Below are 144,179 nucleotides of genomic sequence, written 5' to 3'. Positions count from 1 at the left end.
TCACAGCGATTCTGAAGAAACTCACCTGGCATTTACTTGAAGATAAATGCAAACTATCCCGAGAGAGCCTAGTTACAAAGGCTTTAAATGATGATTCTAGGATATACTAAAAGCCCATACATATCACTCCTGTGAGGATAATGGGAAGAAGAATAGACTACCTGCAGCATGCACAGAAGCACTTAAACAGTCCTTCTTCCTGTGCTCCATACATCAGTGGAACAAGAAACAATTCTAATAATTCGTACCGTGAGAGGTATCCTCTGCCACTTAACAGTGGTTTGCAGAGTGTGGATGTAGATGTAGATATAGGTCTAGATGAGCGGAAAATGCTCAATCAAATTGCTTATAGTCAGCTATTGAGTCCGATCAGCTGAATTCCAGGGATGTTACAACAACTTTGTGCAGCAGTTTTGAGGCTCCCGAATGTCGGGAGTAGCTCGGCGGCCCTTGTACGGTTAGGTGGAGTCCGCGCAGAATAATGTGTCTGGTAGATGCGCAATCGGCAGGGCACATGAGGGAAGAGCGGTAGTGGTGGGGGTTGCGGACAGGTACTGTAGGGGAAATGCTGTTCTAAACTGAAGCCTATGCTCACATTTTTTGTATATATTAAGTGGGGCCCCTCCACGTCTACACTTGTATGGTGACCATTCAAACAGATCTGTCACCTCTGCTTTGGTTAGTGCATAAAAAGAATTCTGCTGAAAATGCAAAAAAGCAGCGATTTATTTTCGCCTCACTTTTAACTTTCAGAGAAGCGTCATGAGTGGCAAATTTTGATTATAAAGCTACACATTTCTCTTGTTGTCATGTTAAAATTTGCTTCTTTTCCAAACCACAGCAGAGTTTGAACAGTGTCACCTCACTAACATGTCTTGCAGATGTAATTTGCGAGAGAACTCTGGAAATGCGATTTATTAAGAAGAACTGAGGAAAAGTAAGGTCAGTAGCTTATGAGAAAGCATATCCACGGTTCGGAAAAACGTATAATGTTTTCACTTATGTTGTTCCAAAACCCAGAGCATTTCTCGTTTCATCAGCTATCGGTGGCCCTTAAAAGTTACATTAATTCATCAAAAATGTCTGTAGTTGGTAGAATAACACAGTAGATAATGAAGTTTCGCATAATAACCAAACGACAAAATACTCTCCTCTTTGTGTGCTATGATTTCCAAAACATTATTTCGACATTTAAAACCGTTTATGAAATATGAGGATGTTATGCATATTTCACTGTGGCTCTATCGCTATCGCGCGCGATAGCAAATGAGCATGCTACATCAGATAAATTTTCTCGAGTTTGGTTACAGATGGAGACCTCCACCCAAGTCTAAAGAAAAATTCTATATGTTAGCTAAATTTCATACACAGCAACATGTTACGTAATATGCACCAAACACAAAATCAAAGCGACCCCTATTTTTCACTTTTTTTTAATTTCGCGCATTGTCTTAGCTTCATGCAAATATCACAATAACTAGGACCATTAACGAAACGATGGCCACATCGTCATGAAGCTGACATATAGTGTTCTAAGTAAATCAACATTGAACTCTTTTTAACGGATAGTTCCTGTAAAATTGTTTGAGAAAGGCAGCAGAGGGTGCGCCTCGATTCCGCCATCGCCGACAGGCCGAAAGGGAGAAAACGCTGTCTTCCTCCCCTTCCGAACAAACGAACTCGCCCAGCGCTTTGAACGAAAACTGGTCACTGCGCATCAGCCACCGTGTCCTGCGCGAACTATCGAGGCAAACAGTGCCCCCTGGGGTGGAGATGGTGTTTCGGAGTATGTTTCAAAGTCGGTTGTCGGTGATCCGTAGTGTTTAACCCTGCTATTTTTCAAACGCGAAAAGCTGTACAAGACCTCAAAGTGCGTTCCCGTACGAGGCTGTGAAATTTTGATGTAGTCCTTTGGTTCTCTAGGGGTATGGCGCTTTTAGCGAGCGTCATGGCCAGCAGGCAGAGATTGAAAATTAGTGTAGTGAGGTTTAGCGACGCTGAAGCCAGGAAATTATATTTGTTGCTGTACACACTTTGAGTCCCATATTTTTGCGTGTCTTTTGATCAGCTGACCTTGACGTATATTCTTGTTTCGTTGTTGTGAAGGTGACGTAATTGTAGTATGCGCCGAGTAAGTGGATTAAGGGTGTAAAAGCCCCACCGTGGTTTAGTAACAAAATTCGTAAAATGTTGAGAAGACAGAGAGTGTTGCGCTGTAAGTTCATGAAGGAACACGGAAACGTCGGCAGGAAACAGTTAAAATGGTTCAAATGGCTCTGAGCACAATGGGACTTAGCATCTGTGGTTATCAGTCCCCTAGACTTAGGACTACTTAAACTTAACTAACATAAGGACATCACAGGCATCCATGGCCGAAGCAGGATTCGAACCTGCGACAGCTTCGCTGTTCCGGACTGAAGCGACTAGAATCGCTCGGCCACAGCGACAGGCAGGAAAAAGTTAGTAGAAGTTCGTGTGTCTATAAAAATATCGATGCGCGAAGCCTACTATGTCTTCCAAAAAAGTGGCTCTGAGCACTATGGGAGTTAATTTCTGAGGTCATCAGTCCCCTAGAACTTAGAACTACTTAAACCTAACTAACCTAAGGACATCACACACATACATGCCCGAGGCAGGATTCGAACCTGCGACCGTAGCGGCCGCGCGGTTCCAGACTGTAGCGCCTAGAACCGCTCGGCCACTTCAGCCGGCATTATCGTACAAGCACACCGTCCTTTGACTGCCGCACGTACACGAATGTGGAACAAAGAGATATCCCTGGCGCCGAGAAGAAACTGAAAGAACAAGAATGGGATTCGGTTTTCTTCGTTGCCCCCTTACTTAGTTTGTACTTATCGCGAATCACTAACCCAGCGCAGAGCCCTAAGAGACTGAAAAAAAAATGCAGCAGAATTCTTGAACATATTCTGAATTCGAATATAGCGCATTTCCTTGAGACAGGAAAGCTTCTGTACGCAAATCTGCACGAATTTAGAGAGCAACATAGCTCTGGAAAAGCTGAGCTTGCTCTATTCTCTACGAAACAAGGATCAAACGCAAGAGACACATTCCATATTCCTGGATATACGAGAAACGTTTGACACAGCGTCCCACTGCGGACTGTTAACAAGGGTTCCAGCGTACGGAACAAGTTCCCAGACATGTGAGTGGCTCGAAGACTTTTTAACTGATAGAACCTAGTACGTTGTCACCGAAGGCAAGTGTCCAACACGGGCAAGGGTATCGTCAGGAGTGCCCCAGTGAAGGGCAATAGAACCTCTTTTGTTCTCTACATCTGATTTATAGGATGATCAGTAATCTGCGACCATGTGTGATGTCGCTTCATTGTAAGAGACAATCTCGTAGTTAAGGCACTGTAGGAGATTACGTAGACAAAATTCCTACTTGATGTGACGAATAGCAGCGAGCTTTAAATGCAGAGAAATGAAAATTAATGCACGTGAGTAGAGAAGACAATCCTGTGACGTTGTAGCACAGTATCCTTAGTGTGCTGCCCGACAGTCACGTCGATTAAATACCTGCAGATCAGTCTGCAAAGCAATTCGGGCTGGAAAAAGCACGTAGTTCGGTAGTAGGAAAGGCGAAGGGGCGACTTCGGTTTATTTGGAGAATTGTTGGAAAGTTTAGCTAATCTGTAATAGAGACCGCATTCAGAACAGTAGTGCGACCAACTCTTAAGTACTGCTTGCGTGTTTGGGATCACCATCCAGTGAGGAAGACATCGAAGTTATTCAGAGGCGCATTGCTAGATGTGTCAGCGGTAGGTTCGACTAACACGGAACTATTACGGAGATGCTCCGCGAACTCAAATGGGAACTCCTGGAGGGGTATCTGTAGTGTGTCGTGACCATATGTCAATGAATGGAGCTACAGTGAATTTATGAAATCGCTTCAATCATTTGTAATAGCCCTGTACTTCTACAAGAAAAGAACGACTAGCAATTGATAAATTTGCTGCCATCCGCAATCTCCACTCAGCATTTCTGAACAACTGCAGAAATAACTACAGTCCAGGGGAGTTCACAACCATAGACGAAATGCTTGTCCCATATCGCGGACGTTGTGGTTTTGTTCAGTACATGCCCAATAAGCCAGCTAAGTATGGGTTGAAGTTGTAGCATTGTGCGATAGTAAGACATTTTGTAATTTTAATTATGAAGTATACTGCGGCAAACAGAATCCTGGACCATATATTGCATCTAACCAGCCAATGGATATTCCTCACAGGTATGTAACTACGGACAACTACTACAGTAGTTACCCTGTAGCCCAGCATCTTTAAGAAAATGGGCCAATGTTCATTAGAACATTGAAAAAGAACAAGAAGGAAATTCCTCAGGAATTTTTGTCCAACAGATCGCGAGAAATTGGAAATTATCTTTTCGTGCCAAACAAGAAGGAACAAGGCTGTGCTTTTCCTGTCGTCAATGCATGAAACTGCTGAAATCGACACTGCTACAGGCAAGTCTGTTGTAAATTTGGACTACAATGCAACAAAAGATGGAGTCGATACTGTGGATTATATGTGTACATTCTACTCTACACAAAGGACCACAAGAAGATGGCCCTTAGCATTGTTTTTTCGTTATCTGGATATTGCTAGGATAAATTCCCAGTCTTGGTTTTTGCAAACAAGAGGCTTAATCCCGATCTGCGGTAAAAGCGAGTCGTTATTTGAACTGATTTTAATTGTGGAGGAGCGCAGAGAATTTTTCCGGATCCGCCAATAACCGTCAGTAACCATCCCCGAATAAATTTTGGGATCACAATCTCGCGCAATTTGTCTAGAACGCCCAAAACGCTACGAGAGAGCGTGATTTCTGGACACAGCTACAACGGAAGCTCCGAGAACGGACGAAACAAACCCTTCCCAGTACATGTTACGTTGCTTTGAAAGAAATCAAAAAAAATGGTTCAAATGGCTCTGAGCACTATGGGACTTAACATCTGAGGTCATCAGTTCCCTAGAACTTAGAACTACTTAAACCTAACTAACCTAAGGACGTCACACACATCCATGCCCGAGGCAGGATTCGAACCTGCGACCGAAGCGGTCGCGCGGTTCCAGACTGAAGTACCTAGAACCGCTTGGCAACACTGGCCGGCTGAAATAAATCCAAATATGCGAAAATTTAGGTTGGAGAAACAGGGCTTTTAGTAAGAAACAGTCGTTCAGATCAGAACCATATACACACATCCAAAAACGTTTTGCATCACCCTGGTTCCCAGAACTCCTGAAGACAGACGTTGATTGAGGATATTGTATCATAGACAGTCCCTTCGACTGTTCAGAGATATCACTAAACCCTTCCAAAGCTGTAACCAACCATGCATGACCAGCGCCTATTAGACGGAGGGGGCCCGACAGCCGATTAGTTCCAGTCACTCCACCAGGAAGGAGATATACGGCTCGTGTTGGCTGTAGTTCAATCATGCCTACACGGTCAATACCGCGGTTCGATCGTGTCCGCATTGTTACTTTGTGCTAGGAAGTCCAGGCAACTCGGAATGAAGCAAAGTGATGTTGTTCGGACGTGGAGGAGATACAGAGAGACAGGAACTGTCGATGACATGCCTCGCCTCAGACAGCCCAAGGACTACTACTACAGTGGATGATCGCTACCTGCGGATTATGGCTCGGAGTATACCTGAAAGCAACGCCACCTTGTTGAATAATGCTTTCCGTGCACCCACAGGACGTCGTGTTACGACTCAAACTGTGCGCAATACGCTGCGTGATGTGCAACTTCAATCCCGACGTCCATGGCGAGGTCCATCTTTGCAACCACGACACCATGCAGCGTAGTACAGATGGGCCTAACAACATGCCGAATGGACCGCTCAGGATTGGCATCACGTTCTCTTCACCGATGAGTGTCATATATGCCTACAACCAGACAATCGTCGCAGACGTGTTTGGAGGCAACCCGGTCAGGCTGAACGCCTGAGACACACTGTCCAGTGAGTGCAGCAAGGTGGAGGTTCCCTGCTATTTTGGGGTGGCATTATGTGGGGCCGACGTACGCCGCTGGTGGTCATGGAAGGCGCCGCAACGGCTGTACGATGCCATCCTCCGACCGATAGTGCAACCATATCGGCAGCATATTGGCGAGGCATTCGTCTTCATGGACCACAATCCGCGCCCCCATCATGCACATCCTGTGAATGACTTCCTTCAGGATAACGACATCGCTCGACTAGAGTGGCCAGCATGTTCTCCAGACATGAACCCTACCGAACATTCCTGGGACAGATTGAAACGGGCTGTTTAAGGACGACGTGACCCACCAACCACTCTGAGAGATCTACGCCGAATCGCCGTTGAGGAGTGGGACATTCTGGACCAAAAGTGCCTTGATGAACTTGTGGATAGTATGCCACGACGAATACAGGCATGCATCAATGCAAGAGGACGTGCTACTGGATATCAGAGGTACCGGTGTGTACAGCAATCTGGACCACCACCTGTGAAGGTTTCGCTGTATGGTGGTACAACATGCAATGTGTGGTTTTCATAGCAATAAAAAGGGCGGAAATGATGTTTATGTTGATGTCTATTTCAATTTTCTGTATAGATTCCGGAGCTCTCGGAACCGAGATGATGTAAAATTTCTTTTAATGCGTGTAAAATTCTACAATAAACTGCTTAAGCAAAAGACAGAGGGTACTTAAAGATATCTATTTGGAAAGGCAGTAAAAAAATTTCTACACAATAAACGATTATTTGGTTAAAGTGGAATAGGAGTCTGGTCAATAATGTAACATTAGCAGATAAAAAGAATATACTTTTGCTATGTCTCAATACACTCTCACGCCGTAACTTTTTGTGGGAAAACACAAAAGCTCCGCAATAGATAATTCTAACATCTTCTCCTTTTTCTGCGGTCGACATTCCATTTGTTACAGACGGATGCTGACTGAATTTTTCAGGCAAGCAGAACACTGAATGAAAAAAAAGAAGCGTGGTAATGGTCTTATGTTAGCTGTTGGCGAGATAGCACCTGCATAGTGAGTGCTGCAATCGGTGTTCAAAAAACTGCCCTTCTGTTCTGGAGTGTGGAGGCATTAATTCAAATCCAGTCATCCGAATTTAGGTTTTTGTGCTATCCTAAATCACTTCAGGCAAATGGGTATGGTTCCAACTAAATGCTACAGGTAACTATTTGTCCCATCCCTATCAAAATGGACGAGGAAGTGTTTAAATGCCTGCATAGAAGAGGTATTAAAGAGTCGCCGACAACACTTAGTGTGCTGCGTGCCACTGTAAACTAGACATTTTCCAAGAGACAAATGCAAATTTTCGGCGCAGTGGGGCGTCGAAATTCTTGTTATTCCGGCACAAACGACAATCAGTTCGATTGTACTTTAAATCCACACAAGTTCTCAAAAATATTTGTGTTGTGTATTCATTTTGACAATAGATACGAGTAGAACAACCTGCTATTATGTGTCGCAGTGGGATGTGCACTCAGGTGTCAAAAGTCATGTAATACCTCCGAATATCGTGTCCGACGTAGTTCAGCGGTTAGACGTGGCACGGATTCAACAAGTCGTGGAAGTCGTCCGCACAAATTCTGAGCCATGCTGCCGCTGTAGCCGTCCATAATTGCGAAAGTGTTGTCGCTGCAGGATTTTGCGCACGGACTGACCTCTCGATTATGTCCCACAAATGTTCAGCGGGACTCATGTCGAGCGATGTGGGTGGAAAAATCATTCGGTCGAATTGTCCAAAATGTTCTTCAAATCAATCACGAACAGTTGTGGCCCGGTGACACGGCGCATTGTATCCATAAAAATTCCATCGTTATTTAGGAAAATGAAGTGCACGGAAGGCTGTAAATGGTCTCAAAGTAGCCGAACATAACCATTTCCAGTCAACTATCGACTCAGGTGGACCAGAAGACCCAATCGTTTCCATGTAATCACAGTCCACGCCGTTGTGGAGCCACCACCAGCCTCCACAGAGCCTTGTTGACAACGTGCTCCCATGGATTCGTAGGGTCCGCACCACACTAGAAACCTACCGTTAGCTCTTACCAACTGAAATCGGGACTCAACTGGCCAGGCCACGGTTTTCCAGTTGTTCAGGGGCCAACCGATATGGTCACGAGCTGAGGAGAGGCGCTGCAGGCGATGCCGTGCTGTTAGCAAAGCCACTCGCGTCAGTCGTCTGCTGCCAAAGCCCAGTAACGCCAAATTTCGCCGCACTGTCCTAACGGATACGTTCGTCGTACGTCCCACGATGATTTATGCAGTCATTTCACGCAGTGTTGCTTGTCTGTTAGCACTGACAACTCTACGCAAACGCCGCTGCTCATGGTCATTAAGTGGGGGCCATCGGCCATTGTACTGCCCGTGGTGAGAGGTAATGCCTGAAATCTGATATTCTCGGCACACTCTTAACATTGTGGATTTCTGAATATTGAATTCCCCAATGATTTCCGAAATGGAATGTCCCATGTGTCTAGCTCCAACTACCATTCCGTGGTCAAAGTCTGTCAATATCCGTCGTGCTGTCACAATCACGTCGGAAACTTTTCACATGAATCTCCTGAGTACAAAAGACAGTTCCGCCGATGCACTGCCCTTTTATACCTCGTGTATGCGATCCGTCGTGAACAATGTGCGTATCGCTATTCCACGACTTTTTTTACCTCATTGTCTGATCAGTTGACTCGACAGTGCAATTGGGCACCCATGGGTTTATTTCTTTTTTTTTTTTATTCTTGACTGCATGTAGTATCTATTATTAGCATGTACACTGGTGTCAAAAACATTACAACTTCCCAGTGCCTGTTGGCCTTGCAGGCACATGGCACGGTAAGTAAAGTGCGAAACAGAGACCAATGTCGAATCATACACTGACAAAAGCAACTCTGACAAACATCCTGTTGATATGTGTCTCGGGGTCTTCGACCGATGATTTTTCTGACGTTTTGCAAGCAAGAGTGGCAGGCATTCCCGGTGGTCCACCCTCCACTGCTGGCGGTGTACTAAAGTGGAGCTCGCAGATTATATGCATCTAGCTCGCCAACGTCAAAGGGCTTTTCCGTGGTCATTTCCGGTGCGGGTTCTCCTCTTATTACCTGCAACGGTCGTTCGCTGCAGTATGGGAATCCAGGGTTCGCTCACTTTGAGGCTCTCTTCTTTCACGTCGAAGCTGTTCTCGCGTTTGTGTATTTTCTATAGCTTCTCTGAACAAGCGGGTGTGATAGCTCTTCTGTACGCCAAGAACGTTTCCGTGTCGGCGAATTTTACTGTCTGGTCGGCCTCACACAGCGCGTACTCTGCCACGGCCGATTTTTCCACCTGCCTCAAACTGCAGTGCCGGTAATGTTCTGTGTTCCTGGTGTTGATTGATCGTCAAGTCATTCCAGCATAAACTTTTCCATGTGTGCATTGTACGCGGTATATTCCCGACATTGCGGATGGGTCCCTTTCCTCCACTGCCTATATGAGCCACTCTTTGATCTTTGCCGGTTTATAAATACCCTTTACGCCGTGTTTGCGCAGTATGCGGACGATTCTGCCCGTCACGCTGGGACTTTGTGGCAGGAAGGCAGTAACCGACATTTCTTTTCCGATTTGTCTCTGCACCGAGTGTTTGACTCTGTCACACTTCTTATATAACTGATGGAGCACTCACTGCTCCTCAGAACGCTTCACACGAGCGTGTTAACCATGCTTCTTTTCTGGCTCGGGTGGTGATTTGACAGTCTGTGCAGGTATTGGTCCATGTATGTCGGTTTTGGACACACTGTGTCCCAGGTTTTCACCATCCCTTGTGACCAGCACATCGAGAAAGGGTAGCTGTCTGTCATTTTCTACTTGCGTGGTAAATTTTATGTTGGCATGGAAGCTGTTCAAGTGTCTTAGGAAGTCACCAAGCTATTCCTCACGATGGCTCCACACAACGAACGTATCCTCAACGTACCTGTACCACATCTTAGGTTTATGAGGTGCCAAGCGTGTGCTCCGAAATGTTCCATGATGAAGTTGACCACCGCTGGACTAAGAGGACTATCCATGGCAACGCCTTCCAGCTGTTCATAGAAGTTGCCATTCCACATGAAATAACTCGTGGTGAACACAAATGAAACAGCTTGGTGATGTTTTGCGGAAAAATGGAACCGATGTGCTCCAGAGAGTCGGTGAATGACACTTTGGTAAACAAAGAAACAACATCAAAGCTGACCAGGATGCCGTTTAGTCCAAGTTTTAGTTTCTTCAGCTTCTCAGTGAAATGTCCTGAGTCCTTTATGTATCTGTCAGTCTTTCCCAGGTGCGGCTGGAGCAGAGAGGCCAAGTGTTTTGCTAGATATACGTCGGTGAGCCAGGAGCGCTAACAATCGGTCCAAATGGAACATTATTCGTATACATCTTTGATAATCCACACACCCAAGGTGGTAGGGCTTCCGTGTTGCGCAGCTTCCTCTGTGTGTCCGCCAGAGAGAATTATTACTATAATCATGCAGTTTTTATAATATGAATTTTTCCTGATAATTACTGTTCGACAGCAGTTTGACAGTTGGGGTTCTTAGATTCCATATGTTTACGAATCTTTTATGTTAGGGAGACGTGTTTGTTGCATAGATATTATAGGTTAGTATTTTTAATTTTATTTTTTGTGTAAGTGTTATCTGTGATTTCGTATGTTTATTCTTTCTCGTGGACGAAAATTTCGATAAAATTTCGTAGCAGGGCTTGTGTTTCAGTTCAGTTTGTTCATTGACTAAGTCGTCTGGGAAATTTTTCGCATGTATGTACATCTCCAGTTTTTCCAAAATACTCACAATGTAATATTTCTGGCTTTGCAGCCATCATATTCAGGTACAAGAAGCTCTTCTTAGAATAGCTGAGAAGGCAGCAGTGGGAAGATGACGTAACGTGGTGTCAGGTACCGATGACAAATGGTTTCTTCTTTACGGGTATCGTGAGAAAGACCACCTAAATTGTGATCCTTCTCCGCGATTGACTGCTGCGTTCGAAAGTTGCGCGCCATAATGATAATTTTCTGTTATTGATATTAGCCAAACTAAACAGCAAATTTACTTGGCTTTCGCATTAAAACATCTCGCAGTAGCGTGCCATCATTCCATTATTTATCAAGTATTAATAACCGGCAGAATAATGAACAACTGCTAAACGAAAAGGCAGACGAAGCACTTCGGTGATCAGATCGCGCCTAACTTGGATGGCAGGCGAAGTGGCTCTGCTGTAAGATTATAGATGTTTCGCTAGTGTCGGAGGATAGACATGTTCTCTGCAGCGGTTGGTGTCAGTTAACGTTTTATTAGCAATGTATGGTTATTTGGACATATAGTTGAGAACAATGTGATACTAACTACGGAAATACGCAGTTTATTATTTTGTTGAAGAATGGAAAGTATTTGTGATTCTAAAGTGGAGTGTAATCGTGCAGTTTCTCGTGTTCTTCTAACAAAAAGCTAGTGGAATCCCGCATAAACAAACTAATTGGAAATTTAATTATTTTTAAAATATTTGTTCCCCGCTAGGAGTTTATTACAGCCTCAAGATAACGGATTCACGACCTACGTGCTGTTTTCTGCACAAGGGACAACAGCTGTAGAAGACCACAGGTTGATGAACATTTATTACCATAGAACTTATGCATTCCACCCAGGGCGGTGGAAGCAAATAGGCACCTCGCGTATACTGAAATCTTAGTACAAATGAGATCAGTGACACGTGGTCTGTAGTAATACAGAGGAGGTATGAAGGAGAGAAACTTCCTGGCAGATTAAAACTGTGTGCCGCTTCGAGACTCGAAGTCGGGACCTTTGTCTTTCGCGGGAGGTGTTCTACCAACAGAGCTACCTAAGCGCAGCTCACGACGCATACACAGCTTACTTCGACCAGTATCTCGTCTCACTGCCCGCGAAAGGCGTAGGTCCCGAGTTCGGGTCTCCACCCGGCACACAGTTTTAATTTGCCAGGAAGTTTCATATCAGCCCACACTCGGCTACAGAGTGAAAATTTCATACTATGAAGACGAGAAATTTTCGGGGGAAGGAGTTTACAAAATGACTTCCTCTCTGCTTTGCGGTTTTCATTTGTAATCTAATACTGATGTTTCCTCCTGTTTGTCCAAAGTAGGATTTCGTACAATTCTCAAAAAACAATTTGTAGACTTCAGGGTTCGAAAACCCTGGTAAATTCGTGTTTTCAGATTATTAGTCGCACAAAATGCTAATTTTAGATTTGTCTTGCGTAAGGGTTCGTCCATTTTATTCGTTATCAGATCGAGATAAATTTTTGGCACATTTGTAATTTTTGTTTTAGTTGCAGGCTCTTTTTTCAGTGTTATATCCTTATGTATAGATTGTGTTTTAGGTTTTGTTTGTTGGTCGTAAGTCCTGAGCACTATATTTGCGCCGAAACTATTTTTCTGTGCCATGTATTGTAGTGTAGTTATTTCTGTTTGTATTGCATAGAAAAATACACTACAATACATAACACAGAAAAATAGTTTCCTCCCAAATGTAGTGCTCAGAATGTACAACCAAGAAATAAAACCTAAAATACAAAGCATAGAAATGGATGTAATAGAAAACAAAAATAACATATATACCAACAAATTATCTGGGCCAGATAACGAATAAAACGAATAGACTTTTACGTAAGATAAACGAAAAATTAGCATTTCACACCATCAATAATCTGAAAATACGATTTCGATCAGAAAAATCAAAATTCCATGAAATTTCGAACCAAGAAGTCTACAGAATTTCTTGTGAAATTTGTACAAAATTCCGCATCTGAGAAACAGGAAGAAACATCACATTGGGTTCAAAGAACATACGAGAACATATGAAAGCAATCAATCAGTGTTCTACCTACATCTTAAAAATAAAAAATACAAAGTAGAATATATTGAAAACACTGTCAAAATTTTTCACAAAATATCTAAAGGACGTACTATGATATTTTGGAAGAATTGGTGATACACACATAACGAAAAATTTCCCAAACGACGTACTCAGTGACCTGAAGCAAAAGCCCTACTTCGAAAATTGTAATGAAATTCCCGACCAGAAAAACGATAAACATATGAAACCACAGACTCCACGTATACAAAAAGTAAAATTAAAAATGTTAATCATGTAATATCTATGCAGCAAACACATTATACCTGATTACCAAAGATAAAAAATCTGTTAACATATAGCATCTAAGGATCCCAACTGTCAAACAGCAGTCAAACAATTATCACGAAAAATTTCACATTAGATAAGCTAAGTGACTGTAATAATAATATTTCATAACAGTAAGTTCACAAGGGCAGATAAGATTAAAAGTAAATGGCGTATTGGTAACAGATTTGTGCAATGTTGCAAAACATATTAACAAGTATTTGGTAACTGTTACTGAAAATATGGGGCTGTCAGGTACAGTAGATGCTGCCAGGGATTACCTGAGACCAGTCATTACAAATAACTTCTCTAATATGAATATGACCCTGGCTGCAGCAGCAGAAGTAATGTTTACAATAAAATCAAGAAAATTCTAGTGGTTATTGTAAAATAGCAACAGAGTTAATTAAAGTGTATTCTTACGAATTTAGTGCCATATTAATTTTTTGTATAGCCAGTTATTGATCACTGGAACATTTTCTGAATGGTAGAAGTATGCTGAAGTTAAATCTCTGTTTAAGAAAGGAGATAAAGAAACACCCTCAAATTTCCATCCAGTTTCATTTTTGCCAGTATCTTGGGAAAATTTTAGAAAAAGTTATATGCAACCATCTGACAACAAATAAAATATTGTCAGTGTCACAGTTCAAATGTCTAAGGGTCAGATATTGAGAAGACTATCTTCACATACAGTGTGAATATACTTAATTCGCTAGACAATAAATTACTGGCTTCTTGTATATTTTGTGATTTGTTAAAGACACTTGACTGTGTAAATCACAATATGCTTTTAAGAAAATTACAATATTATGGTGTAACAGGAAATGTTGCAGATTGGTTCAAATCCTGTATTTCTGACAGGAAACAAAAGGATGTCATTAGAAAAAAGACATGTATTAAGTTATTAGGCATCACTCAACAGGGGACTAATCAATTGCCCCACAACGTTTCATCTTAGGGACCTTACTTTTTCTTATGTATATAGATAACTTTTCATCTCTAACATTAGCAGATGTCAAGTTTGTTTTCTTTTGAGATGATACTAAAATTTCAATAAATTTAAAATCAAGTGTAGTCTTAGAAAGATCGGCGAATGAAATTTTCATGGACAGTAATAAACGGTTCCTAGCAAGTTCCCTGTCACTAAACTTCGAAAGGTCACGTAACATATAGTTCAGAACTTCTAGGTAGTTTCACACCCATATCTGCCTAAAATATGATGACAAACAAATAGAAGGAGTTGGCGGTTTTAAATTCTTGGGATTACAGCTTGATAATAAATTGAATTGGTAGGAGAACCCCACATAATTGCTAAAGCGCCTAAACAAATATTTATTTTGAATGTAAATGCTGTCAGCCACAGGTGACACAAAAATAAAAAACCTAACATACTATATTTATTGACTTTCCATAATGTCTTATAGAATATTTTTTTGGCGTTACTCATCAAGCCAAGCTAAAGTCTTCTGGGTCCAAAAATGAGTAATAAGAATTATTTGTAGTGTGAACATCCTGCAGAGGTCTGTTTAGGCAGTCACAGATATTAACTACTGCTTCCCAATCTATTTTCCTTAGTGAAATTACTCATTAAAAATATATTTCTTTTTCAGCCCAACAGCTCAGTTCATGGAATAAATACTAGAAATAAGAATAATATTCACAAAGATTTAAAGTCACTCAATTTGATCCATTAAAACGTCCATTATTCAGGAACACGCATTTTCAATAGTTTGCCATCAGCCATACAAATTTTAACTATTAATTAAGTTTAGTTTGAGGGCAACCCAAAGGATTTATTAGTGGCCCACTCCTTCTGCTCCACTGATTAATTTCTTTGTAGAACCAACTGCTGTGTATATGTGACTAATAATATCAAATAATGCGAGTATTTGTACAGTCTGACTTATGTACAAATTCAGTGCAGTAATGCTATGATGATAAATAAGTGTTCTAAAAGGATTTTTTGTTTGATGGTGTGCGGCTACAATAACTTAAGGACTATTGCACATTTACTTGTTTTGTGACAAGTTATTTATTACCTTTCAAGATTTTTTACTTTTTCCATGTCCATAATGACTCTGTTACTTGGGATTGTGGAAGGTATATTAGTATTTTTTATTTGTAAATGTTTATTGTGTATTCTTGTTTTTCTGATATGTTCTAAGCAGTGGAGGATGTCCTTACTATCGATCTATTGGAACGAAAAGCAAATCTAATCTAATATTAAAACATGCTGGCGGATTAAAACTGTGTGCCCGACCGAGACGCAAACTACAGACGTTTGCCTTTCGTGAGCAAGTACTCTGCCGATCTTTTCTTTTTCATTTTGTTGGTCAGTGTTCCTTGCATTTGGTCGGGGCAGACATCACATTATACCCGTTCAAGTTAGTCGTTGATCCATTCACTCAGCCTTTTTTTTTTTTTTTTTTTTTTTTTTTTTTTTTTTTGAGGTACCCACGACTCACGTCCCGCCCTAACAGCTTTACTTCCGCCAGTATCTCGTCTGTGAGGAAGGATTGTTAGTCGTGCTTAGGTAGCTCAGTCGGTAGAGCACTTGGCCTCGAAAGGCAAAGGTCCCGAGTCCGAGTTTCTGTCTGGCATGCAGTTCTAATCTGTCAGGAAGTTTCATATCGGCGCACACTCCGCTACAGAACGAAAATTTCATTCTATAATCTAATAATGATTATCACAGTAGGCAGATCAGTTGAAGACGAATGGACGTGTGTTAGTAGGTATATCACAGAAACTGGACAGACACACATGTGTGAAAAAACCTTCGGTAAGAGAAAAGAACACCTCAACTGTTCGACGAAAGAAGGATGTACATAAATGTTCAGTGTAAGTCAGGAATACAGAAATATTAGTAACTTAGGTTTAAATAAATAGAAAATACAGGGAAGCCAAGGCAAAAGAGCTGCAGCAAAAGAGCCGAATAAACCGCAAAAATATGGTCTTTGGAAGGACTTATTCAGCGTACAGTAAAGTCGAATCAAAGTTCGGTAAAATTAAAAGCAAGGGCAGCAACGTTACAAGTTCGAGTGAAATTCCACCTTCAACCTTAGAGGAGAGAGCGCATAGGTGGAAAGAACGCACTGGAGGCCTCTATGAGGGGAAGGAATGTCTGATGACGTGATAGAAGAAGAAATTGAAATCGATATGGAAGACATAGGGAATCAAGTATTAGAGTCAGAATTTGAAAAATAACATCCATACAGTCCATAAGGTAGCAAGGGCAGATAAGTGCGAAAACTATCGCACAGTTTGCTTAACACGTAACGTATCCACATTCCTGATAATAATAGTATACAGCAGAATGAAAAAGAAAATTGAAGATCTGTTAGATGATGATTAGTTTTGCTTTAGGCAAGGTAAAGGCGCTACAGAGGTTGTTATGACGTTGTATATGTTTTTGGAACCAAGACTTTACAAAAATGAAGACATATTCATAGGACTTTTCAATGCTGATAAAGCGTTTGACTATGTAAAATGATGCAAGATGTTCGAAATTCTGAGAAAAATAAGGAATAAGCTTTAGGGAAAGGGGTATCTATTAAAGTGTACCAGAATGAAGAGAGAACAATAAGAATGGAAGACCAAGAACAAAGTGCTCGGACTAAAAAGGTCGTAAGACAGGGATGCAATCTTTCTCCCTTGCTGTTCACCTTTACTGTTCAATCTATTCATCGAAGAAGCAATGATAGAAATAAAAGAAAGGGTCAGCAGTGGGATTAAAATTCAGCGTGAAAGGATATCAGTGGTAATCTTCGCTGATGACATTTCTGTCTTCAGTGGAAATGAAGAAGTAGAGAACCTCTTGTATGGGACGAAATTAACAGTCAACTGAGTAAAGAACATGGATTGCGAGTAAACCGAACAAAGACGAATGTAATGGAGTGTAGAGGAAATGAAATTATTGATAAAGTTAAAACAAAAACTGGTGATGTCAAAGTAGACGAAGTTACGGAATTCTGCTGCCGTGGAAGCAAACTAACACATTACGAAAAAGCAAACTAGCACAGGCGAAGAGGGCATTATTGGCTAAAAGTAGTACATTAGTATCAAAGACAGACATTGATCTGAGAACGAGATTTTTGAGATTCTAAGTTTGAAGCACTGCATCATGTGGTAGTGAATCATGGACTGTGGAAAGCTGGAAAACAAGAGAATCAAAGCGTTTGAGATGTGTTGCTACAGAAGGATGTTGAAAATTAGGTGGACTGATAAGATAAGAAATGAAGACGTCCTCCGCAGAGTCGATGAGGAAAGGAATACATGGGAAACGCTGACAAGACGAAGGTCAGAATGATAGAACATCTGGTAAGACATAAGGGAATAACTTCTATGGTACTAGAGGGAAGCTGTAGAGGGTGAAAACTGTAGAGGAAGACAGAGCTTGGAATACATCCAGAAAATAACTGAGGACTTACGTTGCAAGTGCTACTCGAGATGACGAGGCTGGCAGAGGAGAGGAATTTGTAGCAGGATGCCTCAAACAGCTTTGTGAGGAGAAAAAAAACATTCATGTAAGACAATCTCAGAGGTACCACGATAACCCATCCCCCCCCCCCCCCCCCCCCCCAGTAACACAAGATTACTTGCAGAGCACAGAAGCAAATGCAGATACAATCAGTTATACAGTAAACGGTAGAAATTGATAAGACTGATCGATGAGCAGAGGGTTGAGTATTCTCGATGACACCCACAACCGAAAGATGGTAGAACCAGTAATTTTAGTTTCTTCCTGGCTTGTCACATATCTTAATTCTTGTAATTCTTGTCAGTTAACTATATGCTTGCACTTTACCTCTGCTCTTTGCTTTCTTGTCGGTACCTGACATCAAACATTTGCTTCTCGTCAATCACAGTTCTACAGTGTCTTTGTCTATGTTATCTTTACATTTTACCCCTGGCCTACCTATCTTACCCAAGATCTCCCACATCTCCTGCTGTCGTCCAACGCTCCATGTAACTTTTCTCCATCAGACATCCCCGGTACCTGTCCTGCCTATCTGAGGCTTCTCTTCTTCACTTTATTCACAACATTGAATCTTGAGCACTGGTCCATTACTTCGTTGATGTACTTATCAAAAAACTGTGAGGCACCCAAGACAGGCCACCCCCTATGGATCCAGAATAAGTAAATATATCGAGATACTGTTTTCGCTATAGCTGACATTGTGGCAACTTTTGTGACATACGAAAGTAACTTTCAACATTTATAGTTGCCAAGTCATGACTCTGATTTTTCTTTTGTTTTCTTTCTTTTTTATTGTACTATTTGCTTTTAATTTTACAGTTCATGATGAAATTCAGTGGGTTTGTTTTCAGACAAATGTTAACAAATTAATGAATTAGTTTTTTCTTGCAAAAAGGAAAAGAATTAATTCTCTCGTACAGAAACTTCAGCGCAAAGTCCAGCTTTGCACAACAAGTGAAAGTAGTTGTCCGAATACCATTGGTCTGGAGATGTTTGTAGAATTATTTTCGTTCTGGTCTGGAGTGTTGCTCACATGAGCCGGTCTGCAGTGGGAGTTGTCTCAGGGTGGCGGAACTCATGTATGGACTTCCAGTAACACGACCTTGGTTCACTGCCAGGCCATTTAGAACACTGAAAGTTTATTAATCCTTCATCATCTCGTTTTTTGACTGGATGATTTAACGTCTTCCGTATCTGTTTTAGTTTGATAGTACACAGAAGCTGGGTTCATGGTATTGTGTTCCTGATTGTGATTTCTTGTGTGTATTGCACTTTTTAGATTGCAAAGTAAATATGTTCCTCATATTCTGCTTGATTTTTGTTCGCATCTGTAATGTTGGGTGTAGTAAATGATTCCATTTTTTTTCCCCTATAGAACAGAAGCAGGTTTTGTTGCGTGGTGTTCTGTGGACTCACTTATATTTGTTCCTGTTCATTAATCCATGTGTGAACTGCTCCATTTGACTGTGTTGTAAGTATATTGCTTGTATTCTACTTTATTTTTATTCACATCCCTTTCTTGTACTTTCTCACGCTTAACGGAGAACCGCATGTTACCAGCTTTAAACAGAATCATTATTCAACTTTATTACATGTTGTCATGGATTGAGTACGGTATGTCATTCTGCTTTTAACGGTGTTGCTTTTTCCCACCAAGTATGCTTTGTAGTCTTAGCAGTGCTGGCTCGTGAGTATACATTTTGGGTCCTCACAAATGTTTAAATTCAGATAAATATGAGAGTGTGAAATTAATGGCATCAGCTGTATAATAGTTATACGCTACTGGCCATTAAAATTGCTACACCAAGAAGAAATGCGGATGATAAACGGGTATTCATTGAACAAATATATTATACTAGAACTGACATGTGATTACATGTTCACGCAATTTGGGTGCATAGATCCTGAGAAATCAGTACCCAGAACAACCACCTCTGGCTGTAATAACGACCTTGATACGCCTGGGCATTGAGTCAAACAGAGCTTGAATGGCATGTACAGGTACAGGTGCCCATGCAACTTCAACACGATACCACAGTTCATCAAGAGTAGTGACTGGCGTATTGTGACGAGCCAGTTACTCGACCACCATTGACCAGACGTTTCCAATTGGTGAGAGATCTGGAGAATCTGCTGGCCAGGGCAGCAGTCGAACATTTTCTGTATCCTGAAAGGCCCGTACAGGACTTGCAACATGCGGTCGTGCATTATCCTGCTGAAATGTAGGGTTTCGCAGGGATCGAATGAAGGGTAGAGCCACGGGTCGTAACACATCTGAAATGTAACGTCCACTGTTCAATGTGCCGTCAATGCGAACAAGAGGTGACCGAGACGTGTAACCAATGGCACCCCATACCATCACGCCGGATGATACGTCAGTGTGCGTTCACTGCGATGTCGCCAAACACGGATGCGACCATCAGATGCTGTAAACAGAACCTGGATTCATCCTAAAAAATGAAGTTTTGCCATTCGTGCACCCACGTTCGTCGTTGCGTACACCATCGCAGGCGCTCCTGTCTGTGATGCAGCGTCAAGGGTGACCGTAGTCACGGTCTCCGAGCTGATAGTCCATACTGCTGCAAACGTCGTCGAACTGTTCGTGCAGATGGTTGTCGTCTTGCAAAATTTCCCATATGTTGACTCAGGGATCGAGACGTTGCTGCACGATCCGTTACAGCCATGCGGATAAGATGCCTGCCATCTCGACTGCTAGTGATACGAGGACGTTGGGATCCAGAACGGAGTTCCGTATTACCCTCCTGAACCCACAGATTCCATATTCTGCTAACAGTCATTGGATCTCGACCAACGCGAGCAGCAATGTCGCGATACGGTAAACCGCAATCGCGATAGGTTACAATCCGACCTTTATCAAAGTCGGAAACGTGATGGTACGCATTTCTCCTTCTTACACGAGGCATCACAACAATGTTTCACCAGGCAACGCCGGTCACCTGCTATTTGTGTATGAGAAATCGGTTGGAAACTTTCCTCATGTCAGCACGTTGTAGGTGTCGCCACCGGCGCCAACCTTGTGCGAATGCTCTGAAAAGCTAATCATTTGCATATCACAGTATCTACTTCCTGTTGGTTAAATTTCGCGTCTGTAGCACGTCATCTACGTGGTGTAGCAATTTTAATGGCTAGTAGTGTACATAACTTGTCTGAAAAAAGAAAGAATTATTTTTGTGGAATTTTGTTGTTTTGCATATAATAATAAGCCAGCACTGAAGAAAAAGGATGTCGTGGAGATACCGCGGAAGCGAGAGGACATGGGCGCTCTTCCACCCAAAGGAACATCCGCCTTCTGACACCATGACAGCACAGCTTCGGCCACGCAACTGACAACAGGCAACCAACTCGGAGATCGTACCTGGGCCCCGCCGCAAAGTCGCGACTGCTGATGAGGGCAGCCAACCCGTGCAGCACAGCCCGAACGCCACGCACTGCACCGACACAGCGCCTGCCGCTAACAGCAGTATATGACGAACGATAACGAAGAGTGGTGAGACAATTCGCTCCCTCCTCCTTCCCCTTAATAACTGAGCCATGTCCACGCCCAGTCAAATCGGCCCTGAGATATATAATTTTGTTTTGTTTTGTCTAAACAGCACGAAAATATATACATTCCTTTCATGTTTTGATCATACAAGAAATCTTTTACATTCGTAAATGAACTCCTTAATTTTGTACCCTTTGTGTTTGATTTCATTTAATTTCTCGACTTCACTACATCTGTGGTGCCAAATGTGGGACGTCATCAGCCGGCCGCTGTGGCCGAGTGGTTCTAGGCGCTTCAGTCCGGAACCGCGCTGCTGCTACGATCGCTGGTTCGAATCCTGTCTCGGGCATGGATGTGTGTGATGTCCTTAGGTTAGTTAAGTTTAAGTACTTCTAAGTGTAGGGGACTGATGACCTCAGATGTTAAGTCCCATAGTGCTTAGAGCCATTTGAATTTTGGGGCGACCCCTATGATAATTCTCATGGTATCACATGTCACAAAATAATTTCTCTACTATATTTTCGGCGCCCAGCGTGGGGTACGATTTGACTTCATTCTCACGTTGTTGTTAGTGAGAGAACTTCTAAGTTTCGAGACATGACTCAGAAAGAATCCCCATTCCATTATTAGGGTATGTTAACCTCATTGTGTGAGATGGCAGGCGCACAGATGGTGTGTTTGTGTGTGCTAAGTGCATACAAATTAGATACAGCGGTAGTTAGTGTTGTCAGTTTTGGCTCCCATAGCCGTCTCCTAATTTTTTATGTAGTTTTAGAATGTGTAGGTTGTTGTTGCGAATATTCTGTTCCACGATTTCCATTGTTCTGTTTGCTGTTACCAGTGTTCTCATCAGCGTTGTACTGTCTCTGTTCGTTCTGTGAAGTGCTTTTAGTTTTTAGTTTAGTTTCTCTATGCAACTGAGGTCTGCAACACTGTTAAATATGGAAACAGTCAAGCCAGTTGAGAAAAGTTCGGGGGAGTACGAGGAAACATAAGGCACGTTTGTGGGGGATACGCAGAGTCCACTAGATCGGATTCTCGCGATACTAGAAAAATAAGCCGCGCGGGATTAGCCGAGCGGTCTTAGGCGCTGCAGTCATGGACTGTGCGGCTGGTCCCGGCGGAGGTTCGAGTCCTCCCTCGGGCATGGGTGTGTGTGTTTGTCCTTAGGATAATTTAGGTTAATTAGTGTGTAAGCTTAGGGACTGATAACCTTAGCAGTTAAGTCCCATAAGATTTCACACACATTTGAACAGTTAACCGTTGTTTGAAAGACTCGAAACGGAGCTGAAACTTCCCAATCAAAAGCTTGATCGGCAGATTGCTGACGTTAGGCACGAACTGCAGACCGAAACTGAAAAGACACGGACGGAGGTCATCAACAATCAAAACGAAGTGAGGAAAGGTTGTGAAACGAAGGGTGACAACTTGAAAACGCGGGTAAACGCAAAGATGACTGAGATCTCTGTGCGCCTAGATGCAGAAGGTAAATCATCCAAGGAAACACGACCAAGAAGTGTCTGAAATGCGACAAGGTAATGGCCTTGTACCGCAGGTCACGCCAACGAATTAGCAACCCGCACTACCGATGTCTGGGATGGACATACCACGGCCCAAGTTCGTCCGAACGCGCAGCGCTCACCCAAAGGCATACTTAAAGAATTTAGACGCGTATCTGCGTGCGAAAGGAGTGGCGGATTGTAACGCTTTACTCGTTGCGAGCCAAACGCTCGATCAGGAGGAGGCTGCCTAGTTTGACGTTCAAACAATGTGTGTGGATTCCTAAGGGACCAAACTGCTGTGGTCGTCGGTCCCTAGACTTACACACTACTTAAACTAACTTATGCTAAGAAAGACACATACACCCATGCCCGAGGGAGGACTCGAACGTCCGGCGGGAGGGGCCGCGCAGTCCGTGACATGACGCTTTAAACCGCGCGGCCACTCCGTGCGGCTGACAGTTTGACATTAGAATTTGAGAGAATAGTAGTTACAAGGAATTCTGCACTAAGTTTCTGGCAACGTATTGGAACCTGGCCGCACAGGTGAGTGCAAAGATGAGTATATATCGGGGACAGTATGCGCCACTATCACGCCAATCCATGGCAACCTATGTTGCTCACTCTGTCGTTGTGCCGAGATACTTGGATGACAAAATGTCAGATGAGGAATGGTGCAGCGCGACGCGATCACGTTTTCCTGCAACGTGCGCTCGTCGGGGCACTGTCAAGAGAACAGTTCCTCGATGTTTTAAGATCCTTGGACGAAATCGAAGAGCAGGAGAAGCAAAGTACAGCAAATGGACACGCAATTAGGACAGAAAATGGGGCGCCGCAAGGGTTTGTGCACCACAATGACAGACAGAATTGGCGCAATTACGGACGAACGAGAGAAGAGGGGAATAGGCGAGAACGAGATAGACGTCATGGTCCACACCATGGAGAGAAAGCCAAGAACGAAGTGCCAAACCAAAGACGCCACGTGAAGTGCGTGCAGGCGTCGCATTATTGGAGAGACCGTCAGAAGAACGCAGGCTCCACCACCTCTGACCCCACCTCAGGTAGAGGAGCGTGAGGTCACACAAATGAATGATCAGAGAAAATGAGATATTGCAGGGGATGCCACGGTGGAGAAGGGCCATCACATACGCAATGTGCGGTACTGCCAATCACAAGCGCAAGACGACATTGGCCAGTACTGCGATAAACCAGAATTTCCAGAAAAAGCGGACAATCGGTGTCCTCTCATTGAAACAATTGTGGAAGGAATTAAGACGAGAGTATGGATTATGGGTCGGAACTGACAGCACTTTCAACGTCATTTTACTCAAAGCTGGTAGAAAGTGGTAGTTAATTAGCTGAGATACGCGTAAAAGGAATCTCACTAATTCCCGCTTTTGGGGCGAAAAAAAAGGAGGTAGAGAAACAGGTCTTGGTGTCGTCAAGCGATGGAAGAAGTACCTTCCAGGTGAATGCAATTGTCATCTGTGGGTTGTCGCTCGATTTTATAATCAGGAATAAGTGGACATGGGCGCTCTTCCACCCAGAGGAACATCCGCCTTCTGACACCGTGACAGCACAGCTTCGGCCATGCAACCGACAAAGAGCAACCAACCCGGAGATCGTACCTGGGCCCCACCCCAAAGCTCCGATTGCTGATGAGGGCAGCCAACCAGTGCAGCACAGCTCCAACGCCACGCCACGCACCAACGCCTGCCGCTGACAGCAATATACAGGTATGAAGAACGATAACGAAGAATGGTGAGACGATTCGTCCCCTCCTCCTTCCCCTTAATAACAGAGTCATGTCCACGCCCAGTCAAATCGATCCTGAGATTTATAACTTTGTTTTGTTTTGTCTAAACAGCACGAAAATAAATACATCCCTTTCATGTTTTAATCATATAAGGAATCTTTTACATTCATAAATGAACTTCTTAATTTTGTACCCTTTGTGTTTGATTTCATTTAATTTCTCGAGTTCACTACATTTTTGGTGCCCAATGTGGGGCAACCTCATTGATAAATTTCATGGTATCACATGTCACAAAATAATTTCTCCAGAGTCTACTATAATACAGAACTGTCTGTCTTCGTGGTCTACGTACGAATGTCTGGCAGTTGATAGCTATACGAATGATCCAAACCTAACGATTTTGTATGGCACGGGATACGAATTGTATGTTTAGTACATCGACACGATACACTGTGATATAATGCCAAGTTGGAGATCGGCTTCGAGCTCTAATATTCAGGCTTCCATCCTCAGTGGCAGAGCAGTGTAATTGAGTAAGAGTCTTTCTGTATTTGACGATCTGTAGGCCACTTTGCATGGTTTAACTGTCAGTGAAATATGGTGACCTGTACAAAATAGTTTTGCACAAAAAAGTCTCGTCTTCAGACAGAAAAAGGCGGACAGTGCTTCCACATTGGTAGCATCAGTAATTTGGCGGGTAAATTCAGTAAGAGTCGATCATAATGCTCCATTCATTCAAAAGACATCCTTCGTGACGGGGCATAGGAGCCTCTATATAGCGGTGAGAATGTTTGCATTTTGGGGATGTTTGTTGAAAGCAGAACTTAACGATTTCCAGGAAGGGTAACACATGATGGACAGGGTGCCACGTTAGGACTATCAGGAGGAATGCATCCAGCGTTATACTGGGCTATTTTCATAAACAGGTTCTGTTAGGACAAGAATTCCATGTGTAAAAGATGAGACATCACAAAAGTTCCTACAAAAGCGACCATTAACTATTTATGCAGCTCTTTGCAATTTCCGAGAGGGCGACTTGGCTCTTATTTACATAGCCATGTGACGTCAGAGTAACATTGAGAACCTTTTTGATGGGTCTGTGCGGGTGAGCCGCTATGCAAACATCTCTCTCTTGACACTGGACTGGCAGGTAGATGTCAATCACAGTAAACAGAGGGCCGTCAGTATAATACTCGAAGAACTCTAACTGTATACCCATAAATAGAGGCGACTTTCACCTGCTGGCTGTAGGCAATAGCGGCCTGAGAGCAGTGGCTCACGCCCCTGCATTCGTCTGTCTGGCAGAGACTCACGGCGTCGGCATGTGTGCGCCTTGGAGCCTCTGAAATATTGTGGTTGACGATGGTTTGAAAGCGTTTTTTTCCGTGTACTGAGTGTTTGCGCACTACATTATTTTCGGCTGTTTAACCGTTGTGAGCGTGTTGGCAGAGCGATATATATGCATTATTTTGGTTATTTACGAGTAGTTTACACGTCTGAGGGCTATGTACTGCATTATTTTGACAGTTTAGAATTAAAGAGCGTGTCTGCAGAGCGTTTTGCATGCGTTGTTTTGATAATTTACGACTTGTTTTTGTGTCTGCACATCAGTGTACTGAATTGTTCCGGTGATTTACGAGCTGTTTGCAGGTCTGTATGGTATGTACTGCATTATTTCGGTAATTTAAGAGTTGTTTTCGTGTGTGTACATCAGTGTAATGTATTATTTCAGTGCTTTATGAGTTGTTTACATGTCTGTATGGTATGTACTGCATTATTTCGGTAATTTAAGAGTTGTTTTCGTGTGTGTACATCAGTGTACTGTATTATTTCAGTGACTTTTGAGTTGTTTGCATGTCTGTTTGTCAGTGTACTGTATTATTTCGGTAATTTACGAGTTGTTTGCGTGTCTGTGCATCAGTGTACTGCATTATTTAGATAATTTATGAGTAGTTTGCAGGGTTGTATATTGTGACTCCAAGCATGTCTGAGTGAGTGTTTGTTGCAGTGTAATAAATAAACTACGTAAAATTCATCGGTAAATAAAGTGTTCCAAAATATAGTACACACCTTCCTTCTCTCCCGCAACCCAGAAGAGGCTGAGTCCTTTTCCTGTCATTTCCCCCCACCAGACCGCTATGGGACGACAGCACCCTCTGGTGGCAGTACTGTGTACTATATCAGTTGGACTCTGGACCTCATTGTGAACACACAAGATGGAGCTACTGCTTAAAAATTGTTTAAAGGAACACTGCATGCAAAATAAGGATGTATGTCCACCCTATCCAGCACAGGCTGAGTCCTTTTCCCACCAATTCCTAGGAAGAGGTGGCTGTCAGATGACTTAGGTTAGTGGAGGTAGCCCAAGTGCCCTTTTTCCGCCACTTTCTTAGGTTAGTGGAGGTAGCCGTGGTGTGTTGCATTGTCCTGCTGGAATTTGAACTTCCCACCATTTTCTGGGGGAGGGGATAGGGAGGGAGGAGAGGAGGGGGTTAGGTTAGTGAAGGTAGCCCAGTTGACCTATTTTCCCCCAAAATTTGAACTTCCCCCCATGACGTCATTGTGAACTTGCCATATCTATCGCCGCCATCTTGGATCCGCCATCTTGGATGCGCCATCTTGAATAAATTTGGCACTAATGCAATGTGGGGCCGTGTCTCTTTGTCCCACTACTCTTATCTCCCTAGTGCATCCCAAACATGCCCTATGGGATTGAAATTGGGATGGCGAGCAGCCCACACTATGCATGCAATATCTTGTGTTTCCTAAGACACATCAACCACCTGTGCTCTATGAGCTCGAGGATTATCGTCCATCAACTCTAATTCTGGGCACGAGATTCCATAATCGCCTCACAGTACCTGACAACAGTTAAATCTAGCTGATTCACTCGTAGTTTCATGAAGAGGTGTGAACATAATCCTGGCCCTCACCATTATGTGTCCTCCCCAATAACAGTCTCTTTCCAAAATGTTTGGGTAGAGAAATCGTGTTCCACTTGCCCTCCAGAAGCGAATTCGTCGAGAATCACTGTCCAGACAGAATGGGGACTCATCTGTAAAAAGAACATTGGCCCTCTATTCGACTGTCCAGGTGGCATATTGACAAATCCACTCTAGACATTCCCTTCTGTGAAGACATGCCAGAGATAAGCAGACGGCAGGTCTCCAACAATAAATGTTACTGTGCTGGTGCCTTCTGTACACCACTTGCCTCGCTACAACACGCCCTGAGGGTGCTGCGAGGTCAGATCCCAGTTTCTCTGCAGCACTAAGGCGATGCTGTCGTGCCCTTGTAGCCAAATAACGGTCCACTCTTTCTGATGTCACACGTGGTCGGCCCTGTCCTGGTCTCCAGGATAGAGTTTTGGTCTCTACAAACTGTCGCCTCATCCGAGCAACAACAGAACGATTCACATTAAGCCATAGGGCCACACCAGTTTGTAACACTCCTGCTTCCATTCTTCCTTTGGCCCTCCACACCAGAGTCTGTAGGCGTCTTCTCTGTGCCATACTGCACCGTCTGTGACTGTGTCCACAGCAGTTGTGGATATGGGACTACCCTGCAAACACCACCCTGCTTGATAGGTGCCCTGACGTCATTGCTGCTGTAGATGTCCGTTGATTGGTATGCCATCTTCCGTGCAGAACACGATCATAACGACATCTGTTGACATTTTGTATGATTATATCGTGAATTAGACACAGGACAGGGAAAGAGCAGTTTGTTGCTTTAATTTTGGACCCCAGCGTATAATGTGAAGCGGTATTTCCAACTCCTTCATGAGGACCGCGTGAGCTGGTTGGATACTCAGGAAAGGATCTGAAACAGAACAGAGATAAAGAAGAAATTCGAATAGATATATACCACTTCTTGAAAATATTATTTATAAAGCATTATGTGGGTTTGCCCTCGATTTAACCTATGCCTTCATTGCCTCCTTTCAGCGACGGACATTTTGTTAAAGAGTGTTTTGTAGCTATCTCAGCAATCTTGTATCCAGCGACTCTTCCGGTTTTCGAAACGGTTTCTCTTTCACGGAGAACAGTTTGCAGAGGCGACGAAGAAACGGCAAACGACGTGGAAATGCAACTGAAATATAAGAGTAAATATTTAGCTTTATCTCCTTGGCCGTCGACATATTGCTTAAGAAACATTATTGAAAAATATGACCTTCGTCGGGAAAAACTTTCATTGATTGCGACAGATGGAGCTCCTGTAACGGTTGGACAGAAGTCAGGTGTAGTAGCTTTAATAAGGAACAAGGTGAAATAATATATGAAGACAGTAAATGTTCTCGAAAGAACAGATACCATTGATGACCGTGCAGCTTCTCTAGAGTAAATGATAATTAATTGAAACCCTCAGCTGCCGACAGATATTGTTGAGATACCTGGATGAGGACAGCTGAAAATGTGTGGCCCTGACCGGGACTCGAACCCGGGCTCTCCTGCTGTCCCCATCCAGGTATATCAACAACACCTGTCGGCAGCTGAGGGTTTCAATTAATTATCATTTAAGATGAAATAAGTTGATAGCCAACAAGAAATACCAGCGATATACTGCGCCCTATAACGCGTTAATCTGCTGCCAAAATGTGGCACAATAAGCGGTGTCATTTACTCCGTTGCAAAAACAGTTAACGAACTGAGATCGCACAGTTTGGGACATCCGCAGTTTAAATCCTTCAGCGAGTTGCTGACGTGAGATAACCACGGTGTTCTGTACTTTTTTTAAGTGCGCTGATCATCTGAAAGAGTTGTATTAAAACGTTTTTTCAACTTACGTAACGACGTAGCATCATTCATGGACATTAAAGGAACGCCAAGAAAAGAAAAGACTTTTATGACCTCCAGTGGATATTTATTAGATCTTCGTTTCTAACTGACCTTACGAGGCACTTTAATGTCGTGAGTACAACTTTGTAGGGTAGACATTAACTAATTAAAGATGTTTTTGACATCGGCTTTGCGTTTTAAAAGAGTATTGCTATGTGGATAAAGCAACTTTCAGAAAAGTAATTTATGCACTTTTCAAATTTTGCACAAGTTATAAATTAAACAGATCTTGAATAGAAGACATTCAGTGAACGTTTTGATGAGTTTGTTACGGTGCCACAGACATTGTTACTAAACTTTGGCAGATTTTTGTGACTAAATCGATTGGAACTTTATTTTAGTTTTTGCAACTCCATTTGCAACGGACGTTGAAAGTGCACCTCTCGAAATTCAGTTGGAGGTCATTGACTTTCACTTTAGTAGCAAGCTCACAGACAGGTTTAGCATTTTACGTGAACATCCCCTGAAACCAGTTTCCGCATTTGTTGAAATTAACAAAATTGAATGTTACTATTTATCTGCCAAGTGCAATGCGTTTGATGACCAGTAATTTAACTCGAAACATCGTGATGCTAGTTAAAAATATTTGAAGACAAAAGTAGTGTGACTAAAAGAGACGCTCATTTATTTTTCATGAGTAGCAGGCCACCTCCGAACTTAACACATCTCATTAAGATTAGATCTGATAACTTAACAGATGTTTGACAAAAAAAAATTGTTATTTGCTTATTACTTTATACAGGGTGTTAGAAAAAGGTACGGCCAAACTTTCAGGAAACATTCCTCACACACAAAGGAAGAAAATATGTTATGTGGACATGTGTCCGGAAACGCTTACATTCCATGTTAGAGCTCATTTTATTACTTCTCTTCAAATCACGTTACTCATGGAATGGAAACACACAGCAACAGAACATACCAGCGTGACTTCAAACACTTTGTTACAGGAGATGTTCAAAATGTCCTCCGTTAGCGAGGATACATGCATCCACCCTCCGTCGTATGGAATCCCTGATGCGCTAATGCAGCCCTGGAGAATGGCGTATTGTATCACAGCCGTCCACAATACGAGCACGTGGAGTCTCTACATTTGGTACTGGGGTTGCGTAGACAAGAGCTTTCAAATGCCCCCATAAATGAAAGTCAAGAGGGTTGAGGTCAGGAGAGCATGGAGGCCATGGAATTGATCCGCCTCTACCAATCCATCGGTCACCGAATCTGTTGTTGAGAGCGTACGAACACTTCGACTGAAATGTGCAGGAGCTCCATCGTGAATGAACCACATGTTGTGTCGTACTTTTAAAGGCACATGTTCTAGCAGCACAGGTACAGTATCCCGTATGAAATCATGGCGGTGAATCGAGGAAGTTCAGTGCATACTGACGAAAATAAAATAAGCTTTAACATGGAAATTAAGCGTTTCCGGACACATGTCCACATAACATCTTTTCTTTATTTGTGTGTGAGGAATGTTTCCTGAAAGTTTGGCCGTACCTTTTTGTAACACCCTGTATATGTGTTGTATTTATGACCACAAACCTAAGTCGACGGTAGTGGTATTTAATCTCTTTTTCTTGAGCCCTGAGCCCTGTACTGTCTAACTCCCCTCCCCCCCCCCCCCCCCCCCCCCCCCCGCCGCCAACATTTCCCGTTCTGTATTGAACTGAACGCCAGAATTTGGAACGTTTCTTACTGCCTGACATTGTTGTCAACTTAAGCAACGTATCACTTTGTGGTGCTGCAGTACTCTTTAGGGACGGCAATACGCAATGAAAAGTTTATTATATCTTTCTCTGTCTCTGCACTGTGCTTCTATCGAACTGCAGACTATCAACAGCGTTTCTACAGTCTATAGTGTAATCTGAACGAAGTTGGAAAGATTCATTCGTGCTGGTCGCACAGCGAAACAAATCAAAAATAAAATTTCACTCACTGACAGACTCAAGGTAACATGCCGAGAGCAGCGACAGCGATGGACGACAATCGACAGAGACAGGCGGCAGAGACAGATGTCGCCCATGACAGCGACATGTTGTTGCCGTACCCAGCGACAGACTCTGCAGTGTGTCGTTCGAATTCGAAGACGACAGTTGTCTGCGAAAACATGTCGACTAATGAAATTGTGCGTTTACTTTTTGAAGAGAAGGAAGACGATGATTTGTTTTTGTACCAATATTTAAAGAGGAGACGCCCTGTTAACTCGATGTTCAAGGAACGACGCAAGGAAGGTTTCTACATGTTAGAAAAACGTTTACGAAGTGATGAAGAAAAATTTAGATCTTATTGCAGATTAAATAAAAAACAATTTAATTTTATTTTCAATTTAATTCGTGAAGAATTACAACCAAGAACTGCAAGAGATGTCATTACAGTCGACGAAAAATTATTCTTAACGTTAAGGTATTGTATTTGTATCGTCTTGTATCACATTTTAAATTTCTTCTACGCTGAAATTACGCTGTTCTTGAACAGGTGGTAGTGTCAAATCAGTAGGCTCCTGGGGCGAGTATACATGGCAACGAAATTGGCAGAAAAAGAAGGCTTTCAAATTATGTAATCAGGAGTGCTCGCAGTTTGACTTGGGGAATTTGAGTGACATGAACTAGAGTTAAATGACACTTCGGTACTGAACTGCTGAATAAAAGAATCAGGATTATCAGCTCACATCATTTGATACTTAATCAGGATGTTAAAAATTTCTTGCTTCTCTTTTAGTTTGTAAATTTGTGGTAGTGAGCCCAAAACATCTCCGACGTGATTACAAAATAAATGTATTTCAGTATCATGTTTATGTGTTATTTTATTGAACAATGTCTGCCGACTGTCATCCTTCTTTTTTAAGTAATTGAGAATGGTATCGTCATTTTTGTTTCGGAGTCGTCGTTTAGTATTAGTAGCCACATTACTTGTTGTAGGTTGCCGGTCTGTAAGAGATTCATTTGCAGCTCCTTCCTCATTCCCCTCCCTGTAAGTGACAATACTCTCACCCCCAGATTGCTCAGCAGTATCATCTCTGCCTACCCTGTCTTTCACCATGCTAGTGCCGCCAATTCTACGCTGAGATACAGTCTCAAGAAAACTCAACTGTTTATATATTGTCCATTTAGAGTTCTTAGGTGCAGCAGATTCCGTTCCTGATTTATTGTTGCGCTTGAATCTATTGTAGGAGTCTTTTGGTGTTTCCACCATCTTTTACAATCCTCACCAGTAACGAAAATTATGACATGCATTTTACATGTTAACATTCAAATACTAATCACAGTTTCTTACGTGTGTCATGTACATTTACAAAACACATATTGTCTATATAAATAATGATAAGGAATTCTTTTCCCTTTTTTACAGATTCATGGCCACAGGGGAAACATTTAAGTCCTTGTCATATGCCTATCGCATATCAGATGGCTATATCTCCCGGGTCATTAGGAAAATTTTGAATGTATTGAGAACAAAACTGATGCCAATAGTATTGCCCATGCCAAATGAAAATACTTTTAAACACGTTCAACAAGATTTCTGGCAGAAATGGAATATACCAAACTGTGTGGGTAGTATTGATGGCAAACATATCCACATAAAAACACCAAAAATCAGCGGATCTCGTTTTTTTTCAACTATACAAATTACTTTTCCATTGTTCTGCTTGCAATAGTTTACGCCAATTACAAATTCATTGTTGTAGATGTTGGTTCTTATGGCAAAGAAGGTGACAGCCGTATTTTTCAAAAATCCGAGATGGGGAAAAAGATTGTCACAAACAATTCTAATTTCCCTGCATCTCAATGCCTTCCCGACACTAATATTTTAATGCCGCACTTCATAATCGGCTATGAAGCATTTGCACTTAGTAATTACATGTTGAAGCCATACTCGCGAAGAAATGCACGAATGGATAGGGAAAAAGAAATTTTTAACTACCGTTTGTGTCGTGCTCGTAGAGTAGTAGAAAACGCCTTTGGGTTATTGTCCCAAGTATTTAGAGTGTTTTATACACCAATTGCAATTTTACTTGAATTAGTTGATGACCTGATTATAAGAGCTTGTTGCCTACATAATATTCTGCAAGATGCTTATCTTGAAGATCAACCAATTCCCGTCTATCAATGTGAAACATCGACTCAGTCAACAAGTATGATAGAATTGGCGCATAATGGAGGTTTTACAAACAGTGTTGGATTTGAGGTGAGAGACAAGCTTAAATGGTTATTTTGTAGTACACAGGGTGGAGTACCATACTGAGATAATGCTGTAAATAATGGTAATTGATCTTCATTGAACTTGGCAATTAAATGTGTAGTTAAATAAATAATATTCACTGTTTTTATTGAACTCCTTCCCTACATCTTTCCATACATTGTCCTTCGCAAGTGTATTTTTGTATGCATCTAATTTGACGTAATATAGCTGGGGGTTGACACAGACTAAATTGATCAGTTTCTCGTCTTCCTCTCGGGAAAAATCCATATTTACGCTCGGCGACACATGACAGTACTGGCCTGGGAGCAGCAGTGTCGCCCGTCATGTGTGCGACAGATACAGGCACGACATGCAGCGCGACACTTGTTGCGCCCTGCGAACGAGCTCACATCAGAAATAATAGAGATCAGTTGTGTCGCTGTCACCAGGCGACACTTCTCTCTGTTGCCTGTCTCTGTCGACTGTCGCTGTCGCTGCGCTCGGAATGTTACCTTCAGGAAAACAATGCGGCTGTTTTACAACATAATAATTGATGTGCAAAGTCATAAGTGAAGAGGTTTCTTATAAAAGCGTGCACACGAAGAGACACCTCATAAAAGTATGCACACAAATGTAAATTCGTCTGCTTTTCTTCACCGTAGAATTGTTAGAAGTTAACCATTATTACTTTTTCATTCAATGACACTTTAGAGTAGCACAGGATTGGTCTGTATTGCTACACTTCCGCATTACTAAGCAAATCACATTTTATATTGTGCAATGAATATTCATTGCGTTGTTGTACTATAAACATTACGACAATGCAAAGAAAACTAACATGACCACAAAGCCATCTATCGATCACGTGTTATCGGCAGTTCTCAGTACCATTCACAAGCGAGATGCGCGCCCATCGTTGCCGCACCGCGATACACAATACCACGGTGCTCGCGGGCAGCTAAGGATGCCCAGTCCTGGTCTAGAGCATTTTTCCTTGTAAATGCTTGAAATACACCAGTAGTTACACAAATGTATTTACGTGTTATTAACAGGTACTATGAACAATACATTTAAACATAAAACAATGCACTAGAATCATCCTCCCACTCCAGTGAAAATTTCAAAGTAAATAATACACACTATCATGCTTTGTTTAGTTTATTCTGTGTAACTAGAGTTGACCAAATGCAGTACCATTCGATATGATGGAAGTACATTCAAACTAAATCATACAATACCTTGTACAAATATGCGCATCGATGTAGAATATTTTTTTCTGTGTAATAGCAATATTTTATCATTAAGACCATAAAGCATATTCAGTGGCAAGAAACAGCACCATTCAAAGCAGAATTACATATTCATTGTGTGACAAGATGTAATAAAGTCAAATACCAGTACTGTCAAAAGCTTTTAACGTGGAATTCTTCCATTAAATGAAAGTACAAAAAATGGAAGTGAACAAAAATTAAAACAGAAACGAGCAAAAGTCGAATGGCAGCATGTCGAAAGCTTCGAACATGGATCTCTCCATTAAATGAAAGTACAAAAAATGGAAGTGAACAAAATTAAACTATACTATGAGCAATACACTTATAATGCAATTAAATCATGTAGTTCACATGTGGGTTCACAAGCAGGAACACATATTGAAAGGTGGCTACACTGAGCCACAGCGCCAGAGATCGCGCCAGAGAGTTTTGTTTTGCCGCCTCCACTGGCAGTGATTATTGAGAAGTAGCGGAGTGCAGTGCTTGTCGAGGACTCGTAGGAGGCAGTGCTTGCTGAGATGCGGTAGTGAAAAGTTCTTGTCGAGATGTCGTAGTAGTGAGTGCTTGTTCCATGTTTTATGCAGTTATTTGATGGGCTAGATAGCAGATGTTGTTCTAATGGAGATGTTGTAATGATTAGAGTGCTTTTCGTCAATATATATGAAGGTAACAAAACTCGGTTTTTTTTCTCATTATTTCAATGTCCTGAATAATGCGTCATTACAGGTTCAGTCAACAAAGCATCTGGCTTGTGTTCTTGTATTAGAGTGTAATTCTGGTCTTATTGCGCAATTATAGTATTTCTATTTTTTAATTACTTCAGTATAAATGATATTTAAAATTTCTTGTCTTATTGAAGAAGAACCGTACCAGATGCGTACGTTGAATCACACTTCCACACACAGAACAGTTATACTTGTGCTTTGTTGGGTTCGTAGGTTTTATAGTTGCTGGGGACTTAATTAATTGATTGTATTAACGGAAATTTTCATTTCATTCTTTGTTGTTGTTCTATGCAGTCAGATTGCGTACTAAAACTAGTCAGGGCCAACCGTTTACGAGACTACATAATCGGACATACAGCTACGAAAAAAAAAGTTATTTGCATTTTAAATAATTAAGCCCCCATGCACGTGGCGACCGCTGCTTCGGATCGTCCCTTGGAATTCTTCTGATTGTAAAAATAGTAGACAGTAGTATTGTTGTAGTAATTAGTAGTTTAGTAATTGTAGTCTATTTTGCATGTGTAGATTTGGTAATTGTCATTCTTCTAATGATTTGTTGTCTTGTATACGCGTTTGACAATTTAGTGCAATTATTTCAATTGTTCATTAATCGTGTTTGAGGGAAACATTTCGTGTGAATGGTATTGTTGGAGATAAAGTGTCATTGTGTGTAATTTTCATATAGTGACGAGTTTTGTATGTTTTGTAAATGATTACGCGATCGATGAAAAAGGCAAAAATGATGGATAGTGAGAATGACGAAATTGTTAACATGGCGAACTCGCCAACAGAGGAAAACAGTATCATGAATAATGAAGTGGAAAACAATTTTAATAAGTCGGGAAGATAGTCCGGAACCATTTCAAAATTTTTCTCAATCAGAAAATTCACAGAATACGAGATTAACGATAGAAGATTCTAGAATAGTATCGAACACAGATAGCTTTACAGCTATGACGAAGGAAACTGGTTTTGCGGGAAATGTTAGGAGCGAAAAGAATTTCGAACAAGTTAATATGGAGCAGTTGATGAGTGCAATATTAAATTTACGATCTGAATTAAAAACAGATAGGGGAACAATGGAAACACGGTTAGACTCACTGGTATCACAGTTGGGATCTAAATTTAAAAGAGAGATGGGAACTTTGAGATCTGAATTAAAAACTGATATGGGAACAATGGAAACACGATTAGACTCACTGGGATCACAAATAGGAACAATTAAAACAGAGATGGAAACAATGGAAACACGGTTAGATTCACGAATAGGGACATGTTTCAAAAACATGAAAGATGAATTAAAGAAAGAAATTAGAGAAGAAGTACAACCGATTTTGAATTCTCATAATAATAGATTAGTTGCAGTAGAGATTAGACAAAGGGAACAGGATAGAGAACAGGAGGAAAGAGATCGCGTGATAGTACAGAAATTTTCAGAGTTAAATTTACAACGTGCACACGATAAGGAAGAAATATTTGAGAGAATCGAGGAATCCGTACCAAATGACAGAATAAATAATCTAACACAACAATATGAACAGTTAACTACCAAATGTGTTAATACTGAAACCCGAGTCGCGACACTTACGGAAGACGTAAATAAACAGAAAGAAAAAATAGGTGACTTATCGGAAAGAGTTGAGGAGATTTCAGATAAATTGACAAATCTTAGTTTACATGGGGACAGAGATTCGGATGACACAGCTCCATTACCATTTGCAGAAACCGAAGAGTACCAGAACATAAATAAGCATGTTGAAAATCAGGGAAAATTTAATGAACGCGTTAAAAGGGAGGTTGAGGCATTACAAAAGCAAGTCAAAACAAATTGAAGGCGAAATCGTAGAAAAAGACAGTAGAAGAAACTTAGAATCACAGATAGCAGAGGGGTTTGAAGAAAGTAATTTATTTCATTCACGAGAAGCAACAAGAGAGCGCCAGGCGCGCGAACTTGACAATAATCGACATTCGGACTGGAACAGACGCGGTAGGTCTTTGTCGCCACGAGGCGAAAACTTTGACTATAAACACTTTTTGACTGTTCGCAAATTTAAGATCTTCCGCAATTCTAAGAAGGACATACATCCATGTGCATGGTTAGATCAATTTATGTACGCACTTCCACCAAATTGGCCACTAAGTCACAAACTGGATATTATGTGTGGATATTTAGAAAACGAACTGGCGACGCGGATGCGCGCACTCATTAGAGATTGTAATAATCTGAATGATTTTTATCATGCATTTCTATCGGCATATTGGTCCGAAAACACACAAGACAGAGTCAAACATAGTCTGATTATGCAGCGTACTTTTAAACAGTCTGAGTTCCGCACGCCGGCAGAATACTTTGAAGACATGATTCGAAAGAATCAGTTCCTGTCCAACCCTTATAGCCCGACTGAATTAATTCGCATTTGTTTAACTAAGCTGCCACAATCCATAAGACAAATTGCTTTAGCCGGAAGATGTAAAGACGACATTGAGGCTTTTAAGACTTTGTTACAAGAACTTGAGTATGACAACGACGACGGGACTTCTTGTAACTTTTTCAGTAACAGTAATTACAATAGATTTTCAGAGAAAAGGGACAGTGATCGGAACGGGCGTTATATGGGTAACTTTGAGAATGACAGACGTAACAGACAGGACGATAGATACCAGCCTTATGACAATAACAGACGTTCTAACAGAAATTACACAGACAATTATAATAATGGTAATTCGTACCGGAATGACCAATCATACGGAAACAGTAATTGGTATCATCAAGACAGAAATTATTCATACAACAATAGAAATTCTTACTACAGAAATAACCAGGGCAGTAGATCTAACAGTAATTTCAGAAGTGACAGTCGAAATTACACAAGAAGTAGTTATGCAGACAGACAGGCAAACAGAAATTTTAATAACAGACACAACCAAGAATTTGCATCTAACAGACAGGAAGGACCTAATTGGCATCCTCCACGTGACAGAACTTCAGAGAGACAAGTGCAAATAGTATAAATTGATCCGCGAAATGACGCGAATAATCAAAGACGTGACGCAAGCAATCGACAATGACTTGTAGCTTCGGCTTCTGGCAGCAATATAGACGGTTCAGAAAGTAATGACACTACGACTTTACACTACGTACGCCTGGAAGACATGAGAGACATTTTGCTAGACGAAAAGGAAAATAATGTAGACGCATTTTTACATCCTGTTATTGAAGTATGTGTGGGTAAGAATACGTTCACTGCAGTTTTAGATTCTGGGAGCCCATTGAACGTCATTAGTGAATCAGTTTCTCGTATATGTGAAAGAACTATTGCCTGTCCTGTGTTACCTATTTCTAAAACTACTATTCGAGGAGCGATTTCTGGAAAAAGTGTGGAAGTTAAACAACAGACCAACCTAAATTTCATTTGTCAAGGATACGAATTTTCTGCTAATTTTATTATTGTTCCATTACTCAGTACACAAGTTATATTAGGTATGGAGTTTCTTAACACACATAAGGCAATTTTGAACCTTAAAGAAGGAAGTGTAAATTTGACTGTTGCCGGAATGCCGAAATGTTTGAAATTTTTCGAGTGTTTAACAAGATCTGAATCAGATACAAAATGTTTAAGGTTTCTTACTTCTGATGTTTTCGTTGAGCATTATGACGACAGTGTGTTTATTCATGACAATGACAATAGATACAGAGACGCGATGGATGATATAATTAGTAGCGAAGAATTAATTAATGAAAAGGTTAAGAAAGCTGAAGTGCCAGATGACGTTGCAAGAGAAGAGCTGCACCACATTTTGACTTCACATGCTACAGTGTTTAGTCATCACACAAGAACTATACAAGGCTTACAATATTTATTTAAAGTAAAAGAACACACACCATTTCGCGGGAAAACGTACGCTATTCCTTTGGCTTACAGAGACAAGGTTAAGAGTGAACTTCAATACATGATAGATCAAGGCATTATTGAGCCAGCAGTCAGTCCTTATACCAGCCCATTACACGTTGTTCTTAAAAAGGATGTGTCAATTCGTTTGGTTCTGGATTCCAGACAGATAAATAATATCATCATTCCTGAAACTGACCGTCCACAAAATTTAGATGAACTTCTTCAACATTTCCATGGAATTAAAGTTTTATCCACGATTGATATGCGCGCAAGTTTTTGGCAAATAGAACTCCACCCTGATTGTAGAAAAAATACTGCCTTTTTAGCCTTTGAGTACTACTGTCACTTGTTGGTGTCTGCACCTGTTCAACATTGCTGGGTGCCACTGATGGACTGCTTCTACTGACATAATGTCACTTGTTGGTGTCTGCACCTGTTCAACATTGCTGGGTGCCACTGATGGACTGCTTCTACTGAAATGATGTCACTTGTTGGTATTTGCACCTGTTGACCATTGCTGGGTGCTACTGCTGGAACTATCAACTACTAGTTTTTTTTTTTTTTGAATAATTACAAGTATTTTATGTGAACATTTGTATAAACTGATTTTTTGTGTATTGTGTAAACTATTATGTAAAGTCACATGTATGAAAGAATTTGTATTGCTTACTGTATTTTATATATTAGGTTATTGAAAGGTCAGTGCAAAGCCAAAATTTTATCTAATTGTGTGATATTTACGTATTAATATTATCGCGCCAGAGAGTTTTGTTTCGCCGCCTCCACTGGCAGTGATTATTGAGAAGTAGCGGAGTGCAGTGCTTGTCGAGGACTCGTAGGAGGCAGTGCTTGCTGAGATGTGGTAGTGAAAAGTTCTTGTCGAGATGTCGTAGTAGTGAGTGCTTGTTCCATGTTTTATGCAGTTATTTGATGGGCTAGATAGCAGATGTTGTTCTAATGGAGATGTTGTAATGATTAGAGTGCTTTTCGTCAATATATATGAAGGTAACAAAACTCGGTTTTTTTTCTCATTATTTCAATGTCTTGAATAATGCGTCATTACAGGTTCAGTCAACAAAGCATCTGGCTTGTGTTCTTGTATTAGAGTGTAATTCTGGTTTTATTGCGCAATTATAGTATTTCTATTTTTTAATTACTTCAGTATAAATGATATTTAAAATTTCTTGTCTTATTGAAGAAGAACCGTGCCAGATGCGTACGTTGAATCACACTTCCACACACAGAACAGTTATACTTGTGCTTTGTTGGGTTCGTAGGTTTTATAGTTGCTGGGGACTTAATTAATTGATTGTATTAACGGAAATTTTCATTTCATTCTTTGTTGTTGTTAATGGCTCTGAGCACTATGGGAATTAACATCTATGGTCATCAGTCCCCTAGAACTTAGAACTACTTAAACCTAACTAACCTAAGAACATCACACACATCCATGCCCGAGGCAGGATTCGAACCTGCGACCGTAGCAGTCGCGCGGCTCCGGACTGAGCGCCTAGAACCGCTAGACCACCGCGGCCGGCCTTTGTTGTTGTTCTATGCAGTCAGATTGTGTACTAAAACTAGTCAGGGCCAACCGTTTACGAGACTACGTAATCGGACATACAGCTACTACATCAAAAAATTAAAAAGTATTTGCATAACAAATAATTGAGCCCCCATGCAATATAAACAAATATATATCAGCCCGTAGAACACAATGTAAAGAAACCAGCTTCTGTTCATATGTACCAGCAGTAGTAGTAGTTTATTCATTCATAGACAATTTACATTGCATGGTTTTCATCAGAAAATACATAGTAAATAAACTAAATTAAATAAATATATACATACACTTATAAGTATTCACCGTATCCTACAGATACAAGGGTGCATAGTACCCCACACAATCTCACATTAAAATTGCATATGCAATTTTGATTAATTACATAAAAGATATTGTACATAGAATATTTAGTTGAGATTTAAATAAAGACACATAATAGTTGTGACAATTCTGTTCAAAATATTAATTCGAGTCATAGCAAACATTTGACTGAAAATACTTTTGACACGGACTATATCATATAGCACACAAATCTAATTATTTACTACTAGGTTGTTGAAGATATTCGTTTATACTGCAATAGCAGTTGTGTGTTATATGTATACAGATCTCAGTTGATTTTGAAATTATCACTGCACCTTTTTATATTAATTATACTTTTTCCTTTGTAGAGGCATGGTAAAGCATTTAGCTGTTGGAATAACAACTTGGAGGGTGTTAGCCTTGAACCATTGGTAATTATTCTAACACCTCATTTCTGTAGTCTAAACATGATTTTTAGATTTGTCTTATTATGACCCCAGACAATGACATTATAGATAACAGCAGTGTGAATATAAGCAAAGCAGACACTTCTGCTACACAGTTTACTGGACACATTACTAACTGTGCATAGTGCAAAGCAAGCAGAACATAACTTGTTAGTGAGATAGTGGATGTGGGCTTTCCAGTGTAAATTTTCATCTACGTGGACACCTAAAAATATTATGATAGCCACTCTTTTAACTTCTTTATTTTGTTGGCGTTTATATGGTGATAAACATGCAACCAGTCGCTTTTTTACGATTTATTCAACCATGAACATGTTTTCAAGCCACTGTAGGGTCATCATCTGATGGAGATGTTACAAAAACATTATGTTGTGGACCAAGTATATCTAGATGCAGTGCTGGTGCTGAGTGCAGTGCCATGTAGTATCCATATCATATTGCTTCTTATAACGTACATTATTAAGCTATGTACACAAAGTATTTAGCTACACTTGGTTTTACAGTTATTTTGCATTCTGAGGGCCAGGTCATTTTGTGACTTTGTTTTCCTGTAATGGATATAATTAGTATTTAAAATATTTAAGGTTAACTTGTTCGTTTCAAACCAAGCTCATGAATATTCCCAAACTCTAGTTACAGATAATGGCAATATTTCGCTTGCATTAGTGACAACATTCGTATCATCAGCAACCTCAGTTATATGTGTGCCATTCATTGGACTTTCGATGTCATTTACATAAATAAAAAATAAGAGAGGTCGTAGAACACTTCCCTATGGTACCCTAACTGGTACACTGTAAAAATCAGACCTGTAAGCCGTACCTTGATTTTTAATGTTGGGTGAAGTGATTTCTACTATCTGTTTTCTACTTTGGAGATAAGACTGAAACCATTTTTTCGCAACTCCTCATATACCAACAGTTTCTAATTTGTCTAGCAAGACATCATGTTGGACAGTATCAAATGCCTTTAATAAGTCCCAATTTATTCCTATTGTATTATTGTTTCTGTCTAGTCCCATTATGATATTTTCAGTGAAATGGGTGATAGCTGATTCTGTACTCAGTCCTTCACGAAAAGTGCTAGTTGACAGACAAGAAATTGAATTTTTCGAGATTTCATAACTGTCTCTATTACTTTTTAAAATACAGATAACAAAGCTGTTGGTCTATAATTTCCCACTTCATATACAGGGTGAGTCACCTAACGTTACCGCTGGATATATTTCGTAAACCACATCAAATACTGACGAATCGATTCCACAGGCCGAACGTGAGGAGAGGGGCTAGTGTAATTGGTTAATACAAACCACAAAAAAAATGCACGGCAGTATGTTTTTAAACACAAACCCACGTTTTTTTAAATGGAATCCCATTAGTTTTGTTAGCACATCTGAAAATATAAACAAATACTTATTCAGTGCCGTTTGTTGCATTCTAAAATGTTAATTACATCTGGAGATATTGTAACCTAAAGTTGACGCTTGAGTACCACTCCTCTGCTGTTCGATCGTGTGTATCGGAGAGCACCGAATTACGTAGGAATCCAAAGGGAACGGTGATGGACCTTAGGTACAGAAGAGACTGGAACAGCACATTACGTCCACATACTAACACCTTTTTATTGGTCTTTTTCACTGACGCACATGTACGTTACCATGAGGGGTGAGGTACACGTACACACGTGGTTTCCGTTTTCAATTACGGAGTGGAATAGAGTGTGTCCCGACATGTCAGGCCAATAGATGTTCAATGTGGTGGCCATCATTTGCTGCACACAATTGCAATCTCTGGCGTAATGAATGTCGTACACGCCGCAGTACATCTGGTGTATTGTCGCCGAAGGCTGCCACAATACGTTGTTTCATATCATCTGGGGTTGTAGGCACATCACGGTACACGTTCTCCTTTAACGTACCCCACAGAAAGAAGTCCAGAGGTGTAAGATCAGGAGAACGGGCTGGCCAATTTATGCGTCCTCCACGTCCTATGAAACGCCCGTCGAACATGTACCTCACCTCTCAGGGTAATGTACATGTGCGTAAGTGAAAAAGTCCAATAAAAAGGTGTTAGCATGTGGACGTAACGTGCTGTTCCAGTCTCTTCTGTACCTAAGGTCCATCACTGTTCCCTTTGGAACCCTACGTAATTCGGTGCTCTTCGATACACACGATCGAACAGCAGAGGAGTGGTACTCAAGCGTCAACTTTAAGGTTACAATATCTCCGGATGTAATTAACATTTTACAATGCAACAAATGGCACTGATTACGTATTTGTTTGTATGTTCAGATGTGCTAACGAAACTAACGGGGATCCATTTAAAATAACGTAGGTTCGTGTTTAAAAACATACTTCCGTTCATTTTTTTATAGTTTGTATTAACCAATTACATGAGCCCCTCTCCTCACGTTCGGTCTGTGGAATCGATCCATCAGTATTTGATGTGGTTTACGAAATATATCCAGCGGTAATGTTAGGTGACTCACCCTGTATATTGCTGTTTTTATACAGTGGCTTTATTTTTGAAATTATCGATCTTTGAAGGAAGACTCCTTCTGATAATGACATGTTTATGAAATGTGAGAGTGGTTCTGATATGACACTAGCACATTTTATTGTAACTGATCCAGTTACCTCATGAGTCTGAGGACATTTTATTCTTCACTGTTTTTGTTATTCTGAGTGCTTCTGATTTATGTGTGGGCATAGCAATCTTGAGTTGACACTTTGTTCTCCTGGAACAGAGGTTTCACTATTCATAAGACAATTTTTACTCAGATTGACTGGACTATTTGCGAAGTACTCATTTATGTAGTTTGCCAGATCAAGATTTTGGAGTAACACACTGTGATCATCTTCTAGTAAAATGTGATTTTGACTTTTAATATGTCTGTTTATTTATTTTTTACTACATTTTACATTGATTTTTATGTGTTTACTGACCCTAAAATTACTTTGTCATTGTGCATTGTTTTAGTTTTTCAGTCACCTGCCTACAAATGTTCTTATATGTCTTAACATAGCTTGCTAAGTGTTCATCTTTGTTGTCCTTATTGATTTGACTGAGATGTGTTAGGGTTTGACTCGACACGTTCATAGCAGGTGATATCCACTGGCAATTGTTCCTTGGCATGACATTGATTTCTGTAAGTTTTTGTTGGAATACACATCTCAATTAGGGACTTGAAAGTACCAGAAAAAACATTGTATGAGTCATTAGCTGTTGTTTTCGAAAATATATTGTAACCTCCCCACAAAATTGTTTCTCCAATGTAAGCTCAAAACAGAAAAATTCCTAAACCTCTCAACAGTAAAAATTATAATTATGTCGTTCACATTCAGTGTAATGTCCCAACAAAAAATAAATTCAGTAACCTGGTAATAATACAATGTAACTAACCTCTCAATTAAATTGTTGCTCACTTATAACTTTTGAATAATTGACTGTGAATTTAACCTGATAAATTTTGGACGTCAGCAGTGCTGCGTCATGGCCCTGAAAGATCATTCTGAATAAAAAAGAGAAAAATTCTTACCTCAATGAAGTCGCCGTATAACGCATATATATCTGCTCTTACAATAATTTTTTTATATGAGAAAGATTATTATATATGACATATTTAAAACATTTACATGGGACTTCAGATAACATTACTACATATGCGCGAGGCTGCTTTTTTACCTTATACAATAATCCTCAGGCTCCAACATCGCTGCACCGCGACCGGGCCACCCAACACGATACACCAGACCAGACCAGAGCAGACAGCAGACTGGCAACAACTTACTGCTACAGCTACACAGTTCCTACTGCAGTCAACACTCCTCTCTGGTCAGAGATTCTCTTATACCTTGCATATCGCAGGCAGCGCATGAGCAATACATCGAAATTACATCTGCTCGGACCTCTTACATAACCCTCCACTGGGAGGGCAAAAATTTGGCAGTGATGGTGAGTCAATTGGACTTGCCATGAGCAACAAATTTTTCTATAATCTACTTAATTAACTAAGTCTACAGTCACAGAGTATATACATATATATAAGTGCAGAACATGAAATGAAATAGAGTGCACATGCACTGAGTACAGAACATATCAATAAATGACAAAATGTATACTCAATTAATACAAAACATATTAACAAATGACGTAAAGTGCACACGCACTGTATATATTTTTTCCATTTTACAAGAACTAGGATATGCAATGAGTACAAAACATATTAACAAATGACATAAAGTGCACACATACTGTATATATTTTTACCATTTTACAAGAACTAGGAAAGTGAAGGATTGCATCATGGTTGTAGCACAGTAGGTTGCACGTAGCTGCACTGAAAGTCCATATCTTTCTACAGAAGCACAACACCAAGTGAGACAATCTGAAGTTCTTTTCCCTGAAGTATTATTCAGTGTAGCCAAGACACTGAAATGTTGTATTAATATTCAATGTTATCATTTTGGTACTACATTAGGTACACCAAACAGTAGGACCATAATAACATCTCCATCGTTCAAGGTGGTGGACAGCATGATGTGTCAACACCACATTCTTGTAGAATCCATACTCTTTCACCAATGTAGAATTAGTGCAAAAACCAAATATAGTGCTCCATGATCATGAGGATGGACAGGACAAACGGATATTGCAGTAATTTCTGGTAATTAGGTCAGAAGGTGAAGGACATTAAGTCTTATGCTAGTTATCATTGAGAATTACACTAGTCTATCAACCGATTTGAGTAATTGTTGGCACTCATTGCCTAGTTACTAAACATTTCTGTACTATGTATGGAGTATTACAGAAGATTATTCATAAGTCATCTGATTACAGTAAATATGGGCACTCATTGGCCAGTTACAAACCATTTTTATGCATTATTCAGAAGTGATCATTCAAAGCAAGAGTTCATTAATGGCATAGCATTTACATAATTCATCTAATTATAGCAATCATTGGCGCTCATTGGCCAGTTACAAACCATTTTTATGCATTGTTCAGAAGTCATCATTCAAAACAAGAGTTAATTATTGGCATAGCATTTATAGAGTAAAACAAAAATATTATTTACAGAAATTATTGGCATAGCATTTATGCATTATTACAGAACATCATTCAGTATTACTCAGAACTCATCATTCAAGTGATGTAGGACATATTTAAAATGTAACACACAGTAACTATTACTCAAGGTCTGTGGTCCAATAATACATGGATATAATGGATTCAATACATCTGAGAAATTTGCATTATATTTAGAACTAGAAATATCTCTTAAACTGGTTGCATTATTTGGGACTGGTAATACTTTTTTTGTTCTAGCAATGCATTGCGTTGAGATTGATAATTAATTGCTGGGGGAAGAAAATATTTGCTTTTGACTTATTGCTGGAAATAAGGATTACTAACGTCATTCATCATGAGTCAACTGTAGCAAGGTCATGAAACGAGTAGAGTATATATGATCACATTCATGAATGACACACAAATGGGTAAAAAAATGCAAGTACTAGAACAGGTTTAATGACTAACTGCTTATAGCACATTAATTTCATGAATAGCTTCTCCTGGAAAAAATATAAGACGGATTATGAGCTGAAAGAAGAAATGCATATTATGCTGAAAAGTAGTGAACTTCGAATTAACAGGTAATGAAACGTGTACTCAATATGTATGTACTCTAGCTGTCCTTTCCAAAACATTCAGGCATTATACCATGCGACATAAGACATACTGTCAAAACCAACTGCAACAAATACTTAAATAACTACATAGCATCTCTTAACTAATAGTAAATATATAAACTCCATCATTATTCTCATCTGCAAAGAAAAACTTCATTATTCATATTAGCATAACTTCATTACTATCATCACCTGCAAAGAAAAACTTCATTATTCATATTAGCATAACTTCATTACTATCATCACCTGCAAAGAAAAACTTCATTATTCATATTAGCATATTCTTCATGTAACTATTCACCATCATACATTATCATCTGCAAAAAAGACACTTCATTATTCATTATTCATATTACCATTTACTTCATATAACTATTCATAGTATAGAGTTTCTTATTTCTAGCGTATTTCATCACTAAAATTAAGATGTGTAGTTCTGTCCGACAGCCGGCATCAATCGCTTCTTATTCTGAAAGAAAAATAATTAGTTAAGACTGCTATCATACGATGTGTACAGTATATTCTTGTTAATGCTTGTTAATTCTGATCCATTTACTCTTCATGACAAGGTATTGCATTTTCTTTCATTCATTCCGAAGGTGAAATTCCCATTTCATAGTAATCCACTGTGGTTTGTTTAAGTTATTTCTTTTACACGATATTGCTTTCTGAAAATGATGAATAGGGATTAATATCTTGCATTTAAATCATATACTCATTAAATAAAAATTTGTTTCTAGTGATATAACTTCTTATTCTGAAAGAAAAATAATTAGTTAAGACTGCTATCATACGATGTGTACAGTATATTCTTGTTAATGCTTGTTAATTCTGATCCATTTACTCTTCATGACAAGGTATTGCATTTTCTTTCATTCATTCCGAAGGTGAAATTCCCATTTCATAGTAATCCACTGTGGTTTGTTTAAGTTATTTCTTTTACACGTTATTGCTTTCTGAAAATGATGAATAGGGATTAATATCTTGCATTTAAATCATATACTCATTAAATAAAAATTTGTTTCTAGTGATATAACTAAGCATACAGCATAGCATGACAGAAAACGTATTATGTCAAAAACATGAACAGTTTTCAAGTGCAAAAAATGTACACACAGTATCATAACGTAGTGGCAAAAACTGTAGAATAGTCAAGATATTGAGATATCACAAGGAAAAATGTCAAAGTCAACTGGTGTTTGTTATATCTTAAAGATTTAGTAGTGCATGCATACAAACAAAACAGGAAAACAATCATACCTACACGAAAAATGGAAAATGTGCACGGTCTGATATATAACGACAAGAAAAGCGACCTGCTAACCTTACCTTGCCGGGCACTTGCCAAGAAAAAATATGATACTCATCAGTAAGTAATCACATAGATAGAATTGCATAATTGGTCATAAAATATGTAAGTTTATCTGGAAAAATGTGCACGGTCTGATGTGTAACGACAAGAAAAGCTACCTGCTAACCTTACCTTGCCGGGCACTTGCCAAGAAAAAATATGATAATCATCAGTAAGTGTCCATACAAATATAATTGCGTAAGTGGTCATATAAAATTCAGGAAATGGCATTACAGTGTGATAAATCATAAAGTATATTCATTCAATAAAGGGTTTAATATTGGAGACATGGTGATTGCCTTTGCTATTTCTGGTTCTCAAAGTTTCGACGTGTACTACATTGGGGTGAGGAATGCTGCGAATTCTATATGGACCTGCGTATAGAAGCTCAAATTTACTGCATCTACTCTTTCCTCTGTTGGATAAGTAGTGTGTACGTACTAATATCTTCTGTCCTATGTGAAAGTCACGGCGTGTACAAACCTATTTTTGCTGTCTTCTCCGACGCTCTGCGGCACGTTTGATGTTGTTGAGCGCAATGTCAATTATTTCATGGTGGCGTAGTCGACGAGATGTAGGAAAAGATACTAGTTCTTTAATTTTGTTGGGTGGTTCAACATTTTTCAATATAACAGTCGGAGATAGCATAGTAGATTCATTACAGTTAATTACATCCTGGAATGACAGTATGTGTGTATTCCAATTCAATATGTTTTTATGGCAGTATATTCTACATAGTTTACCAATTTCTTTCATTAGTCGTTCACAAGGGTTCGAAGAAGCGTGATACTTGGATATATAGATCGGAGAAATGTTTCTTGTTCATAATATACGTGTCCATATAGCAGATCGAAACTGTGGTCCATTGTCGGAAATTACTTTCAGTACATGCCCTACATGAAATAAAAATTGTTTTACAAATGCTTTCGAAATCGATTTAGCAGTAGCTTTGCGTAACGGAATGAAGGTAACAAATTTCGAAGTGAGTTCAACAGCGACAAAGATGTAACAAAAACCTCTATTAGATCTGGGAATCGGACCAAAAATGTCTATAGCGGCCATGTGTCTCATTTTAACAGGTACAATGGGATGTAACGGAGGAATATGTGAAGTCGTGTCTGACTTAGCTTTCTGGCAGATTTTAAATGACGCTAAAACTCGTCGTATACGTTTCTCCATGTTGGCAAAATAACAGTTCTGGCTCAGTATAAGAAAACATTTTCTGGCTCCGTAATGTACGTAACTTAAATGAGTATACCAAATTAATTTGTTAACAAGTTCGTCAGGAATGCATAGTAACCAGTTGTTGCTGTCAGGGTGAGAGCGGCGAAACAGAATGTTATTGCGTACAGTGTAATGGTTTCTAATGGTAACATTATTCCTATCTTGCCAAAGGTGTTTAATTTCTTTCCATATGTTGTCTTTACTCTGCTCTTGTGCTATATCTCGTAATGACGCCGAAATAAAATTTTCGAATGCGACTTGCTGAATATACATGACGCTAGGATTTGCTTGGCAGAAGTTGGTTGCGATGTGTTGCTGATTGTTGCTGAGAGAACGGGATAGTGCGCCTGCTACAATATTTTGCGTACCGGGAATATGAACAATTGTAAAATTGAATTCCTGTAAATAAAGTTTCCATCTGCTTAATCTGTCGTGTGTAAATTTAGCGGAAAGTAAAACTGGATAGCTCTATGATCTGTGTAAACGGTCATATGTCTTCCATAAAGAAAATGCCGAAATCTCGTAAATGCTCATACAACACATAATGTTTCAAGTTCCGTAATAGAATAATTGCGTTCAGCAGGTGACAGAATGCGACTCGCAAAGGCGATGTTTTTAATTACTGTAGAACCATCTTCTTCAATTTCCTGAAAAATGTATACGCCTAAAGCGGTGTTAGAACTGTCGGTGGTAATGGAAAAATTTCTAGTAAGATCTGGATGTGATAAAAGTGGTGCATTCAACAAAGCTTGTTTCAGATTGACAAATTCAGACTGCGCTTGGCTATCCCAGGACCAAATAGTGTTTTTACCTGTCAATTGACATAATCTAGGGGTGTCTAAAGCAGAGTAATGAAGAAATTTACGAGAGAAGTTAATTAAACCCAGAAAGCTGCGTAGTTGTTTCTTCGTCGTAGGAACAGTAATGTCACGTAAAGCTTGAAGTTTTTCCAGGTCAGGCGCAATGCCTTCTGCTGAAATTACATGTCCAAGAAATTTTATAGAAGTTTTGCCAAAGTGTGATTTGCTAAGATTAACTGTGAGTCCTTGTGCACGAAAAGTTTGCAACAGTTGTTCAAGAATCAGATTGTGTTCAGACCAGTTAGCTTCTGCAATAAGAATGTCGTCTACATACGTTGTGATTCTGTCATTCATGCAAAAGTGTGTATCGGATGCCGTCAAAACTAATAACATTTTCGTGAACAAGATTCTGTGTGTCTGAAGTATTGCTTACGTTGCTGGAGGATGCAACCTGTACTGTATCTAGTCAAATTCTATCCGACGTGCTGTTATTTTCGGGAGGATGCTGTGGCATCTCGACTATTTGTACTGTTCTGTTATTTCTTCCTGACGTATTACGTTCGGGATGATACAGACTGTCTGGTTTATTCATGATTATCTGTTGTTGTGGTTGATTCTGCTGCTGGTAAGACCGACTGTTATTAAATGTACGCTGAAATCTGTGCTCATTAGTTTTACGTCTGTCATAATAAACATTGCTATACGGCGCGTTGCGGTACGAGTCAAAATTATGTGCTTTCTGTAGTTATTTCCCTGTTGCTGTGCGTTACTATTTGGTGGAGCCGACGTTATACGTGTAGGCGGCGAAACATTAAAGCTTGGTTGACCTTGCAAATTACATTGTTGGTGAGGTATGCTAACGGGCTGGTTTTGTTGTTGTTGTGGGGAAAACCCTCTCTTGTTACCAAAATGTGGTTCCTGTTGTTGATAATTTTGACCATACTGATAATTAAAATTTTGTCTGTTATTGAAGTTCTGGTGGTTGTCGTTCCTGGAGCGTGTATTACCTTTGCTATTGAAATAGCTGGCTGATCGTAATTACTGTATGTTGGTTGGCCTTGGTTATGATGTGAAAAATTTTTGTTTATAAAGTAATAATCTGATTGCTGAACTTCCAAAAGCTGTGACAGATCTCTGAATGCCAAAATATTTTCTTTCTGCTGACCCGTTAAAAGTGATACTCTTTAACGATCGTGGTAATTTAGAAATACATAATTGGATGAGTGCAGATTCACTATATGGCTCACTTAAGTACTGGTTTTGTTGGACCACGTGTTCAAAAAATTGCGTCACAGTAGGAAAATTTGAGTTCTCATAATTCGGTAAACTAATTAATTGATCCTTGATTCTGCGCTGTGTCGTCTTCAAACCAATACGCTGACAGAAAAGCATTCTGAAATTCTTCTGCCGAATAGCATTGTCTCGCGATTGGTCTCATACGAGTTGCCGGTTCGCCTTCCAAAAATCTGCAAATAAATTCAAGTTTGTGTGTTACGGGCCAAGTTGGTGGAAAAGCAAAGCTAAATTGTTGTATCCAATCCAAGGGGTGAATCTGTGTTCTGTCATTCTTAAATATCTTAAATTTTCTCACAGATAGAAAGTGCTTGTAATCAAAATTTTCGTCTCTAAATGTCTGAACAGGTTCATGATTGTATGCTAGTCTAATTGTCTGTGGCTGTTCGGAATCTAAGTCACGTACTCTGTAAATTACCTAAATTATACTGGCTGTGTGAGTGTGAGAAATGTTCCAAATGTGGCGTATGCTGTGCTGTGTTAGAGGCTGAAATATTTTTCATCTTCGTCAATTCGTGCTGTAAAGTTGACAATTTTCTACGTAATGTATTATTGGACGAACTTATCTCACTGATTGTCTGCTGTAAATTTTGGAATTCGGGTGTTTGATTAAACGAAACTGGTGATGTATCGTCTGATTTGGTGTCATTATTATTTTCAATACGACTGGCCAATTCATAATATTTTTCAGTCAGTGCTTTTACCTGATCATCGTTTTTAGTATCACAAGCATTAATTTGTTTTTGCATTTTACGTGTGGTTTTGTTCAATTTTTTAACATCTGCTTTGATGGCATCGGAATCCTGTATTATTCCAACTTTTCAAGTCTGTTGGTCATTGTCTGAAAGTCTAATGTGCGTGTGTCTGTTTTTGTTTTAAGATCGGAGATTTCATCATCCAATTCGGTGTTCAACTGTTTGATTTCGTCTGATACTGTAGCAATATTGTTGTCTACGTATGTTTTTGCTTTTGTAAACAATTTACGCTTATCTTCCTGTCTCTGTACAGTAATTGTTTCCATTTCTTGTTGCTTTACTTTATTCTGTTCCTGTATAAATTTACGGTAACGCGTTTCATTGTTTTGTAGGTGGTGATCAAAACGTTCGTCAATTTGGCTGTTCTGTTGGTCAAATTTCACGTCGACTTTCGCATCCAGTGTGCGTGAAAGTTCTGCTGACATTAATTTAAACTCGTCGCATAACTGTGTTGCGTTTTCGGAACATTGTTTAGCGACTGCACTAATTTCATCTCTAAGTAATTTAGTTGTGGCTGCATGAGTATTACTTAATTCTTGTGCCACAGATCTAATTTCTTCACTACTGTTCCTAGCACAAGCCTTAATTTCCTCACGTAATTGTTCTTTAGTATCATGACATTGCGCAGCAACAGCTTTAATCTGTTCACTAAGTTGTTTATTCTGTTCATTAAGTTGTTTGAAATTTTCATTAAGGTTGTCTTGTTTTTCATTAAGTTGTTTGTTCGATTCATTAAGGTTGTCGTATTTTTCATTCAATTGTTTAATATTTTCATTAAGTTGTTTGAAGTTGTTGTTTTGTCTTTCATTCTGTTGTAGCAATACTGCCATAACTTGATCCAAGCCAAAATTAGCGACTCTATTTTCTATGCTGTGTAATGGTGTATGTGCATTTGTCACGTTTTGTGTAATCATTTGGTCATTTTCTGATTCTTGAAAAGGTTCGCCAATTGGATGTGTACTGTTAGTCACTACCTCGGAATCAAATAAATCTGACATATTCTGACTACATTGTTCATCTTCGCGAGAAAAATTTATCCGTTCACAATTGAAATTTTGCAAACTGGGTGTGTCAAACTGGGCAGCGTTCATTGTATCGGAACATCCCGCGTCATCAATTGTTAAATTTACTGTGGACATAATTGAATTAGTTTGCCCATCATTAGGATTTAACTCAATACTAGTGATCGGCAGGCACTGATTATCTGTAATTAGACGATTATCACTATTACACTGAGTGTCGCAAGAATTATCGGTCAAATTATTCGAGTCGGCTATTTCACTCATTGCACATCGCGATGTACAGTTAACAGTTTTTCGCGGCATTTTTCACAAATCAAAATTAAGCACAAAATGAAACAAAGACGAAGCAAAAATGGAACAAACACAATTACAACAAGGAGCAATAAATTGCCGATGATCTGTGAAAGAAAGAGTGACAAATTAATAAATGTGTTGCGCCAGATACAAACTACAGTTAAAATTAAGTAAATGAGAGCAGATATATGACTACTTTTCAGAAATTCACAAAGAAAATACGATCCTGGCCGGTTGTCGACAAGTGTAACCTCCCCACAAAATTGTTTCTCCAATGTAAGCTCAAAACAGAAAAATTCCTAAACCTCTCAACAGTAAAAATTATAATTATGTCGTTCACATTCAGTGTAACGTCCCAACAAAAAATAAATTCAGTAACCTGGTAATAATACAATGTAACTAACCTCTCAATTAAATTGTCGCTCACTTATAACTTTTGAATAATTGACTGTGAATTTAACCTGGTAAATCTTGGACGTCAGCAGTGCTGCGTCATGGCCCTGAAAGATCATTCTGAATAAAAAAGAGAAAAATTCTTACCTCAATGAAGTCGCCGGATAACGCACATACGAGGGCAGTTCAATAAGTAATGCAACACATTTTTTTTCTAAAACAGGGGTTGATTTATTCAGCATTGAAATACACCAGGTTATTCCCCAATCTTTTAGCTACACAACACTATTTTTCAACGTAATCTCCATTCAATGCTACGGCCTTATGCCACCTTGAAATGAGGGCCTGTATGCCTGCATGGTACCATTCCACTGGTCGATGTCGGAGCCAACGTCGTACTGCATCAATAACTTCTTCATCATCCGCGTAGTGCCTCCCACGGATTGCGTCCTTCATTGGGCCAAACATATGGAAATCCGACGGTACGAGATCGGGGCTGTAGGGTGCATGAGGAAGAACAGTCCACTGAAGTTTTGTGAGCTCCTCTCGGGTGCGAAGACTTGTGTGAGGTCTTGCATTGTCATGAAGAAGGAGAAGCTCGTTCAGATTTTTGTGCCTACGAACACGCTGAAGTCGTTTCTTCAATTTCTGAAGAGTAGCACAATATACTTCAGAGTTGATCGTTTGACCATGGGGAAGGACATCGAACAGAATAACCCCTTCAGCGTCCCAGAAGACTGTAACCATGACCTTACCGGCTGAGGGTATGGCTTTAAACTTTTTCTTGGTAGGGGAGTGGGTGTGGCGCCACTCCATTGATTGCCGTTTTGTTTCAGGTTCGAAGTGATGAACCCATGTTTCATCGCCTGTAACAATCTTTGACAAGAAATTGTCACCATCAGCCATATGACGAGCAAGCAATTCCACACAGATGGTTCTCCTTTGCTCTTTATGGTGTTCGGTTAGACAACGAGGGACCCAGCGGGAACAAACCTTTGAATATCCCAACTGGTGAACAATTGTGACAGCACTACCAACAGAGATGTCAAGTTGAGCACTGAGTTGTTTGATGGTGATCCGTCGATCATCTCGAACGAGTGTGTTAGCACGCTCCGCCATTGCAGGAGTCACAGCTGTGCACGGCCGGCCCGCACGCGGGAGATCAGTCAGTCTTGCTTGACCTTGCGGCGATGATGACACACGCTTTGCCCAACGACTCACCGTGCTTTTGTCCACTGCCAGATCACCGTAGACATTCTACAAGCGCCTATGAATATCTGAGATGCCCTGGTTTTCCGCCAAAAGAAACTCGATCACTGCCCGTTGTTTGCAACGCACATCCGTTACAGACGCCATTTTAACAGCTCTGTACAGCGCTGCCACTTGTCGGAAGTCAATGAAACTATACGAGACGAAGCGGGAATGTTTGAAAATATTCCACAAGAAATTTCCGGTTTTTTCAACCAAAATTGGTCGAGAAAAAAAATGTGTTGCATTACTTATTGAACTGACCTCGTATATCTGCTCTTACAATAATTTTTTTTATATGAGAAAGATTATTATTATGACATTTTTAAAACATTTACATGGGACTTCAGATAACATTACTACATATGCGCGAGGCTGCTTTTTTACCTTATACAATAATCCTCAGGCTCCAACATCGCTGCACCGCGACCGGGCCACCCAACAGGATACACCAGACCAGACCAGAGCAGACAGCAGACTAGCAACAACTTACTGCTACAGCTACACAGTTCCTACTGCAGTCAACACTGCTCTCTGGTCAGAGATTCTCTTATACCTTGCATATCGCAGGCAGCGCATGAGCAATACATCGAAATTACATCTGCTCAGACCTCTTACACCATTTTCCCAGGTTTCTTTTGTTATCATCTGAATAAAAGTATTTGCTTTTCCAGTGCAGAAGCTCCTTTTATATCCCTACTTATATTTTATTAGCTCGGGTATAGAAAAATTTACATGTGTGATGAGTGTGTTCTGAATTGAAACACTTAAGTTTACATTTAGTGCCTCAGTGGAGCAATTTTCCATATTTATGAAGATATTATCTAATAGGAAAGATGACAGCTCTGTTATTCTGCCGGGGTCTCTAAAGAGTGATTTCATGTGAAAGCTGTTTAGAAGTTGTCTCTTTCCTCCAATTTCAATTAATATGTTAACGTTGAAACTCCCCTTGAAAATAATTTCACTTCATTATTACATAAAGTGGTTAACAGTAGTTCCATCTTTTTAAAAATGTGTTTTTATCACCCATTGGTGAGCTATATATTGATGTGACAATTAGTTTTTACTCTCCTCCTCAGTTTTTACTCTATGGCACATGATTCACAACGTTTTTCAGTATTTAGATGATCCACTTCTGTTTTTGCTTTCAACTGTAATCCTGCTCTTGTATAAATGCATAGTCCACCAGTTTTACATACACTGTGGCAGTAATGAGATGATTGTTTAAATTTGCTTATATTTATACGACTTGATTCACTGCCCTTGCACCAAGCAAGGTGGCGCAGTGATTAGCACACTGGACTCGCATTCGGGAGGATGAGGGTTCAGTCCTGTGTCCAGCCATCCTGATTTAGGTTTTCCGTGATTTCCCTAAATTGCACAGGCAAATGCCAGGGTGGTCCCTTTGAAAGGGCACAGCTGTCTTCCTTCCCCATCCCTCCCTAATCTGATGAGACCGATAACCTCACTGTTTGGTCTCTTCCACTAAATCAACCAACTGTCCTTGCACTAGTGTTCAGATAAACACGTACATGACACGCCAGCAAAATTATTTAAAGCTACTTTTAGATCTAACTCTCTGTTCTTGAGGCACTGTATATTTTGACACATTATCCTAAACACTTCGCAAGTATTTTCATTGTCGTCATTACCTGATAATGTGCTGCTTTTTTTCCTGATGCTTGTCGCTTATCTGCAAGTTTTCAGACTGATTTGTCACAATATTTTCCTTTTCATTGTTTGAAGCCATAAAAAAATTCTCATTAACTGGAGCAGATGTACCTTGCCTTGGCATCATTTATTCCACCCAACATTACGGATGCGAGCAAAAATCCTTCAGAATCCGAACGGCATACTTACAACACAGTTCAAAGAGTGCAATACACACAAGAAGTCGTAATCAAGAACACGGTGTAATGAAGCCAGTTTCTGTGTCATGTCAGGCGATTTTTAGGTTTTGCAATGTGATAAAGGGCAGTTATTTCCAAACAGTCAAAACTGCAATGTAAGTTTTCATAAATATATAATTTTACGCTCGAAAGGCGACCCCGATGTCATTTATAAAATATTACATGAGTGTGAATCCCAGCTACGAAAAGTTAATCTTATTTTTTGATTGAGATTTCTGGAATATATTACTTTGTTACGTCACGAAAACGTTCCCAGTCACTCACTTTACCACTAGACTATGAGGCCGACCATAAAGTATAAATGAAAAATATTGCCAATAATACACGTGTTTCGAAAAGCAAGAATACGCGTTTTCGCGCCAAATTTTGTAGTATTCGAAGTTCACTGGCATGGCACCAGGGGCGTTTCTGTCATTCTATGCTTCCATACGGAACTGTATATTCGATACTACCAGACAGTTAGTCGATAGTTACAGGTGTTTGTTGCGAGTCGGCTTTTCGATACATTGTTATCGATTGTTGTCGGTGTTTACTCGAATGTTATTGGCTTCATGGCTTCAGGCTTGGATCCGAGCTAGAAAGTAAATAATGTGGGGGCTGTGAGGAATACAGTGCTGGTGTATGGCGCATAATTCTGAATTATCGAAGTTATTTTTGTTTTAAAGGCGTGTTTTACATACTTATTGAGCATTCACAATCGTCTTAAACAATGTTGCGCCTTTTGCAAAGAAGTGTAAGTACATTGCTTTTTCTTGAATATTAAAAACACTACACAGTTTTACCTAATAATTTTTTGTGAGCTTTGCCTTGGACAAGTTAATTTGGAGTAGATTGTTTTTTTTTCATGGCTATGCTTCTGTGTGCGGTTCCATCGTAGTTTATATATGCTTCTTAGTGATAATGTGTGGTGTCCACTCTAGAACCTAATGCGACAGGTGTTTAAACAGGCGGACTTACTGACAACATGCTCGTCGTACATTTACTCTCATTGAGTTTGACGTCTACAATCAATCCCCCCACGGACTACGCTACAAGTATGTCTGTCACTACAGCCAGTTTGACAGGGAGATGCACTGCACAGTCTAGCCAAAACAGCAGTGGCAACAGTAAATATAATCCTAGAAGGAGAAATTATTTACTTGTCCATCTATCAGCTTTAGTTTGGCCTTGTATGTAAAGAATTTTAATATTAAAATTACCTTGGTCACCATGTTGCCAGTGTACTTTAATTGTAAAGTGACCTATTATGCTTCCTAGTGACATGTCACCAATATTATCCAAGGAACATTCAAATAACCAATGCCAAGCTTATTTTATTCCTTTGTATGTATTTAAATGAGTAGAATTATCATTGAAGTATAGAAGACTGGCAATAGGCTTTCTGGGAGTCAGGATACATTATTTATTTGAAGCACCATGTATTCTAAGACTTTAGTCAATTACATCATTACAAGGCCATGTATTCTTTCTTAGCTCAGACTACAAAATATGACAGAACCTTTGGATTTTGGAACTTAGGAGTCAGAAGCAGTAGTGGACTGACATTCTAGATTCAATTTTCAGAGTACTGCTGTTAAGTTTCAGTGCATATGGAATTCAACAGTGAATGTAAGAACTGCCCGGTAACCACCCATTGTGAAATTTACGTGCAGAGGAAGGGAGAGGTACCAGAATTACAAAGAATGCAAATACAGAGAAAGAATATGAGGCCGTGTAGCTGCCAGTTTTCTTATTGTCATTAACTTCTGTCGTAAAACTTTATTAAAACATCTGGGCTGAAGACCAGGATTGATGTACAAAATTATTTTCTAACATTTTGTCCCCATCTGTGGAAGACTGAAATCTCTAGTTTTATACCTGAAGGCAACTGATGCAAGTTGAGACAAAATGTTCATAAATACTTTTATAAGTCAGCGATGGCCTGCCATATCAGAAGTTTCAACAGGACTAAACAGTGACCATGGAGCAGTCATCTGTGCATTATTCTGTTGAAGAAATTAGTCTTTAGATAGTATTCCCCAGTGAAGACACTTTTATGTGAATTATTTGCAGCTGAGTAACCACAGAATGAATGATGTATGTACAAAATATTCATCAAAATTATCAGTGATTTGTTTCTTATTTAATACAGCTTTCCTAGAAATACTTTGTAGTTTTAGTTACTTACAATGAAAACTGCATTAAATGTGGAACAAATGTAGAAGCCAGTGTATGCTGTTTCCACAACCTTTATTTTGCATTCACATTCATTGCCTTTGCCAACTCACAACAAAATTGTCAGTGAACAACCTAACCTGGACCTGAAGCTACACTATACGTGAGTGTCTCACCAAAGCCGTGTTTTAAAAAGGGTACACTATCAGACTCAACATTGTTTCTCCTTTAACATGCAAGCTGCAGAAAAGAGTATGGAAACAATACAAATCAAAGAAATATAAAATTCGAAAACGCTGTTTTTAGCTGGTAGCAGTCTCCTCTTGAAGTTCCCTTTCATACCAGATGGAATGCTGCAAATTGTCGGCTGAACCCTTCTTTCATCTATCCACTACTTACTGGACAGGCATATTTAAGAAATGTCATTTCTATACCCATACTGAAGTGTCTCAAGAAATTTGTTCATTAGCACAGATTGAGAGAAGGTAGAAATTGAAATAAAAATCCAGTCTATTGCAACCTTAATTGGGGAGAGTTAAAATCAAACTGATAAGAGTAGCTAGTTACAAATGAGTAAATTAATACTGTAGGTGCAGGCTACATGTGCCCCAAAAAATAAGCATCTAACAGACAATCGGTAAAAGAAAGAAAAAAATTAATAAAATTATGCTATGTAAACTTACAAGAAATTGAATATTTTTATTTTGAAATTCCTGCCACATTATGCCATTGTCTCCACTCTCATTGGTCCATCCTTTCTTTTTCTTAGTATATTATATGCAGTCCAGAAATACTTGGGGTTTTTTTCCCCCCAAAGTGACCCAAGCAAACTAATAGGTTGAACACCACGGTTTTAAACCCTCATATTCAAGTTGTGTTGGTTTAGCTTTGATCTACAGCATTCTTAAGTCTATAATATTTTATTTGACAAAGCTAACCTTTACATTTGTATGACGAAGAGAGACCCAAAGATTTTGGATGGTTTGTTCTTGCACAAATCATTGTGCTGGAACATGAACAGGTAAAGGATCTTTTTCAGATTGATGCTTCTAAATATTGTGCTTATAATAAACATAAATTTTCATTATGTAACACGGAACTTGAAATCTCTTGTTAGAGTGCAAGGAAAAAAAATCGCTGCAATAATATACTTTTTGGGCAAGAGTGACAATGTCATATGTGCCACATAAAAAGAGTGTGATCAGTCAGAATTATTCATATCACTTTTGGGGTCGACAGAAGCGTCCGATCCCACGCGTCGGCTTTGACCCGTGACGTAAGGGTGTTGTCATGTGTGACGTCATGACGGCGCGGAGTTTGGTTTGAGTGTGGCTGTCTCCAGTTCTGTTTTATCTTATTTTATTTACTTTTCTGATCTGTTCATTCTATCTCGTGAGATTTTTTTTTAAATTTAAAAACACTTATTATTTATTTTAATTATCTGTTTCCTCCAATTTCTGTTTTAGTTTATTTTATTTATCTTTCTGATCTGTTCGTTCCATCCCGTGAGATTTTTTTTTTAAAAGACAAAAAACACTAATCAGCTACTGAAGCATCTTTATCTTCTATGGGTTGCAGGGGTTACGACCCCTGGGGAGGTGGGTGGGTATTCATGCATGGCTGTCTTCACTTACACGTTGTAGCTACGCAAGGCGCCTAAATTTGTTTATATTTAGTTTGCCCCCCACCCAAAACACCCCATTTGCCGCGCTTGTCCCGTTAGTGTCATTAGGCTTCTTGTGGAAAGTGTGTGTGTTTGTTTTTGTTTCCGCCATATTTGTGACGTCATGGGTCAAAGCAGATGGGCGGGATCGGACGCTTCCGTATTTCCCACTTTTGGGAGTTTTATTTCAGTCTAGTGGGACCAGACAAGCAAACTATTCAACACTTTTGTTGAACATACGTGCTTAGTAAATAGAAAAATAATGCAATCTCTCACTGCAACATTCAGCATTGACTATTTTTCTTTTAGTTATAAACCGTGTTCATCTTCCTTATTCCGAACCAGGAACATAATATATAGCTAAAATTGTAATAATAAAACAATGCAAACTCAAAGCTGGGATGTCAACAATATAAGGAAAAGATAGATTGCTACTTACTGTAAAGATGACACAGTAAGTTTCAAACAGGCACAACGAAAAGACACTTACACAACAGCCTTCATCCAGCCTTTGTCAGATAAGGAAAAACAAACACACACATACCCATTCATGCAAGCAAGCACGCACGCCTGACGCACAAATGAACACCATCTCACACCACAGCTTGGGAACTGCCAGTCCTGTGTGTGTGAGGTGTGCTTGCTTGTGTGAATTGGTGTGTGTGTGTGTGTGTGTGTGCGCGCACGTGTTTCCTTTTCTGATGAAGGCTGTGGCTGAAAGCTATTGTGTAAGTGTCTTTTCATTGTGCCTGTCTGCAGCTTAATGTCATCTGTACGGTTAGTAGCGCTCTATTTCTTGCTTATATTATTGTAATAATAAAATAATTCGATGTTGTATGACTGGGTCTAAGTGTCCAATGGCCACAATATTTTGGCCAACAACCATGTTGCCATCATCAAGTGTAAGTTCCAATGCCTTACTAAGGCTACAGTCACAATTTATCAGCTGGTCACCTTTTTCTATCTTGGTGGATTCCACAGTGATGCAGTTCTATTATTTTGCCATCTGTGTGAGAACCTTAGTGCTGCTGTAACCCATTTCATGTAATTCCGATAGAAAGTGCTGTGCAACTGCGGACTTGTTGGGCACAGTAGTCAGGTATGCCATTGATATTCACTGTAGCCATCTCTGATGGTATGTATGTCGTGCCTTGTTGACTGGATATTTAATAAGCATTAGATTTCCATATTATGAGGCTGCCCATGACTCTACAAGTAGGTCTCGTGTTTTGACGCTGGGTGGGAAAAGTCTTTCTTTGAACAAGTACAGCAGCTACAGCCTTCTTCAACTTTACATTTATGCCAGTTGTACTGTTGGTGGAGGGCTCACTGAATCTGCCATCCTCTGAAGCCATTTTTATGGAAAACTGTCCTCAGGAGAGACTCTCCATATCTGAGAGGTTGTGGGCCCTGTATTCCCATGGTTTGAGGCCTCTGTTCCTCAGCACTGTGTGGTCCTATCTGTCTGTGTGTAAGTACAAGTTGGTGCACATCTTCTGCAGTATACAGTGTGCCCAAATGTGTTATCAGTTCTCCTCTTCATCAAGACATACAGAAAGGGAAGCACTCCATCCACTTTGATTTCCACACCAAAGTTGATGTTCAGATATTTAGAGTTGAGTTGTCTAAGGAATTCATCCAGCTTGCCTCTTCCATGTGGCCACATTACAAAATTGTAGTCAACATAATGAAAGAAACAAGTTGGTTTCCATTGACCTGTTTCAGGGCTTCCTCCTTGAAGTGTTCCAAGTGCCAGCAGTGCTGAGCTAGTAAGCCCCATCGAAAAGGCAGTATGGCCGAGTATGACTTGCATGAATCAGGTGAAGGCCTCCCAGTTACACACCTGTGCGATAAGCTTCAAGGATTTGTGTAAATTAACTCTGGTAAAAAGAGACACAACATCAGAACTAACAAGAATGTTGGGATTCTTTAGCCTCTGACTGTTGAAATGTTCCACAACATACACAGATTTGTGAATATGTGGACATTTACCAGCATAATGACTAAGCATGTTCTTCAGGAACTGGGTGGTTAATATTAAAGTGCAGCTACTCACAGTGGTCCACTGTGGCCTCTTGTTATGACAATGAAAGTTGGTAGATCTGCTGATGCAGTAATGCAGAACTGATTTATACGGGGAAAAATAGTTCCAGTTTTGGCCACCAGGTGCAAATCTGCTGCTGTACTGTGTTTGTATGACGGTACAACATACACGCTGTCATTTGACAAGCCATGACATGAGAGAACAGCATGGCTATTGAGAAGAACCATCATGTGCTGTTAGTGAAACTGCTGTCCGCGAACAACAGCAATTACAGCGCTGCATAGAGTATCACTGGCTGAAAGGTCAAAGGAGAGGCTCAGTGTCATTAAGTGGTTTATACAAGATGATGATGAGATTTGGAAACATGGGTGACCTTGGTGTGGCACCTGGAAGAGGAAGTGTCCTATCCCGATGGAAGTTATTGATGCGTTTGCTGTTGCTTTAACTGATCATGCAACACATGCCTCCAGGTAGTGCAGTTCCATGAGAATTAACATCCCAAGGTCAACATCACAGAAAGTTTTGCAGTCTGTTCTACACAGGTACCCAAACAAGATCTAGGTGGTGCAGGAACTAAAACATCACGATCCGCAGCAATGTTCTGAATTTGCTCTTTGGTTTCTGGCACAGATTGAAGTTGATGACATGTGGATGGGCAATATTCTGTGGAGAGATGAAGCACATTTTACACTACAGGGTGCAGTGAATACACAAATTCAGGATATCGTTAAACCATCTGTTGTGCACAAAGAGCCATTGCATTTGTTTTATGTTACTGTGTGGTGTGGATACACAATCACCTTTTATTCCCATCGCAAGTACCTTTTATTCTTGGTTGGTTGTTCTTTGAAGAGAGCACACCCAGAGGGTCTGTCAGCTGTACCACAGCATCGGCACATTATCAAAATCTCCTTGTATAGCATGTGATTCCTGCTTTGGAAGAGCACAACTGTGTGGAAACAACTTTCCTCAGGCAAGATGGGACAACACTTCCATGTTGTTTGCTCAGTGAAAGATTTGCTTACTGCAACCTTCCACAAACATGTTATCTCCAGAGGTTTCCCAGATGAGTGACCTGCAAGATCACGTAATCTTGACTGGGGGTATCTAAAAGAACACAGTCACCAGGAATATGTTCAGTCTCTACCTGATCTGAAGGCCAGTATTACTCAGACTCCACTAGAACTTTTGAGAGCAACTGCTAATTACATTGTTTTATGGATGCAGCATCTCATCAACTTCTCTGGTGCTCATATTGAACAAATTGTGTAAGTGGCAATTAATAATAATATAAACATTATGTTCTTTCTCACGTGTTTGACCTTTTTGGCTATATCCCGTTCTTAGTCCATTAAATACAGAAACGTTTCAATATGCCTTTCTTGCATTCACAGCACAGAATTTGCATCTGGTGGCCAAAATTGGAACTAATTTTTTTCCATCTAAATTGCTTCCGCATTAATACAGTAGTATATCTACCAAGTTTTGCTGGCATATGATAATTACAGCCCACAGTAGATCTCTGTGAGTAGCTGAATTTTAATTATAACGATCTTATACTTCCTGTTAATGGGTAAGTGCTGCTAACATCTGAATGCAGTTTGTAGGTGCTTCCATTGTTACTTTAGCTAATAGATTGATCTTAGTAGAAACCTGCAGACAATATTTTGTTTGCACCTAGACTAAAATAGAAAGAATTGGTTGTACCTCAATCTGTGAAACAGTAGTGACCATATTTTTCATGTTTGCATCCACTCAACCTCAGTAGCTGCATGATAAACACAAGTAATGAGTAAAGCAAAAAAAAAAATTGGGACAACACGGATATAATGCACTGCGCAACACAATTAAAGGATCACTTTTCCAAAATCCTGTAATTGGCTCCCACTGCGACACATAAGTTTAAAATCAGGCTCAGATGTGCGTAGAAAATTCCTATGTAAAGGTGCAAAAGCATGGCACCCTGCAGTGTCGTGCTTGGACTTGGCTACGCTTTGAACAGTAAGAGTGAGAAAGAAAGGCTACAGCTCAGAACTCCATGGGGGGGGGGGGGGGGGTGTAAGGTGGGTTAGTGATGTCCATTTGGTACCGAATTTCGTGACAATTCTACTCAGTGGCACCTTGGGCGTGCCACATACGTGAGAAGGTCATCATAGCCCTCTTACCTACATTTCATCCCTTCTTTTGACACCTCTCCTATGGAAGTCAGAATCTTGCCAGCAACATTGAAATTGTGTGATTTGTTATGGGTGACCAAGGAAAACATTTCAGACCCACCATCACTCTGAATCTGACCAACATGAAAAGGCCTCAGTGGATGTCATAAAGAGTGTCAATGAAACCACCCTTTCCCTGGGGTGTTGGTTCCCGCATATTTCGTAGCTGAAAACAACAGGTCGCAGTACGATAACCAAGAGGGAGATGCTCTTGACAACCTTTGACGTTGCTAACTCCCTCACATGTCTTGACCCTTCTTGAAGACAGTGCGGGGCTGCACCCCTATTGAATGTGGTTGCAACCCTTTGGAGTGCAATGCTCTCATGTACAGGTTGGAACCACTAGAGACCACACAAAACCATTCAACAAAATTTGAATGTTATCTGATGCCGCAAAAGGTACTTGTGCTTTTGCAGCGATCCTGGTTTGTGCCCTCTGTGGTGTGATCACGCGGGAATGCAACATTAACATGTGCTTCAGTAAAACGGCAAAGGGTCCCACTAGTGATAATAGTTTCCAAGCTTCCATGTTGAGCCCCTCCTCAAACTTCTTAATTATTCAGAGATGCTGCTCAGATTTGTGCTTGCATAATTTGTAGTGGAGAATCTGTAACTCATATCCCAACTATTGTTGACTCAGCATAAGATTATCCCTGACTGCTTGAAGTGCTGTTGCCAGCTTTCAAGTGCAAAGCACCAAGGACTGCAAGTGAAAACAATAACCATCTATGGAGCTCTGGCAATACTGAGACATTGCCATAGAGATATTTACAAAATCACTTTAAGTGACTGATCGAGGTAGGTGCATACAGCAGCCACACCCAGTCCACTGCAATTGCCAGGAGTCCTCTTACACAGATTTTTCTTTGTAGTTCAGTTATTTGCGTGCTCCTTGGATCATAATTGTGACCTCTTGCTATGACATGGAATGAGTCTGTTTTACAATTATGTTACACTTTCTCCGTGAAAAATATGGCAGCAAGCTGACCATTTGCATGATTTCGTAAGTTGTGTGCCCCCTCTCGTCCCTTTCCAGTGATCAGTAGTATCTTTTAAATTCTTTGCACCACTGGGTAGATGATCAAAGATGTTCCTTTCTGTGCTACATTAATGCTGAGTGATGGTTAATTTAAATCATTTCATCTTCTAGTATTGTATTTATCAATGTTACTGTTGTTTCCACACTGTGGCTGGTTGTTGCTAACAAACTTCGCAGAGGAGTAAATGAATGGTGAATGTGCTGTGTAAACTGTTTAGAGAGTTGTCAATTACATGCTCTAGAGTAGAGGGAACACCACACATTATCCTTATTACACATTACTGTGAAACACACAGTTTTTCCTCAGTGACAAGTTAGCCCAGAATATGATGCTATATGTCATTAGATCATGAAAATAGGAAAGTCAACTTATTGACATTTTCATCTCCAAACTATATTATATGTAATGCAAAAGTTGTTTAACTTAGACATTTAAGAATATCTGTATCATTTGACTTCACACTAAGGTTCTTATCAATAAAATAAATCAGAATATTCTGTTTCATATATTGATTTACTCTTGTTTATTATTTTTAGAGGTGTGGCCAGAGACCCTGCACAGTTCTGAATTGCATGCTTTGTGCTTTACCTAAATTCAGTGACAGACCATTTGCAGAGAACCCATTATCAATTTTCAAGAAAATGTTATTTACGTTTTCAAACAGTGGAAAATCCGGGATGGAATAATGACAATATTATGAAAAGGATAGACTGTGAGGCAAGTTATTTACATTTTCAAGTGTTGAAGTTACTTGTTTAGGCTTAATTATAATACTTGCATTAATAGCAAAGACAACTGCCGTTACCTCCGGTGCCCTGCTGTAATGGAAAGAGAGAAACACGATAGGTGGTGGTGATACTACAGATCCAATTATACAATGCCACTTCAGTGATTTCAGGAGTCATGTGGAGGAACTTATGTGCAGGACGGTATAAGAAGATGTCTTTGTAAATGTTTTTGAAATGTCATCTTAAAATGCTCTGTCCACAAGTGCTGTCAGTTTTTGTACCTAATGACTGGTGAAAACTGTACAAGATAATTGACATGTGTATGGCAGCCCATTTAGATGCTGAAAAAAAAAAAAAAAAAAAAAAAAAAAAAAAAAAAAAAAAAATTATGTATTTTATGACAAGGAAACTTACTTTGACTTGCTGTAGTGTTGATCCATGAGTAAGGAAATTGTCTTCTGCAAATGGTCTGTCACTGAATTTAGATAAAAGACAATACATGTAATTCAAAACTGCATGGTGCCTGACAACTTTTTTGCAATATTGATGATGAATTGTTTATTTGGAGTAGTGCTATATAGTTATTGCTTCTTTTGCAGGTCACAAGATCATCTCACCTTAATGACTGTTTGCAGAAGTTCTCATTGGCACAGAATCTGAGAGGAAGAGCCCGGAATTACAGCATATATGAACCGGATTACTTAGATGTTAGATGAAATGCTTTGCGTAAATAGTTATTTTCTTGTTAATAAATTTGAGAAAAATTATAAGTAAAAGCGTCCTACACATTCTTTTCTTGTGTTGATGACAAGAAATTAAAACTTTGTGAACAGAATATTTTAACTAAGATTAAGCATATATTAGTTTATATGCATAATGTGCTCACAATTTTTGTGTGTGTTGATGTCAGTAACAGTTGCAGTAGATCCTCATTTATCCATATTACAAGGGACATTCTAGGTAATCCGCAAAAAAAATTAGAATGAAATGGGGTAAAGACTGCAAACAAACATGTTGTATATATTATTTTCACATAAATTTTGATTGAATATTGAAAATAAACAGATAGTGAGATTTGTATGCTCAAATAATCAGTAATTTTTGTAACCAGATTTCTATGTCATTTATGCACAGTTCAGTGATGCTGACATTTCACCAGCATTTGTTCAGCCAAACTTGTTTCTTCCTGGCATCCCAAATAAACCATTACTTTGTTGATGGTTTGTTGTTGCCTCTGTACACATCATAGTGTCTTCTGGTTGAGTGTCAACTTCTTCGCCGAATCCACTATCACTATTGCCGTTGACTGCAGGTGAACAATTGGTGATAATTTCATCATCAGAAATCATACTGTAGCAACATCATTATCATTCTGCAGCCAGTCATTTACACAGTTACTATGGCAAAAATAAAAATATTAAAAAAGGACTGATTTAATCAGGGACAGAGAAATGAGGTTCCACTGTAAGCATGCTTCCATTTTATTTATAAAGCAAAGTTGTTTTCATTTGAATGTGGGAGATGGGTTAGCAAAAATGGCCATAAAGAAATGTAAGCACCTCTGCAAGCATTGTGTAGTTGAACAAGTAACCTATGTGAATTAGCCTTCACAACATTGTCAGTTGAATATTCATTTTGTTTTCCCAGGCAAATGTTTGAGATAACGTGTTAGTTTTGAACACATCCATGCCTGTTCATTTTTCCTGCCTACGAAGAATTGTAAAACTTTGCAGATGTCACACTTACAAATAATTCATTGGGGACAGGCACTAGATGCAAGGCAGAAATTTAAACTGGTTATCCTTATTGTTTCCTGTAGTGCAGATAAACTTCAACACTGATTGGAAGAACTTAACCCTTTCAGACCCTCTGGCAGCAATTGTGTATGCGTTAACTTTTATTGTGTCTTAACTGCAACAGAAGTATTTTTTTCTCAATGGAAACCTGAGGTACTCTTTTGTTAATGTTCAGTCCTTTCTTCATGTGCAAGTGCTGCCAACTGTTGGGCATCACTATAAAAACATCAGCAGTTCAGTGTAGCAGTGCACAGCAGTATGTGACCACCAGACTCACAGACGTGGTTGCTTCTCTGTATTCCACTGTATAATTGAATACTGTTATTGTTATTTTTCATGGTAATTAATGAAAGATCATTTTACTATTTCTTACAATAGAGAATATTTTGTAACCAAATTAGTTATTTTAGTCCATAAAATGAAATCAAGCGTACAAAATATTTTTTTGAAAATTGATACATATTTTTGTATAAATCTTGCATCTGCAATGATTAAAAAATCACCTACGAACATTACCACATAAAGAAAAATTTTCCTTCCTCCAGAAAAAATTCTGGTCTGAGAAGGTTAAAAGAAGTAGTCTCAAAATAGGCAGAAAATTAGTTGAGTTTTTGTATTTAGGACAGCTGAAGACAATGCGTGGATGGACGGCAAAAGAAATGAAACAAAAGACTAAAAATGGCCTGGGATGCTTTTACTAAAATAAATAGGATTTGTCAAAGCCAAGCTTCTGCTGTGCCTGAAAAGGAAAGTCTGCAGTCTGCGTGTATTCCCACTGCTGACTTATGGCAATGAGACAGCCTTACTTTTAGTGTGAAACCTGTTCCAAAAACTGGAGGTGGCTCAGCGAGTAATGGAGAGATGCCAGTTAGCAGTTATCGTAAGAGACAGGAAAACAAGTAAACAGATCAAGAAAATGACTGAAGAGAAAGATGTAATTAAGATTATAGTGAGAAAGAAATATAGACAGGCCAGTTAAGGTCTCTGCTGGATTATAAGAAAGATGGAAAGGTAGAGATGACAACCTAAGGGAAGGGAAGTTATTACCCTTAGAAAACATGCATGAACAATGAGGATGTATAAATCTCAAGACCATAATGCATCAAAAAGTCTAGAGGAGTCCTTTATCCAGCAGAGTATGTCAAACGTATCATGATAATCCACAGAAACAGTTCATATCAAATTCCTACAAGGTATTTAATTGGTCAGCAGTTTTGAACATTGAGATACTGGACAGCCATACATGAAACACAAAGTAGTTCATGTTTTGCCATCACAATAGCATCAAAAATTAAAGTAGATACCAGGTAATGTCATCAAGTTCAAAGAATTTGTTGCTGGAATATAAATTAATGGGAGGGTTAAAAATGACAACTCACGGTATGGTGCTGAGGCATTGAGTGGACAACTGCCACATAAACAAAACAAAATGTTGCTAAACTTATGGGTGATGTTCTCCTTCAGTGTTAACTAGCATTGTGGCAGTGCCAGTTACTGTCTCAATTGTCATTGCTTTCTGCCATTATCAGTCTGCACTGTTTGTTACCTCCAGTGCTCTGAATCATCTATACCAATTTTTCTGAAATAAAAGTGTACCTTGATCTAAATGTATTCTGCCATACACCAAAATACTCTGTAAGCCAATATGTGGCAGTTGGTACATCATAGTAATTTTATCGATTTGTATGTGCCTTAATCTTGCTTATCTTATTCTCATTATTCCTATGTGAGATATACATTGGTGGAAGTATAATGATCATACAGTCTTCTTCAGATACAGGTTCTCCTAAATATACCCAGCAGGGTTGCATGAAAATTACTTCACCTTTCTTCCAACGATTGCCATTTCATTTCTGTTCTCTGAGCATGTCTGTCACATTTTTGTAAGGGCTATATCAACTTGTTATAATCCTAGCTGTGCCTGCTTATTTGATGAGGACCCCAAACACTGGAAAAATATTCTAGATTTGTCATGCTATTGTCTTGTATGCAATTTCCTTTACTGATGCATTGCATTTTTCCAGGATCCTTCCAACAAATCTAATACTTCAGTTTGCTTCTCCTAATGCTGATTTCATGTGATACCACATTTCATATTGTTTCTTCGTGTTACCACGAAATATTTATATGAATGAGATGCATTCAAGATGTTCACCACTAACCCTGTATTCAGCTACTATCATTTACCCACATTTAAAAAGCACTGCCATTCATTACACCAAACTGAAATTTTGTTGAAGTTTCTTGCAGTTGTCCAATCACAATACTTTCCTGTACATAATATCACCTTCGTTTAACATCTTATACTGCTGCAGATATCTCTCTATCTCTCTCTCTCTCTCTCTCTCTCTCTCTCTCTTTCTTTTAGGTTGTGTTAAGTTCCTATGGGACCAAGCTGCTGAAGTCATTGGTCCCTAGCCTTACACACTACTTAATCTAACTTAAACTAACTTATGCTAAGGACAACATGCACATTCATGCCCAAGGAAGTACTCAAACCACCCAACGGGAGGAGCCACGCAAACCGTGGCAAGGCGCCCTAGACCACGGAGGGATTGTGTTTGATAAATAGTTTATGTATACTGAAAACATTGGTCCTATCACACTTCCGTGCAGCTCAATTGAACATTTGCCATTCACTATAGCAGACTGGGTTCTATTGGTCAAATATTCTTCAAGCCACTCACTTTTTTGTGAATATAATTCATGTGATCATAACATGGTTAGTGATGAATGGTTTGGTACACTGTTAAACACCTTTCAGAATTCTATAAGACAGAATCTGCCTATTCATCTACATCTGTTGTTTGCAGCAGGTATGAATAAAGCAAGCTGTGTTTCACAAGACTGGTTTTTCTCGAATCCACACTGAGTATTTGAGAGATGTTTGTTTTCCTCCAGGAACGTCATAATGTTTATAGTATCTCCCAGGAATGTTGCAGCAAACAGGTGTCAGTTATATTGCTCTGTAATTTTGTACACCCAACCTTTTACTTTTCTTGTAAACAGGGCTGACCTGCATTATTTTCCTGTCACATGCGGCTATTTGCTGCACAAGAGATTCTCGACAAATATGAGCTGGGAAAGGAGCTGATTCTGTGGTGTATTCAATGTAATATCTAACTGGTATTCTGTCAGGGCTGGTGCCTTGTCCGCTTTAAAGAGTCATCATTGTATTTCAATACTGGGGGTGCCAAACTCAATATATCTCATTTGTGAGTTGTGCAGTTTGTCGGAAATTGGGGCTCCTGTGTGTGAATACATTTTTAAATTTCTGTGTTCCCTCTGATGCCTTCAGTTTCAACACCAGATGGATACTGAATGGAAGGTTTGGACACATTCATTGGCTTGTGACTAGAAATTCACATGGTTCTCTGATAGGTCTTTCCTCAGGATCCGATTGTGAAAATTACAGTAGGCTTCATGTACCTCTCCTCACGGATGTACAAGTTGCTGTTAACTTCCCTCTGATAGTTACCCTGCATAGCAAGAGTAGTAGTAGTCACCTCTGTTTTCGCAACATTCTCAGAGTGGTGCCATTAAAACAGTGTGGGTATTTGCAGTCTATAATTATTCTTCTTGGAACATATTATCCAGACTGCAGTGTATATCGCCAGACTGCAGTGTATATCGCCTTTCAGCTTTAAATACAACTGGTATGCATTTGCCAGATCTCAACTAAATAATCAGCTTCACCTTTTAAATAAGTTGATAGTGATCCTTTATCAGTTTGACTAAACACAAGTTTACATCTCACTTTTTAAATAAGTCACTGTATCTGCACATGCACTGAGATTTTGTGTAGCTTATAGAGTACATCATTTATAATTTGTCCACAGAATCTTGTTACCTTATTTTAGAGTGCAAAATTTTTTCTCTACATTGCGCTACCCTTAATTATTGGATAACACGTATTTACCCAACAGATGAGAGCAATAAGTTCCCCTTCAGTTGAATGTCCAAAATCTGGAACATAAACACTTTGCTGAATTTGATTGCAAATATTTAGTACCCAACATCAACATACAGGGAAGGTGCACTTCCATTACACTTTTTCTATATATGATGAGTTCCACATTGTTACAAAAATTAGGGACTTCTACTTTCTCATTCACATAATCTTCAAGAGAGGTGATCTTCCTCCTCCTCCCCCCTCCCCCCCCCCTCTCTCTCTCTCTCTCTCTCTCTCTCTCTCTCTCTCTCTCTCTCTCTCTCTCTCTCCCCCCCCCCTCCCCCTCTCTCTCTCTCTCTCTCCCCCCTCACACACACACACACACACACACACACACACACACACACAAGAAAGGAGATTACATGTGTGGGGTTTTCACCCTAAAAAATACAATAATTAGAATTGGTAGCAAAGTCATCATCAGCATGTAAACTTGTCAAATCAAGCTTCAAATATAAAAAAACTGCATATACGTTAGATTTTGTACTTGTGAAAAGAAATTGTATAACTGTATAATGTCAAACATTAAATATTTCAGGCCTTAAAACCAAAAATTCCAGTTTATGATGCTATCAACATTCAGATAAAAGGCTATGATTATCCTGTTTTGGAACACTATCAAAAATTTATTCACAATCTCTCAGAAAATATGAACATAGAAGTAGAAGATGGGTAAGTAATACTTCTAATGCCGTGCAGATAACTGACATCTAAAACTAAACCTAAATTGAGTCTGTTTCTTCCAGGTGGGCTTTGCCAGCTCAGACACAAACAGTGCAGCGATTCAAACCCCAGAGCACTGTTGTTGATTCAGAATATAAACTATCCATTTACGAGAGAAATGTGCAGGTAACAGGGTTTTACATTTCGTGAGCACATGGTGTTATAAATAACAACTTAGTTTTTACACTGTGTTATTTTACATGGTATTCTGTGTGTAAGTTATGAAATGCAATCAAAATACATATTGCTCAATCACATAAAATTTTACTTTTGGTTCTAGCTGCAAGGTGGGTTGTTGGCTGATTGGGTAGTATCAGACTAGTAATTCAAACGTTCAAGGTTCAATCTCCAGTTGGTTCTTAGATTTTTTTCCTGTTGCTCACTTCTTTCACTTTTGGCAACAAGTTGCTGTGGTGTTGAAATGAACTTTTGAGTTAATGATCACCTTACTTTATAACACTTTACCAGCTGTATATTGTATAAAAAGGAAAATTCACTTTATGAATACTATCAAATTACAAAGAAGCAGAATGGCTGGTTAGTACTTACCTTGCAGGCAAAATTCTGAGTACTGTCAGTAGCAATTAGTACAGACAGTACATTCATACTTTCTTGCACTAGTACTTAGGTTCAGGGTACTAAGGAGAAACTACTGAGTGGTGTGCAGGCATAAGATCCAAAAGCTATGAATTACTAATCTTACTGTGTGGGTGGTTACTTGCTTGTCCTCATTTTATTGGCTTTTGGTTTACACAAATATTTTCTCAGGTATGACCTTTACAAGACCTTTGCACAAAGCACAGAATGAGAGTTCAATTGCTGCTTTTATGCAAAATTAGGTGAAAGAGTGCTTATGGAAAGGATGACATTTTGTTGTCAGAGTATTTGATTGACTAAATTGTTAACACTTTTGAAGTGTTTTTTAGTGGTGTGAAGTGAAAATAAATAGTTAAGAGAGAGTTTAACAAGCTCCCTTCCCTCTGCAACACTGTTAGTGCCTGGTGGATGTTATACTGAAAATGTCAAACTATCGTGGGCAGCTAAGTGATGTATGGAAAGAGGCCCAAGATAGGTTCCTGCAATTTTTAAGTTTCTTGTGGAAATTACTGCCACCGTGTCAGTAGTCAGTCCATTACACAGTTAAATGCCTGTGAACTATGTTTTAAGAATGAGTAGTCAAGACTGAAAGGCAAGAATGGCTCACCTGCGCAAAATTTAATCAGAGCTTTGACAGACAATAAACCACATCTTAGGGGAAGGGAAACAGCAACATTAGTGAGGAAAATAAAAGAAGTCTCCAGAAAACAACTAAAATGAAAAAAACAACAAATAATCCATAAAAACAACAAACTAACACATACTAGAACAGGCTCATCCAAGAATTGGGAGCAGCAGCCGTGCCCGCATGCCCTGTGGGCGCAAGGCAGTGTAGTTCAGCATCCGTACGCGACCCTGTGCCGCTAGTGTTGGCATAGGAGCGAGAGAGTTAGCTGCGGAGTGAGTGAGACTGCACAGCACTGCTCTGCCCTGGAATGTTCTGCGGTCAGATCCAATGTAAACAAAATAACACAGGAAGCGCAGCTCTGTACAAGTGGTCGATTAGCGGTAAAACAAGCAAACCATTTACTGTTTAGGTAACAATTAGTGTTCGTGTGGAAGAATTACTACACAAAGCTTTAGAAAACAATATCCAAAACAAGAATCGAAGAACAACTTAGTAGTTGATTCTATTCGTATTGTACATGAACACTCATCATATGTCCAGTATGCATCTTCTGAAAGATATATCAATTTCTTAAATGAACTAGTTTTAGAAATAGTTTTACGTAAGGGATATAGAGTCTCATTCTTTCTATTTGCAGTTACAAGTAAGTTTTTTTTTTTTTTACATATCTGCCCGAAGGGAAAACAGGCAATCAAATATATCTAAGGTCAGTTGAAGCTCACTTATCTCCAAAAATTTGTTTTCAAACTCTTCTTGTAACTTGCAAATGATTTGAACATAATCTGAAAATTACACATCTTCTTTAATGCTGTCTAATGCAGGGAAGTGTCCTCAATTCTCCTCGCGCAACTGTTTTACCCACAAAATAAGGGTTTCTTAATGCTTGAATCATCTGTCCTAAATCAATAACAGAGTGATTTTCACCTTGGAGTGAAATGTTCAAAGTATTTAAATGACCAGTTAGGTCACTCTAAAAACGTCAAATTCGCCACCCACTTAGGATCATGAAGGAATTCTTCTGGACATCCTTTCATTTCCAAAAAGGTATTGATTTCATCCCTCAAGAAGAAAAACCATCTTGCTTCGGCGTGGTAGGGATGTCCGGATATTATGCTTTGATATCAGCCAAAAATAGTTTAAATTGGCGATGTGTGAGTCAGTGTGGGCAAATATAATTAACCGTTGGAACAACTGTGTCCATAACATTTTTTATGTTGACAATCTTCGCACATGGTCCCTACTGGTGTATCAGACAACGGTCTGCCACATACAAGGAATATACGACTTCAGACATTTTTGACCTGACATAACCCAGGAATCCAGTGCGTATCCCTCATAGCACAGGGGCTCCGTCCATTGTTACACTGGTCAGGCGTTGCCATTTTAAACCCACTGACTCGAACACATTTTCCACAGCTAGAAAAATGTCCAAAGCCATGGTTGTGTCTTTTTAATGATTAGGTCGAGAAATTCTTCGGTGACACGCAGATTGTCATTGACACCGCGAATGAATATGACGAGCTGAGATATGTCCGCAACAGACCCTTCAAGAACGATATAAAATGAAATGAAGTTTGCCACTCTCTCCGTTAATTGCTGTTCCATATCGGAGGCCACATCTTCGACTCGGTGAGCAACAGTTTGAGGAACTCGGTGAGCAGCAGCTTGAGGCAAAAGAGCTATTTTTCAAATTATTCCTTGAGGTCTGCAGGGCAAATACAAGCCGCCGAATCGACCACGCAATCCTTGATGTGATTCCCAGCCGCAAAAGGTTTCCTGCTTTCACAATTCTCAGCGAGCATTTGTAACTTGCGCGTAAACTTTGCCCATCTATTTCCTGCTTCTACCACGGCCATAAAGAAAAGAAAAGCCCTTGCAATTAATTTTGTACAATCCTGTTTTTTAAAAAAAATTATAATTTTAACAATTAATTGTTTCATTCATTGAAAACCAAATAAAAAACTAACAACAAAGATTAGTTTTAGCTGTGTTTTTCCCCAGTTCCTCTGAAAATCGGTCATAGACGCTAACACGGAAAGCGAAGTGTGGTCGCAAAATAAATTTTTATCTATTGGAATATTTGTGTTTTAATTAATTATAAACATAGCTCAAACTACAACATATGTCTTCCCATACATCAAAACACAAATACATAAAAACATAGAATGACACTTTGCTGTCCAAGAGAGCGTTTGTGACATCTTTTCAGAAAGTGGAAAAAAGTAACCCAATTTAAACTTTTTCTTATGTCTGTGCGACGCAGTTTAATGCAACCCAGATATAAAAATTAATTGAAAAGAAATGTTCCTTGTTGCTGACAATCTGAAATTCGATAACTGGCACATTGCTAAGTGACATGCCAGATTATAAAATATAGTTTTATTTATCATCTTTATAAATAATAAAGAGTCATACGATAGGAAACACTTACTTCACTGTAGTGCTGCTTAAAATTTTCTTTTAGTTCTTCAAGCTTTGACTGGCATTCCTCTTGCAACAAATTTTCGATCTGATCTATGTGATAGGTACTAAAGTGCCATTCAATTGAGTACTTTTTTTGAATACTTGAGGTTCTGATGACATATTAAACATTTGGAGTGATTTTTAACAGCAGTACAAAAAAACTTAACTTCCTACTCGGGTTTAAATAGTGCGGACGTGCCGCTCCTACGCTTTTTGTCTGCTGCTGTTGACCATTCATCTCAATGCACTGTAACCTTATCTCTGTTGACTAACATCTGTGTGTCATATCAATGCTGGTGCTAGCACCCCAGGGGCACTGTTTGGACGAGCCTGTACTAGAAAATCCAGGATGGAATGTAACAATATTATAAAAAGGAAATTCCTACTCACTGTATAGCGAAGATGCTGAGTTCGAAAATAGACCAAACACACACACACACACACACACACACACACACAAATGATTGCAGCCTCTGGCAGATGAAGCCACACTCAGTGGCTTCAGCTGCCAGAGGCTGCAGTCATGTGCGTGGGTGCACGCACGCATGTGCGCCTGTGCCTGTCATCTATTTTCAACAAAGGCCTTGTTGGCCGAAAGTTTATATTGTGATGGTCTTTTTGTTGTGCCTATCTGCAACTCGGCACCTCCACTAAATGGTGAGCAGCAGGCTTCCTTGTCATAATACTGAAACATGTACTAGAGAAAGATAAAAAGGTAGTAGGCAGCAGCAAGAAGATGAGACCATGTTGAGTACAGGCAGAAGGTAGAACTCGTGGGAAGACTCACATGGTGGCAGCTTCAAAACTATGAAGCTCTGAAATCCTAAGAGTAGTGACTGTATCTTACTTGTATGGTAAAGCAGGCGCTTAAGATTACTGTTGCAGTCTTAAATAGTGTCACCTGCAAAAAGTCATTGCTTGTTTCTACAGGAGACATAAAAACTTTTATCAACCCTGTCAATCCACTTCTCTCTCTGTTTTTATTTCTAAATTTAATCTATTGCATTCCATTGTGAACTTTTAAGTCCTTCTTGACAAACAGTCCAAGACTTTTATTTGGTGGCAGTTTCTGACTTCTTACTCCTCCCAGCTCAAAACTCTTTTAATATAAATATATCGTATGTCTGCTATGTTTGTTTCAGTAATTTCCTTTCCTTAGTATGCTTCCCTGCTGTAAACATAGACAATAATTCTTACATTAATGAGTGGTGTTTTGTGTCAATTGTGGTGAAAACTCATCCAAAGGGGCGGGGGGCTGAATTTTTAAAAGTAACAAATCTTTGCCATTGTTTACAGTGAACCATATTTTCAATGACTGCACTACTTTTACAGATAGTCGATGTACCTTCTACTACACTGGCAGTTCTTCTTAATATCCTGAGAGCTACATTACCAGAGGGAGTCAATCTCAGTGTTCACGAGCATTCGCCAGAACACGAAGAAATTCGTTATGTACCAGATCAAGAATTACTTGAGTTGAAAAGCCAATTAGAAGCTCTTGGGGGACCAAGAAAGAAATAATAACAGAATGAGGTATTCACTTTTAATATATGTACAAAATTTATAAAGTTGTAAAAAATATAAGTTTTTTGTAAAAAAAATACATTTTTAAAAAATTACTTTTTCTCTTTTAGATACATTAAGTAATGTAAACTGAAATACAACACTTTCAGAACTACATGTGCTCTTCTCAGTTTAAGGAATATGCTGTTTCTGCCATTAGTGTCATTCACACTAAAATCTGTCTACCTCAATCATTCCAATTATGAGCCATCTATACAAGTATCATAGACTTAAACAGAATTATGCTCTGTTACCACAGACTGAACTGACCTTTTTTTTGTTTTGTTTCTGGAAGCTTTTGCACAATGATCAGGTACAGTGGACCGCCACATCCTTTAACCCTTTCACTACAGTGAACTACAGAAGTCAAGAGTCACTCAGCCGGTGGACTGCTGTAGCATCATATTTCTCCACTTCACTATTGTGTGAAGTTTGACCAATGCACCATCTAGTGGCTTTGTTCAAAGTCCTTAGTTAACAATAGAGTAACTATGTGGCAATTGCATTCAGTTTCAAAACATTGGTTTCGCTTGAGTTGGACTGCTCATTTCCCACCTTATTTCTAATCTGAAGTGAGATTGTTAACCTCAGTTAGTTTCTACTAGAAGTAATATGGCAGATAAGCAATATACTGTTGAGGAAGCACTTTCTCTCATACTGGGTAGTGACTTTGAAGATGAAAGCGAATCATCGTCCAAATCTGACGATGAACATGAAACACCTATTATAGATCTTCTACATCCGGTACACGTGCTACCCCAGCTGTTCCATTGATATCACCAGACTTGGATTTGTGCATGGAAGATGAATCTACAGACAGTGATTTAGAGGCATCAGAATTGCCGAACAAGACAAAAATGACAACTTGAATCTGAACAAACATGCGTTCGATGCAGCTACTTCTGGACTGAGAGGTATCATAAACAATGACAGCACGCTCAGTTTCTTTCAGTTGTTCTTTAACATGGATATCACAAAACATTTTGTGTGAGGAAACTAACAGAAACTTTTCTCAAATGGTGGCTGCTGGTCGTGTTCCAAAAAGGATCCAAGGAGTATGGAGTGACGTAAATATCATTTACATTCAATTCTTTATTGCCACTATGTTTATCATGACAAGAGTAAAGACATTGAGCCTGTCTGAATATTGATCTATGAATCCAGTTATTTTCTTAACTGCTACCTAGAAACCGATTTCAATATATCTTGCAGTTTTTACATTTCGCCAATAACGAAAAGCCTCATGACAATAACTATTTGAACAAGCTATGGCCAGTAACTTACCACTTTAGAAAACAATATAACGAAAATTTCTATCCTTATGAAAAGTTATGCATAGATGAAAGTCTCGTATTATTCAAAGGCAGGCTAAAAATCAGGCAGTAATACCTGCTAAACATAGCCGTTTTGGGATTAAGATATTTGTTATCTGCGATGTCCACAAAAATTATATTTTAGATTTTATTGTCTACTGTGGCTCACATACAGGTATTGAAAACTATGACCTTGGTATCTCAAGAAATGTTGTAGCTATATTGGTAGAGCCATATTTACAGAAGGGACACACCCTGTACTGTGACAATTGGTATACGAGTCCTGCCCTGTTCTGGTGGTTGTCTGACCGGGCAACTAATGCTTGTGGTACAGTCAGGCACACAAGAAAAGGTGTGTCTAATATTCCTGAGAAACTAAAGAAAGGAGAGCTTACTTTCCATTCTGCATCGGAATTTCTGTTAGCACTAAAATGGTGTGACGAAAAAGATGTATGCATGCTTTCGACAGTCCACTCAGCAGAAATGGCCGAAAACGAAACATCGAAGGTGGATCGTCCAACACGCTAGAAGAAATTGAAACATTCAGTAGCATTAGACTACAATAAATCAATGGGACCTGAGGATAAAAGTGGCACAGTAATAAAGACCTTGGAAAGCATCAGAAAATCCACTAAATGGTATCACAAACTGTTTATTCACATCATGCACATGTCCCTTTTCAACGCTTACTGCTTATATAAGAAACTTGTAACGAACATTAGCTATGCCAACTTTCAAATGGTAGTCATACAGGGAATCCTGGAAAAATGTAAAGTAGAAAAAAGAAGATCCAGCAGAGGAAAAATATCAGCACGTCCCTTGAGACTGGCAGCAGGGCCTCACCTACCTGACGAGTGGAGCAGCTACAGAACTTGCGTTGTCTGCAGAGAGCACAAGAAGCGGAAGCAGACTGAAATGTGTTGTAAGGAATGCAATACGACACTTTGCGCCTTTCCCTGCTTCATGATTTACCACACACAAAAGATTCTTGAAATGTAACACAGTGCAATGATATTCTCGTAATGTAATCCTACTGGAATGTAATGCAAACCAATTATAAATAAATATTATTGAAGCAGTGAAAACAAAACTACTATTCAATAATGTTTTAAATAATAAAGCACCCTCCCCACCAGAGCTGAATCAAAACATGTATCTTATAGAATGTAAGAAAAAATTACGCGATTTATCTGAAACTCCAAGAAAACTGTTTTTATTCAAAATGAATACCAAAAAAATATTTTCCCGAACAAATATCTAGTATACAGTCCAATAACTGCAATAACACTACTAGTATGAAAGCAGGGCAGAGTAGAGCCGCGGGGAGCGCGAAAAATGCGCTGTGCAGTGGGCAGGGCCGGGCGGGACTGGTGCTCGTCCACAGTGCATGACGCAACAATCGGCGCCAACACGAAAGGGTTAATAGCTTCTGTCCAAGTACAAATATTAAATTTAGACAGTATTTTATAATGCTTTCAGTTAAAAACAGTAGGAACGAGAAGGAATATTTGCTCCATACTGTAGGGATAAAAAGAGGGAAGTATTTTCACCAAGTATAACAATTTATCAAAGTGCACTAGATACATATTTAAGTCATATTTTCTTTAAAGTACTCCAAACTGTGCAGTTCAGACAGAAATCATCCACAGTTGACACAATTTATTTTCAGTAGATATGTGGAGATTAAAATTGGACCTTTGGGATTCACATCAATAAATGTCAGCATTGGTGAGTACCGGAGTTATAACATCTCACAACAGATATACAGCAGTAATATGCAAAAACAAATAACTTGTTCATCCCTGGGCTATAAGGCTCCTACATTAGACCTATCAGTCCGTTTGGAAAGGTACACTCCGCAAAGAATAAACACAGTACTTGACAGTTATATACCAGATGTGCATTTAGTGAATTAATACCACAACAAGAGAAGTGAGTGGTTGTCCACAGTACCTAGAGCATTGATAATATCACCAAGAACAGCATATTCACATTATTTGGAAAATGCAGTGAGAAGGGATAAATAAAAATCATTTCTATAAATATACTGTGCAAAATACTGAATAAATGAAACATTTACTTTGGCACACAGATGAGTAAGGCACATCATAAAGCTACTTGGCTACAACTGCACACTGGTAAGGCACTTGAACTGTTGGCCTGAAAATCCAAACGAGAGGTTTTTTTTTTTTTTTATACAACACCAAAATGGACAACTTTTATGGTGCCATTTCCATTGTCCTCTTCCTCGGATATATCTGTAAAACAATTTAAAATGTGTATAAAATTTTAAACCACATAAAATATAGTGTTAATCTGTTTGTAATCAGAAACCTGCTACCTGCACTGGTTGAAAAATCTTTCAAGTAGTCTTTGTTGCCAAGGCACAGTGGCAGACTGTCAGCAAGTTCCTGCTGTGTGTCTGGAATGTAAACATGCTGTCTCTTGGAGTGGTCTTTCTGCAACTGTAAAGCACTGCCAGATGGTTTCACATTCAGGCAAAAATCCTCCTCTTCTGTCAATGATGGTCTTGAATCCTAAATATTTCATTTTTAATCAAACAATGGAAAGTCCAAGGTGGAATAACAACAATATTATGAAAAAGATAGGTTGCTACCCACCACACACAGAAGCAAACAGGCGCAATGACAGGACTGCTAAAAATTTAAACTTTTGGACAAAAATGTCATCCTTTAGAAATAGAAAAACACACGCACACATGGCCACTGCCTGCAGCCAATGTGGCTCAACTTGGGCCACATTGGCTGGAGACAGTAGCCATTTGTGTGTTTCCAAGAAAAGACTTTTCTGTTGACACTGTGACTGTCTACAACTAATTTTTTATTTTTAGAACACATGAATATGATTCACCTATTAAATGAACTTACTGTAAAATTCACTTTTAATGGAAAATAGATTGAACACATTTTTAGAATATATCTGTGCTATGTGTAACAGCATATAGAACAGCAGGTCTCAGCAGACTTGCATGCAACACCTTAGGTACTATACTGGAAGGCCCTTCAGAGACAAATAAAACTGTTAATTTTGGGAGAACTGCAAGACGCCAGTAAATACCTCGTGACAGAAAAGAAAATGAAATGTGCATACGGCATTATTCACAACAAGATCACCTCTGGGATGTTGGACACCTAGTACAAGTATTTTATCTGACGCCAATTCGGCAACTTGTGCACCGATGTAGATCAGGACAATGCACACACCTTAGTCATGTGTGGAGAAAATCCTCAACCTCGCCAGGAACTGAACCCAGTGCCATGTGGTCAAGAAACAGGAACCCTAACCAGAAGACCATGACCTGGTGGCAGAAAGTTATTGACATCCAGCAGTTCTCTAAAAATGTCATAGATCACACCATAGGCAAGGAATGTTTTAAATATCACAAGATATATTAAACGTCAAAAACACATCTCCCAATTTTCCCTTCCACATTCAAGAAAATTCCCCTCCCTTTCCCGTTGAATCTCAATTCTTGGCTTACACACTAAAGTCTGACATTGTAGCAATCAACAAAAGAACAGAGCTGACCATTTCATACAGTAATTTGCTGAAATGAAGCTGGATGAGCAGTATATTACCGTATTTACTCGAATCTAAGCCGCACTTTTTTTCCGATTTTTGTAATCCAAAAAACCACCTGCGGCTTAGAATCGAGTGCAAAGTAAGCGGAAGTTCTGAAAAATATTGGTAGGTGCTGCCACAACTAACTTCTGCCGTCGAATATATGTAGCGCTACACAGGCATGCTTTGCAGGCACAAAGAATAAATACTGGCGCAAAAACCTCTGCGTCAGTAAATAAATTTAAAAAAAATGTGTAAGACGAGCTCTTTTCTCCGCCCCGTGTTTCGACCACTGCATTTTCATACATTATCCAATGAAGTAAATACAAATTCCGTATTGTTCATCTTCGAATGTAGCAACATTTCAATGCACTACGAAAATACGACTGGCAAGACTATTTGGGATGTTTGTCAATATGGCCAACTCTACATTCTGAATTTTTTCCTAGCTGTGAGAAGAGATGGTTGCTAATAGGAACTTTTATGAATTGTGAATCACATGCAATATTCTCTTCAACATAAGAATAATACGAATATAAACATTTTGCCATGTATTCCTTCATGTTTGCTGCTATCTCATTTAAATCCTGTCTGCCTAATAAACTACGAAACTAGAGTGAGACAACAGAAAACGCGGAAGAATATACATATCATGTCATATTTATATTCGTATTATTTATACCTAATAGCGATACAGTCAGAAATGAAGCACGGCAGTTGACCAGATTTTTAAATCTAAGATAACCCTAATTTCTGTCCAGAATGTAATGTACTAAAGAGGCGTCTAAAGATTTCCAAACAGAGAAAAATTTTTGCTAAACTCTCGTGCAGAACATCTTCTATCATACGCAGTCTATTATTTAGTTCTTGTTGATCATTATCAAAGAAAGCAGCAGTGTAAGTAACAGCAAATAGCAGTCTCTTTTCGTTGTTTCGCTAATCAGACGATTTCCCCCCCCCCCCCCCCCCCCCTCTCTACCTGGTAAAGCTTAACTGCTAAGCTTACGACTCGAACCAAACTACTGTAGCTGTATCGTCATTCATTGACCTAAATTGTGTCTCATATTACAATGGACCCACTTTGTTTCGATATGGAGGTGGGGCCTAAAACTTTTCTCTCCCCTTGAATTTCGAGTCTCAAATTTCAGGTGCGGCTTAGATTCGGGAAATTTTTTTTCCTTGATTTCGAGTCTCATTTCCCAGGTGCAGATTAGATTCGAGTAAACACAGTATACACTGCAACATTGGCAGTTTTCTATCTGAGTACCCCACAATATCTTACAGTGACTTCAACTGGCACATAGCCCACATGTGAGTACTCAGTTTCTGCATATAGTCCCTAATATACTTTCATTGTAGCCCAATAAAATTATGTGATGATTGACACTTCATGTCCTGGAGCTGGTTTTGTCCACTCACAATGCTCAATGTCACGCCTGAATCATTCGCTGTTGCAAAGCTGCCACAATGATGGGCCACTTAATTTCCATTTCCTTTTCCTTCTCCGTCTTTCTTTCCTGATGAGTTCGGATCCCAAATCATGGGTATGCCATTTTTATTTTGTAGTTCATCGCACATGATAACCACGCCAAAAACAACAAACACACACAACCATGTTAATGAAATACATGTGTTTCAAAACACAGCACTAAGCAAACACTACTGGATACTTCCGCACAAGATGTGATTCAGTGTCACACATACAGTTATCATAATCACAGGGATCGGCTTACATTAGATAAGCTTTGCAAAACATTGTGTGAAGCCATATTTTTGTAAGCTGCAATTCATTGTTGTGATTGCGTCACCACAGTTACAAATATAGCTATTTAACATAGCGTTGTGGCACATTGCAACAGTTAGCTTGTAAACCTGACGTATTGAAGGTCACAGGTTTGGATCTCATCAAAAGCAATGAAAATTTTTTTTATTTATAAATCTAATTAAAAGGGTTTGATTACAACTGTTATTCAGTTAATTGAGTAAATGAATTTTTTAATTTCTAATACAAGAGGTTAGCTTTAATCACCATGAACAAAGCGATCACAATTTTAGTTCAGCCACAGATTGTTGATTGCCGTTCTCTGGGACACATTGCATATAACAAGGTTGTGGTTAGCTTAGAAGACGAGTTTAAATTCAGGGCTATAAAAATGCATCATCTATCGCAGTTTAGCCACTGGTCAATTAAAACCAGCTGTCAGCAGAGCATCTCGCATTTACAACATCCCTCACATCGGCCACTTCCAACATCACTCCACATAACTCCTTAAAAGCATTCGTAAAGTGGTCTGCCATGTTCGTGTCACCTGTAACTGAAAGGTAACCAGCAGCCGATGAGAGATAACCAGCAGCCAATGTGGCAACACTGTAGGAGCAAGTGACAGACATCAACTATCAGGTAATTTTAATCTGACTACAGTTAATGTGCATCTCCCACTGCCTCCCTTCATATATCCAGATCAATTCAACCAACCCAGTCAAAAACAATTACAGTGCCATCAGGCACATAGTTCATGAGCTTGGCACTATGAGACTGTTTACATAAAGTGTGTCCTGTTACAAAGGGGCGTAAGAGATTTCATATGTCCCATCAGCATATACAGTCATTTTTGCATCTAGAGTGCCGATAATGAAGGTTCCAGTTTCAAAATGCTGTAGAAAGATGATGTCAAGTTTGAACTGCATATTATTGACATGGTTTGAGCTGCACATTACACTATCCATTCTGCTCAATGTGCAAGACTGCACAAGTTTGGGAGTAAACAGCTGTGGCACTGTTGGTTAGGTAAGCCAACCCACCACAGCAAGGTTGTAATACATCGGATGGGAAAAATTGGTATTTAATTGTCCTGGGGCCAAAAACTGTATAAAAAGCAAAATGACACTGGTTTTTAATTTCCTGGAACCAAAAATCACATAAAAAGCAAAACAATATCAGTTTCTAACTGTCATGAGACCAGCACAAGACATTCAGTATGCTGTCCACCATTTTCTACCACAAGCTGAAATCAAGCATATTCCACAACCAATTGGAGTGTCTCAGGGGTCACATTCAGCCATGTCCACAACTGGAGCATTGAACATATCTTTCAGATAACCCCATCTGATGAAGATGCATAAAAATTATCTTACCCACACATCCACACTGTTGAAGGGTTGTAATGACATCGGTGTGCAAAAGATATGCATAGCATTTATGAGTGATGCTAGTAGTATCAAAATCCCCAGTACTCCTCTCCTCGAAAAAATATGATCCTAAGATAAATGATGCCATCAACATGCCCCACGAAGTCACCTTTCCACAATGAGTGGTACCAGTTGATGATGTGTGTGCATATTTTCTGTTGCCCTTATTCTGCAATTCTGCATACTGACATGTCCTTGGACGTGGTAATGGGCTTTGTCTATCCACACAATGTTCCATGGCCATTTATTGTCCACTTCCATGACAGCAAGAAATTCCAGAGCAAATGTTTGTCTTGCTTTCAGGTCATCAGGAAGCAGCTCCTGTATATGGGTGATTCTGTATGGATATCGATGCAGGACGTTCCTTATGACTTAAAGAGGTTCATTCAAATGAAACCTGGTCAGTGTGTCTACCTTTGCCTTACACATAAGGTGACTCCACATAACTGTGGGTATGGTGGCGCCATCTATTGGTAGAGAGACTGATGCGTGCACACCGTTTGATGTTGCATAGCGCCAGTGTGGTTTCAAGCCAAAGAGAAGGTTGTCTCACAAGTTATCGTCCACTACTGAACCTACAGGCAAGTACGTAGGAACAATGAGGAGTGATTCAATTTTTGGCGGCAGAGGGAGTTGGAAGCCATGAAATGTATCGACTGATAAAGGCTGTGTATGGTCTGAGTCATTCAAGTGCTGTGGAATAGCTCAAACGATTCCTTGAGGGGTGCGAGTCACTGGAAGACGATGCTCATCCTGGACAAGCTCATCGTGTCAACACACGGAAATGGCTGCGAAAGTGAATGCTTTTGTCTTGGACAGCTGCAGAATCACCGTGGATGAGATCCATTGGTTATTGGATATTAGCATGGGCACCGCCCACACCATACTGCACCAACAATGGAACTTTCGAACAATCTGTGTGCACTGGGTTCCCCACCAACTGACTGCCGAACAGCGCAATACTCGAATGGCGCTTTCTTTGAGTCATCTGCAACGCTATCATGAGGAGGAATACGGATTTCTGTCGTGTATTGTCACAGGTGACGAAACATGGTGTCACCATTTTGAACGAGAAAGCAAGCGTCAGAGCAAGCAGTGGAAACATGCGACTTCACCACCTCCAAAGAAACCAAAGGCTGTGCACATCAATTATGGTAAGGTCATGATGTCCTCCTTTTTTGACCACAAGGACCCACTGCTTGTCGAGTTCCACCATCTTTGCCCACAGTTATCAAGCCACTTCACAGAACCTTAGACGAGCCATCAAGTCAAAACACCGAGGCATGTTCAATGGTGTTATCCTCCTGCATGATAATGCCTACCCACACACGACCAATGCAATGAAGACGACATTGCAGTAGTTTCCGTGGGAAACACTGGAACATCCACTGTACAGCCCCAACCTTTCACCATGTGACTTTCATGTGTCTGGACCTCTAATACAAGAAGCTATTCGCAAACATCAATTTGCAACGGACGACAAAGTGTGTGACTGGGTCCAGGCTTGGATCTGACAGCAGCCTACTAGCTTCTTCAAGGATTGATTCAACTGGCTAGTGTTGCAATGGGATAAATGTGACCATTTTTGAGTATGTGTACTGTGTATAACTACATTTTTGAGTTAATAAAATCATTAGCGTTACTTTACTCCACTGACCAGGTTTCATTTGAATGTCCCTTTTACAACGTGCTTGCAGCCACATCCAGTGTTCCAGCAATTCTCTGTGCACTGAATGTTCACACACCATCAGTCAACCACTCTTGTGATGCTGTACCACATCTTTTGACAGAGATCAGGTCAACTAATTTCCTCCTTCTGCCATACTGCACCTCGAAAGGATCCACGTCTTCGAATTTTGTAATCCTTTCTCCAAACCCTTGACAGTCCTCCCGCTAATGCCTTTTTTCATACCCTTAAGTGTACGAAACTACTGCACGGCTACTGGTGCACAGTCACCATTCTTGTTAAAGAGCTAACCAGCAGTGTGTGATAATTCATGGACACAGTCATGTTGAGCGTCTCGGACACAAACTGAGGAACAGCTGCATGGCTTGTGTCTGTTGGTGTGCATATTCTGACGCTTACAGTACTATCTATTGGTCAAATTTTTGTTTATTATTATTCTGCTTGATATTTCTCCCTGTGTCAATATGCTGCTCAAATTTTATGTCATTCTGAGCAATGGTTCTCTTTCTACAGCATTTTTAAACTGGACACCCTGGACACCCTGTATTTCCTCACATGACCATTCTCACACTTTATTATAACAAAAATATCTACCTCATTAAATGAACCATACAATTTTCAACTATCTCTAGTTTTGCTGAAGCTTGCAAGGTAAAAACCACTTTGGCTCTTGTGGGTGGTACAATCTTGGCAGTGCAATTACTGTAAAGTTGAGGACGTAAAATATTGCAGTTGATGTGAACCACAGATTTCTCCTCTAAAGTGAGGACAGAGAGCTGTGGAAAGGGGTGAGGGAGACAGTTCACTCCATTTACAGACTGAAAGAGACTTATGAAACTTCAGGAGAGAAGGAGGCCAAGATAGAGAAAAGGGTGCTTGAGGAACTGAGGCATCATGTGATTCTATTTTTGACCTCTCAATCATTTTAACACCTTTTCCTTCACCTTTGCCTATCTCCCCATACCTCAAAGGTATAGGAAGACAGCAGGAACATTACACACAAATAAAGTTAATGAATATAACAATACTGAATACGTTCACAGCTCAACCTAAATGAAATGGCCATCAAGATGTTACCATAGTTACACATGTGAGGTCAAAACAGAAATAAGAGAGCATTAGAAACCAAAACATGTGTGGGAGGTATAGGCAGCAACAATATATTGCATCACGTTTTAATACTCACAGGCACAAGAATGTGAGTGACAGTGTCAGAGAACTTCACTTTTGGTTTCTCTCCAGGTGTTCTCACTGAACTCCCTTGCTGTCTTGGTACTGGAAGAGGAGGTGGCGGCTGAGGTGGTGGTTCTGGTGAGTCATCACTCGTTGTATCACGGCTATCACAACCAGAGCATCCAGAACAACAGGAACGAGAACACTGAGATGAATCTGAAAAATATTAAACCTGGCTGTGGAGTTGCTTGACACAAACAAAAATAGGTTACACATTTATTAATAAGAATGTAATTGTCTTAAGGCAGTTGTAAACATTATAATCACTGACAAATGATACTTTACAACTCAAGCACATTCTGCAGTGGCCACAAAGATGATAAACACCCTTATTTGTGCAGTCCATCCAAGTTACACAAAAAAGATCATCTGTAGTGACTCTGGCCTTACTGACATGAACAATAGCAACAGTAACCCAATTTTGACTACAATGAGCATCAGTATAAGTTACAGCGAAATCAAACTTGAATTCACAACACACATCAGGTGAGATTTCCTTGAAATATACAAATCTGATTTGTTTCCAAGAAGATTACAAGAAAAATCTGTATTTCATTTTAGCCTCCCTCCCCTCCCCACTTTTGTTCATATGGAGCCTGCTCGCTGCATTCACTAAATTTTCTTCTCATCTTACTTCTGCCTACTTAACTTTCATTTTCAGTCAGCAATTTCTATTTGTTTCTCACCTTTGGTGCATTGATTACCGGGAGGTCACTATCAGTGATACTCTGGAATCTCAGTATTGCCTCTATTTTGTGACTCTAGTAATCCAAGATTTGAAAAAACATTTTCTTTTCTAAAGAGCACATATTTCTTATGCATTCTTTCCTCATTTCCTGGCTTCCTCATTCTCCTCTCAAGAAATTAGTTAAAAGTTCTGAAAACTGTAGATTTGATCATATTTTTAATTTATGTATTTATCATGTATCAGTTGCCCGTATATTGGCATCTGAAAAGGAAGCATCCTGTTTCTGATCAACGTACAGTTAATTTCGTTTTTCATTGTGCTAAAGGCCAACTAATGACCATGTCAAGACAGTTATTTACTTCTCCTTTCCTTTTTCATCCTCCTTCAGGACACTTTCATTTTCTCAGACGAGCTCTAATCATCAACCATTTGACACCACTTGCTTCTCATTTGTTTTCTTTGTCTCCGTTGAGTAATTTCTCCTGTTCAATATGCAGTTCTTCCAAGTTTGTTTTTATCTTGCCTCCCCACCCATTTTCTTCATACGTTTTCCTGGTTTGCAAGATTGTATGGATCTTTATTGTTAATTTTTCATCTTCCATTCTCTCTAGATGTTCACAGAGTGTAACATGTCTTTCCCTTCTCTCTAGATGTTCACAGAGTGTAACATGTCTTTCCCTGAGATTATGTTATTTTGGCATGTAATGACTTCCACATTTGGCCTCAAAACCGAATTGTCATCTTTGTTCTTGATTGGACCTAATATCTTTTGGACACTTCTTTCTATCTTTTCTGAATCTTCTTTTGTCATTTTGCTTCTAGATAAATGTGGTGTTTCTAATTCATACGGGGCTTCTGGTTTTACAACTGTATTATAATGCCTTAATTTAACACCTTTAGAAAAACATTTTTTATTGTACTGGTTTCTCAGTTTCATGTATTTTCATTTTTTCAGTTCTGATTTTAATTGTTTCTTTTTCACTTTTTGTGTTTATATTTTCATCCAGATATTTTAAGTTGCTTGTTTTCTTGATGTTGCCGTACTTGGTTCTCTAATTTCTTGGTCATATACTCTGTCTCTGCAAACAATATTTGTAAACCTGCCTTCTCAGCCGGTTCTTTCAGAATTTCTAGTCTTTTCATTGCATCCTCTGAGATTCCAGTCTAGTATTACAAGATAATCTGTGGAGGCCAAAAACTTTATTGCTTCTTTCAATCTATTCAACTTAATGTAGTTAACTTTTTATTTTCCTTCTTATATTTTTCATTCTCTTATAACTTTTTCCAACACTCAGTTGAATAATGATGGTGTCAAACAGTCTATTTGTGTGACTCCTGGTACAATTTGAAAGAGCCTAGAAGTTATTCAAAGAAATTTAACTTTGGATACTGTATTTGTTTAGCCATTTCTAGAATTTTCCCTTCTACTGAAACTTTCTTCAGGATTTTGCAGAAGGAGTCTGCTAATTTTATAGTTTACTTCTTTAGTTAGTCTTGTAGGGTGTGTGCTTGCTGTGTGCGGACAAAGGAGGTGCTGGCCGCAGTTCGCAAACAGCTGAATGCACTTTTGGCTATGGTCAGTCGCCTTCAGGCTGCTACCTCAGGGTGCAGCGCTGGCACAGAAGGTGTCATGTCGCTTGGGACATCTCAGGTGTTGCTTGTTTTGTCCACTGGCTATGCTTCCAAGACACCTCCTAGTGCTCCCGACGCTGTGGATCTGCCCTCACAGTAGGGTGAGTGGCGGGCGGTAATGCATTCATGTCGCTCGAGGCAGAGGGCCAATGTGGAGACAGGCCACCTGGCCTCACCCATTCACCCTGTGAGTGGACAGATGGCCACTCCTCCAGCAGGGTCTAAGCAGGCACCTGGGGGGAAGCATTTACTAGTTATTGGGAGCTCCTCTGTTGGGCACGTTTGGAGCCCCTTAGGCATATAGTGTTCAGGGCTGGAAAGAAAGCCAATGTGCACTTGGTATGTCTGCTGGGGGGCCTCATCCAAAATGTGGAGGCGGCCTTGCCTGCAGCTACCAAGCATGCTGTGTGCAGTAGTCTGCAAGTTGTTACTCACATCGGCACCAACGACACCTGTTGCATGCATTCTGAGGCCATCCTCAGTTCGTATGGGTGGCTGGCAGAAGTGGTGAAGACTGCTGGCCTTGCATGTGGGGTGCAAGCAGAGCTTGCAATTTGCAGCATTGTTCAGTGTTGATCGGGGTCCTTTGGTTTGGAGCTGAATGGAGAGTCTCAACCAAAGAGTTCATCAACTCTATGACTCTCTTGGCTGCAGATTGATAGATCTATCTGGGGATTTGTAGCACACCCCTTGATAGGTCAAGGGTGCACTACACAAAGGGAGCAGCTACTCTGGTAAACCAGACTACTTGTGGAGTGCACATGAGAGCTTTTTAGGCTAGGCAGTAATCTGAGCTGCTCTGATGAAAATCGACAGTCGATTTGCAGCAAGGGAAGTTAAACAGCGTTCAGAATAAACACGCTTCGACTATCATAATTTTATCAGTAAACTGTCAAAGTATTTGTGATAAGGTTCTCATGCTCAAATTATTCTTGGGACCGAGAGCCAGCTGAAGACCTAAGTGGAAAGCCCTGAGGTATTTAGCGAGCCATGGAATGTACATTGGAAAGACAGATTAGAAACCGTAGGAGAGGGGGGTGCTCATTCAAATTGACAAAAACATTGTCTCTACTGAGGTGGAAGTTGAGTATGACAGTGAAGTTATCTGGGCACATATAACAGATGTAGGCGAAACCAAGTTAATTGTTGGACATATTTACTGCCCACACGATTATGCTGTGACAGTTCTAGAGTCATTCAAAGAAAGTCTAGGGTCAATAGTGTGTAAATACCCAGTACATGCAATATTAGTTGGAGCCGACTTTAACCCAATAAGTAGAAACTGGGATGTCTATGGATTCATTGCGGGGGATACAGGCAGACAGTCTTTCAAAATACTTTTGAACGCGTTTTCTGAGAACTGTCTTGAACAGCTAGCTCGGCAGCTCACATGCAATGGAAATATCTTAGATCTTGTAGCTACAAACAGGCTGGACCTTAACGACAAAGTCAGTATAGAGATGGGGATTAGCAAATATGATGTCATTATAGCAACTATCATTATGGAAGTTTATCAGTTGAGAAGGCTAGGAGGGTGTTTCTGCTAGATAGAGCGATAAGCAGTTATTAGTATCTCACTTAGACAGTGAATTGGCATTTGTCTTAGTTACAGTTAGATGGCTGTAGAGGTATTATTGGCAAAGTTTAAGCACATCATAAGTCGTGATCTGGTGAGTTATAAGCCAAATAAGTGGATAAAGGATGGAGAAGACCCACTACAGCTTAATAACTAAAATTGGAGGATGCTGAGGTAGCAGAGGCTGTTGCACTCACAGTTCAAAAGGGAATGCATTAGGTGTCTGTGAAAAGATCTGTGCATGAAGCATACAACTACTACCATCACACCTTAGCAAGAGATCTGTCAGAGAACCTGAGGAAATTCTGATCTTAAGTAAAATCACTAAGTTTGTGGCTTCCATTCAATCCCTTGTTGACCAGTCTGGTGTGGCAGTCAAAGATAGCAAAACAAAAGCCGAAGTTTAAATTTCATGTTCAAGAAATCGTTCACACAGGAAAATCGTTTACCATCATTTGAGAATTGGACAGACTCCTATATGGACAACATAGTAATAACCATCCTTGCTGTACGCAAACTGAAAGATTTGTAAGTACATAAATCACCAGTTCCAGATGGAATCCCAGTTAGATTTTACAAAGAATCTATCACCCAGCACAAAGTACAAGCAACTCAAAAAAAGCATAGGTGACTACAGGATGTAAGAAGGGTAAAAGAATGGACCTGCAAAATGACAGACCAATATCACTAACCTCTATTTGCTACAGAATCCTTGAACCTATTCTCAGTTGAAATATAATAAATTTGCTCGATACTGAGAAGCTTACGTCCACGAATAAGCATGGTTTTAGAAGTACTGTGAACCATGGACGAAGGGCAACAGGCAGATTCCATATTTCTAGATTTCCAGAAAGCATTTGCCATGGCACCCCCTGCAGGCTGTTAAGGAAGGTACAAGCATATGGAATCATTTCACAGATATATGAGTGGCTCGAAGACTTCTTAAATAATAGAGCCCAGTACTTGGTCCTTGACGGTGAGTGTTCATTACTTCTTTAGTTAGTCTTGCTAGGATGTGTGCTTGCTTTGTGCGGAGAAAGGAGGAGCTGGCCGCAGTTCGAGAACAGCTGAATGAACTTTTGGCTATGGTCAGTCACCTTCAGGCTGCTACCTCAGAGTGTAGCGCTGGCAGAGAGTGTGGCGCAATCTGCGGTTGTTTGCTGATGATGCCATGGTGTACAGTAAGGGGTCGAAGTTGAGTGACAGTAGGAAGATGCAAGACGACTTAGACAAAATTTCCAGTTGGTGTGACAAATGGCAGCTAGTCCTAAATGTGGAAAAATGTAAGTTAATGCAGATTAGTAGGAAGATCAAACCTGTAATGTTACTAGTGTCCTGCTTGAGACAGTCAAGTCATTTAAATATCTGGGCGTAACATTGCAAACTCATATGAGATGGAACAAGCATGTGAGAACTGTGTTAGGAAAGTCAAATGGCCGACTTCGGTTTATTGGGAGAATTTTAGGAAAGAGTGGTTCACCTTTACAAGAGAACGCATGAATCACACTCTGTTCCCACTCTTTGCAATGATGTAGTTTCATTCATTTGGCTGAATCATTCATTCATCTGCCACTTATTTTCTTGTAACAGTGTAGCTGTGAAGATGTATCTGAAGATGTATCTACAAATGTGTTAGTGGGATTTCATAATAAATATGTCAGCCGGTGGAACTAATGTGAAGTGCTCCACAAGCAGGTGAGGAGGATATTTACCCCATTTATAAATTTTTCAAATGTGTATCTAAAAGTGGGACTCCTGTGCTGATATTCTGAAGACACAAGAATGGACTGCAGAAGCATGTGGTTTGAGCAAGAGAACTATACAACAAATTGTAGACAAAAGTGTCAGAGTTGTAGAAATCTCAGGAAAAATAGGTTTTGTGTCACCTGAAAAGGACTGAAATCACAAGAAACCTATAACACGAATGGATAGTTTGGCAAGGATGTTTTAAGGCACTCTGTGTATGAAATGTATAGAGATGGTGACCATCCAACACCACAAAAACTTGTGACAATTTCACAATTGAATTCAACAGTGCACATCATCAGTACAAAGATTTTTAAAAGACAATGGTTTCAAATATGTTAAAATTAATGATGGAAGAAAGTTTTTAATGGAAAGAAGTGACATAGCTGCAGCACAAGCCACATTCCTGAGAAAGATGAATGAAATAAGAGAGTGCCACACTGAAAAACTTCAGAAAGAAGACTTTGATAGGGAGGTGAAGATGGATGTAAGCCTTGAACCTATCACCATAAATTTACGATCATATGATGTGGACAGAGTTGGTTGCAGTGACGATGGTATTACGCTGTAGACTTTGGAACAAACTAATGTAATAATACCAGGTGATTCAAAAAGAAAGAACAGATTTCAGTTGTTTATGGCTAACTATAAAAGACGGAAACACATTGCATATGTCACTGGACAGAGGAAGGTTCAAAGTTTTGACATAGCCGCGCAGTTGTTTGTTTGTAGTAACATGGCGACTACACCACAACAGAGATAATTTTGTGTTTTGGCATTTGTGCAAAGTCAATCAATTATTCACGTGCAACATACATTCCACTGTCGATTCAGCAAGAAGGCAACTCTGCACAAGCAGATTCATGACTGGCATACAAAATTCTTGGGAGTTGGTTACATATAGGAAAGGAAGAGCACTGATCGGTCACGCACATCTGAAGAAAATGTCGAGCGTATCCGATCCGTGGTTTAAAAAAATGATTTTGTTTGTCAACAGATCAACTGCATAAATACTTGTGAGAACTTCCTAGCCTTTACTGACTGGTAATTTGTATCCTAAGAAGTGTGCAGACAATCACTTGTTACAATTTTCAACATATTGTCCACGGAGAACCAGCTAACAAGTTAGTTGTGAAATTTGAGCTTTTCCAAATGTGTTCTATACTCTAATAACTCACCAGAATGTGGCTGGATAAAATCATCAAAACATAAATTGGAAAAAATGACCTTAAAATAACTGGGAGCGTTATCCCGGCCGAGATATTGGTGGTTTTCGACATCATCCAGCAGCATTCCTTTGAGATAATCAAAGATGGTTAGTTGTTTGCTTCGTCAGTGTATCAAAAAGTGGTCTCTCACGGTAATGTCGAACAAGTTAGTTCTTTTACAGCAAAAAATATGACAACTTACTGATCATTTATACAATAATCTTATGCAAATGTCTTTGCTATCAGTAATTCTTCTTTTGCACACAGTGATTTATACTTATAAATTTATTTTATACTTATTACAATTCTCAGACGCTAAACAGTGTGGATATCAGTGCCCTTTCACAAGATCATGGGGCACAGGAATGAGCATTACTCCTAGTACAGTCCATATGATAACTACAGTAATGGAAAATGTCACAACAATTTCCAGTACATTTAGTCATACCATTGTTACATATTAAAAGAATTCATAAAACATCAAAAGTCTGTAAGAAGGCTAGTTGATTGACTGACATCAGTTTTAAAAATTATTATTCTCCTCTTAGATTTGAATGTGTATAATGTACCATAGGCAAATGAACCTGAGTATTGTCCATGGCAACACAGTTTGACAACGTGGGCTTTGTTTGCCTGGTCTCTTCTGCCGCACTTTCACAAACCTCCATGCTTCCCTATCACTCCGGTTCTCTAAGCACGGACTATAGTAGTGTGCAGCATAACTTTCCAACCTGATAGTGATGTGGTATATTTACTCTTATTTGAAATAACAGTACATTTATTTTTGCATCTATTTTAAATAAGAATATACATAACACGTCACTATCTGGATGAAAGGTTATGCTACACACCACTAGGCAGCTGTCCCAACTTAACTGCTTGTAAGTGTAGTCGAATACAGAAAGGAAAATAAATTTTTAGGTACAGGTGACTACAGACATGGAAACATCTGAAATACCTCCTTCCAAAAAGATTGAGAAAATAGTTGGAGGACGCACGACTATTTAAGGATAAAGTAGCCTAAGCCCCAGGCCAATGAAGGCAGAATAGTAGATTAGGAAGGTAGATAACCTAAGTTTTATGTTATTACAAAAGCATTTTTTCCTACAATGGTTAAACCTATTGACACATAAATTATATCAAATTCATTTGAAATTGTGGCTTATTTACTGACAACTTTAAATTTTACTTTAAGTTAGTTTATGTTATACAGACAGATTCAAGAAAAACATGATGTGGAAAGTGTATGTTGAACAAAAACTGCTTGTATTTGCTTTGTAAATGGCTGTGCACTAGCCTATTCATATCTGTAAATCAATACGTATATTAAATCTAGAAATTCTCTATGGTGAAAGAGTTACAGGAAGTAACAATTTTAATCTGCATTTGAAAATATTAGCAATACCTGTACCATTTGTAAAATGATTTTTTTTCTGTTTTTTTCCAAGTCAAATGGGGAATCATCAGTATTGAGCAAGAACAGTAATGGATCCATGATCAAACCCTGTAAATGCCCACTGTAATTTCTCACTGATGTGAATTTCGAGGAGAGCCTCAATGTAACATTTTGCATCCTGTTGCTTACTTATTAAGGAATAAACAAATCAGAGCTGAACCATGAATTCCCCTCTGTTTTAGAGTATTAAGTGAACCAAATAATTTTAAAGCGGTATTTACTGGGGTAAGGTGGGGCTTACACAAGAAAAGAAAAATAAAGAAACAAAAATTTACAGGAACAGACCTGAGTGTGAGCTCGACCGGCTGCTACAGCGGCTAAATATCAGACGTGCACGTTCGCGGGCAGCATCAGCTATAACAGTCTCACCCATTCCTTTGGCACAGTGCCATATATCAGAAAACAGATCACCATCATCCAAGTCAATGGCCAGTCTGAAAGCCTTATCAAGTAGCCGATGGCGCAGCAGGTGGTGAAAGAAACGTCTTGCCAAATCACGTACAGTGCTTCCAAACTCCTCCTCAGTAGCGTGGCAAAGGGGCCGTGGAGGCAAAAGAAAGCTGCCTAAAGCTGTCTGAAGCTGCACTGTAGAGAGACCAGTGATAATATTAAATGATAGCAGGTAAAAATAAATAAAGTTATAAAGAAAGTGTTCTGTAGTGACTGTAACAAATTATGAATGTTGCAACCTAATCAGGAGTATGAAGGGAGAACAACTCACTAACAATAAACAAGAACAATCATCAGTTACTATTTATTTCAAAATTAATCTTGGTCTGTAATGGAAATAAAATTTTGAGGCCATTCAAAATAGCATGCAGACAAGTACACTATTTTTTCAATACTGTAAACGTTCCAGAATAATATGCCTAGTAGTTGTTACACTCCCATTACTTGTACAAGCTGTTAATCAACAGTCCTGAAGCTAAATCACACAGTTCCACTGCAAGTAAACTGGGCAGGAGTTATAAAGACACAGGAATATGTTCTGTTGGAAAGAATACATAGCACACTTAGACTGATGAGTACAGCAAAACCCATTTGAGAAGTTATGTAAGTTTATTTAGAATTAACAGTACTACAGTTCTGGCAGCTGCAAATATGAAGCACACAGCTTTAGCAGAGAGGAAAAGATGTCATCTGCATTGGCCTGACACAACTGCAACATGCCTGCTGTTGCTGAAAATAAATTACCATACAATATTCTGCTTTATCATTTGGCTGCACCATTTTGTTTTAGTTCAATTTTCTCATGCTGAGAAATTAGAAGGGGCAATCTGTTTTACTTGGTAAAAGCTTTCTACAGCCAATACTGCATAAGCAATTCTCTATTTACAAACAACCAATTTCAACAGACTTTGATGCCACCGGCCGGTGTGGCTGAGCGGTTCTAGACACTTCAGTCTGGAACTGCGCGACTGCTTCGGTCGCAGGTTCGAATCCTGCCTCGGGCATGGATGTTTGTCATGTCCTTAGGTTAGTTAGGTTTAAGTAGTTCTAAGTTCTAGGGGACTGATGACCTCAAATGTTAAGTCCCATAGTGCTCAGAGCCATTTGAACATTTCAACTTTGCTGCCATCTTCAGGTCTTCAAAAATGTTATGTCATAAAATGTGTTCTTTTTGAGTCGGACCTCATGCCAAATTGTCATTCAGATAAAAAGTAGCACATAATATCAAGATCCATCATAAATAAAACATTTAAAATCAAAAAGCACCTTGTGCACATGGTCATGTGCATATAAGTAGCATTCACGGATGATTGCTACGTCACAAAAAACACGATACACAATAAAATGCACAGTAGCACATCTGCTAATGTTAGCTGGACATGTTCTAAGCATTGAAGATCCACCTTAGGTGACATATAGCTACACCTTATATACCATCTAAGGTGGATCTTCAATGATTAGAACATATCCAGCTAATGTTAACAAATGTGCTACTCTGCATTTTATTGTGTACTGTGTTTTTTATGACGTAACAATCATCCGTAAACACTATGTATATGGACATAGCCATGTGCACAAGGCACTTGTTGTTCTTAAATGTTTTGTTTATGACAAACCTTTATATTATGTGCTGCATTTTATCTACATGACAATATGGCACAAGATCCAACTCAAAATGAAAACATTTTGAAATATAAAATTTCTGAAGACATGAAAGTGACAACAAAGTCTGTTGGAACCAGTTGTTTGTAAATAAAGAGGTTTAAGGAACTAACTAAGTGTACATCTGTAGTGATTCAGGGAAACTTAGGGAATCTGAATGGGGACGGGCAGGTGAAGATTTGAATTCCATACCTCATCAAAACGAATACAGTGTGCTAACCAGTACCTAGTTTCATTCAGCATGTATTCAGCGTGCTGAATGAAAAGAACAAGAATCGAACGCTAATTACTGTATAGATGACAGAACCTTATATGCAGATTACTACTGTCTTTTCTTGTTTGTTTCATAGATAAGAAGACAAATGGCTGTTCCCCACATACTCTATATTATACATTCACATACAGACATTAATACTGTAGGAGAGTGTTTTGAAATCTTCTTACAGTTATGTTTATTATATCTACAGCTTGTTTAATGGAAATGCACAAGAGAAAGGTAAGTATTTTATAGAAAAATATTCGCAAATTCTACAAATGAGAGGCAAATGTTATGAGGTAAGTGATGCCTCAAACTATTGTATATTGACATGGCAAACATGTTGGTACCAATTCCATACTGAACTAACAGTTTTGTACACTAAAAATACAGTAAAGAAAAGTTCATTCACCTTCTCTTTCTGGTGTGAGCGGTTGCCGGAAGAGGTAATTAATGATACGGTTGAGACAAGAAATACACTGCTGACCATACGAATCCCAGTTGAGACTTAGCAACAAATTGATTGCCCGGTCAACCTGATTGAACATCAGGTACTTTGCAACCATAGTGTCTGCAGTGAGACCACTTCCATGAAGATCTCCAATAAGGCCACCACCCCCAACCAACTGAACAACAGCTAGTGGTCCCCTGAAAAAAAAAATTAACTATCTCAAAACAAACTGGACACGTAATTCATCAGAATAATTCAGAAATGGCAAAAATAAGAAAAAAAAACTTATTTCAGGTTACTCAATATATAGAAGAGTTGGAAGAGGTTATAGGGACTCATACTACTAGAATAAGTCAGAAAGAGAAGGAACTTATCTTTCATCTTCTTTATTTTTCAGAAGTCGTACGTTAAATTTACCCAAAAGAGGTCATAACCTTGTCTGAGAATGCATTACAATTCAAAGTAACTATCAGCTTCTAGTATTGTTTCAGTACATCGCAGAGCTGAGCTGTATATCAGTGCCTTGCATAATGCTGATATGGTTATTACCTAAGTATGGAATTTGCCCTGCATTTTTCATAATGTATGTTCCTTAACTACTACATCACAGGCAGCCCACTACACATCTGTCAACAGTATCTGCATGAGCACTGAGTAGATTTTGTGCATATGTGGATTGGCAAGTGCTCACCTAAATGGACTTAAGTCTTTGGGTCTGTATTGTATATAATTTATTAAAACATTTTATCATGAATGAGGATGCAAACAGAAAATGTTCTCCAGGATTTCAGAAGATCATTATATCTCACACAAAGCCTCTCAATTGTCCTTTGGCATAAAGGTGAATATAACGTGGAAATTGATTACAAGGCTTTGACAGTAGGTCATGCTTGAAATGCACTTACGTCACTGTTTATCCACTTTAATGAGATTGATTTAATGCACTCACTCTCCCAAACAGATCACGAAGAATGTCTTATCTTCTATCTGTATATTTTCTGTGGGGAACCGGTACACGGTTCCTCTCTTTTGTATCTGCAGTCTGTGGAATATATTCCCAAGATCATGAATATGTATCTATTGGCACCGAATGCACCTTTCATTCGGACTGATTTTTTCTGGACTTTAAAGCCAGATGGGAAACCAAGATACTGACAGAGCCCTTATCTTTTGATTGTAATGTTATTTATCCTGATAATGGGATTACCTATCATAAACAGTCTATCTTCCAGGAGTACATAAGTTGTTTTATTTACTGCCACCTGTATTTTATTGCACAAGAATCCGATTTACACCATGACTAAAAGCTTTTAGAATTTCTTCTAGAATATCAAGATGATATTCTGTCACTCACTCTCAGAACATAAGCCCAAACAAAAGTATTAGAAATGTGCATTATGAATCTCAGTAATCAACATTAAAGTTCTTCACAAACTACCTGGTCTTTTCTGAATAGCCAAAATGTTAGAATTGTTGTACTAAATCCTGTTGTAAATATCCAATTCATCAGGATTATTATAACGTAGTGCTTCATTCATCCATTCACCAAAAATATTATAAACTGCCCCGTTTTCTTTTATGAGGAGGTTCAGGAACACTGCTATCAATTGTGATGGCCCATACTTTGCTTAGAAGTTCTCTTACTACAAGATCTCTTTGGTATCGATTACAGGGTGTATACGTGGACAAGGAAAAAAAAATTCCCGGATTTTCCGGTTAAAAAATACACTTTCTCCCGGGTGAAAATACACTTTTTCCATGTTGAGTGACAGTATACTTTCCCTCGGGATCATAAAACTTATCAGTCCTTTGAATGGTTAAGGTTTCATAGACCAGTGTAGAACCTCCCGCCACCTTAGGAAACGAACCCCAGGAAAAAAAATGTGTTTTGGAAAGATCTTTGATTTGCAGCAACATGTATGCTGCATATTTTCATATTACGAAAGTATATAGTCGATTTCCACCAAATGCAGAACATTAGTTTCCGAAGCATTGAAATCGAGATCGCCATGCGCTTTTGTAAGCCAATCATAGCTCATGTCACATGATCTCGCCAGCCGATGATACCAGATAGCGTTTACATGGGGCTCCCAAAACCTGATTTTGTAAATCAATCTCCCAATTCCGCTCCTGGGTGGTCACATAAACACTTCAAAATCGATTCTGGAAATCAGATTTTCGGAATGCTAATTTTCTTGAAGTATCAGTACTGTATTATCTCATGTTTAGTTCTATGGCATAATGCCATATGTGCACTTGACAGTAGCCAATAGTGTTTCAAATAAATTGACAACCTCTGCAGAAAAGATTAATTAAGCACTATTTTTTTAGCAAATCAACAAAAATAACTTCACTGTTCTGGAAGGCAATTAATACCCGGCCGCCAAAAACCTGGAAATAAAATAAAATCAGAAAACTGTATTTTAGCCTTCCATAATTATGTTAATATTTTAATTCACTTTATAGCTCCCGGTCACAGAAATCCGTTTTGTTTTTGAGAGCTGTAAACCAAGAGGAAACAGCAAAATCACTGAACATAAACATGGTTCATGTGGAGACTCCCGCTCATCCCGTTACAACTCAGACTGCGCATGCGCGAATCTGGTAGCTTGGGCGCGTCAGAAAAATACTTCCGAGTAGCATCTGGCTGCTTGTTGCTACTGCTAATACAGCTAACAGCCACACTTCTTCAAGTAGCCAGAAGCGTGAGAAGGTACTGCTCACATGCGACTCAACTGTGCATGCGCATAAGCCCGCTGGCAACTTCTCAAACAAACCTAATGTTAACTGTTGTGACATCACGCCTGTCAGAATCAGTTCATTGTTATGAATTATTGCATAGTCTTTGTCCAAAAGGCTTCAACACATTTTGCTACTGGCAGGCACTTGTGTGTGCACTGTGCTTTTTTGCTGCAAATGGTGCATTTCCTTCGCAACTGAAGTTTTATTATTATTTTTTCCTCATTTATGTTTTACTGGTGCAGTATTATATTGCAGTAACGGGCTAAAGTAAAATTCTTTGTTAGAGTATCAGTTCTTACCAATTAAAACTACAAAAATTTAACTGAAAACTAAAACAACAAAAAATTCCCAGAATTCTTAAAAATTCCTGTGTTTTCCCGCGTTTTATCCCGGATGAAAAAATTCCCGAGTTTTTCCCGCACTTCCCGGTTGTCCCGGAGCATATACACCCTGGAATAATTGTCTTCATGTCTCTGAAAAATGGTGTGATAAATATGGCAAGACATTGTCTTTTTGGATAACTTAATTTCTTTCAAGACAAAAAAGCTCATTATATTGCAGTAACGGGCTAAAGTAAAATTCTTTGTTAGAGTATCAGTTCTTACCAATTAAAACTACAAAAATTTAACTGAAAACTAAAACAACAAAAAATTCCCAGAATTCTTAAAAATTCCTGTGTTTTCCCACGTTTTATCCCGGATGAAAAAATTCCCGAGTTTTTCCCGCATTTCCCGGTTGTCCCGGAGCATATACACCCTGGAATAATTGTCTTCATGTCTCTGAAAAATGGTGTGATAAATATGGCAAGACATTGTCTTTTTGGATAACTTAATTTCTTTCAAGACAAAAAAGCTCATTGTACAATTTTAGTGATCAGTCCATAATTTTTTTTTTCTTTTCCATGAGGTTGACAATATTTATTTTTAGATGGAATATATTGTTGGCATGCCAGCTGCTTGTTGGGCTGAAGATTGTTGAGCTGTTCTTGAAATGGTTACAGGTAAATATTGCATTTGTACCAGTTTCTAGTCAGTGCATTCAATTTTATCAGTTTGTCCTTTCTCCTGTTACAGTTCCTTTATTCAGTTCCACTGATCCATACAGACCATTTGATAATTATCTTAAGAAAACAACAAATGGAATAACATCATAGAAAAAACTTGGAAGTAGGCTTGATAATCAATTATGTTATGATTAACACAATGTATACACAACAAAATGAAAAGAAAATAGCACAAATTGACAATTAAGTAACAGACACAATCAATGAATATTTGTATTCTGATTAGTTAAAGAGAACATCTGTATGGTCGGCAAGAGAAATGAACGGAGTAATAAAAACACCATGAAATGCTTCTGGTAGACCAAACACAGTTTTCAAAACTAAGTCTACATCTACATCTACATCCATACTCCGCAAGACACCTGACGGTGTGTGGCGGAGGGTACCCAGAGTACCTCTATCGGTTCTCCCTTCTATTCCAGTCTCGTATTGTTCGTAGAAAGAAGGATTGTTGGTATGCTTCTGTGTGGGCTCTAATCTCTCTGATTTTATCCTCATGGTCTCTTCGCGAGATATACGTAGGAGGGAGCAATATACTGCTTGACTCTTCGGTGAAGGTATGTTCTCGAAACTTTAACAAAAGCCCGTACCGAGCTACTGAGCATCTCTCCTGCAGAGTCTTCCGCTGGAGTTTATCTATCATCTCTGTAACGCTTTCACGATTACTAAATGATCCTGTAACAAAGCGCGCTGCTCTCTGTTGGATCTTCTCTATCTCTTCTGTCAACCCTATCTGGTACGGATCCCACACTGTTGAGCAGTATTCAAGCAGTGGGCGAACAAGCGTACTGTAACCTACTTCCTTTGTTTTCGGATTGCATTTCCTCAGAATTCTTCCAATGAATCTCAGTCTGGCATCTGCTTTACCAACGATCAACTTTATGCGATCATTCCATTTTAAATCACTCCTAATGCGTACTCCCAGATAATTTATGGAATTAACTGCTTCCAGTTGCTGACCTGCTATTTTGTAGCTAAATGATAAGGGATCTTTCTTTCTATGTATTCGCAGCACATTACACTTGTCTACATTGAGATTCAATTGCCGTTACCTGCACCATGCGTCAATTCATTGCAGATCCTCCTGCATTTCAGTACAATTTTCCATTGTTACAACGTCTCGATATTATCCGCAAAAAGCCTCAGTGAACTTCCAATGTTATCCACAAGGTCATTTATATATATTGTGAATAGCAACGGTCCTACGACACTCCCCTGAGGCACACCTGAAATCACTCTTACTTCGGAAGACTTCTCTCCATTGAGAATGACATGCTGCGTTCTGTTATCTAGGAACTCTTCAATCCAATCACACAATTGGTCTGATAGTCCATATGCTCTTACTTTGTTCATTAAATGGCTGTGGGGAACTGTATCAAATGCCTTGCGGAAGTCAAGAAACACGGCATCTACCTGGGAACCCGTGTCTATGGCTCTCTGAGTCTCGTGGACGAATAGCGCGAGCTGGGTTTCACACGACCGTCTTTTTCGAAACCCATGCTGATTCCTACAGAGTAGATTTCTAGTCTCCAGAAAAGTCATTATACTCGAACATAATACGTGTTCCAAAATTCTACAACTGATAGACGTTAGAGATATAGGTCTATAGTTCTGCACATTTGTTTGACGTCCCTTCTTGAAAACGGGGATGACCTGTGCCCTTTTCCAATCCCTTGGAACGCTACGCTCTTCTAGAGACCTACGGTACACTGCTGCAAGAAGGGGCAAGTTCCTTTGCGTACTCTGTGTAAAATCGAACTGGTATCCCATCAGGTACAGCGGCCTTTCCTCTTTTGAGCGATTTTAATTGTTTCTCTATCTCTCTGTTGTCTATTTCGATATCTACCATTTTGTCATCTGTGCGACAATCTAGAGAAGGAACTACAGTGCAGTCTTCCTCTGTGAAACAGCTTTGGAAAAAGACATTTAGTATTTCGGCCTTTAGTCTGTCATCCTCTGTTTCAGTGCCATTTTGGTCACAGAGTGTCTGGACATTTTGTTTTGATCCACCTACCGCTTTGACATAAGACCAAAATTTCTTAGGATTTTCTGCCAAGTCAGTACATAGAACTTTACTTTCGAATTCATTGAACGCCTCTCGCATAGCTCTCCTCACACTACATTTCGCTTCACGTAATTTTCGTTTGTCTCCAAGGCTTGGCTATGTTTATGTTTGCTGTGAAGTTCCCTTTGCTTCCGCAGCAGTTTCCTAACTCGGTTGTTGTACCACAGTGGCTCTTTTCCATCTCTTACGATCTTGCTTGGCACATACTCATCTAACGCATATTGTACGATGGTTCTGAACTTTGTCCACTGATCCTCAACACTATCTGTACTTGAGACAAAACTTTTTCCTTGAGCCGTCAGGTACTCTGTAATCTGCTTTTTGTCACTTTTGCTAAACAGAAAAATCTTCCTACCTTTTTTAATATTTCTATTTACAGCTGAAATCATCGATGCAGTAACCGCTTTATGATCACTGATTCCCTGTTCTGCGTTAACCGTTGCAAATAGTTCTGGTCTGTTTGTCACCAGAAGGTCTAATATGTTATCGCCACGAGTCGGTTCTCTGTTTAACTGCTCAAGGTAGTTTACAGATAAAGCACTTAAAAAAATTTCACTGGATTCTTTGTCCCTGCCACCCGTTATGAACGTTTGAATCTCCCAGTCTATATCCGGCAAATTAAAATCTCCACCCAGAACTATAACATGGTGGGGAAATCTACTCGAAATATTATCCAAATTATCCTTCAGGTGCTCAGCCACAACAGCTGCTGAGCCAGGGGGCCTATAGAGACACCCAATTACCACGTCTGAGCCTGCTGTGATTTGTATAAAAAACAAAATTTAGCATTATCAGTCTTGAATTAGGTCAGAGAGAAATAGACTTTTAATGCAAAAGCTTTCAAAAATTGGGGGTTGTAATCAAGAGCATATCCAGTACCTGAGGTAGTAGGCAATGGAGAGGGAGACAGAGGGTGGGGTGGGGGTGGGGGGTGAGACTCATGTTTAGTTTTTGGGGTGAATAAAAAAATAGTTTTAAATTTCATAGGAAGTAGCTCTAGGTAACTTACTATTGAGGGTTTTTTTTCCCTGTGCCTTACTGGGTATGCCTTTGATTGTATGAAAACAGATTGGATGAAAGTGGGACATGTTAGGCAATTGGATGGTAGATGAGACAAGAGAGAGTAAATGCACCAAAAAAGTTCTTTGCTAGATTCTGAGATAGTTGAAAACATTGAGGCAATGATAAAATGGAATGTGGGTACAAGACATTAAAAGAACATGCAGATGATAATGCAGGAAGAGATTTGAAAGACATCTTTATCCAGTACAGATGTCAAATGGCTGATGATAATGTTGATGATGATGAAGAAGAAGAAAAAGGTGATGGTGATGGTGATGATGATGAAATTGCAATGCCACCAGCTGGCTTTTTACATTGCTGAGATCAGAAGGCTTGTCTTTGACTTAGTAAAAGCATTCACACTGATAAATATAGGGGATATACAATGGAGAGGAAAATTTAACTGTGATGGAGGACTGGAATTCAATAGTAGAAAAAGGAAGAGAAGGAAAAAAAAGTTGGGAGAATATGGATTGGAATGAAAGAAGAAGCCAATAGGCAGAATATGGCACACACCATGTCTAATCATCACTAACATTTGATACAAGAAACTGCAAAAAGGTGGAAAATTAAGGTGGTGGAATCTGGGTAAGATGAAAGAACCAGAGGTTGTTGAGAGTTTCAAAGGGAGCATTAGGCAACAACTGACTGAAACAGGGGAAATGAATACAGTATAAGACAAATGGGTAGCTTTGAGTGATGAAACAGTGAGCAACGGGATCAAATAGATAGAAAGACAAGGCATAGTAGAAATCATTGGATATCACAGGAGATATTGAATTTAATTGATGAAAGGAGAAAATATAAAAATGCAAACAAATGAAGCAGGTAAAAGGGAAACAAATGTTTAAAAAATGAGACTGATGGAAAGTCTAAAATGGCTAAACAGGAGTAGCTAGACAACAAACATAAGTTTATTAGGAGCATGTATAACTAGGAGAAAGGTAGATACTGCCTAAAAGAAAATTAAACAGACCTTTGGAGGAAAGAGATACAGTTGTATGAGTATCAGGAGCTGAGATGAAAAGCTACTACTAAACAAAGAATGGAAAGCTGAAATGTGGAATAATCATATAGAGGGACTATACAAAGGAAATTAACTTGAAGGCAGTATTATAGAAATGGAAGAGGAAGTAGACGAGGATGAGATGGGAGATATGACACAGCAAGAAGAATTTGATAGAGCACTAAAAGACTTAAGTCAAAATAAATCCCTTGGAGTAGACATCCTTGGGAGAGCCAGCCATGACAAACCTATTTCAACTTGTGCACAACATGTATGAGACAAGCAAAATACCCTCAGACTTCAAGAAGAATTTAAGAATTCCAATTCCAAAGGAGATAAGTACTGACAGGTATGAATACTACTGAACAATCAGTTTAATTAGTCATGATTTCAAAAAACTTACCCTAATTATTTACAAAAGAATGGAAAAACTGGTAGAAGTCAACCTTGGGGAAGATTAGTTTGGGTTCCAGACAAATGTGGGAACATGCAAAGCATACTGACCCAAAGACTTATCTCAGAAGACAGAGAAAGACAATCCTACCATTTGTAAACTTACAGAAAGCTTCTGAGAATGAAGACAAATACATCTGAAATTCTGGAGGTAGCAGAGGTAAATTACAGGGGTTGAAAGGTCACATGTAAATTTTACAGGAAGCAGACAGCAGTTATAAGAGTCTATGGACATAAAAGGAAAGCAGTGGTTAAGAAGGGAGTGGTAACAGCATTGTAGCCTATCCCTGACGTTATTTAATCTGTACCTTGAGCAAACAGTGAACAAAGAGAAAAAAATCAAAAAGGAATTTAAGTTCAGGGAGAAGAAACAAAAACTTTGAGGTTTGCCAATGACACTGTACTTCTGTCAGAGACAGAATGGAACTGAAAGTGTCTTGAAAGGAAGGTATGAGATGAACAAGAAAAATCACACAACGGTAATAGAACACAGTCAAATTAAATCCAGTAATGCTGAGGAAGTTCAATCAGGAAATGAGACACTGAAAGTAGTATGTGAGTTTTGCTATTTAAGCACTAAACAACTGATGATGACCATAGTAGAGAGGATATCAAATGTACACTGGCATTGGCAAGAAAAGTGTTTCTGACAAAGAAAAATTTGATAACATAGAATACAAATTCATCAACTGAAAGCCCAGGAGGGAATTACAACAATATGGAAAGGATAGTTTGTTACTTACCACACAGAGGAGGCTATGAGTCACAGACAGGCACAATGAAATGGTAGAAGTATTTCAGGTTTTGGATGAAGTCCCTCTTAGAAAACACACACATATTCACACAGCAAAAACTCACATACATGACTCCTGTCTCCGAGCATTAAGGTCCTACTGCAGCGGCATCTGTTGAGATCAGTAATTAAGCTGAGATGGATAGTGGGGGTAAGAAAGAAGCACGTGGAAAGGGGAGGAGTTGAGGGTAGGAGGGACAGAAGGATAGGTGTGGGGAGGGGGGAAGGAGAAGCTAGTGCTGGCTGAGAGAGCGTGCAGGGGCATGGTGGGATGGATAGTGCTGCTAGCGGCAACATCGAGAGGTTGTACTGGGGAGATTTGGGGCGGGGGGGGGGGGGGGGGGGGGAGGATTTAAGTGTTGGGTAGGTTTCCTCAAGTTATCTGCCTGCAGTGTACACTTGTACTGAAGTGAAATATGGCCAATAATAGTTCAGACAAGATCATAGAAGCTTTTACAGAAGAATGCTGAAGCTTAGGTGGGTAGATCATGTAACTAATCAAGAAGCACTGAATAGAAATGGAGAGAATAGAAATTTATGACATAACTTGACTAAAAGAAGGGATCAGCTGACAGGACAAATTTGCGACATCAAGGAATCATCAAATTAGTATTCGAGGGATGTGCAGGGAGTAAAATTGTAGAGGAAGACCAAAAATCAAATACAGTAAGCAGTTACAAATGAACGTAGATTGCACGAGTTATTCAGAGATGATGAGATTTGCACAGGATACAGTATTGTGAAGAGCTGCATCAAACCAGTCACCGGACTGATGACCACAATAATAACAACAACAACAACAACAACATATAACAGATGATTAAGGTATGCCATCTGCAAGAAATTGCTATACAAAAATCTCGAGAGACTGCACATAAACAGAGAACTGACAGGTTAGGTGGAGTTGCTGCTCTCAGTCCTAAAAGTGTTATGCTGTTTGGAGGGTTGAGACTGATCAAAGCGCTTGTCATTCAACATGAATATCAGCTGGCATGCTTGAAATCTGTCAGCAAAAGACAACCACTCACCTACAGCTGACTGGTGTGTGATGCACAGGAACACGCAACAAAAAAGATTATTTGCATTAGCTTTTGTGCTCTTGCCCTTTCTCTAGTGAAAATTACATGCATCCACACACACAACCACACAGACACACAAATGTATACACCCACAGCTACAGCAAGACTAAGGCAGGTACTATAGAGGAGGAGAAAGTTTAGACATTTTAAGGAATAAATAATGGACCAATGAGTTGTAGATACGTAAAGAATGACAGCAACAAATATAAAAGGGAATGGGATGGAAGAGATCTGGAACAGCAATGTATAACAGTAATAGAATTTGCTGGATGGAATCATACGTAAAATTAAGGAAGCACAATCTCTGGCCTATGGCTGTCATACGAGGTGCATAGAAACATGCAAAAGAACAGGATTATTTGCGCCAGCTTTTGAGCTCTTGTTCTTCCTCGAGCAAAAGTACACACGTTTGCCATGGCCGCAGATGGGTATGTTGTGTGCTTTCGCTAGAGAAAGAACACGCACTAAAAAGCTAGTGCAAACAATCCTCTCTGCTGCATGTTTCTATGCACCACACATCAATCAGCTACAGGCGAATGGCTGCTTTTCCTTAATTTTATCTATTTTCCGACAAATTATAGATGTTATTAGTATCAGACTGGGGGCAAATCACTGTAACAGTCCAAATGAGTTTTCCATAGTGGAAATATATTAGATATGTGTGGTGAAAGTCATATGCACTTTAATACATTAGCAAAATGGAGCAAGTCAGACCCTTCAAAATAAAACAGTATATTTTGATTAAGGGATTATTTTTGTTGTTCTTAGTTTACGTCCCTCCCTGCTCTGTTTCTGAAAGATAAACAGCAAGTCACAAAATTTTTTTAGTGCACATTCATCCAACAACTGAACCGAGAGAATCTCCAGTAGATATAGCAAGACTATCACTGAATTTATTTTCCTGACTCACCGAGTTTTTAGTGACATTGGTGAACCTTTAACAGTCTTTTCATTGTGGCTGTCTGCGACTCAATGTGTCATCATTACAGCAAATAGCAATCCATCCTTTTCTAAATATTATTAATAAGTGCTTAGTTAAATTGCAGGACTTCATAATCACTCATCGTCATGCCCAACATGTGGACGCAAGTGAAGTAGCTGATACAGGATTGACTGTTAGGAGGTATTACACACAATGGTATAATCAACCTAACCCCCCACAACAACAGATACATGAGTTAGGGATTGAGATGTTCACAGTTGTTAACACACAGTTTAATTTTCCTAAGATAAACCATAGTACCAAGGTGTACCTCTATTTCAAATATACATCATATTATTAATTTATTTCATCAAACTGATTATGTTTCAAAGTTCTGTAAGTTTCAAAAACTTGTTGATAACAAGTTTCTAAATATATCTCCACACACACGGAGACAGAGAAGAAAACAAAATTAGGATAGAATCTGAACATAGTATTTCACATTATCAGGAGAAAGAAAACTGGTGTTCTACGGATCGGAGCGTGGAATGTAAAATCCCTTAATCGGGCAGGTAGGTTAGAAAATTTAAAAAGGGTAATGGATAGGTTAAAGTTAGATATAGCGGGAATTAGTGAAGTTCGGTGGCAGGAGGAACAAGACTTTTGGTCATTATTATATTCTTCTTGAAGTCTGAGGGTATTTCACCTGTCTCTTACATCTTGCTCACCAGATGGTAGAGTTTTGTCATGACTGGCTCTCCCAAGACCGTCAGTAGTTCTAATGGAATGTTGTCTACTCCCGGGGCTTTGTTTCGACTCAGGTCTTTCAGTGCTCTGTCAAACTCTTCACGCAGTATCCTATCTCCCATTTCATCTTCATCTACATCCTGTTCCATTTCCATAACATTGTTCTAAAGTACATCACACTTGTATAGACCCTCTATATACTCCTTCCACCTTTCTGTTTTCCCTTCTCTGCTTAGAACTGTGTTTCCATCTGAGCCCTTGATAGTCATACAAGTGGTTCTCTTTTCTCCAAAGGTCTCTCTAATTTTCCTGTACGCAGTATCTATCTTACCCCTAGTGAGATAAGCCTCTACATCCTTACATTTGTCCTCTAGCCATCCCTGCTTAGCCATTTTGCACTTCCTGTCGATCTCGTTTTTGAGACGTTTGTATTCCTTTTTGCGTACTTCATTTACTGCATTTTTATATTTTCTCCTTTCATCAATTATATTCAATATTTCTTCTATTACCCAAGGATTTCTACTAGACCTAGTCTTTTTACCTACTTGATCCTCTGCTGCTTCACTACTTCATCCCTCAGAGCTACCCATTCTTCTTCTACTGTATTTCTTTCCCCCATTCCTGTCAATTGTTACCTTATGCTCTCCCTGAAACTGTACAACTTCTGGTTTAGTCTTTATAGATGAATGGAAAATCTGGTAGAAGCCGACCTCGGGGAAGATCAGTTTGGATTCCGTAGAAATATTGCAACACATGAGGCAATACTGACCTTATGACTTATCTTAGGACAAAGATTAAGGAAAGGCAAACTCACGTTTCTAGCATTTGTAGACTTAGAGAATGCTTTTGACAATGTCGACTGGAATACTCTCTTTCAAATTCTAAAGGTGGCAGGGGTAAAATACAGGGAGCGAAAGGCTATTTACAATTTGTACAGAAACCAGATGGCAGTCGAGGGGCATGAAAAGGAAGCAGTGGTTGGGAAGGGAGTGAGACAGGGTTGTAGCCTCTCCCTGATGTTATTCAATCTGTATATTGAGCAAGCAGTAAAGGAAACAAAAGGAAAATTCGGAGTAGGTATTAAAATAACATGGAGAAGAAATAAAAACTTTGAGGTCCACCAATGACATAGTAATTCTGTCAGAGACAGCAAAGGACTTGGAAGAGTAGTTGAACGGAATGGACAGTGTCTTGGAAGGAGGATATAAGATGAACATCAACAAAAGCGAAACGAGGATAATGGAATGTAGTCGAATTAAGTCGGGTGATGCTGAGGGAATTAGACTAGGAAATGAGACACTTAAAGTAGTACAGGAGTTTTGCTATTTGGGGAGCAACATAACTGATGATGGTCGAAGTAGAGAGGATATAAAATGTAGACTGGCAATGGCAAGGAAATTGTTTCTGAAGAAGAGACATTTGTTAACACTGAGTATTGATTTATGTGTCAGGAAGTCGTTTCTGAAAATATTTGTATGGAGTGTAGCCATGTATGGATGTGGAACATGGACGATAAACAGTTTGGACAAGAAGAGAATAGAAGCTTTCGAAATGTAGTGCTACAGAAGAATGCTGAAGATTAGATGGGTAGATCACATAACTAATGAGGAGGTATTGAATAGAATTGAGGAGAAGAGGAGTTTGTGGCACAACTTGACAAGAAGAAGGGACCAGTTGGTAGGACATGTTCTGAGGCATCAAGGGATCACAAATTTAGCATTGGAGGGCAGTGTGGAGGGTAAAAATCATAGAGGGAGACCTAGAGATGAATACACTAAGCAGATTCAGAAGGATGTAGGTTGCAGTAAGCACTGGGAGATGAAGAAGCTTGCACAGGATAGAGTAGCATGGAGAGCTACATCAAACCAGTCTCAGAACTGAAGCCCACAACAACAACAACAACAACATTTCGCATTTCACTGTCAAACTCAAAGGCTTTTATTTACCAGTAACATATACTTATAAAATGAATGCTTGGTTCAAACAATTCTCCATTTGATCTCATAAAAATGAGTACAACACTATCTGAACTGAAATTTTATGGATGTACCATTAACTAAACGTGCAACTTTGATTTGGTAGTTAGTTACAGTAGCCATTATACTACAAAGGCTGACATTTTTATGCACACATCTTTACTAACCCTCCTTTCAAATATTTACTGTTAAAAGACAATTTAGTTAGAAACAAAGATGTTATGTTAAAGGACCAGTGGAATAACAAACATTGTATTCAGTGATATCGCTTATTACAAGTTATGCTGTTATTGCAAATAAGAAAGTTTGTATAACCAGTGCTAGCAGTAAGGCTGCCACAAAAGCAAAGGGAAAAGCCAAACCTCATTTTAAATGTGGAGTGGTAAAAACGCAGGTCTTTGGTAGGTGAAAGAAACAATGCACCTTTGGATGACTCAGCACAGCATGTATACAATTCCCATCCTACAATTCACTTACTCATAATACTTTCCAACAGTTAATTTCCAGCATTTACAAACAAGTACTTCTCTTATAAGTTACTGGTCTGACCTGTTGATGCAAGTGGATATTTCTTTCAACACTTTTAGACATGAAACTGCTCAAACATTATCAAACATGAAACATAATTTTTTGATGATATGAAATACACTACAGGCAACTACCGTGTTGGGCACTTAACCTAATTATTCTTTAAATACTAATCTGTTTTTATGATCTACTCTCAATAATAAAATCGTCCTACGCAGCCTTACCTTTCGAACTGAAGTAAAAGGAACCCATCTGTCTGGCAAAAGTTTTCTGCATATTGGCTGACATCTGTCTTCTTATTCCATTCCATGTGCAGAAGGGTCGGCTGAGTCCTAAAGTAGGATCCGAGGTCCAACAAACTCGATGGTGTAATATCTTCACTCACCAATTGATTCCTGATACAGCCCAGTGCTGTGTCGAAACACTGTAGCTGGCACCTTTCATTGGCAACTACAACTAACATACCATCAGGGTGCCAAGATACTGTTGTGGATATCTAGAACAATATAGTATTTACATAATCAATTAAATGAAAGGGGGCCCAGCAAATATGGTGCATAATATAAAAAAATGGAAAGATGAAAACCACACTCAAACAGCCCTTTTTAAGATAGGTCTGCAGTGTCTACCACATATTTTTTATTTTTTAAGTTACATAAATAAAGTAGAGCAGTGAGGTTTGATACAGGAATAAATGTGCACTGTAACACCCTACACTGGCTACATGCTTTCTTCCGCCATGATTTTTATTGTGTAGTATCAACAGACTTCAAATCATTTACCAATTACAGATGACGGTAGGTAAATAATAAACTGTAGTGTTTGACAATGTTATAATTTTTTTTAAAAAAAGGTAAAATTAAAAACACCTTCAGCTGTCTATATTTTGAATGTAATTTATTTATGGAACCAGTTTCAGCACTTCACTATGCCATCTTTAGGCCCAGTGACCAACATGTAGGAGGAATCCAACCTTCCTTACAGTGAAATGCCAACACTGGTCACATTAATAATGAGATATAACTTATTAGTAAACACTTTTAACAATTAGAAACATTTGCACATGCATTAAATATATCCTTTCTCTTGCTAGAACTACTGAAAGTCCAATATGTAATACATGTAGGAAAATACATAAAATTCACTTGAAATACAATAAAGGCCCCTTCCCTGTTCCCATTCCAGCACTAGACACCCGTCTTTCTACCATCACATGCAGTCTTTTTACTTCTCCCTTTTTTCCGCTACATGCCCCCCCCCCCTCTTCCCCACCTCTCCCCTGCCCTCAGTCTAACCTGCAGTACTTCACTGTCCACCACCCCTACCCTACTATCCCTCCCCCTCCATGCCCCAGTCTCCTTCTTACCTCCACCCAATCGCCACTCCCATCATGCAGTGGTGTTAAGACTGCAGTCATAGGTGCAACTTGCATTTGTTTGTTTGTTTGTGTGTGTGTGTGTGTGTGTGTGTGTGTGTGTGTGTGTGTGTGTCATCTATTGGTGACAAAAGCCTTACTTTCTGGAAACTTTATTTGTCAGTCTTTTTATTGTGCCTATCTTGAGCAAGCAGTACAGGAAACAAAAGAAAAATTCGGTATGGGAATTAAAATCCAAGGAGAAGAAATAAAAACCTTGAGGTTTGCCGACGAAATTGTAATTCTGTCAGAGGCAGCAAAGGACCTGGAATAGCAGTTGAACGGGATGAACAGCGTCTTGAAAGGGGGATATAAGATGAACATCAACAAAAACAAAACGAGGATAATGGAATGTAGTTGAATTAAATCGGGTGATGCTGAGGGAATTAGATTAGGAAATGAGATGCTTAAAGTAGCAAATGAGTATTGCTATTTGGGGAGCAAAATAACTGATAATGATCTGAGTAGAGAGGATATAAAATGTAGACTGACAATGGCAAGGAAAGCGTTTCTGAAGAAGAGAAATTTGTTAACATCGAGTATAGATTTAAGTGTCAGGCAGTCATTTCTGAAAGTATTTGTAAGGAATGTAGCCATGTATGGAAGTGAAACGTGGGCGATAAATAGTTTAGACGAGAAGGGAATAGAAGCTTTCAAAATGTGGTGCTACAGAAGAATGCTGAAGATTACATTATAGAATGTAGAATGTTGTCTACTCCCAGGGCCTTGTTTCGACTTATGTCTTTCAGTGCTCTGTCAAACTCTTCACACAGTATCATATCTCCCATTTCATGATCATCTACATCCTCTTCCATTTCCATAATATTGTCCTCAAGAGCATCACCCTGGTATGATCCTCTATATACGCCTTCCACCTTTCTGCTTTCCCTTCTTTGCTTAGAACTGGGTTTCCATCTGAGCTCTTGATATTCATACAAGTGCTTCTCTTTTCTCCAAAGGTCTCTCTAATTTTCCTGAAGGGAGTATCTATCTTACCCCTAGTGAGATAAGCCTTTACATCCTTACATTTGCCCTCTAGCCATCCCTACTTAGCCATTTTGCACTTCCTGTCAATCTCATTTTTGAGATGTTTGTATTCCTTTTTTCCTGCTTCATTTACGGCAGGTAAGAAAATTTAGAAAGGGGAATGGATAGGTTAAAGTTAGATATAGTGGGAATTAGTGAAGCAGGAGGAACAAGTCTTTTGGTCAGGTGAATACAGGGTTATAAGTACAAAATCAAATAGGGGTAATGCAGGAGTAGGTTTAATAATGAAAAAAAAAAATAGGAGTGCGGGTAAGCTACTACAAACAGCATAGTGAACGTATTATTGTGGCCAAGATAGACACGAAGCCCCCGCCTACCACAGTAGTACAAGTTTATATGCCAACTAGCTCCGCAGATGATGAAGAGATGATGATGAAACGTATGATGAGATAAAATAAATTATTCTGATCGTGAAGGGAGATGAAAATTTAATAGTCATGGGTGTCTGGAATCTGAGAGTAGGAAAAGGGAGAGAAGGATACATAGTAGGTGAACATGGACTGGGGGTAAGAAATGAAAGAGGAAGCCGTCTGGTAGAATTTTGCACAGGGCACAACTTAATCATAGCTAACACTTCGTTCAGGAATCATAAAAGAAGGTTGTATACAGGGAAGAATCCTGCAGATACTAGAAGGTTTCAGATAGATTATATAATGGTAAGACAGAGATTTATGTACCAGGTTTTTAATTGTAAGACATTTCCAGGGCCAGATGTGGACTCTGACCACAATCTATTTGTTATGAACTGTAGATTAAAACTGAAGAAACTGGGAAAAGGTGGGAATTTAAGGAGATTGGACCTGGATAAACTGAAAGGACCAGAGGTTGTAGAGAGTTTCAGGGAGAGCATAAGGGAACAATTGACAGGAATGGGGAAAAGAAAAACAGTAGAAGAAGGATGGGTAGCTCTGAGGGATGAAGTAGTGAAGGCAGCAGACGATCAAGTAGGTAAAAACACGAGGTCTAGTAGAAATCCTTGGGTAACAGAAGAAATATTGAATTTAAGTGATGAAAGGAGAAAATATAAAAATGAAGTAAATCAAGCAGGAAAAAAGGAATACAAACGTCTCAAAAATGAGATCGACAGGAAGTGCAAAATAACTAAGCACGGATGGCTAGAGGACAAATGTAAGGATGTAGAGGCTTACCTCACTAGGGGTAAGATAGATACTGCGTACAGGAAAATTAAAGAGACCTTTGGAGAAAAAAGAACCATTTGTATGAATAGCAAGGGCTCAGATGGAAACACAGTTCTAAGCAAAGAAGGGAAAGCAGAACGGTGGAAGGAGTATATAGAGGGCCTATACAAGGGCGATGTACTTGAGGACGATATTATGGAAATGGAAGAGGATGTAGATGAAGATGAAATGTGCGATACAATACTGCGTGAAGAGTTTGACAGAGCACTGAAAGACCTGAGTCGAAACAAGGTACCGGGAGTAGACAACAATCCATTAGAACTACTGATGGCCTTGGGAGAGCCAGTCAAGACAAAACTCTGCCATCTCGTGAGCAAGATGTATGAGACAGGCGAAATACCCTCAGACTTCAAGAAGAATATAATAATTCCAATACCAAAGAAAACAGGTGTTGCCACATGTGAAAATTACCGAACTATCAGTTTAATAAGTCACAGCTGCAAAATTCTAACACGAATTCCATACAGACGAATGGAAAAACTGGTAGAAGCCGACCTGGGGGAAGTTCAGTTTGGATTCCATAGAAATATTGGAACACGTGAGGCAATACTGACTCTACGACTTATCTTAGAAAATAGATTAAGGAAAGGCAAACCTACGTTTCTAGCATTTGTAGACTCAGAGAAAGCTTTTGACAATGTTGACTGGACTATTCTCTTTCAAATTCTAAAGGTGGCAGGGGTAAAATACAGGGAGCGAAAGGCTATTTAAAATTTGTACAGAAACCAGATGGCAGTTATGAGAGTCGAGGGACATGAAAAGGAAGCAGTGGTTAGGAAGGGAGTGAGACAGGGTTGTAGCCTCTCCCCGATGTTATTCAATCTGTATATTGAGCAAGCAGTAAAGGAAACAAAAGAAAAGTTCGGAGTAGGTATTAAAATCCACGGAGAAGAAATAAAAACTTTGAGGTTCGCCGATGACATTGTAATTCTGTCAGAGACAGCAAAGGACTTGGAAGAGCAGTTGAATGGAATGGACAGTGTTTTGAAAGGAGGATATAAGATGAACATCGACAAAAGCAAAACGAGGATAATGGAATGTAGTCGAATTAAGTCGGGTGATGCTGAGGGAATTAGATTAGGAAATGAGACACTTAAAGTAGTAAAGGAGTTTTGCTATTTGGGGAACAAAATAAATGATGGTCGAAGTAGAGAGGATATAAAATGTAGACTGGCAATGGCAAGGAAATTGTTTCTGAAGAAGAGAAATTTAACATCGAGTATAGATTTAAGTGTCAGGAAGTCGTTTCTGAAAGTATTTGTATGGAGTGTGGACACGTATGGAAGTGGAACATGGACGATAAATAGTTTGGACAAGAAGACAATAGAAGCTTTCGAAATGTGGTGCTACAGAAGAATGCTGAAGATTAGATGGGTAGATCACATAACTAATGAGGAGGTATTGAATAGAATTGGGGGGGAAGAGTTGAGGCACAACTTGACAAGAAGAAGGGACCGGTTGGTAGGACATGTTCTGAGGCATCAAGGGATCACAAATTTAGCATTGGAGGGCAGTGTGGAGAGTAAAAATCGTAGAGGGAGACCAAGAGATGAATACACTAAGCAGATTCAGAAGGATGTAGGTTGCAGTAAGTACTGGGAGATGAAGAAGCTTGCACAGGATAGAGAAGCATGGAGAGCTGCATCAAACCAGTCTCAGAACTGAAGACCACAACAACAACAACAATATTTACTGCATTTTTGTATATTCTCCTTTCATCAATTAAATTCAATATCTCGTCCTTTACCCAAGGATTTCTATTAGCCCTTGTCGTTTTACCTACCTGATCCTCTGCTGCCTTTGTATTTCATCTCTCAAAGCTACCCATCCTTCTTCTACTGTATTTCATTCCCCCGTTCTTGTCAATCGTACCCAAATGCTCTCCCTGAAACTCTGTAAAACCTCTGGTTCTGTCAGTTTATCCAGGTCCCATCTCCTTAAATTCCCACCTTTTTGCAGTTTCTTCAGTTTTAATCTACAGTTTATAGCCAATAGATTGTAGTCAGAGTCCACATCTGCCCCTGGAAATGTCTTACATGTTAAAGTCTGGTCCCTAAATCTCTGTCTTCCCATTATATAATCTATCTGAAACCTTCCAGTATCTCCAGGCTTCTTCTATGTATGCAACCTTCTTTCATGATTCTTGAACCAAGTGTTAGCTATTATTAAGTTATGCTCTGTGCAAAATTCTACCAGGCGGCTTCCTCTTTCATTCCTTACCCCCATTCCATATTCACCTACTATGTTTCCTTCTCTTCCTTTTCCTAGTATCGATTTCCAGTCACCCATGACTATTAAATTTTCATCTCCCTTCACGATCAGAATAATTTATTTTATCTCATCATACATTTCATCATCATCTCTTCATCATCTGCGGAGCTAGTTGGCACATAAACTTGTACTACTGTGGTAGGCGGGGGCCTCGTATCTATATTGGCCACAATAAAGTGTTCACTACTCTGTTTGTAGTAGTTTACCTGCATTCCTTTTTTTTTTATTAATTATTAAACTTACTCCTGAATTACCCCTATTTGATTTGTATTTATAACCCTGTATTCACCTGACCAGAAGTCTAGATCCTCCTGCCACTGAACTTCACTAATTCCCACTATATCTAACTTTAACCTATCCATTTCCCTTTTTAAATTTTCTAACCTACCTGCCCAATTACGGGATCTGACATTCCATGCTCCGACCTGTAGAATGTCAATTTTCTTTCTCCTGATAACAACGTCCTCCTGAGTAGTCCCCACCCAAAGATCCAAATGGGGGCCTATTTTACATCCGGAATATTTTACCCAAGATGACACCATCATCATTTAACCATACAGTAAAGCTGCATGCCTTCGAGAAAAATTACAGCTGTAGTTTCCCCTTGCTTTCAGCCGTTCGCAGTACCAGCACAGCAAGGCCGTTTTGGTAAGTGTTACAAGGCCAGATCAATCAATCATCCAGACTGTTGCCCCTTCAACCACTGAAAAGGCTGCTGCCCCTCTTCAGGAACCACACATTTGTCTGGCCTCTCAACAGATACTCCTCCATTGTGGTTGCACCTATGGTACGGCTATCTGTATCGCTGAGGCACACAAGCCTCCCCACCAACGGCAAGGTCCATGGTTCATGGGGGGAACAGGATGTGTATACATGCCCAAAGCAGCAAAATTGTTAACAGTGATACCCAGCATTTTGGATAGGTTTAATGATAAAGAATTGCTTGAAATGTCACACGTGCATTGTTAGTTCACTGATTCATTGAAAGAGTAGCACTATGACATTATACTCAGCTGGTACCAAAGTGACAGGAGCCATGTCATACGACTTTTTAGTCTGTACATAGGTGCCTAAGAGAGAGCAGACCCTTCATGGTTAAAATGGGAGACACTAGTCGAGCAATATATGGCAGTATACACGATACTTAATTTACAATAATCACCACCATTAGAGTTGATAATTTCCCACAATGGATATGACACTCACAAATGCTGCCTTTACTGTATGTGTAACTCCTCTTCCCTCATCAAACAGCACCAGGGAGCCATCAATACAGCCAAGCAAAAGCTTCTCTTCATCCGGACTGAAACTGTGGCAGCAAACTTGAGTCTGTAGAGGGACAGAGGTAACTGCTGTTCGCTGTAAACGTGATTTACTTATCTCGTACGTGCAGCTCTCCACTGTCACTTCGCCCTAAGAATGAATGGGCATTTATTATTGTTGAAGGCTTGTTAATATGACTGCAGGAAATAGAACATAAAGATAAGACAACAGTAAGACTCACTTTTCTTGACACCTTCTGCTCTACTGAATGAATGACATTTGGCTGTATACAGCTGAAAGATACACTGACTGGATCAAATTCTGTTCTATAGTAGCACAGCAGCTCGAATTTTGTCCTAAAAAAATAAATAAAAATATAAAAAATGTTTTTATAAAATTAAACACAACACGCACAGAATAAAATAAAAAAACGTTGGTTACATAAGCATAACGTTAAGTGAAATTGTTCTGACTTTTCTGTGAGACAAACTATAAAAGACAACATAATGAAAACTTCACGAACACCACGAAAAGTTTGAGCTTTCATCAGGTAACTGCAAATGAAATTTGACTAAACAATTCAGCATTGTCTCTCACATTTACTTTTTGAAGACTAACATGCTGGAAAACCCCTTATTTCCTTGCTAAGTGTGTGTGTGTGTGTGGGTGTGGGTGGGTGGGTAGGGCGGGGGGGTAGAAGGTGCATGTGCACACTGTACCTTTTCCACATGTGTCGTCACCCCGCTGTCTGAAGTGTCACTGAGCCTGAGGGTGGCACTGCAGGCTGTCACATTTTTGTACCATCACACAGGAAGGTTGTAGACACTCTATGTCAAAATTCAAACTTATTCATCATAATGGGAGACAAGTATGGGGTTTTGCACAGTCGGTACTGAACTGACCTATGTCATGAAAACCACGACCAAACTTACTGTTAAGAATACCCTGTAATATACTCAAAAGGAAAAGGGCAAAAAGTTAAAGTAAGATGGTCACAAAAGGAACCAGCCAAAATTGGCTTTATGCAGTATATCCTGCGCAAAATGGTTACTTAATAAATAACAATGGAATTAAAATCACACTCCATCTTCTTCTTATTGTAGAACTCCTGATAGTCAGTTGTCTAAATCAGCAGTCTGTCAACACGCCAGGATGATTCGCAAAAAAAACATGTTTTAGGAGCACAGGAGATTGATCTGTTAGTAAAAAATATCCAAAAAATACTGAGCCTGGTACCTCAAGGCAGCAGGGTGTCTCAGTGAATGGTGAAGTGTAGATGATATTTAAAGTAGTAACAAAGAGCTTTACCGCCTCAACATTCTGCCAACATTTAGATCTGAGGAGGGCCATTACTGATACGACACTGATAGTACTCCGCATATTTTCCCCTCCTTCGTACCCACTCCTTGACTGTCAAACTTTATTGGAAGTTTCTTCCTTCTCAAAACAAAAAAAGGGGGAAAATGTAACAACAATAAAAGAAAAACAATGCAGAGTACAGTGAATGAAGCAAGACTGTGAAAGGAGCATAGACACATAATGACTTACCCAGTGACCATATACACATGGACATTTGCTCTGTCCTGATCTTTAACGACTGGACTCCACGGATAAACTTCATCACGAGTGCATCGCCACCAAATAAGTATCTGCAATTCAGAACAGATATAAGCTAAATAATTCCATTAATTGTATGGCTTTTATTATCTTAACATCAAAGTTCTGAGAGTAGATTAAACACACAGCAATTTTTGTGGTGGCACGCAAATTTCAAGAAATTACACTAAATGGCAGAATTCAGTAAACTAATCCAATAATCAATAGATAATTTGAAAGATCCTGTACAAAAATCTTGAGCCAATATTTTTGTTGCCAATATGTTTCTTCCACCGACAGCCATTTGAATTAATGCTGCTAGAAAGCTTTACTTAGGAAACCCAAATAAGAAGCAATTATAGTTTTGATCTAGAAGCATCATCAGGCTATTCTCAAATAACATAGCAGATCACATACTTACTTTTGAGGCCAGAAGGGTGAAATGAACACATTCTCTTCATTCACCTGTCTGACACACTGTATATCCTATTTTCTCTATACAATTTACTGAACACAATTTTCTTATTTCCTGTTTCTGACTCAAATATGCTGGTATCAGACAACATAATGGAAAGGACATATTCACATTACACATCAATAGATGATTCAAATCTCCCTTACCCATTATCCCTTAACAATAATCATTCAGACAGAATTGTACTCCAGATTGGTAGATCAGCAACAAGAACAATCAGTGCTGGGTATAAGAGTATGTACATGTAAGAAAGTATGTGTGTTCGCTAACAGCAGAACTGTATGAATTTTGTGTTCCAATTCTGTTAATCAAATGTACTTATTTATGTCATGTCATACATATATTATAATCAAAGAATGGAAAGTCTCGGATGAAATAAAAACAATATTATGGAAATGACAGATTACTGCTAAACATTTTAATTTTGGCCAAAAGGCCTTCTTATGAAATAGAAAACCCTCACACACCCACACAAGCACAACTGACACACATATGATCACTGTCTCTGGGCACTGTGAGCATATCCATAATCTTATAATTATCTTATTATATTATCTCATATAATTATAGAGTGGAAATGAAAATCCCAGTGACTCTTACTTATGTTCAGATAAACAATGAGAAGACTTGGGTCGAACAATAATTATTAATTCTTTATGATGATTTATCTAACTCAAATGACGGCTCATTATATAAATTAATTTTTTCAATGCAAACTTTATTGATTTTATGACAATTTGTGTGTTGATCAGACTCCTACAATGGTTTAAATCACAGCCATAATAGACAGAAAGAGCCTAAGTGGATATATATTGATAATATACTAATTCCAGTTGTTAAGTTATTTCACATATTTGTTTGAGAGACAAATATCAGATTTACTTGCAGAAAAACAAGTCATTCAATGACTCAGCACAAGTACTGTAGTACATGGCTGTTGGGATAGATTCTATTTTGACCCGAAGAAACTAGAGCAGAACATCAAGTACATATTATATATGGCCTTTTTTGCAAGTAATCTTTGTATATACTTATTAAACAACAACCACTGTCTTAATGTGATTTCATATGTTTAATGGAATGTGATCATGTTTGTGATTAATTACTGTAACAGACATTGTAACTTACACATTAAGTTACATCTGGTTTTCCCTGCAAGAAGAGTGTTTATTATTAACATTAATTGTAAATTAACTCTTTTTGAGTTTGTTAATGACAATAACTAACCTCAAATAGTTTTAGGAAACTAGTAATTTTTATCACAGGTTTAGCTGTTGCCTTAACAGAAATCTCAACTTCTGTGTTTGCTTCAATTTTTATAGGGAATTAGTAATTTTTAGCTCAAAGGATTAAAATATAGTCAGTAGGCTTATTTTAATGTTATTTGTTCACTGTCGTGACCTGTAATACACTGCATGATCCATAATGCAGCCGTACTGTGAATACTGTTCTCAAACACAGGTCGATTTGGTTGATGTTCAAAAGCATCTGGAAATCACCCTGTCTACTGTCAAATGAATGGCACCTGCTGCAAATCACCTCCCCGGTATCTGTGGTACTAGTATCTAATGTACTTCAAGTACTATCCTCTCCTATGGACACCGTCTCCTCTATATGAAGTACAGGATCTTTCATTATTCATCCACTTGATCGTGAGTGACATGTCAGTTGTAGATTCATGCGTACTTTACAGGGTAGATAAGACACAGAGAGGACTAAGGGTGTTTACTGATCCCCCTAACCAACAACCCTCCTCATCCCTCCTGACTGCATCCAGCTGCCCTACACTGCCCCCACCACATCCCTGCACACTCCCACAAGCAGTGTTACACCCTTCCCCAACCCTACCCTACTATTTCTCTCCCTCCCCACCCTAGTCTCCTCCATACCCCAACAACCACAGAGTTCTTCTACTATCATTCGAAGATGCTCGCAGTCTGGTCCCATTGGCCAAAGACAACTGGTCGTGTGTGTGAGTTGAACTTGTGTGAATACTGTGAGTATTTTACTTTAGAAGAAGGCCTTTTGGTCGAAAGCTCAAATGCATAGCAGTCTTTATGTTGTGTCTGTCTGCGACTCAATATGTCCTCTATAAGGTGTGTAGCAACCTATCATCTTCATAATAATGTCTTTAATGGCCACATAGGGTCAGTCATCATTTATAGGTAGAATAAGGGGGAAATGCAATCAGTACCAAACAGGACTAGCAGAGGTTACTCAACATACAGAGAGAAAGGTGGTATGAACAGTCACAGGTTTCTTTGACCTACAGGAAGTGTCACAGAGATGATGTGACAATTGAACTGGCAGACTCTTGAAGATAGATGGAAACTATCCCAAGAAAATCTACTGACAAACTTTCACACACCGGCTTTAAAAGATGACTCTAGGAATATACTAGAACCACCTACATATCACTCCCATAGGGATCGTGAGGATCAGATTAGCTTAATAATAGCATATAATCATTCTTCCCACACGTCATACATGAATGATTTGCGAAAAAGCCATAATAACTGGTAAGTGGGACATACCCTCTGCCATGCACTTCACAGAGTATAGATGTAGAGTAAACATAGAACTCCTCTCTTCACACAACTGATATCTCCAATCAAAGTAAGTATCTCTCTACAATATTTATTCTATGAGATGTCATGGTAATCAAAATTCTCCCTATAGGAATGCTTTAAGAAACGGCAAGACTCAGCCGCCTTGTGGTACTGTTTAGTCAGGAGAGCTAGTATTGATGAATGCAGCAGAATCATCTGTCTCTACAAACCTGACCCTGTTTAACAGTGACTACTTCAAGTGTGAGGACTTTCAGTGCAGTGCAGCTATGGCTACATACTCTACTCACCTTCTCTTTCTGTATTTCACAGTTATGCTTTAATGAATGTTACCATATAATATTGTATTTTTTCATTATTTGATGTGTTACAAGCCATTTTTGTGAGACAAAACAGCCAAAAACAACTAAGCACGCACTCTGTAATAAGGAGTGCCAATAAAGTTCTATATAGTCTATAAATGAATATCATGTTTCCAAGTAGAGAAGGAATTAGTGAATTTCATCAAAATGCAAGAGGTATTACAGAAAAAGTTAGTGAACTGCTTATAGATGGTGACTCTGAAATTATTGGTATATCGGAGAACCACTTAAATAATTTGACAATTTAGAGGCTTCCTTTACCAAGATACAGATTAGCTGGCTGTTTTTCAAGGAGTTCCTTGCGGGGTGGGGGAGTGGCTGTGTACGTTAAAAACAGTATTCTATTTGAGTCCATAGACATATCACGACACTGCACTGAACAGATATTTGAATTTTGTGCAGGGGCAGATGAATTTAGTGAAACTAAACTTCTAATCATTGTTGTTTATAGGTCCCCTAACTCTGACTTCCGAGCATTTCTGCTCAAGCTACAGAGGGTTCTTGATTCACTTTGTAGAAAGTATCTGAAGTTAGTCATATGTAGTGACTTCAATGCAAATTTTGTATATGATGGTGCAAGGAAAAGGATGTTGGTAGATTTCCTAACTCCATGTGATCTGATGCAGACTGTGTTTTTTACATCTAGGGTGCAAGGGAATAGTAGCACAGCCATAGACAATATTTTTATTCATTCTTCACTACTAAATGGGCCTTCTGTTAGTAAAAGAGTGAATGGCCTTTCAGACCATGATGCACAAATGTTACCACTAAAAGGCTTTTGTACTCTAACAAATGTCACATATAATTACAAACTATGTAGGGAAGTTAATCCAATAACAGTAGACTTTTTTAAATCTTGTCAAGGAACAAGAGTGGTAGGATGTTTACAATGCTGATACCACAAATGATAAATATAATGCTTTCCTTAAAACATTTCTCATGCTCTTTGAGAGCTGCTTTCCATTAAAACGTTCTAAACGGGGTACTAGAGTAATAGGCAGCCCAGGTGGCTGACTAGTGGGATAAGGATATCATGTAGAACAAAGTGGGAATTATACCAAAATGTTTGGAGTAGTCACAATCAAGTTACAGAAGCCCCAATACAAACAGTATTCTAAGGTGCTTAAAATATTATTAGGAGAGCAAAAAGGCTGTTGTATGCAAATAGAATAGCTAATTCACAGGATAAAATTAGAACCATATGGTCAGCTGCAAAGGAAGTGTCTGGTCAGCAGTACAAGGTTGACGATTTAAAGTCAGTTCGTATTAAAAATATTCCTGTTACCGATAAATCAGATATATGTGCATTATCTAACAATCATTTTCTGAGCATTGCTGATGAATTAAACAAAAATTTAGTTTCTACAGGGAATCACATAACTTTCTTGGCAAATGTCTTTCCGAGATTGATGTCTGAAATACCCCTCTGTGACACATACAAGGTGGAGATTGAGTCATTAATTAAATCACTGAAGACTAAGGACTCTCATGGATATAATGGAGTACCTAGCTGAATATAAAAGTACTGTGCTGCCCATGTTAGCCCTGTATTTAGCCATATTTGTAATTTTTCCTTTAGGAATGGTCAGTTTCCTGAACAATTAAAGTACTCAGTAGTAAAGCCACTTTATAAAAAGGGAAAAAGGGGTAATTTAGAAAATTTTAGGCCTATTTCTATGAGATCAGTGTTTCCTAAAGTTATTGAAAAGGCTGTGCATGTAAGGATAACTGAGCATTTTATATCACGATTTGCTATCAAATGTACAGGTCGGATTTAGAAATCGTTTAACAACTGAAAATGCTATATTCTCTTTTCTCTGTGAGGTACTGGATGGGTTAAACAAAAGGTTTCGAATGCTACCCATAATTTTTTATTTAACTAAGGCGTTCGATTGTGTTGATCACAAGATATTGCTCCAGCGCAATTGGTTCACCTCTTACTTTAGCAACAGGCAGCAAAAGGTCATTATCCACGATGTTGAGAATGACTGTGATGTGGGGTCTGAGTGAGTACAGTCAAGTGGGGGGTTCCTTAGGGATCAGTGTTGGGACCACTCCTGTTCCTTATTTATATAAATGGTATGACCACTAATATTACGGGTAACTAAAATATTTCTGTTTGCTGATGACACTAGCTTGGTAGTAAGGGATGCTGCGTACAACATTGGTTCAGTTTCAAATAGTGCAGTTCATGACCTAAGTTCATGGCTTGTAGTAAATAAACAAACACTAAATCACAGTAACACTCAGTTTTTACAATTTCTAACATACAATTCAATAAAACCTGATGTTTTAATTTCACAGAATGGGCATATGATTAGTGAAACAGAACAGTTCAAATTTCTTGGTGTTTAAATAGATAGTAAACTGTCATGGAAAGCCCACATTCAGGATCTTGCTGAAAGACCTAATGCTGTCATTTTTGCTATTCGTGAATGGTATGTGAAGTGAGTGATCGTTCAACACGAAAATTAGTCTACTTTGCTTATTTTCATGTTGTATGGTATTACATTTTGGGGTAACTCTTCCCATTCTAAAAGGATATTTTTGGCACACAAGTGGGCGGTTCGGGCAATAATTGGCGTAAGTTCATGAACCTCTTGTTGACCCCTGTTCACGAGTCCGGGTATTTTGACATTGGCCTCTCAGTATATATATTCCTTACTGTCATTTCTCGTTAACAATATTAGCTTATTCCGAAGAATTAGCAGCTTCCACTCAGTTAATACTTGGCAGAAATCAAACCTGCATTTGGATCAGACTTCCTTAACACTTGGGCAGAGAGGTGGGCAGTATACTGCTGCATCCATTTTCAATAAGCTACCACTCAAATTCAAAAATCTTAGCAGTAATCCACGTGATTTCAAATTGAAACTGAAGAGTTTCCTCATGGTTCACTCCTATTCTGTCAAGGAGTTTTTTGAAAAATTAAGCTGATTTATGTTGTATTGTTGATTGCGTTTACTTAAACTTATGCATTGACTTTTTTCGGGTTCATAAAAATTATATTTTTATCTGTTATTACTTTTATGTTGTAATTTCATGTACTGGCACGTTTCATGACCTCGGATATTTGGTCCTCAATTGACGCGTAAATAAAAAATAAATAGAGGACTCAAAGATGTGGCTTTATTACAAATTTCAATAAATCTGAATCTTCTGATATGGACGGCTCTTCCCTCAGTTGTGTCATAAATGATGTGAAAACCAGTAAATTTATTTGTAATAGCACCCAAAATTAATAACAAATGTTAATTTCAGACATATTGCAATAAACAGAAACACACCACTAGATATTAAAATAATTTCCACCGGATTTCACAGCCCTGTGTAAGAGTCGGAGTAGTGTTCTGTTTCTCGGGGTGGTGTGTTTATTATTGGGTCATTGTGTGAGAGAGTGTGTGCAGCGCATATGTGTGTCTATTGTTGACAAAGGCCATTGGTCAAAAGCTTTAAGTGTAAAAATCTTTTTGTTGTTCCTATCTGTGACTCAGCATCTCCACTATATGGTGAGCAGGAACTTCCAGGAACTTCCCTTCTCATAATATTGTTACATTCCATCCTGGATTTTCCATTGTTTGCTAATTAGTTGATGGTTTGGGTGGGTGGGAGGGTGGGTGGGTGGGGGGGAACCAAATAGTAGGATATAAGATTTGAAGTGGTGCTGGCCCAATAATAAACACACCACCCTGCGAAAGGTTACTTCAAACATATATATATGTATATAACACTATGATATCAAGGTCATATACACATCCAACTTCTTAAAAACACTTGCACTGAAACAGAATACTACTACAACTCTTACACAGGGCTGTGAAATCCAGTGGAAATTATTTTAATATCTAGTGGTGTGTTTCTGTTTATTGTAATATGTCTGAAATTAACATTTATTATTAATTTTGAGTGCTATTACAAATACATTTACTGGTTTTTACATCATTTATGACACAAGTAAGGGAAGAGCTGTCCGTATCAGAAGATTCCGATTTATTGGAATTTTTAATAAATCCAGGTCCTTGAGTCCTTTATTTATTTTTTATTTACACATCAAGTTCCGTCTGACCAAATTAAGGAGCAAATATGCAAGGTCATGAAACGTGCCAGTACATGAAATTACAACATAAAAGTAATAACAGATAAAAATAAAATGTTTATGAACAAGCAAGAAATTTCTGAACATTTAGCCAATCTTTGCATCACATTGAAATCTTATCAAGATCTGACTGAATATTTATGCAGCCTCTTTCAGATAGTACTTCGTTATAGATAACTGCATTATCTGCAAAAAGTCTGAGGTTATATTAATATTGCCTGCAAGGTCATTAATATACAACATGAACAGCAAAATTCCAACACAATTCCCTGAGACACAACTACAATTACTTGTATATCTGACAATGGCTCTCTATCCAAGATAACATGCTGCATCCTCCCTACCAAGAGGTCCTCAATCCAGTCACAAATTTCATTTGATACCCCATATAACTGTACTTTTGACAATAAGTGTAGGCATGGTAATGAGTCAAATGCTTTTCAGATATCAAGAAATACTGCGTCTATCTGACTGCCTTGATCTGAAGCTTTCAAGTATGTCATGTCAGTTGGGTTTCACTGATCGATGTCATTGGGATAAGAAAATATCTGCACTACTACACTGTCATATACATGTGAAATATACAATGTAATACAGGAGACACAGTTAAAATTAGCATCCCTCCCCTCTGAATGTGAATGCAGTTTTCAACTTCTGAAATGGAGGAAACAGCTACAACAATGGGCAGTTTTATGCAATAATCAATTGTTAACATTCTTCTGTCAGAATTTCAGTTTATTTCATCAGTGAAGTTAGATGTTTCTCTTAGCGGTCTGCAAAATGGCTTTCTCAATAGAAGAAATAATTGAAATTGTGCAAGCATATGTGGGAACAGATTAAGGAAACTCACAAAATTTTCAGGGTCAAGTATCCGCAAAGAGAGCAATACAGTGTCTGTATAAAAATTGGCGCACCTGCAGTCAATACAAAATATAGAATGACAAAGATTTCATTCAGTTCACACACCAGAAGTTATTGCAGACATTCACCAAAGAATTTTCAGAGCCCAAAGAACTCTGAGACACGTAAATTGGCCCAACAGGTGCATGTAAATAGGAGTTGCCAGTGAGTATTTAAAAGTCTTGATTTGAAGTCATATTGTGTGACAGTTGTGCAGTAATTATGGAAGGATGAACAGTCAGGAATGTGGAGATTAATGCACATGGCTTTTGAATAACATCAATCACGGTTTGTTAGATTCTTTCAACTACATCGTGAGTGATAAAGCATGGTTTCAACTTTCCAGTCATGGGAATTCAGAGAACACGTGGTGCTGGGCAATAGCAAAGAAATTTTCATCAAACAGAAGAAGCTCTAGTTGCAGTCAACAAGAATTTTGCATAGCCTGGCAGAACCTATTTTTCCGATGGGATGAGACAGCTGGAGGATCACTGGACCAAGTGTATATAACTCAAAGCAGACTATGTTAAGAAGTAAGGTGAGTTGCTTATTTCGATGCAAAGTTCAACACGTTTCTTTCGTGCTGGTTACTAAATCACATAATGTCACTACTACAAACAAAGGGTGCATGCAACCAACTAACACCCAGTTTTTCTTTTAATGAGTTTTAGTGCATTTAATAACAGTAAGAAGTGATGAGCAACCAAGATAATCATAATCCCTTCTTGAAGAATACGCAAACTTACCATGTCTCCATTGACATTTGATGACAATTTTCTCTCCAAGCGCCGGCCAGATGGTCCAGCCAACTCCAGATTTTGTACTTTTGGTTCCAAACGACTAATTTTTTCTGATACATTGCAGTTTGTTAGTGGTTTCACAAAGTAAACAAGTGTTACCTGGTTATCATTGTATGAAAAAATTAAGTGCGTTTTTGTGAAAATAGCTGAAAAATAAAACATATAACAGTTAATTCTCTTCTGTGGAAAAGTAACTGCAATTGGCTTTTATTATACACATATGGAATGTTGATAAAGTGGAAGTTGTTACATTCATGAAACACAAGCATAAATTCAAAAAGTAGACTACACTACTTGGAAGATTCTGTATACTTTGGCCTACACAAAACTTATATTAATACCGGAAATTTAAATGTTAGTAATGTTGTAATATACAGATCTTCAATTAGGAAGTGGGAGCTTTCATGAAAAAAGTTGATACATTTTTATGCTGTTGATCAGACAGAAAGATATAATGACACAAATGTTATTGTTTTAATCTGAAATTCTTAAAGGAGTATTTCAGAATTAACTTTTTGTCTCAGTCACACAGTTCCCTACTCAACTGGCTAGTGATAGTAGTATTGTGACTAGGCAACAAATTCATACAACCATCTGAAATTAAATGTAGCTATGTCTTTCCCGTGAAAACCTGATAGCTCATGATCTAGTAGTATTGTGACTAGGCAACAAATTCATACAACCATCTGAAATTAAATGTAGCTATGTCTTTCCCGTGAAAACCTGATAGCTCATGATCTACAGTCAGATATATTACATAAATTAGTATAATGCATGGTTCCAAAATAAAACAAAATCATTAAAGGTGGCAAATAACAGGGCAATTTGAAGAATATACTGTATATTTCTGAGTCCTTAATGATAAATTTCTAGGTGTCTAATTGCATTCACATAGGAAGCACGTCTTCCATCAATTATTTCCAGATAATCTCAGAAATTACATTATCAAGGAAAATGTAAGAACTTTGACAGGTGAATTTTGCAAAAAGCCTAATAATAGTACTAAAATCAACAGAACTATCTATTCTTCAGGGGAGGGGAGGGGTTAGGGATAGGTCCACCAGCTCAGAGGAAAGCACCAGGTTTGCAGGATAAGCATGTGGAAGGGAAGGATGGTAGTTGCACGAGCTAGGCATGTGACGGATGGGTGCTGATGAAGTGTAATGCATGATGATGATGATGATATGGAAGCTTAGTTTGGGCGGAGGTGACAGGACAAAAGGAAGGGAAACTGTTCGATAGAGGGTGTGGGGGCAGTGTTTATCAGAGGTTGATGTCAGAAGGATTACAACAGTGAAGGATGAGTTGAAAGGATAACTCCTAATTACATAGTTCAGAAAACCTGGTGCTAAAGGGAAGTATCAGATGAGGGCATAAAATAATAAATGGATCATTTTGTCAGCCGCCACACGCATCTCCTAATGTAACCAAAAATTTTAGAGAAAACCTCAGTTCACTTGTATGTAAGCTACCCAAACATACTGTATTCATTGGTGGAGACTTTCAGTCATCAATTAATTGGGAAAATTACAGTTTTGTTAGTGGTGGGAGTGATAACACATCCTGAAAAACATTACTAATGCCTCCTCTGAAAACTCCCTAGAACAGATAGTTAGGAATCCTACTCATGACAGAAATATATTGGATGTAATGGCAAGAAATAGACCTGACCTCTCTGAGAATGCCAACATGGAAAGCGATATCAGTGACCACGATGCGGTTGTGGCAACGATTACTAAAGTACAAAGGACAACTAAACCAAGCAGAAAGATATATATGTTCAGGAAACTAGATAAAAAATCAGTAGCGCCACATCTAAATGAGGAACTGAAACTTTCAGCACAGTGCACAAGTATCTAGACAAACGATGGCTGAAGTTTAAAAGAATAGTAGACCATGCACAGTATAGATATGAACCTGGTAAAACATTCCACAACAGGAGGAAATCTCAATGGTACTCAATCACTGTAAAGAAACTTCTGAGGGAACAGAGATTACTGCGTAACAGGTGCAAAACAAAGCGTAGGACTGTAGACAGAGAGATGCTGAATGAAATACCTTTGGCTGTCAAGAGAGCAATGGGTGACGCCTCCAATGACTACTGGAGCAGAATGTTGTCAAATGATCTTTCACAGAACCCAAAGAAATTCTGGTCGTATGTAAAGGCTGTTAGTGGCACCAAAGTTATTGTCCAATCGCTAGCAAATGATAGAGATTAGTAAAGCAAAAGCTGAAATGTTTAAACAATTTTCAAATGTTCCTTTACAAAGGAAAAACCAAAAAATTTGCCCCAATTTAATCCTCATACCGTTGAAAAGATGAATGAAATAATTATCACTGTCAGTGGTGTTCAGAAAAAAATTGAAATCATTAAAACTGAACGAAGCTCCAGGCCCCGATGAAATCCCTGTCAGACTCTATACTGAATTTGCGACTGAGTTAGCCACCCGTCTATCTATAATGTATCGTAGATCACTCAAACAAAAAACCATGTCCAGTTCTTGAAAAAAAGTACAGGTCCCACCTGTCTACAAGAAGGTCAGTTGACACAAAAAATACCGTACTATATCCTTGACACCAATATGCCATAGAATCTCAGAAGATTTTCTGAGATCAAACCTGAGATACCTTGAACTTCATGACCTTCCAGTGACAACCAGCACGGATTCAAAAAACACTGATCATGTAAAACCCAACTTGCACTTTTCTCACATATCATACCAAAAGCTTTGGATCAGGGCAATCAGGTAGATGCAGTATTTCTTGATTTCCAAAAAGCATTTGACTCAGTACCACATCTATACTTACTGTCACTATCAAGTGAAATTTGAGACTGGATTGAGGTCCTCTTGCTAAGGAGCACGCAGCACATTTTCTTGCATGGAGAGCCATCATCAGATGTAGAAGTAACTTCACATGTGCACTAGGGAAGTTTGTTGGGACCCCTGCCATTTATAGTATACATGAATGACCTTGGAGACAATAGTAACTTCAGACTTTTTGCAGATTGTGCAGTTATCTATAATGAAGTACTATCTGAAAGAAGCTGCACAATATTCAGTCAGGTCTTGATAAGTTTTCAAAGTGATGCAAAGATTGGCTACTTGTTCAGAGATGTAAAACTGTGCAGTTCACAAAACAAAAAAAACTTAGTATCCTGTGACTATAAAATCAATGAGTCACTATTGGGAACGATCAACTCATACATATACCTGGAAATAACACTTTGGAGGAATGTGAGATGCAATGATCACACAGACTCAGTTCAGTCGTGCATAAAGCTGGTGGTGGACTCTGGTTTATTGGTAGAATACTGGGGAAGTTAAATCAGTCTACAAAGGAGATTGCTTACAAACCACTCGTGAGTGGTTCTAGAATGTTGCTCAAATGTGTGGGGGCTGTACCACATAGGACTTACAGGGGATACTGAATGTATACAGAGATGGGCAGCACAAATGGTCACAGGTTTGTTTGGTCCATTGGAGAGTGTCACAGAGATACTGAAGGAAATGAACTGGAAGACTCTTGAAGACAGACGTAAACTATCCCAAGAGAGTTTCAAGAACCGGCTTTAAGTGATGACTCTAGGAATATACTACAATCGCCTAAATGTCACTTACATACAGATAATGAGGATAAAGTTAGAATAATTACTGCATGCACAGAAGCATTGAAACAATCATTCTTCCCATGCTCCATATGTGAACAGAACCTACTAAAGGTACAATGGGACATACCGTCTCCCATGCACTTCATGGTTGTTTGCAGATCTAGATGTAGATCCTGGTAGCGCAAGTTGTAAAGCAGCCACTGGACTTGAGAATGTTGTGTCCCTGGGTGGTCACCTTTGTTTTTGGCCACAGTTCAGCAGTGGTCATTCATTCAGGTGGAGAGCTGAGTGCTTGTCATACCAATATAAAAAAATTGAGCAGTGACTGCAGAACAGTTGATACACGATGTGGCTGCTTCCACAGGTGGCCTTGCAACCTGCTGCTGCCCTCCACGTGGCAATTACCCACCCCCAACCCTCTTCTGTTGCTTAGATACCAACAACCCCTTTGAAAAATGTCTCATGGTGGGGGTACATTTCAATCAGTTTCCTTATACAAGTTGCCGAATATACAATTAACTATCAGTGTTAATAATTAAAAATTATGATTTACCATCTCCCCATGAACCATGTACTACCTCTCCCCCCCCCCCCCCCCCCCACCATGACTGATATGGAAAGTGTACAAGCAATATGTATTACCAATTTTGGCTTATGGCAGTGAGACATGGACTTTGATACAGAAATGTCTTCAAAAACTTAATGTTGTTCAGCAAACAATGAGGAGATGCATGCTGGGAATTAGAGAGAGAGTAAAACATAAAATCAGATCATGGACAGATAATAGTGGAAGACTATGACTGCAATGTAATAGCAACGGTTATACAATTTGATTGCCACCCCCACACAACATTTACTGCAAGTAAGCATTAGGTCTACAATCCTATTTCATTTCTTAAAATTACTACTACTAATGTCACAGTTACTCACCACACTGCAATAGTTTGCTTAACTTAAACAACACAACATAAACAATATGCAAAACTTACCATCAGCAATATATTCAGAAAGAAGTTTTCCAACAAGATACTTGTCAAATGAAATTTTTAGTATGTCACCAGTAAAAATGTTTATACATATTTTAGCAATAAGCCCAGAACTGAAAATCAGTTGCAAGAGGCTGTTGTCCCTCCAGTGACAATAGATCACTTTATGCTGAATCAAATGTTCCTGTAATAAAGTAACCTATGTATTTCACAAAATGTTTAAAATGGATACACAACTTAGTATTTTTCCATAGTTACCTCTAAATCTTTAATTGACTCTCTTAACTTGTTTGGTCTTTTATTTCGAACCACGCATGTGATTCCTCTTTGTTCCGCAAATGAACGCTTCCCTTCATTGTAGGGCGAATCAGACACGTCCTTTTTTTCTAAATACCTGAAACAAATTTCGAGCTATATATTTATTGTATGTATATGGTTAGCGACGAAGATGAAATAACGTTAAATCAATAACTACCTGAAAGCACCGAAGTCTGTGTCTTTAATAACTATTTCATCTTTCAGTGTCCAGAATCGAGCTTGACTTAACAACGTTAACATCCTTCATCGGGACATACATACAAATGTCCAGTTACTGCTATATACATTCTGACAATGATTTAGCACAAATAAATGCTGAGTTTATTTTATCATCCATTATTAACTATGACTGTGAAACAGCTTGTACACTCAAACACAACACATAACAATCCATCGCATGGCCAACTTTGTAAACATAAACATTGGCATCTCCGTCATTATTGTCACTTGAAAGGCATAATATCTGTGATCTTCGGATAAATAACAGCATCTGCGATTAGTGTTCGGCGATGCTATGAAATATCGACATTCTTGGCATTTCTAATTGTATCTAGGCATCTTCCAGGTTAGCAGTTGCCGGGGAAAAACACCCACATTTGTAAATATGTCACAATAAAGCCCTATCATGTTCGAAATGGTTTCAGAGACGCGTAGCCTAATGACAGGTTATTAAACACTTGACAAATTATTTTAGTGTTATTGTTAATATGTTGTTTTTACACCCTTATTGAAACATAGCTCCAAATAAGTGAGACATAAACAGTTTGAAATCAACTTTAAACAGTCATTCAAGGAAAGCAAAATGATAACTCTGTCACCAAATTAAACAAGAAAAATTAGGATGAACACACATGAACATTTTCTCCTTAAATAGAAAGAGAGAGGTGTTTGAAATTTAACTAGAGACTTGTGACTCGAAAAATCCATGTCTTTACCATTACTGGACCCATAACCGAAAAAAGTTGTTCTTTAAATGAAGCACCAGTACTTTATTTTTCATCTTTCGTTTACTTATTCAACTGCATGATTGTTGCTGACAGTTGCGAAACGAAAGAGTTCATTGAAAAGTGATCTATGAAAGACGGCCGTTCTATATGTGAAAATATTCAGCATAAGAAGCCCAATGGTAGGCCAAATTGAAAAACAAAAGCTGAACAGCGGAAAACACAGATAGATATAGAAATGTTATCCTCAAAAGGACAGAAAGTAGTCAATATTACTTCATCGACTTCATGAAAGGTAGACAAAATTAGAAGTCTGTCACTAGCTCTTTATGTAATGTCATAGACTTTTCGGCAGTTCGTCGTCATCTCGTTGAGATTATGTATGCTGCCAGTGGTCTGCTTCTTCACTATAGGCCCGTCCACACGCAACGATCTGTCTGCGCAAATGTCTGCGCACATCACCTCTGCGCAGACAGATCGTTGCGTGTGGACAGAAGATTTGCACCAACCTGAGGTGTGTGCAAACCTGGAAGTTGGAGTTGGAAGTTTGAGCGAAACCTCTCAAATCTGTGGGTTCAAACCACATCTGCGCAGACAAGTTGGAGCGTGTGGACAGGAGATCGCCGCAAATCTGGCGCGAAACAGCTGTTTGCTCAGTCTAGTGTTTGTATTTTTGCGCACAGGGCTTTAAAATGGCTGATACTCGTCAGTGTTCTCGAGAGTTTGTAAGTGAATTCATTGAAATATACAGAAACCACCCATGTTTGTGGAAGATTAAAAGTAAAGAATATAGTGACCGAGGCAAAAAGACAGCAGCATACAATGCTATACTTGAAAAATTGCGGGCAGTTGACGCCTCGCAAACAGAGAAACTGTAATAAAAAAAATTCGTTGCGAACTGTTTACCGAAAAGAGTTATCCAAAGTTCAGAAATCTAGAAGATCTGGTGTAGGAGTAAATCAAGTATACCAGCCAACGTTATGGTATTTTGATCTGCTTGGCTTTCTTAGTGATCAAGAAACGCCTAGACCAAGCAGGAGTACAATTGAAGATGAAATTGGAGTGTCAATGTGCGAGGAAACGGAACACGAGGTAATGTAAAACAATATATTTCACATACGTTTATCAAAAGTTTATTCAAAAGAATATATTTGTGTGAAAACATAATAGAAAATTAACTACTGTTATAAAAAGAACTCATCCTTCAAGGCAGCGTAAATAGCTTCACATGTGTTGGGTATTATTTCACTCAACGCTTGTTTCGATATTGCAGTTGAAAATTCCAAATCCTTGTAGCTCCTTCCTGTTGCTAGGAATCTTAATGTTACCGCCAGCCGTTCATGAGGAGAAATTGCACTTCTCATACAAGTATTTTTTCTCATATGAGGGGTTACAAGCTTTAAGAGATAATTATAAGTTTCGACACCCATCCGCAAATAATTTCGCCAGTCGTTAGGTTCGCTCTGCAACTCTCGCAGTAAATTTACGTGAGAAAACTACTTTCGCTTTAGCAGCCACTGTCTACACCAATTTGACCGCTTTCTCTGTTTCCTACGGTTGGTCTGAATGCTTTTTTGCAACACAATTTGCGAACACAGACCACAACAGAACTTCGTCCATTTCTATATTTCAAAATAACTGAATTAAATTTTTGACGTTTACGGGGAGCGTAGTCGCTGATATTTCTTTTCTACACCGACAGATGGCGGGCGAGTAGTAGATTGGGGTTTGTGTCGTGTGAACACACCACATTTGCAGCGATCTTTTGCATGTACAGACATCTGCGCTGATGTCTGCGCAGACAGATCGTTGCGTGTGGACCGGGCTTATGGGAAGATGCAGACCACTGGCAGAGCACCTGATCGGAACGAGATCGCAGCTCTCAAAACTTTCAAACTACTGTTGTTTAAATGTACGTAAATTAAAATGCGTTTCCTTCGGTACAAAAGGAATATTATTTAAATACGCTAAAAGGGGAACCACCGAATTAGTGTGGTCGAATCGGCATGGTTATAGATCTAAGTTGGTTGTGTTAGTGGAGTTAATAAATTAATTCTTCATTTGCTCCTTTTCATATCTGCGATCTCTTTCTGTCATGAGTAACATGTAAAGTTAGTTCATAAATGTAATAAATTCTCTTAATGACAACTTTTATAATATGCTGATAATTTACACGACTGCCTTTTACAAAAATCTTAAGCCAAGTGCAATCTCAAATACACACAGAAGATTTTCCTATTGAGCAGAAGGTATTGTCAACTAGATATTATTTCAGTTTATGTTCCAAGTTAATTTTATTATCTATAACATTCTTTACATCACTGGGTGAATGGTCAAAGAATTTTATAGTTGAGCACCTCAATTTCTTCTACATTTACAGCAGTACTCCACAAACCATCTGATGGTGTGTAAGCATAGGGTACTTCGGGTACCACTAAATGATCCCTCTACCCTGGCCCACTCCCGAATGGCGCGTGGGAAGAATCATTCTCGGTAAGCCTCTGTATTATCTATAATTTCTGGAGTTCATTGTGGTCATTTGGCAAGATGTATGTGAAAGGATGTAATAAATTACGTTGTCCGACGGTTTTCCGGAAAGTACCTTCTCGAAATTTCAATAGTAAACCTCTCTGTGATGCACAACGCCTCTCTTGTAGTGTCTGCCACTGGAGTTTGTTGAGCATCTGTGTAACGCGCTCGTGCCGACTAAACGACCATTTTACGAAAGGTGCCGCTGATCATTGAATCTTATCTACCTCTTCTATTAATCCATCCTGCTAAGGGCGCCAGACTAATGGACAATACCCAGGAATCGGCCGAATAAGCGTCTTGTAAACCACTTCCTTTGTGCAGGAGTTACATTTCCTTAAGATTCTTCCCATGAGTCTGTTGTCTGCTTTTTCTACTGCGTGTGCTACACTGTCATCCCACTTAAGGTCGCTCTGGGTAGTTATGCCTAGATGTTTTACGGTATACATTGTTTCCTGAAATTTGTCGTCAATAGTGTACTTGTACAGTAGCGGATATCTTTTCCTAATTATGAGCAATTTGTTACATTTATTTAAGTTCAGGGTCAACTGGCAGAAACTTCACCATTCATCACACCTCCGCAGATAATTCTACAAGTCGATACTATTTTCTGTCTTTGCTACTTTCTTATAGACAACCACATCATCTGTGAACAGCCTTAAAGAGCTTCGAATGCTTTCTACTACTGCATTTACACACATTGTAAACAGTACCACTACTATCCTACTTCCTTGGGTACTCCGAAATCACCTTTACATCTGCAGATTTTATTCCATTAAGAGCGACATTTTGAGTTCTATCAGCAAGGAAGTCCTCAATCAATTCCAAAAATTTGGTCTGATACTCAGTAAGCTCGTTTTTTTTCTTTTTTTTCAACTGACAGCAGTGCAAGATGGTGTCAAATGCCTTCCTAAAGTCAAGTAACATGGCATTCAACCTGAGCGCTGTTGTCTACAGCGATATGGATCTCATTGAAAAACAGAGCGATCTGAGTATCGCAAAATCTCTGTCTGTAGAATCCATATTGATTTTTATAGAGGAGATTTTCGTTTCTCAGAAACGTCATAATTCTTGAGCATTAAACATGTCCCATAATTCTACAAAAGACTGACATCATGATGTAGGCCTGCAGTTATGTACATCTGCCCTACGACCCTTATTGACAACAGGAATGACATGCGCTTTTTTCCAGCAGCTAGGCACGCTTCATGGTTCCATTAAACTAAAACAAACTACTAATAGAATGGGGGCAAGTTCTTTCGCATAGTCTTTGTAGAATCTTACAGGTATCTCATCTGGTCCTAATGCCTTTTAACTACTAAGCGATTGTAGTCGCATTTCTATTCTGTGGTTGATTATCTCACTACCTGTCATTTCAACATCCGTATGATGATTAAGAGGAGAGACTGTGTTACGATTTTCCGTGGTGAAACAATTTCGTAAGACTGAACTCAGTATTTAAGCGTTCTCGCTCCTTTGTCTTCTGTTTCGGTCTCTATATGGTCATTGAGTGACTGAACAGATGATTTTGCCTCCCTCACTGATTTTATGTACGGCCAAAACCTGTTAGGGTTCTCAGTCAGATCGGTTGACGAAATTTTACTTTCAAAGTCATTGAATGCGTCTCTCATTGCTCTCCCTATGCTCAGTTTAGCTCTGTTCAGCTGCTGTTTGTCTGAATCTCTTGAATTTGTGATGAAGCTCTCTTTGATTATATAGCAGATTTCTAACACGGCTATTAAACCACAGTGGGACTTTCCCATCCCCTAAGACGTTGCTCAGAACGTGTTTGTCGAAGGCTTATTGAATTATGCTTTCGAATTTTTTCATTTGTGCTTCTCATCTTCGTCATCAACACTGAATATCTGTAGTTGAGCACTCAGATACCTGTCAATTTGTATCTGGTCACTTTCGGTAACCAAAAATATTTTCCTTCCTTCCTTAACATTCATAGTAACACCTGTACTCAAAGTTGCTATCACAGTCATATGATAACTTATACCTTCCTCTAGGTCAGTTGATTCGACATTTGCAGTTCTGTTCGT

The 144,179-nt window shown here is 39.2% G+C and overlaps 2 protein-coding genes across 4 annotated transcripts; one reads left to right on the top strand and one right to left on the bottom strand.

Annotated features, from left to right (window-relative positions):
- The first annotated feature begins 58,191 nt into the window (after positions 1-58,191).
- LOC126417190 (39S ribosomal protein L48, mitochondrial) lies at positions 58,192-79,248 on the top strand. Of its 3 annotated transcripts, XM_050085099.1 has the most exons (6): positions 58,192-58,358; positions 67,279-67,459; positions 68,070-68,177; positions 73,757-73,890; positions 73,965-74,067; positions 78,962-79,248. In XM_050085099.1, the coding sequence occupies exons 2-6, from the start codon at positions 67,439-67,441 to the stop codon at positions 79,148-79,150; spliced, it is 555 nt and encodes a 184-aa protein (XP_049941056.1). In that variant the 5' UTR covers positions 58,192-58,358; positions 67,279-67,438; the 3' UTR covers positions 79,151-79,248. The 3 variants fall into 3 exon arrangements, with proteins under 3 accessions (XP_049941056.1, XP_049941055.1, XP_049941057.1); XM_050085098.1 differs by lacking the exon at positions 67,279-67,459; XM_050085100.1 differs by lacking the exons at positions 58,192-58,358; positions 67,279-67,459 and adding an exon at positions 64,906-65,010 and having other exon boundaries at positions 68,070-68,196.
- A 226-nt stretch (positions 79,249-79,474) lies between these two features.
- Positions 79,475-139,098, bottom strand: LOC126417189 (WD repeat-containing and planar cell polarity effector protein fritz). The gene is made up of 13 exons (XM_050085097.1): positions 138,819-139,098; positions 138,602-138,737; positions 138,347-138,527; positions 133,694-133,893; positions 124,500-124,600; positions 123,193-123,307; positions 122,895-123,101; positions 115,982-116,253; positions 101,283-101,518; positions 98,788-99,087; positions 90,150-90,352; positions 82,847-83,042; positions 79,475-82,763 (listed from the first exon to the last, which is right to left on the bottom strand). The coding sequence occupies exons 1-13, from the start codon at positions 138,899-138,901 to the stop codon at positions 82,699-82,701; spliced, it is 2,295 nt and encodes a 764-aa protein (XP_049941054.1). The 5' UTR covers positions 138,902-139,098; the 3' UTR covers positions 79,475-82,698.
- Positions 139,099-144,179: the final 5,081 nt, after the last annotated feature.

The sequence above is a fragment of the Schistocerca serialis genome, chromosome 8 (assembly GCF_023864345.2).
Source record: "Schistocerca serialis cubense isolate TAMUIC-IGC-003099 chromosome 8, iqSchSeri2.2, whole genome shotgun sequence".
In the NCBI taxonomy this organism is placed as follows: domain Eukaryota; kingdom Metazoa; phylum Arthropoda; class Insecta; order Orthoptera; family Acrididae; genus Schistocerca; species Schistocerca serialis.
The sequence above is the reverse complement of the archived record's forward strand: the minus strand, read 5'-3'. Positions and strand labels throughout refer to the sequence as shown.

Coding starts and splice junctions, on each gene's coding strand:
- LOC126417190 (XM_050085098.1), top strand. CDS start 58,335: ATGTTGCGCCTTTTGCAAAGAAGT. Junction 73,891..73,964: donor AACATAGAAGTAGAAGATGG/GTAAGTAATACT, acceptor TGTTTCTTCCAG/GTGGGCTTTGCCAGCTCAGA. Junction 74,068..78,961: donor TTTACGAGAGAAATGTGCAG/GTAACAGGGTTT, acceptor CTACTTTTACAG/ATAGTCGATGTACCTTCTAC.
- LOC126417189 (XM_050085097.1), bottom strand. CDS start 138,901: ATGTTAACGTTGTTAAGTCAAGCTCGATTCTGGACACTGAAAGATGAA. Junction 124,601..133,693: donor CAAATGTCAATGGAGACATG/GTAAGTTTGCGT, acceptor TCTGAATTGCAG/ATACTTATTTGGTGGCGATG. Junction 99,088..101,282: donor GCTCACACCAGAAAGAGAAG/GTGAATGAACTT, acceptor GTCTCTCTACAG/TGCAGCTTCAGACAGCTTTA.